This window comes from Carcharodon carcharias, chromosome 16 (assembly GCF_017639515.1).
Source record: "Carcharodon carcharias isolate sCarCar2 chromosome 16, sCarCar2.pri, whole genome shotgun sequence".
Taxonomy (NCBI): domain Eukaryota; kingdom Metazoa; phylum Chordata; class Chondrichthyes; order Lamniformes; family Lamnidae; genus Carcharodon; species Carcharodon carcharias.
This window is the reverse complement of record NC_054482.1, coordinates 86,981,092-87,125,270: the sequence shown is the minus strand read 5'-3', so window position 1 is coordinate 87,125,270 and position 144,179 is coordinate 86,981,092. Positions and strand designations below refer to the sequence as shown.

Genomic DNA, 144,179 nt, shown 5'->3' with positions numbered 1-144,179 from the left:
TCTTATTCTTGGCAGGAGTTCTCATGTGAACAGAACTGTTTGCATTTTATCTCCGCATTCTTTGGCTTCTTTAATGTCTGTGTGGCTATTTCTGCCAACTGTTCAGTGGTCTGTAGTACCCACAACATGGAGTGCCATATCTTCAGACCGTGCATAGGTTGAAAGAAGAAGAGTTTTGTAAGTACTTTTGATGCTTATTTTAGTCACTGAAGCCTACAGGGCTTTGAAACCTTATGCTGTGGTTTTCAGTGGTTGGAAATTGGATGTTCCACAGGTTCCTCCAAATGCTTAAACCTAAGCATGAGAATGATTTGAAATGCAAATAGTGTCGCTTTTACAGTGTATGTCAGGGAAAAAGGCTGACATATTATTCATGCTAATTTGATTACAGCTGAGCATGTATTTTAATGTCAACTTCTGTATGTGTAAAATGCATGTTGAGTTAAAGTTATCTATTTACTTGTATTTGACTTCTGACCATGAGCACTGCGCAAGAAAGAAATGTAAATGTATGCCCAACATAGCAGAGGAGGCAAATTTTGAGAACAGGATACACAGGCTAAGGAATTGATTTGTTTAATAGCTCAGCTCGATGGAACTGTGGTACAAATGTGGCACATCTCTCATATGATATGCATGTGAACATATGATTATTGAAAGTGTCAGCTTTTGTACTTTGTGTACAGTAATTTGAGGAGGTCTAAATATTAAATTACTACTGCATTGCAATAATGGTAGCATCAAGTAAATTAAATATAGGGGTGAAATCTTTCAAGGTCCCACATCACTGGCAGAACCTCGCATGCCAGCGAGAGACTTATTGGAATATTGTGGGCAGTGCAATTTTCCAGTAAGCCATTTGCAGTGTGTGAGATGCCATCAATGGCAGTGTATTGGAAAGTTTCACTCAAAATGTCTATTACAGGCAGTTTTTATCTTAGTAATTTTCTCTGCCAATCTTCCCTCCCCCTTCCCTGAAGATGTTAACTCCTTGCTCAAGTCCAATCCCCCTTGTTATGGTTAGCCCTTAGGAATGCCCAGGGAGTCATTATTTATGTTTGAGCCCTGACCATGTTAGTAGGCTTATCGACCATGGAGGTATCACAGCTGAGCTGGATCCTACCTCACACAATGTATGCACTTCACACAAAGATTTCTGAACAGTGTTCAGGAACAGGAACAGAAATGGCAACCCTAACTCAGGGATATGGAGTCCAGTTTAGCAGCACCCTTACTGTTGACTTGGATGATTTTGCTAAGTTCAGTATGAACCAGGAAAAATTCTGGGACTTGTGCATCTATATAGCCCAGTTTTTCACTGCATTCACTCACAAAGCAATCAAGGGATCGATTATAGCTGACACAGTTACTTGAAGCAAAGCACTTTTAACCCAATATATATATATATATATATAAAAATAGTAATATGGGAAGTGCAAGACTAATTTAAACAATTAATTCAACAGCTGGTGGAATCACCCCCATGTAGCATATCCCACACAGCACTTCCTCTCAGCTGCATGATAGCAGACACTCATGTGCACAATCAACAAGGGATAACCACATCAACAAAATGCCACAGAAGTTCTTTTCTGTCCGTCACACTGAATCCCAACAATCTAAACACTATTTTGCAATTTAAAAATTATTATAAAGGTGTACTTTAAAATAATATGCCTGGTCACTCATATATTCCCTGAACGTTAGTGGAGAAATATTCCTGTGCATAACTCATTTAAAAAAAATCAATACCTTAAGCATTATAGTGAGGCAGCTATTTTCCCAATTGGCTTTGTGGCTTTTCCACAATTGGGCATTCACATGCCAATAACGTGCCCAAAATGCTACTTCACATTGGGCACAGGACCTTCTTCTATCAGGCATATAGGTCTGAGGCCAATACCGCATCACATATATAGTACACATGCTGGTACAACTTGGAAACACATTAAGCGCATGGATGGTGTTTCTTCTACTTCCTCACAGTGTGCTTTGTGTGTGTAAGTGAGGCAGAAGGCTGCTGGATATCAATGTCTGCCTCTTGAGATGGAAGTACCCGACTACCTCCTTGCACTGGGTCAGTAGGTGGCCCAACAATTACAGTCACTACATAAATGAATGTGGTGGCTGCACAGATCTGAATAGTTAGGGACACATCAGTATTCACTTCAGTGGGTGGCAGGGATTCATCTAGATAAGCAAAACAATGGATCCTGCCATTGGGCTTTGGGTGGACATCTATCTAATCCCTACTCCACACCCATAATGCTCATAATCCTATCTTCATAAGGTGGTATTGTGGTATTTCCACTGGACTGGCATCGCAGAGAGCCTGGGTAATGCTCTGGGGACCCGGGTTTGAATCCCACCATGGGAACCCATCTGGTTCACTAATGGAAATCCGCTGCCCTTAGCTGGTCTGGACTCCAGACCCACAGCAATGTGATTGATTCTTAAATGCCCTCTGAACGAAAGGCAATTTAGGGATTGGCAATAAATGCTGGCCTAGCCAGCGAAGCACACATCCCCCCCTATCTGTTCTACAGTGCTGTCTTTTGTAATGTGCAGACTTTAGCCACAAAGAGAGAAGGAACATATGTTGGAAGGAGAAATCTGAGAGAAGATTTGTGTCACATGAGTGCCACGGTACAAAAAGAATTGAGTAGCCCTGTACTGGCATGGTATTTGGTGCTTATTATTTGTTAGGAGTTGTGGTCAGCATTTTGAATGATGCATTATACAGTACCATGTAAGAACGTGAGCATGCTTGTTCATTTAAAAAGATGCACAATTGGCAACTGCCCTGCATGCTTCATCTGTGACTGTCAGTGGGTTTACAATAAACAGCATTAAAAATGTTGTCACATTTGTCACAGTTACTTTAGCAATCCTGCATAGATCACCAAATTTATTCACCTACATTACTGGGTACAATAGCACTGTGGTTATGTTGCTGGGGATGAAAGGTTATAGGGGGTAGGTGGGAATTTGGAGTCGAGGTTACAATCAGATCAGCTATGATCTTATTAAATGGCAGAACAGACTCGAGGGGCCAAGTGGCCTACTCCTGCTCCTAATTTGTATGTTCGTATGTACTAGTGAAGGCCTCATCTGATCACATGAACACAAAACCCACCAAGACAACTGGGGAATTTAAATTCAGTTAATTAAGTAAAAATCAGGAGTAAAAAGCTGGTGAGTACTGGATTGTTATAAAAACCTCATGTAGTTCACTCATGTTCTTTAGGGAAGGCAATCTGCCATCCTTAGCCAGTTTGGCCTACATGTGGCTCCAGATCCATGGCAATGTGGCTGAACTGCACTCTGAATAATGGTTTAGCAAGGTACTCAGTTCTCTCAAACAGCTTTGGTAAACCATAATAAGAATAAAACAGGACAGAATGCTTGGCGTTGTTCTAGGCATTGGAGTCAGATGTGACAAAGGCTGAACCTTGAAAAGTCCTCCTAACATCTGGGAGCTTGTGCCAAAATTGGGAGAGCTGTCTCACAGACTAGTCAGGCAAGAGCATATTTACAGCACTGAAGCGTACCTTACAGCCATTGTCTCAGACTCCTCCATCACATGCCAAGACTTGTCCTGGCCCACCTGTGATAGAGGCACAGTGGTATACAGTTAGTTGCAAGGGACAGTCAACGTTACTTCTGGACCCCAGGATGTCTTGTGATCTCTGGTCAAACCTGGGCAAGAAAACCTCCTGCTGGCTACTGCCAACTGCCCTCCCTCAGCACTCAGTACTCCTCCATGCTGAACACAACTTTAAAGAAGCACTGAGTGTAACAAGAGCACAGAATGTACCCTGGGTGGGAAACTTTAATGTCCAGCACTAAAAGTGGCTCAGTAACACCACTACTGATCGAGCTGACTGGCTCCTGAAGGATATCTGCTAGACTGGGCCTGCAGCAGTTGATGAGGGAAACAACATGAGGGAAAAGCCTACTTGATCTCACCCTGACCAATCGACCTGCTGCAGATACAGTACTGGTAGGAATTTTATATCATTATAAGCCTTGCTCGCCAGAATCATCTCCCACACCAAATTTACCACCCATGCTAGTGGGAAAACATGTTGGTGCAGAACACATCTTGACAAGTGTGACTTGAGACCTACTGTCAGGGCCTTGCTCACATCATGGACATCTGAGGAGCAGAAGATGCTGGAACCCTACAACAACTGGATCCTGGAGGAACGAGCATCGCATGCTGGATGGATTCTGATGGACATGGTTCTGCCACAAAGCAGCTCCCCAAAGGTGGAAGGTCACCTTTGAGGGTCTGCTTCAGAACATCACAGTCTTGGCCATGGGCAGCAATGGGTGATTGTCAAGGGGGTGGAAAGAAGGTCCAGTTGTGAGTGGTAGAGGAAGATGTACCAGGGTGGTGGGAGAGGAAGGTTTAGGCTTGACTGTGAGAGGAAGGTGTACCATGGTAGGGGTGAGTGAGGTTGGGAGCAGGGAACGGAATACGAGAGATGGAGGATGTAATGGGGAGAAGGCAGCAACACTGGGGGGGGTGGGGGGAGTGTGATTGGTAGGTGTAAGGGGGGGAGAGAGGTTTAAGGGAAGGGGTTTGGAGGAGGAAAGGAGCTCGGAGGAGGGAAAGAATTTGGAATGAGTTCAGAAGGGGTTGGGATGAGTGAAGGCATTCGGAGGGGGGCAGGAGTTCAGGGGGAGGAAGGAGTCTAGGGAGAGGAAGGGGTTTGCAGGGGGGAAAAGGAGTCCGGGGGAGGAAGGAGTCTGCGGGGGAGGAAGGAGTTTGCAGGGGGAAAGGAGTCCAGGGGGAGGAAGGGGTAAAGAGGGGGAGGGGAGCTGTCCAGGTGAATGTGCAAGTGAGGGGTCTGTGGAGTCAATGACTGCCTCCTGGGAACGAAATGAAGTTGGGCATGGTAGGAGGGAATGGTGAATATGAAGGCAGCACAGTAAGCCGGAAGGGTGGGAGGGTGTGGGTGCAATGGTAGCGATAGAAGGGACAGTGAGGGTGGTTGGTGGGGACTTGGAGACGGACACAGACCCTGGGGGTAGGAAGGAAGAGGTCAGCGTGGTTAATGTGGATGGGGGTGGGGTTTTTGGGAGGGTAGGGAATGTGCACGTTCACCTGGACATACTGGAAAGAAAAGGGTTCTGGCTGGTATGTGATGGTGGGGAGTTGGAAGGTGATGCCAAGGGGGGTCAGCTGTGATGGTGTAATGGACATGGGTGACTGGGGGAGGGAAAAGGACAGGGGAGCAAAAGACATACTTCACCAGTACCATCTTGCAAAGTCAAAAGTGAAAGAAGCCTCTCGTTCGGTGGGAACAGGTGCTGTATGGGAGTGTGATCAGTGGGTGGGTGGAGATGCAGGTCAGTTCAGATGGACAACTGAAAGTGAACCCCAGCAAGCAGCACTGGAAATGCTCGGGACAGTGAGATGAGTGTGATGGAGGAAGGATCTGCGTCCGTGTGAGAGTGCTTGCAGAAGGCTCCGAAAGGCCCTATCACACACACTTCTTCCTCCCACGAGAATCACTCGTGGGCCGGCTGCGTGCAGCTGAACTACTAGTGGGGGGTGGGGCGATGCAGGGGGTGGACTCACGAAGCCTATAAGCGGAGCTGAAAAACACCATCGTACAGTATTCAGTGAAAGTGAATATATTTTCAGATTATAAAGAGACAAAGTATGTTCACCCGCGCAACCAGCTGTGATCAGAAATTCTTAACTCTGAATTGCTGAAAAAAGAGACATGTCTAAGCTTTACGTTTTGCCTCAATAGGACACTTCACAAGAATACTAATAGAAGGGGAAAACAACTATTTTTACTGTATGTGAAGAGAGTGCTGATTGGTCGACAAGTGGCATTGCCATGGAGAATGCACCAGCGATGGTGCCAAGCATTGGAGCATTCTCCATGCTAACACTACTTGCCTTTTGGTGATGTTGCCCTTCCTGCAGCCCAAGTAAGGCGTAGGACATCACACCAGGCCTCCATGGCATCCAGAAGGCCCATCCATCACTGAATTAGGGGGCTGCAGCCTTCTTGCTTTTTGAGGCCATGGCTTTTGTACAGCATTGGAGGCGGTTCAGAGGAAGTTTACGAGATTGATGCCTGGAATGAGCAGGGTGTCTTATGAGGAAAGATTAGACAAACAGGGCTTATTTCCACTGGAGTTTAGAAGAGTGAGGGGTGATTTGACTGAAATATATAAGATCCTGAACGGTGGACGTAGAAAGGATGTTTCCTCTTGTGGGTGAGTCCAGAACTAGGGGGCACTGTTTTAAAAATAGGGTTTGCCCTTTTAGGACAGAGATGAGGAGAATTTTTTTTCTCTCACAGGGTTGTGTGACTTTGGACCTCTCTGCCTCAGAGGGCGGTGGAGGCAGGGTCACTGAACATCTTTAAGGCGGAGGTAGATAGATTCTCGTTAGGCAAGGGAATCAAAGGTTATCGGGGTTAGATGGGAATGTGGAATTCAAAACACAAACAGATCAGCCATGATCTTATTGAATGGCAGAGCAGGCTCAAGGGGCCAAATGGCCTACTTCTGCTTCTATTTCGTATGGTCATATGTTCATATCTATGTTTGTATATTTGCATAATATTTCCTTCCTTTTTTACAAGTGATACTCCATATTCACATAGTATTAGCCTCAGTCGGAAACCTGGGTTATCTGAAATATGGAGTTAAGCCAACAGTTGTGCAAGTTAAAACTAATAACTGAGTCACATTTCAATTTGCCATTGAGTTGAAGGAGGAACTCTATTTTCTGTCATTTGGATTTGGCTGGGATGTTCACTGTTCTAATCTGGCTCACATTTGATCTTGAACTGGTCCTGATATTTTTCTGGTATTTTCCTCCTGTCCAAATTGAATTTGAGCAATATTGACCTTGCAATTTGAATTGGATTTGGTTGATGTCTCCAATAATGCTTATTAATTTAGAAATTCACCAGGTGCTGACACCGGTGTTTATGCTGGGATTGTCTTCATTAGCACCCTCCAACATTGACCTACACCAAAGTTATGAAGTTAGTGGCAGGGCACCTCATTTGCATGGGACTGGTGGTAAGAGTGCTTATATCAGCCAGGCACCAGGAAAATAGGGTGACTGCCCACCTGTGGGAGAGTTATCCAGGTTCCCATCTAACCTCAACCACCTCTCCTTTTGGCCAATAGTTGATGAAATAATCCAGGAAGCAACTGTCCTCTCCAAGGATCCAGGCGCCTTGCCCAGGCCTGGATTCAGCCAATGGGACACACACTGCAATTGTGAAAGTCATTACATCTCATCTCTTTCAGCGTATCAGCTGCCAGTAAAACACTGGTTCTTAACTAAGGCTCAGTAGTGGGAATTCCTGGCTTAGGAGATCCTGTCCTCATTAGTTTTGTAAGGAATGAACAGAAGATCAACAGTGGAAACTGACAGAAACAGTGGAGACCTGACATAACCAGGTCTCCCATGGGAGCTCCACAAGTCTCCAATTTGATGTTATGTTGGAAGACCAGTAGAATCCCTTCAGTGTAACTTCACAACCTAACGTGCTGGGGCAGGAGTGTCTGTAAAACTCTTGGAAGTGAATAATGGACTATAAGGAGTGTCAGCAAGTTCCTACCCTGGCCTTTGTTATCAATTTCATTATTCACTGAATTTATTTTATCAGTTGTCACTTTGATATGGCACGCTATGATAATTAAGTACTTTCTTTTAAGTACAAAACTGATAGCAACATTTGGCTATGTATATGACATTGAATAAATAAAGAATAGAATGAACTCAGTATTCATTCAGCACTCAGTAGGAGATTAATGCAAGTATGAAGCTTTGAGTGAATAACTTTCATAGTTTGTTTATTCAACATAGCAAGGGTTAAAGTCCTCATTGCAGCATTTGTGTAATCATATGGGACTTCTTGTTTACTTAGCAGGGCAAGGGTTAAAACACTAATCCCAGCATGTTACAGACTGGAGAGAGATAGACTGAAACCCCCAATTTCCTCTCCCTCCTGTTGGTAATCAGTGTAGTTTAATTTTGATAAGGCTGATGTGCATTCCTAAACCCCCTGTTTAAAAGTCACTAGCAACAGACTTTCATAGATTTAAACAAGGAGTATTATTTATTCATACACGCATCCTGCAAAGTCTATGCCACGCCAATCGCACAACACACCCCCAAGAAAGATACAATTAAAGACAGTAGTGCACTTCTACAAGTATTAAAACCAAGCAGAATGTAGCATAATGGATTAATAGTTATGGTAATGAGATAGTGATGCGTATCACGATGTAACAGTAACATCAGCAGTCATGTGCTAGAGACTCTGTTAGAAAGATGGAATAGTCTGCACACAAGACTTACTGTCATGACTACGGATCCTATCCCGGAATTACTTATGGACATGTTGAACTTTTAAGCAAGCAAAAAGCTGGCTGAGACTGTAAGGTAACCACTTGTTGGAAAATTCCTATATGGATTACTCGACCAACTCATTCAGAGAGAACGGAATGTCACACCTAAAAGGTGTGACATGGCTTACTTCAGACAGAGGCACTTCAAAGGAAAAGATACAATGCAAACTGAAATGTAATCTCCTGCGGTCGCGAAGATAAGAGAAAATTATCAGCCAAAACCACCTTCCTGTTGAGGTATATCCCAGACTATGAACATGAACTGAAAACAGGCCTGCGCAAAAGGCATATTTGTTTCTTCCCTTCCAGGAACACACACGGAAAGTGGTTTAAAAAAGCCAACTGCAACCCTAGTTCTGTGTGCTAGTCTGGTGTTCCATTCTTGTGTGTGTGCTGTGAAGGTCACAGCTGAAGAACACCAACTGGGCATCCCTGTTCTTCAAGGTAAAAAGGACTCTCTCTCTGATTGCTGGAAGCAAGTCACATGTCAGCAAAGCCACAGTCAAAAAGGAAACAGGACAACTCCTTTCAGCTAAACTGCTGAACCAAGAATCTCCAAAACCAACCGCTCAACTGCCTAGGTCAGCGCTACCGGAATCACCGCCAACTTAACGGCCACACCATCCACTCCTCACAGACAAGCCAAAGGATTAATTTGTATAACTTTTTTACTTTTATTTTTGGACTCAATTTTCTCATTTCTAATCTGTGTGTATGCGTGTTGCATTTTTATTACTTTTTCTCGTATTTAGTAACTAATAAATTCACTCTTTCTTTGACTCCAGACAGTCTGAATAAATTGGCTCCTTTTATAATATAAATACATTTGGACTGGGAAAACGTATCCATGAAGGAAGGGATTCTTTTTAAATTAACCTTCTTGCGACCAACTGAGGGGGTTGAATAAAGAAAGGGAGCCAGTTCATCCCTCCCCACCCGGGAGCATAACAATGCGGGGTACAGTTTGAAGGGGAGGTGATGGTGTAGTGGTTTTGTCACTGGACTGGTAATCCAGAGATCCAGGGTAATGCTCTGGGGACTGGGGTTTGAATCCTGCTAAGGCAGATGGTAGAATTTGAATTCAATAACAACCTGAAATTAAAAGTCCAATGAAGACCATGAAACCATTGTCAATTGTTGTAAAAACCCATCTGGTTCATGAATACCCCTTTGGGAAGGAAATTGGCCATCCTTACCTGGTCTGGCCTACATGTGACTCCAGACCCACAGCAATGTGATTGACTCTTAAATGCCTTCTGAAATGCCTAGCAAACCACTCAGCTGTATCAAACCACTACAAAGTGTTAAAAAAGGAATGAAACCATACGGGCCACGCGGCATCGACCTAGGCACCGGAAATGCCAACGGCAGGGTCAGCCCTGTCAACCCTGCAAAGTCCTCCTTACTAACATCTGGGGGCTAGTGTCAAAATTGGGAGAGCTGTCTCACAGTCTAGTCGAGCAACAGCTTGACATTGTCATCCTCATGGAGTCATATCTTACAGATAATGTCCCAGACACCACCATCACCAACCCTGAACAGACAGACTCAGCAGAGGTGGCCTCACAATCAGGAGGGAGTTGCCCTTGGAGCCCTGAACATCAACTCTGGATCCCATGAAGTCTCATGGCATCAGGTCAAATATGGGCAAGGAAACCTCCTGCTAATTACCATGTACCGCCTTCCCATAACTGATAAATCAATGCTCCTCCATGTTGAACACCACTTGGAGGAAGCACTGAGGGTGGGAAGACACAGAATGTACTCTGGGTGGGGGACTTCAATGTCCATCACCAAGAGTGGCTCGGTAACACCATTGCTGACCGAGCTGGCTGAGCCCTAAAAGGACATAGCTGATAGGCTGGGTCTACAGCAGGTGGCAAGGGAACCAACAAGATGGAAAAACATAACTTGACCTCATCCTCACCAACCTGCCTGCTGCAGATGCATCTGTTCATGACAGTATCAGTAGGAGTGACCACCGCACAGTCGCTGTGGAGATGAAGTACCATCTTCACATCGAGGATACTCTCTATCGTGTTGTGTGGCACTACCATCCTGTGCTGGGCTCCCCCATCACTGAGGATGGGGATATTTGTGACCTGATGCCATGGGGCTTCATGGGGTCTGGATTTGATGTTCAGTACTCCCAAGGCAATTCCCTCCCGACTGTGACACCACCTCTGCTGGGTTTGTCTGGGGTAGATTTTGAACAGATCTAGCAACTCAAGACTGGGCATCCATGAGGCACTGTGGACCATGAGCAGCAACAGAATTGGACTCGAACACAACCTGTAAACTCATGGCCTGGCATATCTATCATTACCATCAAGCCAGGGGATCAAACCTGGTTCAATGAAGAGTGCAGGAGGGCAGGCCAGGAGCAGCACCAGGCATACCTAAAAATGAGGTGTCAATCTGGTGAAGCTATAACACAGGACTACTTGAGTGCCAAACAGCATAAACAGTAAGTGATAGACAGATTTAAGTGATACCACAGCCAACGGATCAGATCTAAACTCTGCAGTCCTGCCACATCCAGTCGTGAATGATGGTGGACAATTAACCAACTCACTGGAGGAAGAGGCTCCACAAATATCCCCATCCTCAATGGTGGAGGAGCCCAGCATATCAGTGCAAAAGATAAGGCTGAAATATTTGCAACAATCTTCAGCCAGAAGTGCCAAGTGGATGATCCATCTTAGCCTCCTCCGGAGGTCCCCAGCATCACAGACGCCAGTCTTCAGCCAATTCAATTCACTCCGTGTGATATTAAGAAATGGCTGAAGACACTGGATACTGCAAAGGCTATGGGCCTTGACAATATTCCAGCAATAGTACTGAAGACTTGTGCTCCAGAACATGCCGTGACTCTAGCCAAGTTGTTCCAGTACAGCTACAACACTGACATCTATCCGGCTTTGTGGAAAATTGCCCAGGTATGTCCTGTACTCAAAAATCAGGACAAATCCAACCTGGCCAATTACCACCCCATCAGTCTACTCTCAATCATCAGTAAAGTAATGGAAGGAGTCAACAACAGTGCTATCAAGCGGCATTTGTTTAGCAATAACCTACTCACTGACACCCAGTTTGGGTTCTGCCAGGGCCACTCAGCTCCTGACCTCATTACAGCCTTGGTTCAAACATGGACAAAAGAGCTGAACTCCTGAGGTGAGGTGAGATTGACTGCCCTTGACATTGAGGCTGCATTTGACCGAGTGTGGCATCAAGGAGCCCTAGCAAAACTGGACTCAATGGGAATCAGGAGGAAAACTCGCCACTGGTTGGAGTCATACCTAGCACAAAGGAAGATGATTGTGGTTGTTGGAGGTCAGTCATCTCAGACATCACTGCAGGAGTTCCTCAGGGTGGTGTCCTCGGCCCAACCATCTTCAGCTACTTCATCAATGACCTTCCTTCCATCGTAGTGTCAGAAGTGGGGATGTTAGCTGATGATTGCACAATGTTCAGCACCATTCGCGACTCCTCAGATACTGAAGCAGTCTATGTCCAAATGCAGCAAGACCTGGACAATATCTTGGCTTGGGCTGACAAGTGGCAAGTAACATTTGCGCCACACAAATGCCAGGCAATGGCCATCTCCAACAAGAGAGAATCTAACCATCGCCTCTTGACATTCAATGGCATTATCATCACTGAATCCCTGACTAATAACATCCTGGGAGTTACTATTGACTAGAAACTGAACTGGACTAGCCATATAAATACTGTGCCTACAAGAGCAGGTCAGAGGGTAGGAATCCTGCGGTGAGTAATTCACCTCCTGACTCCCCAAAGCCTGTCCACTATCTACAATGCACAAGTCAGGAGTGTGATGGAATACTCCCCACTTGCCTGGATGAATGCAGCTCCCACAACACTGAAGAAGCTGGACACCATCCAGGACAAAGCAGCACGCTTGATTGGAACCACGTCCACAAACATTCACTCCCTCCACCACCAACACACAGTAGTAGATGTGTACCATCTACAAGATGCACTGCAAGACTTCACCAAAGCTACTTAGGCAGCACCTTCCAAACCCACGACCACTACCATCTAGAAGGACAAAGGCAGCTGATAGATGGGAATGCCATCACCTGGAAGTTCCCATCCAAGTCACTCACCATCCTGACTTGGAAATATATCACCGTTCCTTCATTGTCACAGGGTCAAAATCCTGGAACTCCCTTCCTAGCAACACTGTGGGTGTACTTACACCACATAGACTGCAGCGGTCCCAGGAAGCAGCTCACCGCTACCTTCTTAAGGGCAACTAGGGATGGGTTCTGAATGCTGGCCCAGCCAGCAAATCCCAAATTCCTTGAATGAATAAAAATAAACTTCATCAGGGATCATAACAAATTGGGGAAACCTCACTGGGGACCAGTCATAACATTACCTAGAAGCTTATCATGTATAAAGTGTATATAAAGTGGTTTTGAGGAAGCCTACCTGAGTCAGACCTAAGTCACTCAGGAGTAGAGAGAAGCCTTCCCAGTATAAATTAGGCCACAAAAAAAAGTAGTTTTCAGTTCACATGCCTTGGAGAGCCCAGTGAAGGAGGGAACTTTTCCTACTCTAGCATTGAAGTTCTGGTAATTTCAGATGGCTGGGGTCAAACACAGGTTAACTGCAGTGTTCCTTTTGAGTAAAGACTGTTCAGCAGGTCGTGTAGACAGGTCCTGATGGCTGTTGTAACCATAGGTCCAATTTCTTACAGGCAAGCCGGGAGCTGTTTGAAACAGGCTGGAGGAGGCTTTTAAAAGACTTTAAGCCTCATAGGTCTTTATAAGGCAGAATGACACAGCCTGTCCTTGCAGCTGAGACATTGTTGCTGGCATTCTGCAGACTACCTGGTCTCTCAGTTTTTGGATAAAAGGATTTCAAAATCAGAGAGCAGTTTCAATCTCGAGACGAATGGCCATTGATTCACGATGGAAGGCACAAATGAAAGTCTTTCATAGTGAAGGAGTTTCAGTCACATGGCCAAAAGCCATTAATAAACAATAAAAGTTGTCTTTAGCATTTCATTGTGGATATTGTACTCAGCCCTCTTTTATTACATGGCAGACTGGAGTCAGAGAGTCTGCAAGTTTATTGTCCCTGTGTTTTGGAGTCAGCCTTGACAACAGGTGTGAAATCCCACTGAGGAGTGTTGGTTAGGCATGTCCATTCAAGGGAGACCCTTGCCCATTCTAATCCAATTTGGAACTTTCCAGAAAGCTTGCTAGGCTGTCAAAATTGCAAAAGTCAAGTGACCCCTCAGCAGCCATCTTATGGTTCATCAAGGTACATTTAAAAAAGACAGTTTTTAAAAAAAATTGTAATAACTTCATGCATGTACTCGAATGATACAGCACATTATGCTCACTGTATGCAGTTGATGCTAATTTAGCAGGGGAGGGGTATCCTGTTGCAGCACTGGGAGTGTTAGCTCTGTGACATTCCTCATGTATGAATTAACTCAGCAGTCCTGGGTTTGAATTTGCAATTTTAACATAATTCTTCTTGAGGAGGTGCACTCAAAGATACATGTCACTTTTACTTGAGTCCAGAAACAAGTTGGAATGATTAAATTTAAAATTGCTGACTTTAAAGTTTTCAAGAGGTAGCTCTTCTCTCTTTTTAATTGTAACCTCTCATGGCCTAAAATGTTTTCCAACAACATCTGTTCTGAGGTTATTCAAGTTTTCACCTTAGAGGTCAATTTAGTGTGTGGTCAGTAAACTTGACCTCCACCTTTCTCCCTGTATTCCTGTCAATCGCAGAGTCATTGCTGAAGAGAAAATCTCAATATCAGAAACAAACTGCATCCCGACTGAAGGGGCAGAAATTTGCTTGAAAGCATTTTTGAGACAAAGCCCGACCACATGGAAGAAGTCGCAAAGTCATGTTGCCAACAACATTCAAGAAGCTCAACACCATACAGGACAAAGCAGCCCGCTTGATTGGCACCCTATCCACCACCTTCAACATTCACTCCCTCCACCATCGATGCACAGTGGCAGCAGTGTGTTCATCTACAAGATACGCTGCAGAAACTCACCAAGGCTCCTTCGACAGTGCCTTCCAAACTCGTGACCTCTACCATCTAGAAGGGCAAAGGCAGCAGATGCATGGGAACTGCACCACCTGCAAGTTCCCCATCAAGTCACACACCACCCTGACTTGGGATTATATTGTTGTTCCTTCACTGTCGCCGAGTCAAAATCCTGGAATCCCTTCCTAACAGCACTGTGGTACTCCTACACACATGGACTGCAGCAATTCAGGGTGGCAGCTCACCACCAACTTCTCAAGGGAAATTAGGGATGGGCAATAAATGCTGGTGCCTGCCAGTGCTACTTGTGCTGTTGATTGGCAGTTCACTTGATGGGGAGGGGCTTCAATCTTGCCTGCTCTTGACATGCTTTGAAGGCAGCTTACACCTTTTAAAGGGGAGGTGCACTTTGGCTGCAGACACTTATTACTGAGAATTGTGGAAAATGGCAGGTGCAGGAGAAGCTTCAAGAACAGCCCCATTATTGGCCACTGCTTCACAGAATTTGGTGGGAGAGGTTGATAAGATAAGACATATTTTGTCCACCCTGCAACGGGAAGATTTCCAAGCAGAATGGGCAGAGGTGGCAAAGTTTGCCAGTGTAAGGAATATCTCCCACAGAACAGTGAAGGACGATGTTCAATGGCTTCACCATCTTCCTCTTGGCGTGCACCCTACGTTATGATGCATGATAGGCTGCAACAGCTTTCAGAAGCCATCCTCTGTCTCTGCTTACTCTGCCACTCAATACTAACTCTTGTCCTTTTCTCACATTTCAGGCTAGCAGATTCACACAATCCTCAGAAGAATGGGGAGAAGAGGAAGAAGAAGAAGATGACAACACTGCAAAAAGTGAAGCATCATTCGACCCTGTATCTTACAAAAACCTAGAAGGCTATGCCTATGTAGCTTCACCCAGCACAAGCACAATTGGCACTCCATCCACCATCTTAATCATTCACTCCCTCCACCACTACATGTGGCAACATGGCATACCATCTTCAAGATGCAGCGCAGTAATTCACCAAGGCTTCTTTGACAGAAACTTCCAAACCCTGACCTCTACCACCTAGAAGGACAAAGGCAGCAGACACATGGGAACACCACCACCTGCAAGTTCCCCTCCAAGCCATACATCATCCTGATTTGGAAATACATCACCTTTCCTTCATTATCGCTGGGTCAAAATCCTGGAACTCCCTTCCTAACAGCATTGTAGATGTACGTACACAACATGGACTGCAGTAGTTCAAGAAGGCAGCTCACCACAATGTCTACAAGGGCAATTAAGGACACGCAATAAATGCTGGCCTAGCCAGCAACAGTCACATGCTATGAATGAATAAAAGATTAGTGGGATAGGATGGGTGCAGCAAGTAACTTTCTGGAGGGAGAGCTCACATTGTACTTCTGATGGAGACATTGAAGGCCCACCGTACATAATAAAACTGACGGCTATGGTGACGAGATGTCCCTGTTCTGACGGGACAATCCCAGCTTTTCATTAAATGTCTGTGGGTCCCGACGGTTTTCTCCAAATTGCTCAAATATCCAGGTTTTCACCTTTCTTGGTTTTGCACAGCATAAGCCATCAGCACCTCTCTACACTTGCTCTCCCAAGTCCCCTCCCCTTTACCCCGCCCCTCACAACCACATTCCATTTGCTGTTGCCAATAAAACCCTCTTGCACTGCACCTTGCCAATCAAATGGCACACACTCGCCAACTGTTAAGTGGCTGCACCGAGACGTTCCACATGTGCAGAAATCCCAGCAACCGGAGCCGTGAGGGAATCAGCTGGATGATGATAGTGTATTTTGTAACTGGGAGATACAGTGCTGATTTATCCTTTCATTGAAGAAGCTCTGACCCAACAACAAAGCCAGTTTGGAGCAACAAGATTCACAGGAGTCAGGCACAGAGAATTACAGTCACGGGTCAGGAGACAAAGTCAATCCAGTGGGACTTTCTAAGTGCACTCGGCTGCCAGCCAGCAAGCTTGTGCACAATATCAGAAAGATCCAGTTTCAAACTGTGTGCTGTCTTTATGCATGGCATCGAGATGATGCAGCCAAACATGGAGTGCTTAGTCAGTAGTGGGACCCAGGGCAATAGAGCCTCTGGTCACAGGTCTGACAGCTCTGACTGAAGCTGCCATTTTGGTTATGCCTGGCTTAAAAAGCCTGAACAAGAGTGTGAATAGAGGTTTTGAGAGCCTCCCAGCAGATCTGTACTCTTTCTCGTGCAGAACAGTGGGAGTGCTGAGGCTCAGCCCGCTGAAAGTGACAGTGATGTTCCCTCTCAAGATGACAGCATGCCTGCCTTTTATCCAGTGTCCAACAGCCAGCTGGTCAGTCTGTCCCAGCCAAAGATGAGCTCAAGGACTCTGTAGATGGGTCATCAATGGCCAGAGTCCCTTCTTGTCATCCACCAGGGCTATCATAAGTGTCTCCCATGGAAGTTCAGCAGCTATCCACCTCTCTAGAATCCCTGAAGAATCATCTTGTTGGACCATTAGAATAGATAAACAAGCACATACAGCAAGCATCATGGGTCTACACAAAGACAGCTTGTAGATGGGCATCAGTCATGTGAGATTTCAATGGAGCCAGTAGGAGCAGTGAAGTAAAAAGCATAGTTTTGGAATACCCATTGTCTTCATTATCCTATTGATCTAAGAGGAACCACAAAGGTTGTACAGTTTGGAGACATCAAAATGGTGGAGGTGTGAGAACAGGGTCAAATGGAGGAAGGGTCTATTGATGTTGAGGGTAATAGGGATTGATCAGGGGGTAAAGACTCAGAAATCTGCTTCCTGACCCAAACCGGCCTCCAACCCATCCATTTCCAGCTTCAGTGGATGTTAGGAAGGCAATAGACCCAATCCATGGCTGCTATAAGCCTCATTGCCATTCAGGTTTTCAACTTTAACTCTGGTCAGCTGGATTTACTGAGCATCAGGAAACACTGCAGCTTCAATTGAGGTGAGAGCTTGGTGAATTCAGGAGATAAGCACCTTCACACCCACCTCCTGCCAGGCTCTTTGTGAGTGCCCCTGCCACCACCAAAGCCTCCAATCCCACCATGAGGTCTCTCATCACCATCTCCTAGCAGGTCCAAAACCCCTCCCACAGTCATCAGGCCCTGAATCCCCAACCATCAGGCCCCAATCTCTCCACCACCACCAGGAACTAATTCCCTCACTACCACTAAGCTTCGATAAACCCATCCAAGGCCTCGGATCCCCCAAAGACCTCCAATCCTCCCTCCAATTACCTTTCTCCCCCCATCAGGGTCATGAATACCTCCTCCCATAAGATCAACAATGATCTTCCTTGTATCCCCATCTGATTTATCACCCCTCCTTAATCCCCCAATTAAGTACCTACTCCTCACCCTCTAACTGTTGGACCCCACCTTCAGTAGTAACCCTTAGGACTTAGCTGCTGCTGTGGTCTTCTTAAAACTTAATAGCATGTGAGGGAATCCCAAATGGTGGGTTCTCCTGATTTTCTGATACACTGGCTCCCTAGTTCAGGTCAGTAAAAATTATGCCCCATGTCTCCAGAATATTAATCCAGGCCTCTTGATTACTTTAGTCCAGTAACATAGCCACTCTGTTAATGTTCCCTATACTTCTGACTCAAAGTGAAGTGTTACCACGAAACCAAGCTGACACTGTATCCATAGCGAAGTAAATGTAGAGGAAAATCCAGGGAGGGGCGTTGGTGTTTGGGGGGGGTTGGGGGAGGGTGGGGGGAGGGTTTGGTGTGTATATCGATGGATTTAAGGGGAAACTAGAAAAGCATATGAGAGAGGACGGAATAGACGGTTACAATGATAGATTTAGATGAGAAAAGTTGGCAGTTGTTGCGAGTGGAGCACAAACACCAGCATGGATTGGTTGGGTTGAATGGCCTGATTCTGTGCTGTGTATCCTATGTAATCCTACATATAATAGGCAACAGATCCGATATGGCCCATTTTACAGCATTGTCAAAAATTAGAATAACGCCCAGTAGGTACAGCTTCACACAGAAGAAAACTTCAATGGTCTGAAATTTTCTCAAGAGTTGCTCTCACTCTACCATCATATCTTCACAGCAAATGCAGCAGAGACATCAGGCATTGACTCCAATTATGGATTCTCTGCTCACATTGAATTATGTATTAGAGATTTATGTTAGTACATGTAATGTTCTGTTCTAAAGCCTATGTTTACAGAGAAAGCAAATTGCATCTTTATCATTTTTAAACCAAGGGTGCAGGGAAATATCTTTTCTCATTGTGTTAAACTGTACATTGTTCATTCATATTTCCCAAGTAAACAAACAATTTACTGGAAATTCAAGGCCTGCATCAAACCTGGGCCAGGATTTTCTCAGAAGGGGTCAAGTCCTGACATCGGGATCATATGTGGGTTTTGAGTTCGCACGAGTGGGCAGTAGGACTGCAGCGGCAATCTTCCAGGAGTCTGGCCCACCGCCAGACCTACCATCTAATTAAGGATAACGGGTTGGCTCTCTACACTGCCGGTCCAATCAGGGCTAGCTGCACTGTAGTCTTGGCAATACCACCAAGAGAGATGACAACTGCTGAGGCTGCAAGGAGAATGGGGGGGGTGCCTCCATTTCAAGATGCCCTTGCAGGGGAGTCACAAATATTCTTTTTTCTGCCAGAGTCAGGCAGGCAGGTCCCCAGCGATCAGAGGGTCACCCCTCCAGTGGCAGCACTAAGGCCACACAGTGCCCTTTGCTGTTGGAGACCCCTCCTTGGGCCTTGGAGCCGCACACAGTGGGGAAGGGAGTGCTCCACCACCAACAAACTGGTGGGAAACTTCCTGTCAGCAGGACTGCTCCAGGGGCCTGTCCCAACCCACCTGCCCGGCATTTTGCCGGGCCCAAACCACCTCCCCTCCACCCCCATCCCCCAACCCACCTTCTAGTCTGTCACCTGGGGGCTGGTAAAATCTCACTGCTGGTGTCAATAATGAGGGGAGAGTTCATAACGTATCACGTGATGCATCCCAGTTGCCAGTATATGGGGTAAGAATTCCGTTATTACCCAGGGAGTGTGATGTCATTGTCTAAAGGAGTAACAGGTGATACTGAAATTGCTTAGAAACAGTGAAGGTATAAAAAAAATACAACCTAACTGCTGGCCATCCCTCCACCACCGGTGCACATTGGCAGCAGTGTGTTGAAGCTACAACTGACATCCGAAGCTAGTTGATAGCAGATGGCAATTTTATGTGGACATGGTCAGTAAAACATACTAGACTATGTGGAATTATAGGCTAGTATAACAATTTAACTCTGAATGCTCACAGAACCTTTTCAGCATCAGAATTCCCACTGCTTCTCCTGCTTAGGACAAACACACAAGGCTGATTTCCCTTAGGTTCTTAAAGATTAGTATAACAGTGTAGAAAACTAGTGGGTGGAGTCTTCCCAGATTTGCACTAAATGCGGTAGTGGGCGGGTAAAACGGCGTTTAGCTCATTGGCCGCGATGGTGGGTTTTCTCGCTGTATCATCCAAAACCTGCCTCATTTTTGATGCACTCCTGGGAAACAAGCTGTTTCCATGGTGGGCGGACTCTCATTCGCCTGCTGGCCATTACCCCGCCAACGCATCACGTCGGGCGCCATGTTTAAAGTCCAACCGCAAGAACAGCGCTCATTGCTTCCAGCTCACCACTGTTGCATGGAAGACATGGCCAGCAATGGAAAAACACTGCAGCCCCCCCCATCCCCCGCTTCAATGACAGGTCTGTCGAACGACTGCTGGATGCCATGGAGGTCCCCCAGGATGTCCTGTATGCCTGCTCTGGCCATAGTGCGGGCAGCAACATGACCAATCCAGCTTGGGAGGCAGTGGCAGCGGTCAGTGCCAATGCCCTTCAGAAGAGGAAAGGCATGCAGTGCCATAACAGGACGAATGATCTCTTCTGTTCTGCCAGGGTAAGTCACTCGTCTCATCACTCTCAACTCACACACTCACAAACCCATCACACATCCACAGGCCCCTCACTCACTGCCGGTTCAAGGGACATCACCATTCACTCTTTCACACACGCCTTCATTGTCCTCAACCCAACCATGGGACCACTCACCGCTCATACAGTCCAGGCATTCTTATCATCTGGCCCAGCAGGTGTCTTGCTTACTCTTTCTCCATCTCTATCCATGCAGCACAAGCTGGCACACAACAACAGGGAGAGGTCACAGACCGGTGGCTGAATGCCTGAAATCAAGGTCCTCACGGACTTTGAAAACAGAGCCATCCAGCTGCCCAGCCACAATCTGGACCAGTCCTATGCTGATGGTGAGCTTGGCACTGCTCTACCAAGTGAGGATCCAGCAGTGCAACATCCATCAGACAACCATGCTGTGAGTGATGTGCCCTCTTTCACAGGTCACTGCCATGCACTAATTATCTCCTCTTGCTTTCTCAGGAACATCTGCCAAACAGCTGACAGAGTCCATGACCCAGGGCCTCCAATCAAGCCCGAAGATACTTCTGGAGAGGAATCTGGAGCTACCCTCTCTGAAGTCTCGTCACAGTGCTCACCTACACCCTCCACCAATGCAGAGACACACACCTCAGTGGGACCTAGCTTTAGAGTAGCCCTGAGATCACAATCTGGTGAGCACATCGTACTGTCTGATCCACAGCAGGCAGCGGCTGGGGCTTCTCAGCTGTCCCAGAGGACTGCTGGGGGCCAGAACGTTGCTGAGTCCGAGTCAGATGAGGAGCCCCTGGACTCGGTCATGTCACAGTTGCTGGAGCTGCAAAGGCAAACTCAGGAACAACAGGGAAAGATGTCTGCTGCACTGCTCAGATTACAAGGCACGATGGAGGAATCCATCCATCTTCAGGCTGAGGTGATAGCGCTGGCATGCCAACACAGTGAGGTCAACACTGGTAGGATGGCGGCCGCCATGGAGACCTTGGTCCAGGACTTCGCTCCTGCACTGCTGCACGGACTGAACTCCGACGCTGATGCCCTACTTGGCCTCCAACAGTGTGTATGTGAGAGGGATGCCGGGCAGCTCGATCTGACTCCAGCTACCACTGCTCCTCAAGGGGTCAGCCTGGGGCCCTCGGGCACCCATAGGGAGGATCATCAGCTGGTGCACACTCTGGGCCCATCCATCCAGGCAACTCCGAGTGTGTCCAATTAATCCGACTCCCCTCTTCCTGTGACCTCAGCAGCTCAAGCTCCACAGGCCAAGGAGGGTGCCACTGCCACACAGCACGACCCCGAAAGCAGGCTAGAGCCCTCCCAAGTCTCAGCCCTCCAGAGGACACCCACCAAAGTCATTACAGACAGGATATTACAGTCAGCAGGCTGCCTCCACCTCCACTGTGGATGTCCAGGCAGCACCAAGAAATAGGGGCAGGGTTAGGACAGTTAAGGAGAATTAGTTGCACAGCCTGGGCACGGGTGTTAATCACTTATACATACTGTTCATTATTATCAATAAACTCTCAAACATGTCTCCCTGCCTATGGCTCCTTGTTCTGATGAGCAGTGTTCTTGTCACTCAGATGTGAAACCTTTCTGCACAAGATAAAGGCAGGTGTCTCAGTCCATGACCTCTTCCCAGGCTTATTGTTCTGTCGAAGGGTTATGAGGACTCGAAACATCAACTGTTTTCTTCTCCGCCGATGCTGCCAGACCTGCTGAGTTTTTCCAGGTAATTCTGTTTTTGTTTTGGATTTCCAGCATCCGCAGTTTTTTTGTTTTTACCTCTTCCCTGTGCTTTATACAGCCTTCAGACCACAGTGATGGTCCAGCCTCACACTCCCTGAAAACATTACTGATGCCTGCACCTCGTCAGTGCTTATCATTACTGCCAGAATGTAGTGGGCAGGCACCACAGGGTTCTTTTATTCTCTGTGTGCTTTCAGCACCTTTAAAGTGGGGCTGGCCCCCATCTTGTCAGCATCTGTGACCAGTGACGCTGTGCTCCTGAAGGGCTCAGTTGCTGCAGGCGGACAAAGCATCAGAACTTCTAAAGTTTCATGGCTGCGTCTCTATGATATGACCCTGATCACAGAGTGCAAGCGAGCCAGACAGGAATCAGACATTTTCAGAGGTTATGTGAAAATTTATGGAGGTCCCTCACTGCATGTTGTCATCATCCTCCTGTGATCGAGCGGCTATTAGGATCTCCACTGCATCTCCACGACAGGATCATTTTCATACAGGGTATTCACACTGCCATAAGCCAGACTGGAGTCAAATGTTCACGAATGTGATGTGAGGATCTATGGGGCACCTCACTGCATGTCATCATCATCCTCCACAAATCTAGCAGCTATGAGGGTCTCCCAAGTGTGCCTGCCTTGTCTAGCCAGCGCAAAGGCCTCATCCCCATAATCGTCACCTCTGAGGACCTCCTCAGCCTCATCCCTGTCCCGTCCTCCTCATTGGAGGAGATGTGCAGCTCCGCCATCTCCTCCTCAGCCAGCTCGTCTCCCCATTGCAGTGCCAGGTTGTAAAGGGTGCAGCAGAAGACGACTACAAGACACCCTCTGCGGACAGTATTGCAGGGCTCCACCAGACCAGTCCAGGCACCGGAACCGTGTATTCAGCATCCCGATGGTCTGCTCCACCAAATTGTGAGCTGCTGCATGAGCTTCATTATAGCGTCGCTGTGCTGCAGTCTGAGGCTGCTGCACGGGTGTCATCAGGCATGGCCTCTGTGGGTAGCCCTTGTCCCTGAGGAGCCATTCCTGCAGCTTCCGTGGACCCTGAAAGACTCCAGGGATCTGTGACCAACTGAGGATGTAGGTGTCGTGCACACTCCCTGGAAACTGCGCACACCTGCCGGATGTGTTTTTGGTGGTCACACACCAGCTGCACATTAAGTGAGTGGAAGCCCTTGCAGCTGATGTAGTCCCTCATGTGTAGTGATGGAGATTTGAGCGCCACATGGCTGCAATTACACCCTGCACCTATGGGAATCCCGAGATCTGGGAGAATCCAATGGCCCTTGCATCCTGGTTGTCCCGGTCCCAGGCGAAATGCTCAAAGTGGTGTGCCCTCGAGAAGATGGCATCCGTGACCTTAAGGATGCATATGAGGGTGGCGGATTGTGAAATCCCACAGAGGTCGCCTGTGGAGCCCTGAAAGGAGTCACTGGTATAGAAATTGAGCACTCCAGTCACTTTCACAGCCACTGGCAGTGGATGCCCTCCATGTTCCCTTGGCGCCAAGTCCTGCAGTAAGTGGCAGGTGTGAGCGACCAGGTCCCTAGACATGCGCGGTCATCGGTGACACTAGTTCTCGGTCATCTGCAGGAATGGCTGGCAGCGTCTATAGACCCTGGGTATCACTAGGCGCCAACCAGCCACGGCTCACTGTCGCTCCTGGGCAGTGTGTGCGGGGAGCACCAGCAGCCCCTTCTTCCTGAGGTTGCTGCTCCTGCCTTTGTGTTGCCTGCAGCCTCAGCCTTCTCCGCTGTCTGTAGGCGATCAGGCATACAGGAGCATCCATGCTCCTGGTGTTGTCCTCCTGTGGCATGAAAGAGAGAGACATGGTTAGCATGGGTGTGCTCAGCACCTCTCCTGGCCCTGTGTGACCGCCCCTTAACATTTCTTAGAGAGTGGTCACCCCTCAGATGGCCAGAGATGAGTGTGCTGCATGGCTGCCCTGTCAGCCTGCGACGTGGGGGAAGACTGCTCCTAACCGGAATGCTGAGATTGCAAGCGGCTGCGAGCACCTCCAGCACTGACTGCTACATGGCCAGTGTTGGTGAGGAGATTGTATAGCGTGTGCAGCCCAACTGCCCCGTGGTTCAGTGAAGTGGTCGCAGACACTCAGTCTGTGCCGGGGGAGAGGGAGGGAGACCCCAATCATATCACTGCGGTTGCGCCTGATCTGCCGCAGTTGCAGAGGAATGGTCAGTTTATACAGGCGTCCCTACTGTATGGCCACTCCCCTTGCCTACCCTCCTCCCAGCCTCGATTTCTTATGCGCGGGATCCAACGCCAAGACAGCAGTTGCCCCTCCCCCCCACCGAGGCTGGACAGCAGTTGCACCTGGACACAACCCACCCAACAACATTCGCCTCCGTAGCTGGGCAGCACCTAACCCCGACTCCCCTGTCACCCCTGAAGCCTGCAAAGCAACGGGCGACCCTGGCGATCTCTGCAGAACGATGCCGTTCACCCACCTCCAGTTCACCCAGAGTGAAGGCTGCCAAGTGCACGTCGCCTGTGCGCTGCTGTGAAACACGTCAGCGTGATTTCCCACCGACGTGGACGGTCAATCCAGCGGGGATCCAAGATGGCAGGATGGCCTTTCAACGATGTGATGCTTTACAATCAGCTCCCCGATGACCGCTGGCGGGAAACGCGGCCCACTGTCAGCGGGCTGAGCGATCGATCACGACCTGCCTTCCCGTCAACGTGACACCGATTGTGCCATATTATCCGCGCATGCCACCTATCACGCCCGCTGCTGTGTACGAAATGGCAGAATTTGTCTTACTGTTCACAAATTTGGAAACAAACTTGCCAGAGCGATTGCATTAGTTGTGATTTTCATTCTGATCAGAAGCCCTGCAGGAGTCCTTGAAAAAATGAGTCTGCTGCGTTGAAACCTCCTTCCATTACCATAGAATCAAAAGAAGCATAGAAATGATACAGAACAGAAGGAGGCCATTCAGCCTGTCACCTCTGTGCTGGCTCTTTGGGACAGCTGTCCAATTAATTGGTCAAAAATTATTTAAATAAACTCTATATTCATTGGAGTTTAGAAGAATGAGATGTGTTCATATTGAAACATATAAGATTGTGAGGGAGCTTAATTGATAGGGTAGAGGCGGAGAGGATGTTTCCCCTAGTGAGGGGGTCTAGAACTAGAGGGCAGAGTTTCAAAATAAGGTGTCTCCCATTTAAAATGGAGATGAGGGGGAATTTTTTGTTTCAGTCGTTAGTCTTTGAAATAGTCTTCCCAGCAAGCAGGCCGAGTCATTGGATATATTCAGACTGAGTTAAACAGATTTTCGATTGACAAGGGAGTCAAGGGTTATGCGGACAGACAGAAGAGTGGAGTTAAGGCCACAATCAGATCAGCCATGGTTTTTTTGAATGGTGGACCAGGCTCGAGGGGCTGAATACTCCTGCTTCTATTTCTTACATTCTAATTCTACTGTGCTGCTGTCTCCACAGTCCTGTAACTTTTTCCCTTGAAATATTTATCTAATTTCCTTATGAAAGTCACTATTGAATCTGCTTCCACCACCCTTTCAGTCAGTGTCTTCCAGATCACAACAGCTTGCAGCATAAAAAATAATCCTCATGTTGCATCCAGCTCTTTTGTCTATCATCTTAAATCCGTGTTCCCTTCTGCAACTGGAAACAGATTCTACTTATTTACCCAAACCGTGCATAATTTTGAGCACCTCTTTCACTGCTCTACTTAACTCTGCTGTAAGGAGTCTCTCCAGATAACTGAAGTTCCTCATTCCTGGTACCATTCTAGTAAATCTATTTTGAAATCTTTGTAAGGCCTTGATATTCTTCCTAAAGCATGGTGACGAGAATTGAATTGGGTGTAACCAGTGGTTTACAGCAATTACACATAACTTCCTAGCTCTTGTATTCTCATGATCATCATCATCCTGTGTGCTCTGCCCAGGCAGGTCCTTGACTCACAGTAGTTTTTCATAGTACTCTCTTTACCCTGTGCTATCTTTTCACTTCCTTCCTCCTTTCCTTGAAATCTTCCCTCCATAACATCTCTTCCAAATCCATTTCCTCTAAAGATGTGCCCTGTCCAGTCTCCCTGTCTGTTTCTAATTATGTTCAGCAAATTTCTTTGTTCGTTACTCCACGATGCTTCATCATTTGTTACTTTATCTGTCCAACTGATTCTTTCCATTCTCCATTTAGCAAGTTGGTCTCATCTAAGGTCCAAGTCTCACATCCATACAAAACAATACTCCAAATCAAGTTCTTTACTAGGTCGCTTCTTGAGTTATCTATTCAGCTTTCCAGTTAGCAGCTCTCTCTTCTTACCAAATACAGCTTTGTATTCTATGCATCTATTAATAGAGCCAAGGGTCCCATATGCCTTTTTAATGGCCTTCTCAATTTGCTCAGCCACCTTTAAAGGTTTGTGTACTTAAACCCATATACATCTTTGAGTTTTGTGCCATTTGCAACTTTGAAATGATGCCCTGCATATCCAAGATCAGATCATTAATATATATCAAAAAGAGCAGTGGTTCTAATATCAACTCCCAACGAACACCAGTATTTCCCTCCAGTCTGTAAAACAACCATTCACCTCTACTCTCTGCTTTCTGTTCCTTAGCCAATTTTGGATCCATGCTGCCACCAATCCTTTAATCCCACGGGCTCTAATTTCATTTTGTGTGGTACTTTGTCAAGTGCCTTTTGAAAGTCCATGTACCCATCTACCACACTATCCTCATCAGCCCTCTCCATTACTCCATCAAAGAATTCAATCAAGTTAGTCAAACATAATTTGCCTTTAAGAAATCTGTGCTGATTCTATTAGTCCATACATTTCCAAATGCAAATTAATTTTGTCCCACATTATTGTCTCTAAAAGTTATCTCCTCCCATCGTCAATAGGCTAACTGTGCCATGAAAAAACTTAAAAGAAAGAAAACAAGATTGCATTCTTAAAATGGGAAATCAATATTGTGTAAATAGACTCACAGAGTGGTAAAAAAAATCATGAAATCAGGGAAGAAAAGTTAGTTGAACAGAAGAAAGACATGTTGCACAGAAGTTTTCTTCTTGAGGAGGGCAGATCAAGACAAGGGAGAGGGGAGCAGCATAGTCTGAAATATGTCATGCAAGACTAAAGGCAGGCATAAATCAATGAAAAATCAATATGCTGCTCTGTATCTATTTACAGACGTGTTAGCCATTAGGTTTGCTGAGCCACTTTAAGTGAGATGGTTGAGGAATTGAGCTTTACAGCACACTGAACTATTAGAAGTAAAATATTTTGAAAGCTCAGTGTAAAGAAAAAATCTGAAGAAAAGGAAAATCCTTGTCTATATAGGCCATCAAAAGATAGACATTGTCTGTATAGTGCTGGCAATCTAGAGTTTAAATGACAGTTCTAGCCACCCACATTGGGTGGAGTCCCTCTTGCTGACTCATGAGCATTATCATCGATAAGAATTCCCCACACAGCAGGTGAAAGTTGCATAGCCTGCTGTACTTCACAGATCAGTAAACCGGTTCAAGAGCAAGGTGGGAGTTTGCAGACTCCGTTGTGATTCTGTCTCAGGGAAACTATTTATTGACAGCAATTAATTCTCCACTTCCACTATCCCACCCCCTTCCCTTCTCGTTCCTTATCCCCTGGCTAAGCTGCATCAGGGTGGAGTTCTGATTTTTTTTTAAAAAGCCATGAATGATCTGAGAAGGCTTATTATTTCTAGCCACTAACCATGTCCCTGCCCTAAAAGGGAGGAGGGAGGAGTTTCAGGGGCTGTCCTTTTTTAAAACAAAGTCATTTTTTTCTTCAGAAGAAAGTTGAATGCAGTTGACCACCAGATGGGATGTTGTAGCTATGAAGTAATGATGTCGAAATATGTTCCTGTTGAGCACGAGTCGTCTGGAGGGGAAGACAGGCTTGATTGTGAGTAACAATTCAAAACTCTTTTAAAGCCTTCCTGAATGTAAGCCCTTTATTTACTTTAACCTATCTCATTTTGAGACACGTATGCATAGTGCAGGATTACCGTGTCTATGAACAAATTAGCTCTGAGCAATGTTCATTTAAAAGCAGTCAGCTGCTGGTTATAATTTCTGCCTTGGACTCGGTTTAAAGGGGTGTGGGTTTCTGCACAAATAAAATTGCACTTGTTGCTAAATTTAGTTCGCAATAGTTCTTTATCCTGGCAAATCTTTTCATCAAAAGTTCTTTATCAGGCGTATTTATTATAATAAATAAGATTGAATGGTCCATTTTGGCATGTCAGTGAGAGGAATTCTGAAGGCAGCAGTTCACTTGAGCCAAAGGAGACGTGTACGTGGCCGATGGGATGGCATTCGTATATGTGAAGAAACTACCTTTGTCTTTTCAAACATGGCTGGAACGAGCAGCAGAGTTTATAGAAGGGAATTCTGTCTGAAAATATATCAGTCCACAACCAAGTTTTGCATTTTTATTATCTCTTTTTTTTTAACTCTTTCTACGGCTAGTCCTGGTTGCACAGATACTTATAGTGTTGAGTTCTCATGTTATCAATCTGTTCCCCGTGGTAGTTATCGCTAACTGCTGCTTTTGTCTATTGAAAAAAAATCAGTGTTTTGTTGAAAATTGTTATTCTTGTTCACTTAATTCATCGAATAAATGATTATATTTAAATTTTTTTAAAAGTTAAGAAATCAGACAGAAAGCAGAAATCCATAACCTGTAGAATATAATCCACTTAAACCTAAAATTTGCCAAGACTGTTTGGAATTGGACCGAATTCCTGTTAGAAGTCATTGTATAAACCAGATACTGGTCATTGCTGTTACGCCTGTTAAATGGAATAAAATTCATCCGTTGAGTTTAAATGTTCACAAATCATTTTTTCCCAAGTTTATTGACTCTGCTCAAATAAGATCTTCTGACTGCTCTGAAATTCTTTGAGATTTTGCCTAAGCATTTAAGGTGTAGAAGGAACATCAATCTTATTGTGCAACAATGATAAACGGATGGCCTCCTTGCTCCCGCCAATTTGGTTTTCCTGAAGAAAATTATCAATGTCTGACCTCTGCGTGCAATGAAACCAATTCTGCACATATGCTTTTATCAGCTTACTGATTGATTTCTGCAAATTTTGCTCTGCATTGGGTGATGATTTTTTCCTGCCTTTGTTGCAATTTATATCTTAATCCAATTATTATAAATTTACAATCTTTATGAAGGACAGTTAGTTCTGGAAGAAGGAACTGGACTGAGATTCCTCCCCTCTAAGTAATAATGGAGTTTCAGCAAGGACCATAGAAACAGGATGTTATAATGAGAGGTTTGTTGTAACCAGGTTCTCACTGTAATTTGATTACTTCTATTTTATTTGCACTTAACCTATGAAGAAAAAGAGAGGGAGCGAGAGAGACAGGAAGACAGATAGAATGAGAGAAGAAGTCAACGCATTATAAAGCACGAGAGAAAGAAAGGCAGGAATTCTGTCATTAAAAGCTATGAAGAAAAATTTGAGGAAAATAAGAAAAATTCTCCTAATTTACATATACTAAGAGCTAAATGTATTTTTTCCTTCAAAAAGCTTCCTGTTTACCAAATCCTACAGCCCACTTTCCAAAAATAGAACATTCTCAAGTTCAGTTGCATTATTGCATGGTCATTTTCCCGTGATTCATGCTCAGGATAGCAAAAGATTATGGATATAAAACCCATAGTTAACTATTACAAAATCTTCAGGTTTAACTTCAATATTTGTTGCTCCATAACACCCTGTAATTATTGATCCTCACTTCCAACCCTCTCTTCTCAACGCCACTGTTAAATACTAATAAAAGAGTACTTATATTAAAGCAGCCTTTTAGCCCTAAAATATGAGCTACTTTAAAATGAAAACTCAAAAAATAAGGATAGTAGTTGACTCGTTTTGAAGGTAGGTGCAAGTTTGAGACCTTTCCTTCAAGTATATTCAGTAAACTCAGATGGGCTTGGAGGGGAGGTACTCCACCCTAGGAAGAAATTGGTATTTGATATTTTTTTTAAAACATGCTTGTCATGAGTCTTCGCTTATTGCAGACTTGTATATGTGTGGACTGACAGGTTTATTTGAGAGAAGAGCTATACTCAATCAACTGACCCCCTGAAAAGTGCAGACCCAGATGTTAATTAAGCCATCTGCTCATTCTGCCATTGTATCAGTGAATTGGCACTTGTGCAGCATTCCACGTGTACAGAGTTAGCCATGAGCAAAGCTTACTGGCATCATTAGAGCGGAAGGAGCTAAGAGAGGGTCTATCTGAGTAGAAGCGTATTTTGAAAGTGCGATGTCTGTTTGGAGCAGTTACATTCACTTATGAGCTTTATACGTTTAAGAGATAAAGGGAGACACAGAGCAGAGTTTCTGAGGCTTTTCCTGTCCTGAAAAAATGCACGTAGAATTGTTCATTGTGACCACTACCAGATAAAAAAAGGGTAGCTATTAAATGGTGTATTTAGATTGTTGCCATTATGTTGACTTCATTGGGACCAGTGACCAATTTATGGGCTGCAATTTTTATTTTTTCTTCAGGAACTCATTATTAATGCAGATCACCGATTTGTCCAATCCCTTCCTGGTGCATATATATTTACTCTGTTTTGGTGTAACATTTTAATATCAGGGGTTTACTGGAGACCCATTGTGCCTTTTTTAAAAAAAAGGTGATATAGTTTTGTTTGTACACTCTGAAAATTCCAGTCTAGTCTTTTTTTTTTGGAGGAAACTGAATTTTCCGCTTCCAATTTTTGCTTAAAAAAATTCAAAAGGGTCACTAATATATGGGATTCTGAATCTGCTGACTCATCAAAAGAATTTCTCTTTTAAAAATGTCACGTTCATCCCAATAAATTTATTGCCCTTCCTAAATAAGCAAATTCAAATTAAGGCCCCAAGGAATGAGGGAGTGGCTCAATCTTTTAAAAATACATATAGAAGTCCAAAAACTATCTTAGTTTGCAGGTCTCTAAGACAGAATATCCTAAAGTAGATTAGGGAAATGTATAGAGCACTTCTTAGCTCATAATTTTCTGTATTATTGATTTCGGATTTTCTTTACCTTTGGTGAGGAAATGCTACTGCAGCACATGGCAATGTTAATCCCAAGAAAGGCCTTCATTTGTTGATTTGAAAATATTTTTCCGTTTCCTTCCTATGCCTGATCAGTACAAACACTGTGAGCTAGTGCTCCATCTTGTTTTAGTTATTTTTAACTGGATCCTTGCTGGGCCTTTGTTGGACTGTGTTGAAAATTAACCAGCGGTCTGGTGAAATGTGGCACTTGTGTGCTAGCTCACTGTGCCACGGAGTGGTAGAATCCTCTCCATAATCTCTGTATAGTAAATTTCAAATTCAGCATAGTCTGCATGAATTTAACAACTTCAAGTAGCTCCCGAAAGCTGTCCAACAGCACCATTTGCATCTCTAGAATGGGCTTGCCACCCCCTCAAACAGCAAAGGGTGTGTGACACGAATGGAAGGGTTGGTAGATAGAGGAATTCCTTTGAAAGATTAAACCTGCTGTGTATATGATGTGAATTTTCAACACTGTTAGTGTATCATACTTATTAACTAATCGTTAGGACCTTGTGTTAACCAAGTAACTGAAGGTATAGTTTGAATGAGCCTGTAGGGATCACTGGTTGGTGAATTCTGAATGTGTGTAATTAGCCTGAACTCAGTAAATAGATTATAACAAAAGGGAAACACAGCTGTAATCGTTCTAGTAAAGGAAGCAGACACCCATACCCCACGGGGCTGTAAAATGGCTCCTGCGGAGGAGGAATGGAGGAAGGCGGAATTTAGATAAACCGCTGTAGGACTATGACATTTTCAGTGACCAGCCTCCATCTGCAACAAGTTTATGCCATTTAAATTCCATTAAGTCAAAGCTTCTAAAGGCCACGCAATTATTAGGGAGATTGTAGCCACAATGATAACGATCCCTGGAACCATACATTTCATATGTTCAACTTTCAGTTTGTTGCAGAAACAAGATTGTTCCCAGAATGGTGATGGTGAAATTTTACTCTACGTCCATGCTGCCATGGCTTATTAACATTGAGCGCTTGCAAATCTGGGCTGAGAAATGCTTATCAAGTGCTTACTTGTTCCTAATTTGGTGGTGGTGTAGCCCTCCAGTTATACGTGCTTCTTTGCATTGCCTTACGTGTTGCTTATATAGTTCAAATCTAGCATTGGTTAAAATGTCAAGGTTAATGTAATGTCCTCTGGAAGTTGCATACTCTGGGATAATTCGTGCTCACTTTTCTTCACACCTGATCTCTACTTACTATTCAATACACATGATCTGTACTCAGCATTTTCTAAAGGTGATCTCTGCTCACAGTTCTGCACACATGGGGATAGATTTTGACTTTGTTGGATAGTGTAAGACAGATGATAACCAACTGGTAGCCCATTATACATCCCTCAATCTTTTTTCTATTCGAAACATTAAAAAATACTTGAGATCCGATCTATGTTAAGAAAAAGAAATACAGGTCGCAAAAATGCTAACAGCGTATTGTTAAGTGGATGAAAGGTTGGGGTACCTCCGTGGATTTATTAAGGGAACGGTAGTAGCGACTCCCTGGTTTCAAAATTGGAGCGGTGCAACAACTGACGTTAGTGTCACATTAACTATAAAGGCCAAGACTGTTCCTTATAGATCGGACATCAAAAAGAGAATACATTTCAACATTCCTTCCTACATCATCAATAAATATTTACACCATTACTGAAAAAGGATCAATGATCTCAAATTATCTGCACAATGAGGATATGCCTCCCAGTTTATATTTGCTGTACGGTTATGTGAAGAAAGATTTCTTTCATTTATGGTTCTATTCAGGATATATCTTTTGCTTATGTCATGATAAATCTGCAAATAAGTAAAATTTTATGACCTGCAACTTAAACTTTCCAATTTGGGAAGCTGATGGGCCAATTAAGTCATTGGGAATGAGAAGCAATCCCGTGGAGTTTGACCCAACGGATTTTTACTGCCGGACCTCAATAATGCTGGAATCAAAGACTTTTTACAGCACAGGAGACCATTCAGCCCATTGTGGCTGAGCCAGCTCTCTGCAAGAGCAACTCAGCTAGTCCCTGTAGCCCTGCAAATTTTTTCTTATCTCTTCAGATAATTATTCAATTGCCTTTGAAAACCATGACTTAATCTTCCTCCAGCACACACTCAGGCAGTGCATTCCATTTCCTAACCACTTGCTGTGTAAAAAAGTTTTTCCTCATGTTGTTTTTGATTCTTTTACCATTCACCTTAAATCAATGTCCACTGATTCTCAATCCTTCTGCAAACGGGAACAGTTTCTCCACGTCTACCATGTCCAGAGCCCTCATAACTTTGAATGAGATGCACTGCTTTCACCGGTTCAGTTGTTTGGCTGTTCCCTAACCAGAAACCCCGCACAGCAATGCTCTGGGTCCCGACTCTCTAAATTAAACCTGTAACACATACAAGTTATTACAATCTTTGATATTTAGGTGAGATTCAATTTCATCAGTATTTGCATGGTCAAGAAGAACAGCTAAATTTAGAAAATACAACTATTCTGATTCCTGAAACACTTGTGAAAAGTTCACAAGATATGTCAGTTGAAGAAGATCATTTCAGAAGATGATTATGGTTGTCAGATCAATCATATAAAGTAATATATGGAAACTGTAAGCACAATGAAAATATTACCACTTCTTTGAATGAGCAGCATGTGATTTAAGCCAAACTGCACAGAATCCTCTATAAAAATGTCAAATAATATTAATAGCAAGCTTTGAAATTAAAATTGCAGAAATGTATTTTGTTTACGAGTTTCAGTTGTCAGTACTTGGTGTCTCTGGCAGTTGTAAAACTTATTTTTGCACTTGAATTATAGCTTATGGTATTATGTTAACAAATGCCATGTTTTAACTTTGTGTGTTAATTTTGTCATAATGGACACAGGACTGAATTTGGTGCAATTTGCTAGAAACGGATCCTGCCCTCAAGCTTGTCATACAGTCTCCTTGATCTGGGTGTCACCATCCTTCAAAAAGCAATACTAACTCTTATTATAGAGGCTACATTTTCTTCAATGTACTATTTTGAATTAGAGATTTTGAAGTAACCAGTTGTGTCTTTGTGACTCTTTAAGATTGCAATTCTAGCAATTATCATTTTTGCAAGTTGTTTTCCTATTTTCCCAATCTTCTACCACAGTTACCAACTGAAAAAAAAGTTCTTAACCTGCCTCAGTAGCTCTTTCTATCAATCCTGCCATTTTCTCTTCATTTCCTATAAATATTCGGCGGGCCGGCCAAAAGTCCATTGACTTTTTGTGGGACCGGGCAATCCCAGTGGCGGGCGGGGCCGGAAAATCCCGCCCTTAGTGTCGGCTCTTGTCAATGTACGAAAGGGAGAAGTTTATTTCCAGATACTATACGGTTCTTTTATGTTTTGGTACCAGCTCCTGTATTATGCAAATAGTATATGAACGTTAAATGTGTGCAATATTAACTGCTATTCGAACAACGATTAGGAAATACTGCTGTTTAAAATACTTCACAGATATGGAGATGCTATGGGTGTGTTGCGTGGGAGCTTTCCCTGGCTTTAGATCAAAGCAGCTGTTCACAAGTAAATTGCTAAAATAATTGTTTTCTCGTTATTTTTTTGTGATTGACAAGCTTTCAAACTCGCTAAATTCGTAAAGTGCTAACTTGTCTGGCATGAACACAGGGAACATGTACATTTAAAAAATGATACAGTGAAACCAGGTGTTCCTTTCACAAGGTAAGGCGAAAGGACATTTTTTAATGTATTAACCACTCCAAGGTGCTATGTGAAAAATGCTGTGTGATTGTTTATATGAACATAGAAATTAAAAGCAGGAGTAGGCCATTCAGCCCCTCGAGCCTGTTCCATCATTCAATAGGATAATAAGATCATGGCTGATCTGACTGTGGCCACTATCCTACCTAGTTAAAAAGAAGCCACCTTGAAATTTAAAAATAAGTCAAAAAATGTATTCATGATAACCACATTTACAGAATATAGAAAAAACTGAAAACTCACTCCAGCCTGGAATGTCATAGCATTCTCTCCTAGATATATACTACATATATGGTATGAGGGAATCATTCACCCTTGATGCACTACCAAGCCTCCTTAGACAGCACCTTCCAAATCCATGACCACTACCATCTAGAAGGACAAGGGCAGCAGATGCACGGGAACACTGCCACCTGGAAATTCCCCTCCAAGCCACCAAATGGGAATATATCGCCATTTCTTCACTGTCAAAATCCTGGAACTCCCTCCCTAACAGCACTGTGAGAGTACCAATTCCACAAGGACTCCAGCGGTTCAAGAAGGTGGCTCACCACCATCTTCTCAAGGGCAATTAGGGATGGGCAATAAATGCCAACCTAGTCAGCGACGCCCACATCCCATGAATGATTTTTTATTTTATCTTTTTGTATGGTAGCAGTTGTGCAGGTTCTGAAGGAACTGGCATTCTATTCCACATAGGTGGGCTATCTGAGAGTGATATTTCAGCCGGGAGCACTGGATTGTACAATCACCCCTATTTGTTATCCATAAGAGGCACTGATTACATAAACATCAGACATAAGGTGTGAACAAAAGGACAAAAATGAATATCTGAGTAGACAGTTCAACAAAATGATGCTCAAGCATAAACTGCGCTAACTGCTGAGAGATAGCAAGAATGGGGCAAGTAAGAAATGGGTAGGGACATGCAGAATTAGGTGGGTTTCTGATTCTTCATTTTCATTTTTATGCCTGAATTCGGGTCACAAAATGTGGCAAAATCAACCACAAACAAATATTATTTGGGGCAGAAATAAAACAAAATGATCGTCATCAAAAAATATGTTTTAACCAGTAAAATAACAACAGCAAAACGTATTTTGGTAGAAACAAAAATCAAATGTCTAGAAGAAAGAGAACAGACTATTTCTCCTGAATACCCTCATGTATTTATTGGTGGCTTTCTTATATTTATGGCCCCTAGTTTTGGTCTCTCCACAAGTGGAAGCATCTGCTTTACATTGACTCTATCAAACCCCTTATCAGGTTTAACTCTAAAATCATAATTCTTAAGGAAAAACAAGTCGAAGATCACCAGGAACATATGTTTTTTGAGAGATGGCTTTAGTGGTTTCTTTAAGGACACTGGTTAGGCCACTCTACACCTCTGCCAATGGGCAGAGAATGTACGACATGTTGGTGATTGAAAATTATATGGAGAATATTGAAAAATTCTTATTGTATTGCATAGGACCTTAATTTGCTACATTAATAAGGGAGCTGCCTGAAACAGGCTGGTTCTTTGCCTGCTCATTTCCAGTCTGGTTTGAAATGGAGCTGGGTTGACTGAGAGTGTGAATGGGGTAGCAGATTAAATGTTGTGATTTTTGCAGTTCGACAGCTGCATTGCTCCCCGCAGAGGCAATAAAAATTAGCTCCCAGATTTCACCATTCTTTCATCATCTTCAAACCACAGACTCTATTCTCAGCAAAGTTACAGTCTGTAATCTAATGGTTTAAATATACAACAGAGGAAGAGCATTAGGAGCAATTGCAAGGCAATTATTTCATCAGTGGGCTTTGATGGTAGCTATCATGATTCGTAGCTTTCATCTGAACTCAGATAATGTTATTACCTTTGAAAATACATCCTGGTAATTGATATTATTTATCATATTTACTATTTGTACTTTTACATCTATTTTTGAACTGGGGAATTTTCTGCTTTTGTACTGGCAGTGACACATCTATGTGGGCACCTATGCACTCTCCCATGTTCCAGATGCACGACTGTGTTTAAATAAGGGGATTAATTATCATTATATGCTTTCTTTAAATTTAATGACAACAGTTAATTGCTGATATAGTCAGTCAATAAATATTGTGTATTTATTTATTAGTAGTTGTGTCCACAGATTAGCTACCTGTTTACATTCCTTCCCCTCCACTCCATTGCCCTTGGATTACCACACACTTTGGGAATTAAAAGAGGTAAATTTCAACTCTGGCTGGGGTATAAATCATGCAGAAGTGGATCAGCTGTCTGTTATGCACCCCACTTCACTTTCCTTGCATTGACTTCAACCAGGCAAGCGTGTGCGACTGGCTCCTGGCCCACCACCTGCCTGTTTTATGTCCCCACTGACAATGAATTTTGTCCCTAAAGTAGGCAGAGAAAAATGCTAATTTATTAGGTAAAAAGAGGCAGAAGCCAAGCTTCAAGAATTACTTTATGATGATGCACGTTAATAAATACCTTTGAATTAATAGAAAAGTATGCGCAAAATCTGTAGGATGACTAAAAGATAATTTTTTTAAAATTTCAAAAGAAATTTACATTTTAAAAAACTTCATTTTAATTTAAGTTATTGGATCTCAGGGTCAAAAATATGAGGAAGTTTAATATAAAATAATTCCATACGGCAGCAGTTTATTGTCCAAACTTAGGTATTTATGAATATTATTATATCAGCAGGTACACTAACCAGAATTAATTTGTTTTCAGAAAGGTGAAGTCTCAGATAGGTTGTAAATTTAATTGACCCTATATTATGGTACCCAATTTAAGGTATGAAATTCTAACACACTTGTCAGAAATTCCTTTTATCACTATTTTAGTGGACAAGTTAATTCAAATAAAATAAATGAGTTTTTGGGCTGGAATTTCACCCTGCGAGGCTGGTGGGTACGGATGTGGGTGTGGCGGTAATGTTACACTACCAGTTGGCATGCCATTAGATAGCCATTAAGGCCTATTACATGCCATTTCAAATTTTAAGGAAACAGGCAGGTCCCCCACTACGGCTGAAGCCCGGTAGATGGAAGGAGAAAGCTAGAGACAAGTCGGGGGAGCCTCTGATGCCTCCATTAATACCCCCATCCCAATTCCGCAGGTGCCAGAGGGCCATAGTGGTAATCCTGTGCCATCCTGTGGAGGGAATTATGGCTTGCAGGCAGCTATGGCCACATTTTATTTTTAAACTTTTTAAATTCTTCAGAGGGTGCCCCCATTTTGAGGCACCCTTGTGATCTCCCACTTACAGCAACAACACCCACCTGTCCTGGTGGGGCTGCCAACTGACCAGAGCCTCAGGCACTTCCACTGGCTCTCCCTGCCGCCCAGCCTGCCCACCATCCTTAATTGTATAGGGCTCCCAAAGGCGGCCTTTTAATTGACTGCCACCATGAAAATTTCCTCTAGGCTCTCACCACAGGTTCCTGATCCAAAATCCAGTATGATGTCGGGATTAGGACCCTGGAACTAAAATCCAGGCCAGAGTCTCTGTTAATATAATGGAAAGAGGAATTTCAGCCAAACACATTAAATATTCATTTGTTATGAACCCCACTGAGTACTTTTAGGATTCTTGGAGAGAGTTCAGTTGATATTTGATGAGCCTCCCTTTCTTTCCACCATTCTTGCTGATTTTTTTACTGCTACTGATGATTTATGTCATATCTTGCTCTTTGTTTCAATGTTTTTGATAGCAATTGTTATTTTTTTTCTTGAGTTTCATTGACTTCTGGCGAGTTGCTGCTTCACATTTGAGTCTTACTTTTAGTGAGTCAAAAGGCCCTGTACAAAGAAGTTTTGCATTAAATCTCCTTTAAGGAGGTAGCCATGTGATTAGGACTGCAGATAAAAATGTATGTCACCAGCAAGGTACCTTTGAAAGAAGATTCCTGATCATGGGACTCCTTCTTGTAAAAGAATTCCATTTTTTCCTAATTCTCTCTTTAAAAGGCTCCTTGATGCCAGAACTCTGTATTTAATATGCCCACTGAGAGATTTATAGACATTTGGCCAGAAACAACCCCCTATAAATACAGCTTCACAGCACATTAGTGATTGCACTTCCATAATAACAGCTCAAATGAAGAGGGCCCGAAAAGGGGCAAAATAGATTTAAAAAGAGCAGGATCTTTGTGGGAAAGCTGGGTTGTACTAATGTGAAAACTGTTTGATCGGAGTGTGCGATGGTTTTGAACACAACCTCTGTGTCTGCCCTATTGCTTTCAAACAGTGTGTTACTTTTACTCTTAGACTTTTGATGAGGAAAATTCAATCCTCTCGACTCATTCAGGCATATCACCCACCTCTCAATATACAGGAAAATCTAAGATTGCAGAAAACATTCAGAACAATACATTTAAAACATGTACATTTGTCTTTTCTGGTGCTGGACCCCTTCAATAATATATTATTTACTTTTGAAAGCATGCTTAAAGTTCCATTTACTTTTTGAGACCATGATTGTCTTGATTCCCTCATTTATTACACGTAGTATTACTGAGAACTTTTAGCACAGGAGAAAGCTCCAATCAGTCATTACTTGGGAGGCAGGGGTTAGACGGGTATATTCTCTCTCCTGTCCACAGTTTTGGACCCCTTGGACTTAGTCACAAGCTATCTTATTTTCAGACTTCTGTCAATGGTGCTCTTGCTTCATCTGTCCAAAGATGTCTGATGCTCTACACTTGATTTTGTTCTCAGTCTCAGACTATGGCTTGTGCTGGTAAAGCTGGCATTTATTGCCCACCCCAAGTTGCCTCTGTTTGAAACAACTGGCTTGGCCAGTTCGGAGTCCATCATGTTAGTATGGGACTGGAGTTATAAGTAGACCAGGCTGAGTAAAGATAGCAGAACTATTCCCCATAAAGATTTGGGGTTTTACAACAATCCTGAATTTTACCTTACTCTTTATTCTCAGATTTTTGAAACCTGAATTCAAGTTCTCAAAGTGCCATGCCAGGATTAGAATTCAGGGCCCAGATTTTCACCGTGACGTACAGGGTCTCCATCATGGCCAAAATCCTGGGAAAAGGGATGAAATTTCGAAGCCCTGCCCCAAACGTGGCTTTTCCCATCTTGGTGGGGGTGGGATTGGGGTCAGGCCAGGGTTTGTGATTTGCAGGAGCAGCTGGCCATTTAATCACCAGCTGCCTCCACTGAAGCGGCATTTTTGAACCCTAACTATGAGAATCCTAGAGTGCGCAGAGCAGACCAGATAAGAGGAGGTCTGAACTTGGTGGATTCTTTGGATAGCTAGGGTACCCCCTTTGGATAGCTAGGGTATCTCCTTTGGATAGCTAGGGTACCCCCTTTGGAGAGGATCCTGGGACACCTTTGGGATAGGTAATGCACCCTTTGGGATTGTTAGAATTAAACATGATTGTGCACTTTTTATGCACAAGCTCACTGGAACTGGAAAACTGTCCAGGAAGCAGCGAACAGTCCAGAGGCTGTCAAGCTATCCAGGAGCTATCAAGCTATCCAGAAAGTATCAAAACTGCCAAGGAAGTGTCAAAGGATACTCGGTGAGTTGACATGGAGGGAGTAAGGGCAAAGCATGATGGGTAGGAGGAATGGGTGGCATGACTTTGCACTACTTTGGCACAAGGGGTATGAAGGGCCATGGAAGGTCAGCTGAGAGGCATGGGTTGGCATAGGGGGTATGAGGGGCCATGAGGGGTAGGTGGGGTTATAGGTTGACAAAGGTTGGCATGGATGGGGCATAGAGTGTGTGTGTGGGGTGGGGTGGTGCGGGGTGAGAGCTGGGGGGATAATTTTTTATTTTACTACTATTTTAAAAATGTGAACAATGGTGCCGGAGCACAGAAGCAGGCCTTGTGCCCAGACCACCTTTGCATCTGGCAGCCTCTGCATTCATTCCAGGGTCAGCTGCTGCTCCCCCGGCCCCGACCACAACATTTCAGCCTGTCCCCACCCCCCCAACCGAAAATTTGACTGGCGGGCAGACGTTTTAAAAGGTTGGGTTTACCCAACTCTGCACACCCCACCCAGAGGAAGAAAATTTGGGCCCAGGTTCTACCACAGTGCCTTCCAAACTTTTTCTGGGTGTGACCCCGTTTTAATGCCTCAGACTTGGTGTTACCCTGGGGTGAAAATGTGGAATGTGAGTTGTCGAGTGGGAAAGGTGGGGGGTTGAATGTTGGGGGATGGGGGAGTTGAGTGTACCCCATCTCCCCCTCCTTCACTCCCATCTCCCCCTCCTTCACCTCCTCCAGTAGAATCTCCTGGGTCATTAATCCATGCTTCTGGATTACTATTCCAGAAACATTAATACTACATTGGTGTACCACAGTTATTTCCAGAGTGGGTTGCGTGTTTTACTGACAGGAAACACATTGGTCCCTATTTATACAATGTCAGTAACATCATTTTATTTTGACTCTGGTGGCAAAAACTGAACACACTGCTATTCAGCCTATTTACTCATAGCTGACATTTTGAGTTATCAGGGTCTTTGGAAGCTAGACTGGCTTTGGAATTTCCAAGAAATCCAGTGTATTCACCAAAGCAATAATAAATTACTGTCTCGACAAAGAATCTGACAGTTGGTACACAACCAGTTTCTGTGATTTGTCAACATTGTGTGAAAGCAAAAAATATTTTCCCTCAACAAAGCTTAACAATTAATTTATCAGGTTTCTAAGTTAAAAAAAAACAATAATTTCCCAAAACTTGTTGATTAGCTGAAAAATAATGGACACCAGAGCATTAAAAAGCAATATTCTCCTTAGGAATCCAGATAGAGTAGTTTATAGCAAGTACCTGAATCCTGAGATTGTTTTGTCATTTTATGATTTTTGAGTTTGGCCGACTGGTTTAGTTTCATTTTGGTTTGTCATTGATGGTTGCCATGGTTGATACTCCAATGGCCAAATTTCCTTGTTAAGTTGGCATGTGGTGGCATCCACACTGAAGGAGTGATGATTGGGACACAGTAACTACAAGTTCATCAATTGAGGATCTAATTGATTCCTGCAAATAACACAGTCAGCATATTGTAAAAGGAAAATACTGCAGATGTTGGAAAACTGAAGTAAAAACAGGAAATGCTGGAAGTACTCAGAAGGTCGAGCAGCAACTGTGAAGACAGAAACGGAGTTAACTTTTCAGGTTGATGACTTTTTAATCAGCACTGAAAGTTCATCAAACTGAATTGTTATAACTCTGTTTCACTCTCCATAGATACTGCCTGACCTGATGAGTATTTCCAGCACTTTTTATTTTCAGTCAGCACATTATATGGCTTATAAATAAGATCGTTCAAAAGTCCAAAATTAGTCAACATCAAATTTATGTACACAAGGCCGAATCTTCCTCTGGCCTTGGGAAAACCTGACTTATGCACTTGTTCAGCTAGTAAACTGCACACCTGACCCACATGTGACTTCACACACCATTTTCTGTAATTTCACACTGGGGTCAGATTCGCAGTGCGGTTTGCAAGCCACATGGAGTGTATCAGGAGTGGCTAGTTAGAAGGTCCACCTCGGTTCTCCAATACAGTATCCCAGCTCCCAACAGTGTTTAAAGGTCCCCTAAACCTCACCCCTCATCCCCACCCACCGCATGCCAGCCCATCCACTCAGTTTCCCTTGCCACCTCTATGCCCCCATGTATTCTCCATGCCCCCTCAGATCACCCATGCCACCTCTACATGCCATCAAATCACCCAAACTACCTCTATGACTCTCATGTATCCTCCATAGCTATTCACCCATTATGTCCTACATACAGTCCTCAGATTCCATGTAAAATCAATTAAAAATATTACAATCCTTGGGGGAAAAAATATACCATCACCACCTAATAAAAGCCTCCATATCACTAATATTGCAAGAAAGGAAATGCATTCTGTGATGTGAAAAAACTCTGCAATACTTGTAATCCTATTAGCTTGTGTCAATAAACTTGAAACCACACCAAAAGCACAATCTGTTATTACAACTTCTTGAAACTGTCATTCATTCGCAAATGAATGGAACACCTGCTGTGCCAAAACCCATTAGCACCTGAAACTCAATGAAGCATTGATAATGGACACAGCTGTCCTAACAATAGACTACTCTCTATAGAGGAAAGAGCAGGTGGTCATTTCAATTTCAAAGCAAAGTGCCTATCAATCAATGTAGAGAATCAGATGGTTAGTTTTTTTTAAGTGTACATTTTTTTCAAGTGTCAAAACCAGGTTTTCTTTAAATCAATCAGAATCATTTAAATCACAGTAGAAAAGATGACAGCACAGGCTGTCGGGACATTTTGTTATATCTTTCACTGCATTATTGTGCTTTTTCCATTGAACCCATAAACAAGGTTGGTCAATGTAAGGGCCAATGTACCTTTAAAGGACATATTCCTATGATGAATCGTTTCATTTAAACATATCTACATTACAATACAGCACCATTGCCATTTGAAGGACAATTTACATTTTCTTGTCAGAATGTTCCAGACTCACCAGCAGGTTTTCCATTTTCTTTGAGAACTCTCAATCATGGCATGGTTTTAATGGGCTTCCAAACTCCATATCACCAGGCGAAAATGATGTGTGGGAGAAAATCTGACTTTTTGTCTTTTGAGATGGGGAACACGACCTCAGCGTGGGTGGGTGTGCATTTTGCATGTGAGGCATTCCTGACCTGAAAAAAGGCCAGAGGAAAATGGCATGGCGTCAGGAATGCGGTGGAAAATCAGATTTCCTCCAAACTAAACTGACTGTGGTCATTCACGCACTGAAACGCTCCTCTTAATCCTGACTAAAAACGCGGCCCACAATCTCAGGTAAGGCGCTAACAAATGGAAAACGCTCCCTTGCACTTGAGGGATAAAGCAGCCCTTTACACACTAAGGACATTCCTGATGTAATCTCTAGCTATTCATTCCTGCTTCAAAAATCACCTGTAACTGATTGACAGCATTAGTGCCCACTTAGATGCTGAAAGTGAGCTGACAGCTTAGCACCATATGATTTTGCTTGGGTTGGTAAAAAAGGCTTTTAATTCATGATTCTGAAGGGGCTTGACAGGGTAGATGTTGAGAGGATGTTTCCCCTTGTGGGGGAATATGAAACACAGGGTGCAGAGTTTCAGGATAAGGGGCCTCCCATTTAAGATGGAGATGAGGAGGAATTTCTTCTCTCAGAAGGTCATGAATCTTCAGAATTCTTTATCCCAGAGAGTAGTGGAGGCTGAGTGATTGAACATATTCAAGGCTGAGATAGTGAGAATCTTGAAATATAGGGGAATCATTTGTTATGGAGAATCAGCAGGAAAGTGGGATTGAGACCAAGATCAGATCAACCATGATCTTATTGAATGATGAAGTTGGCTTGAGGGGCTGAATGGCCTACTCCTGCTCCTATTTCTTATGTTCTTATAGACAGCTAAAGGAATGCAAAGTTTTGTTTAAATAAACAGAATCTGAAAAAAGTGTTCAGTGCACTTGAGTTTCAATATAATTTTTTAATAAAATTCTTAAATATAATACCACAATTAGAAATAAATATCTTAAGGTAATATAAGGCCTAATGTATCCTATCCACCACCAAATTGCCTATTTCTACCACTGCTAAATTGGTCCCTCTTCACGACTTCATCCTCATTGCTGCTAAAACTGTCTTTCACACTTTTGTCATCTGCAGATTGAAAGCGTTTGAACACTTTCCTCACCAGTTTTCCAAGCCACACCCAACACAAATTTCAAATCATCCAATGTTTCATTGCTGCACTTTATCCAACACTAAAGTCTCCTATTACTGTTGATGCCATTGATCACCACACTAACAACACATCTCTTCAAATTCTTTAATATAATTTACAAATTCCACTGTGTGCCCCAGCCAACTTCTACAACTTCCGCTACACCATCAATCTAATGCATATTCTTCAATCTTCAACTGTGGACTACTATGATCCTCTCTCCCTCCACCTGATCCATCATTACTGGTAGAGCATTCAGCTATCATAAACCCATTCTGTAGAATTCTCCTCTGAAACTCCTTCACCTTGCTACACCTTTAAGAGGCTCCTAAATATCCACTTCTTTCACCAAATCTTGAATCACTTCACCTAACCTTTTTCCTAACTTCTTGAGTCCATTTCTCTCTGCTCTCGTTCAATGTTGTGGAAATTTTGTCACATTAAAGGCAACAGGAAAGTGAAAATTGTTGTTGTAAGTGGACACCAATAAATGAATATACTGAGTTGGCTCTGATCATAGTTTATACACTGAAGTTACTTGTATCAGAATGAGAATTATATTACCTTGTTAGTGAGTAATCTGAATCTTCTGTACATGGGTTCTACATTTTATCTCACATGCAGTAACCCTTATCCTGCTGAATAAATAAAACGGCAATGCATCTAGCACACGGCATGCTGACTGATGCTTTAATCCTGTCCCTGGTGAATAAACAGGGAGTCCAGTCAGTTATACAACAAACACTGTGAATATTGTATAAATCCTGACCTTACTGAATGAATAAGACCTGGAGTTAGTTAAGCCATAGATATCGTGGCTGGCCGTTTAATCCTTTTCTTGCTTAATAAGGAGGACATAGTTAGCAGAATAAATACAGTGACTCATGTTTTGACTTTTACCTTTCAAGATAAATGGGAACTTTATACAGTTAGTATAACTAATGCTGTAAATTGTGCTTTCATCCGTACCTAGCTGAGCAGGAAGTTCATATAATTTCACAATAAATTAAGTAAGACATGAATTGTCTTGAATCAAATTAAATCCAAAAACATCATAAATATGTTTGTTAAAGTAGCAGGAAACAGTTAAAAAGAGACAAAACTGCCATGAATGATAAATTGATCTTACTGTCAATTGGATTAGAAATAAGAGACACACGCACTTTGTGCTTGGAGGAAGAATGATAAAATTAGTTTTCAGTCGACACGTATTTCCATTTGGAATTTGTTCCAGGGAAAATCTAAACTTGAAAGGATGAGGTTTAAATGTTTCTATTTCATTCCTCTGGCTATTAATCAAAACAGAAAAGATTATGGCTGGAAAATGCAGTATGACATGAAGAGTATATGTGAGGACTGCCAATTATCAAGCCCAAATATTCATCTATCTTCCCCATTTTTCAGTATGAACTGGGCAACAGTAGATCAGAGTTTTAGAAAGAAACTTTGTAAAATCCTCACCTAAGGCCTGCCTGAAACGACTTTTGATCAGGCCTCAATTTCAATTGCCCTTCCTGAAACTGGTTGAAGCCTCATTAAAATATTTCCAAAATAGGGAAATAACAGTTAAATTCTATTTTTTCTCTAAAAAATAGCAAACTGTAGGTAGGAATTACACCCAAGTTAGGTCTTATGTTATGCTTTGATTTAAACAGTAGGTTCAGCTCTTATCTTAGAAATAAAGTCTAGAGTCAACTACAATCATTTATTACTACCTTGTGCTTCATGTACTTACTTTCTTCTGTGGAATCATTAGAAATATAGGTCTGGCATAGATACCTTTCCAGGTTCACTGGCTTCAGTCTCTCCCTATGAAGCAGCCTATATTTTTATACAGCTGAATCACACTGCCCTATATCTACTTGTAAAATATCTTAATGCAAGGATGCATCCCTTTGCAATCTGGACCAGGTGCTTATGTATTTTGAAGATGCCTTTCTTCAGTTTCACAGAAGGTGGGTTGTGTTTATTGAAGTGTTTTTGTTCATGAGATGTGGCCATTGCTGGAAAGATCAACAATTATTGTTCATCCCTAATTGTCCTCAATAAAGTATTAGTGAGCCACCTTTATGAACCACTGTACTCCATGTGGGGTAAGTACATGCCACAGTACAGTTAGGTTGGGAATTCCAGGATTTTAACCCAGCAACAATGAAGGAACAGCAATATATTTCCAAGTCAGGGTGGTATGTGACTTGGAGGGGAACTTGGCAGGTGGTGGTGTTCCCATGCACCTGCTGCTCTTTTCCTTCTCGCTGGTAGAGGTCACAGGTTTGGAAGGCACTGTTGAAGAAACCTTGAAGAGATGAAACTAGAAGAAGTGATGTTTGGTTTGAATCATTAAGCTGTTTACTTCCTCAGTAGGTGAGATGAATAGAGCAACAGGAATGAATAGGGTTGCTTAGCTCGACTTTATTGATACAAAATAGAAAATATTTCCCACATCAGTGGGTCTTGACTTAAACAGAACAATTCCTCCACGTTTTGTCCCACAGCCCAGGATTCTCCCTTGTTTTGTTTATCCTCTAGCAGTACTTTGCCGTCTGATTGTTTGTTTGTTAAGTGCCCTTTTTTCGGAAACCCAACTTCCTTGCATGCTATCCATGTTCTGTTCTAAAAGGTTTCTCACTCTGTGTTAGAAAGTCTGTCCTTTCCATGGACCAGCATGGTTAGGAATGTTTTCAAGCACTGTGATAAGAGATGCCTTCCTGAAAACCCAGACAATTTCAAGGGCTAATTTTAAAAACCACCTCTTTCATAAATAGTACAGTCAGGTGAAGTAAGATGGCAGGTTCTTACCACTAAAAAAGATGGTAGATATGTGAACCTGAAATTGCTTCTCTCAGGTATTAAACAACAAATAATTTGTTAAGTGCCGATTTCAATTTGGGGCACGAATAGGTCTTGCATGTTGAGAGCATGAAGCTTGGAAGATTTTGACTTCTGGGTCTCATGGCTTGTCTGCAGGAGTGTATAAAGCTGTTGCCTGGGGCCTACAAAATCAGCCTCTGGCAAAGTAAGTATGGATTGGGGGCCGTGGGAAGGGGTACGTGTACATGCTACCATGTTCAGCTGGCGGAGTACAGGCACAAGAAGGCTGCCCCAAGGGATGTGGATCTAATTTAACTGACTGTGTCGGCACATCAGATTGTGCGTGGCACTTTATCTACAGATCTGACTACAGTGAAAACCAGCTGGTAAAGATCGTGGCCTAGGTAAGTGTTTTTTTTTTACATTTTAAGCTTGTTATGGGGATTTGGAAGTTCTCTGTCCAGAACATTCCCCCTCTGCCAAACATCACGACTTGTCATACAAAACAACCCCTTCCCATGGCCCCCCAGTCCTTCCTTACTTTGCCAGGGACTGGTTTTGTGGGCCCCAGGCAGCAGCTTTATACCCTCCGCCTTTAATTAAGCCATGAGGCCCAGAAGTTAAAATCTTCCAAGCTTCATGCTTTCACCCTGCAAGAACTACTCGCGCCCTAAATTGAAATCGGCACTTAGCTAATGTTTAATGTCTGGGAGAAGCAACTTCAGATTCACATATTTATCAGCTTTAGTGTTGATTTTTTGAAAATAATGAGAGTTGCCTCTAAAAGGCTCAACATTAATAGTCATTTTTTTCCCTAACTTCTTTCTGTGGAAAAATAGTCACAAAAATCCAGAAATGTGATGGTCATATATATAGGGATTGCTATTCCTCTGTAACATGTAGTAACATAAAACCTAGTATCACTATGATTAGAGTTGCATGGTGCAGAAGTACTTCCATTGGTTTATAGAACATGCAATTCGTCATCTAATCATTATGATTTATAATACAGCCCTAAAACTTAATATGCTTCTGCCTTAAAGGGTTAGTTATCTGAACACAACTACAACTTGCTTTTATATAGTGCCTTTAACATAGTAAAATGGGATGTGGTGCTTCGTAGGAGTGTAGTTAGACAAAATTTCACACCAAACTGCATAAAGGGAATGTTAGGTAAGGATAATGTGAAAAGCATCTTAAAGAAGAGAGAGGTAGAGAGACGGAGAGGCATGGAGAGGGAATTCCAGAGTTTAGGGCCTAAACAGCTGATGGCCTGACCATCAATGAAGGTGCAAAGGAAATCTGTGCTGGGCAAGAAAGTGCAGAGCACACACCACCCAACCGCCAGAAGAACAAAGTCCTAAGTCTGCCATATCTCACATAACTGTAACAGTTAATGCCCAACCCTTATATGTGGTGGGCTAGTTAGATAAAATATCATTCCACAAGTAAACCAATATGTTCAGTTTTCTATAGCAATAATTAACAGGGGAAACTTTTGAACTGATGCAGACAGGCTGCATTTGTAGCAGCTTTGTTTTATTGCATTCCTTAACTTGCATCAAATCTCTTTGACTTCTAACTCTCCTTGTGTGGGTGAGGGGACATGATGACGCCAAGTCTTTTGATTGCAATTTTAATTAAATTCTCCTGACATGGGATGCTGAAGAGACAAGAATTAGAGGAGTGTAGATATCTCGTAGCGCTGTGTGGCTGGAGAAGATTATAGAGATAGGGACGGATGAGGCCATGAAGGGATTTGAAAATGAGGATGAGAATTTTAAAATTGAGGTGTTGCTTAACTTGGAGCCAGTGTGGGTCAGTGAGCACAGGAGTGATGTGGGAACAGGATTTGGTGCAAGTTTGGACACAGACTGCTGAGCTTTGGATAATCTCAAGCCAGGCGTGCATTAGAACAGTCAATTCTAGAGATAATAAAAGCATGGGTGAGTGCTTCAGCAGTAGAAGAGCTGAGGTCGGGGCAGAGACGGACGATGTTATGGCGGTGAAAATAGGCAGCCTTAGTAATGGTATAGATATGTGGCTGAAAACTTACCTCAGGATCAAAAATGACATTGAGGATAGATCCTTGTGGACAGCAGATGTAATTGTACAGGAATGGGAAGAGAAGCCACATATAGCAATACTAGCAGTAAAACTGGCGATAGCTCTCAATTTACTACCATTTGCTTTTGAAAGGCGATTTTATTTTTGTCACAAATCATTTTCAGTCCATTACCCTCAACATTGTTTCAACATGCTGGTATTAAGGTCAGTCCTTGTAGACAATGTCAGAAGGAGACGCTGATCCTCCCTGGGATATAGGTGTCATTGACTGCAGCCTGTATTGATGTTCATTCTCAGTTGTCAAAAATCCAAATTGTCTATAGCCACTACTTAATAATTATTCATGTGAATAATTAATGAGTTTCTGGAGAGTGCCTTTCATGCCTACAGGAATCACCAATTACCTATGTTTTCTAGAAAAAAAAAGACAAATTGAATGGTTGGGTTACCCTTGGGTTGTTCTCTCAAAGCATGACCCATGGCATTACTATAAAAACCTCCATGTTGCCCAATGAAAAACATACAACAGAAAGCATAAGAGAAACAAGAACATCATTGAGCAAACATTTGATACTCAAACAATGCTCGAGCTGTTTAGATCACTGTGGGAGTGTTCTACAATAGGCCCCTGAAAGAGTTGGCAGAATGCTGGTGGTATGCTACACACTGCACAATATAGCCATTAAAAAAGGCATATGAGTGTTTATTTCCTATGCCCAACGTCTTGCAATTCTGGCAAATGGTTACCAAAAGTGCAAACACATTCTTAACAGATTCTGTTTGATTTGCTGTTATTTCCAATATTTGCTGGTTATTATATGTTCATTCCTCAGTAGCACTGTTTATGTGTAAACCATTCATTTCAAAGCTAAACATTGACAGCGATGTGTTCTGAATTTATTGAAAATAATAGTGCAAGTATACTGTGTTAATGTGATGTGTCTCTGGGCCTGCACCTTGTGGAATGTGTGTGTATTGGTGCCTGCTCTAGTTCTACTTCATGATGCCCTAGCTACTGGGACATATAAAGGCTTCCTAAGAATTATGCTGCAAGTGGGCATGTAAATCAGCTCGTCATTTAGTTCAGTGTGCAGCAGACCGAGATGGTCCTGATTGTGTGTCAGAGGCAATCAGTCCTATTCTACCAGTGGGAGCCTGTGCTCATTCAGTGTTTTTTCCTGTTAGCTGTCTAGCACTGCAGGCAAGTAAATGACAGCGATTTGAGAGGCATCAGCCTGGTCCAGTATTTCTGGACATCAATCCTAAGGCCAGGAATGATTCTGTAGAGCCATTCCTCCAGTTCCTCACCACAGGGATTTTGCACCAAAAGTGACAGCATCCAAATTTAATGTTTTCAAAAGTGGGCAGTGTATCACATCACTTCTGCCAAAGAAATCCCCATTGTAAGAATGGCAGCATGTTACTTGGGTCCAGTTGGGGCGGGGGGGCGGGCGGAGGGGGTGGTGTATGGTGGGAGCTACAATTTAAAATTGAAAAGGCCCCCAACTGGAGCACAATTGACTATTCAATAATCAATTGCACTCTCACACACAATGAATTGTATAAAGGGTAGACAGTGTTTGACAGACCTGATTCATGGAGGGAGACCACTTGTAATATGCAAATTCAGACCCACTGACAAACATAGGACCCTAATTGCAAGTTTGAGGTGCATGTGGGTGGAAGCCCAAAAACAACCAAAGGAACATTTTTTTTTAATTGTAATTTTGTGGAGTAGGAGAGGCAGCAATGCTCCTTCAGGCCTCACAAAGTACTTTGACCCACTGACTCTTGCAAGACCCAACCAATTTGAATCTCTCTTGGATTGTAAGTGGCTCCATTTAGATGCTGGACACTTTCACCACCCTGCCCACATGCACCCCCCCCTCCCCCAAAAACAATAGGTGAGCTGCCTCAGGGCAATGGTTTATTAGTGCATGGAGCTTGCCAGCTGCATGCAAATGAGGCCTGGGCCTCAAAATGGCTTTAAATTGACTGAGTGAATTGTAATTCCCAGCTACACGTGTGAATCATTATAATCAGTCTTCAGTCATTCTCAACTGCAGCAGTCTAGGTTTTCTTTTTTTGATTCTGCTATCCTGGTTCTCAAGCATATTCATTACTTGTGTGCATTTGCAGTGATGCACTGGATTGGATCAATGTGTGTTAAGTAAACTAAGGTACTTATAAATTCACCTGACTTCCGTAATGTGGCATTAGTGGCCAACTATGTTTATGGCAATGCCCATATAGAACAGGGTACAGATTGCTAATTCTCAATATGAAGTATGAATAAATTGTGAACAGTTGGTGTGTACTTTGTGCTGCACCTAAGTGCAGACTCTGAGATGGCGCTCTGCTTGTGTGTAAAATCGAGTAGACAGCAGGAGGTCTCGGCTCTCCGCCTTTTGTCAGGTTCGATTTTACTGGAGATGGTGCCTCTGGCTCAAGCAGATGTCAGTTAAGTAACCTACTTATTAAAATTAGGTCCAAACTGAGTTTCACCATCTTGCATTCAACTCAGCACACAACACACACCCTGTCCAGATAAAATGGGCACCTTGCATAAGTGGGTTTCTTGTCTGAGTCAAAAGTAGTATCTGTTGTATTGGTTGTGCTTTACTCCATGAATCAGTCGATTTTGCTGGTTGGATTTGTCACGATGAAAGGAAATTAAGACTCAGTGAAATCTATCTATAACTTCACCAGCTAACCAAAAACATACTGCACTGTTTAAGGGGGTCCTTTTCTTTAAAAAAAATACAAGAAAAGACACTGACCAAATATGGCTACCACCAGTCACCTGATGCCCGGTAATGTAAATTGACCACTTTTCTGGGAAATTCCTATATGGATTGCACTGCAGACCTGCCTTGACATGTTGCATGGAATTTCACACTTGGCTCCTTGGCTGCCATCCCCCTTGCAAGATAAAATGTATTCTCTCTCACACATTCATTCATTCATTGTGCCAATAAAAAATGGTATGTTCAGATCCAGATGGATCAGGCATTCCCAATTTAGAAATGTTCTTGCTGGAGCCAAAAGAAATGTAAAGTGCCCACTTATCATCTATCTCTGATACCACAAACTTCTTCCTCATTTACTCTCCAGCGCAAAGACTGCCTTTGTCCAACTCGGTACCATCATCCACCTCCACTGCTAGTTTAGCTCATCTTCTGCTGAAGCCCTCACCCATGTCTCCTTCACATCCAGACTTGATTACTCCAATGCTCTCCTCACCGGCCTTCTAACTCCCACAGCTCATCTAAAACTTTGCTACAAGTCTTATGTCCCAAACCAAGTTCCACTCACTCAATCATATTCTTATTGACTTACATTGATGTATTGTAGAAATGCATCCAATGTTGAAATTCTTATCCCTGTGTTTAAATCCTGCCATAGCCTTGCTCCTCCCTGTCTCTGATTCTTCCTCCAGTACTACAGCCCCTTCCACCACTGAGCTCTCCATTCATCTGTATTTTTTTCCCCGTTTTACTGGTAACCAGGCCATCATCCCTCGAGGTCCCAGACTCTGGAAGTCTTTCTCTACTCTCTACAACTCTCCATTAGCCTCTTTAAAATCCTCCTGAAAATTTATGGCCAGAATTTTACAATCATCGGACGGGCTCAGCGGGAGCAGTCAGGGAGCTGACTGCTGTCCGTGCTTGGCTCTGCACCGTAATTTCACGCGGGTGGGCTGATTAAGGCCCACCCTGTGTGGATCGTGAGCAGTAGCACTGAGCGCTACCTGTGCAGGCGGGGGAAGGAGGGAGAGTCAGGTCCACGGAGCTGCCTCAGGAAGATTGAAGCGCTTTTTAAAAATCAATAAATAAAGACATTAAAAATTTAATGAAACATGTCCCCTCATACGACTGTGTCACATGAGATGGGCCATGTTTTTATTTTCAAAATAAAGGTTTTATTTCATTAGTATTAGCTTTAGGAAACCTCATCCTGCTCGTGGATGAGTTTTCCTAAAAAAAGGTAAAGGCCACTTGGCCTTTTTGCCTGCCCGCCAACCGTAAGGTTGGATGGGCAGCGTAAAATTCAACTTAAATTACCTTGTTAATGGCCTTAACAGGCCTTTCAATTATCGGTAGGCACGCAGCCAACTCTGGCATACGCCCGCCAAACAAAATATCGCACGAGTTCGCCCAACGTCATCACGCACCATTTTACATTCCAGCGTGTTGGGGGCACACGCGCTCGCCGAATGTAAAATTCTGGATATCTTTTTGATCAGAGTTTTGGTTGCCCAAACTAATATCTCGTTTGCCTTGGCACCCATTTTTATTTCCTATGAATCACCTTGTGACATTTTTCTATGTGAAAGGTGGTATAAAAATGTAAGTTGCTGTTACAAACTCTTGGCCTAGGACCCTGTGCTGGAATATGTTGAAAGGCCCGGGCAACATTGTTTTGCCCTTTTAATTACTGTTACTGCATCCCGAAGCAGAGACAAAAATACTCAATCCAGGTCACAAAGTCTTGCATAGCTGCACACAGGGAAACTGGGCACAAGCAATAACGATTTGCATTTTTATGGCACTCCTCACATAAAGAAATGTCGCAGAACACTTTACAAGGGACATCAAGCTAGAAAGGAGGAAGTTAAGCAGAGACAACTCCACATAGAGCATTTATTGTATTTCCTAAATCATCAGAGGGAAGGGAACTTTAAAAGATGCTATGTTTTGGTCTTAGTAAAGGAGAGATCCAAGAGGCAGAAAAACAAACTACATGTTTTATTTTTTTCAGTATTACTCATTGATAATTGATATATGGGGTAGTGTCTTTAGATAAAAATAGTGATTTTATGGGACTGAAGCTTCAACGTTTCTTAGGCTACATTGAGTTTCAAAAGCTGGTGATGGTATGAAGTGTCAACATCCTACCTAGAAGCTTTTAAATAGCATTGATTCCTACGTGTCTTGTAAAAGTATGCATACGTAATGTATTTAATTTGAAAATATATCTTAGGATAATTTACTTAATGTGAAAGATCTATAAAGTGTGCTAGCTAGTGATTGTTAAGAGGCAAAAAAGATGTGCATTGTCTGCACCAGGAGCTTTGTTAAAGTCAGTGCACTCGTAAATTATCAAGCAGCAGGAAATGCCTCCCTTTTTTTCTCGAGAACTTGAAACTTTTTCTCCCTTCCTGCACTTGTTTGCTAATGGCATGAATAAAACTTTTAATTAGTGAGGATCTATGAAAGGCTCGGCATCAATGACAAATGATTTAAAGGATCCCTTTATTCAACAGCTGACAGGGACTGGATTTAAAGGCAGCTTTATTATCAAAAAAGCTTGGGGCAACTTGAAGGTGAGAAAGCTAACCCTCCCTTGGGCAGAACAGCTACTCTCATTTGAAGAGGAGGGGAATGCAATTATCATTTGGCACTTGATGATTAAGTGGAAGAATGAACATATCGCTTATCATCAACAGAAGAGCTACCTTCTTTGAGACCAATAGTCACTGAAGCCTTATTGCTTCAGGCAAGCAATGAAGGATTAATACATATATGATTATACCACTAGACAGCAAAGGAGGGGGTGGGCATCTCTCTGGAAGGACATAACTCTGAGGGAATGAACTTTAAGTTGAGAAATGATTTAACCTACTCTTTGGCCTTAGTGAACTCCTACAATGGAAGCAGAAAGATCCTGCATAGAGGAGGACAGTATTCACTAAATGACAAAATTAATTAAGAACCTAAACAAAGAACCTGAAATAACACCATGGCATATCTAACTATTTATTTTGAATGATTTATCACCATCACTAAAATATTGCAGAGAGTTATTTAAGACAATTTGTTTAAGCATTCTTACATAAGTTCCCACAGTGTAATTTCAGAACCTAAATTAGTAGAGATAAGCAATGTCTGTCCAAATACAATTTTCCAGTATCGCAGCTAGTGCTTTCATTCCTCCTACAGGTCCTGTGTAGGATGCAACAGGTACAAAGTATAAGTGTTGTGTTGAATCATTCAACAGGCTTGACCCAAAGTAAGGACAGAACACTTGTTTTCTTTGGGTATTAATTTGCTTTGTAGCTTTGATTGTGAATAGAACGCACTTGACAAGAATGTGGAACAATCCTTGTTCTTTATTTATTCATGGGCTGACAAGGCCTGCATTTAACTGCCCATCCCAGATTACCCCAAGAAAATGGTGGTGAGATAACTTCTTTGAGTTGCTACATTCCACGTGGTGTAGGTACACTCACATTGCTGTTAGGGAGGGAGTTCCAGGATTTTGACCCAGTGACAATGAAGGAACGACAATATATTTCAAATCGAGTGCGGCTTGGAGAGGAAGTTGCAGGCGTTAGTATTGCCATGCCTTCTGTCCTTCTAGGTGGTAGAGGTTGTAGGTTTGGGAGTTGTCATTGTAGAAGCCGTGGCGAGTTGATACATTGCATGCAGGTTGTTGACACAGTGCGCCAAAGGTCGGGGGACTGAATGTTTAAAATGAGAGTGATAATCATTTCAAGAATCCGCTGGTGGAGAGAAGCAGATGAAGAAGGGTGAAGTGGGCCTAATCATCAATGAAAATTTTATTAGATGATTTGATCCAATAATTTAAAATGATAACATATGTACTTCTTTCAGTCTTTTAGGAACATAGGAACAAGAAAAGACCATTCAGTCCATCGAGCCTCCTCGTCCATTCAATACAATCATGGAACACTTCAATGCCTTTTACCCACACTATCCCCATAACCATTTTACATTATTGTTAATCAGAAATCTGTCAATCTCTACCTTAAATATACTCAATAACTGAGCTTCTACGGCCCTCTGGAGTAGAAAATTCCAAAGATTCACAATCCTCTAAAAAATCTCTCCTCGTTTCGGTCCTAAGTGGCTTCCCCCTTGTTTTGAAATTGTGTCCCATGATTCTAGACTCCCCAACTCCCCAATCTTACCTGCATCTACCCTGTCTATTCCTTTAAGTATTTTGTAGGTTTCGATGAGATCACCTCTCATTCTTTAAAACAGGCCCAGTTTCCCCAATCTCTCTTCACAAGACAGTCCTGCCATCCCCGGAACAAGTCTGGTGAACCTTCGTTGCACTCCCTCTATGGCAATAATATCCTTTCTGAGGCAAGGGGACCAAATCTGTACACAGTACTTCAGGTGTGGCCTAACAAGCTTCTATACAATTGAAGCAAGACTTCACTACTCCTGTTCTCAAATCCTCTTGCGATAAAGGCTAACATTCCATTAGCCTTCCTAATCGCATGCTGCACCTGCATGTTAGCTTTCAGTGATTTATGGACAAGGACACCCAGGTCACTTTGTACATCTACACTTTCTAAACTCTTACTATTTAGGAAATACTCTGCACATCTGTTCCTTCCACCTAAGTGGATAACCTCATATTTTTCCACATTATACTCCATCTGCCATGTTCTTGTCCACTCACTAAGTTTGTCCAAATCCTCCTGTAGCCGCTTTACATCTTCTTCACAACACACATTCCCGCCTAGATTTATATCATCCATGAACTTGGAAATATTACATTTGGTCCCTACATCCAAATCATTGATATATATTGTGAACAGCTGGGGCCCAAGTCCAGACCCTTGAGGTACCCCATTAGTCACAGCCTGCCAATGCAAGAATGACCCGTTTATTCCTACTCTGTTTTCTGCCTGTTAACCAATACTTAATCCATGCCAGTATATTGCCTCCTATCTCATGTGCTTTTATTTTGCTAATCAACCTCCTGTGGGAGACTTTATCAAAAGCCTTCTGAAAATCCAAGAATATTATGTCCATCAATTTTGTTAGTAACATCCTCAAAAAACTCTAACAAGTTCGTCAAACATGATTTCCCATTCACAAATCCATGCTGACTCTGCCCAATCAGATCATGATTATCCAAGTATCCAGTTATCACATCCTTTATAATAGATTCTAGCATTTTCCCTACTACTGATGATAGTTCCCTGTTTTCTCTCTCTCTCCCTTCTTAAATAGTGGGGTGACATTTACTACCTTCCAATCTTCAGGAACCATTCCAGAATCTATAGAATTTTGGAAAATGATCACCAATGCATCCACTATCTCATTCACAACCTCTTTCAACATTCTGGGATGCAGAATATCAGGTCCCTGGGACTTAGGAACTGTCAGTGCCATTAAATTTTCCAATACAACCTTCTTACTTACACTAATTTCCTTCAACTCCTCATTCTCCCTCATCCCTTGGATCTCTAAATCTGGGAGATTTCCTGCATCTTCCTCAGTGAAAGTAGACACAAGCAATCATTTAGCTTCTCTGCCATTTCTCTATTCCCCATTATGAATTCTCCTGGCTCTGCCTGTAATGGACCTATATTTGTCTTAGCCAAATGTTTCCTTTTACCATACCTATGGAAGCTTTTACACTTGTTTTTATGTTTTTTGCTAGATTGCATTCAATTCTATTCTCCCTTTCTTTACCAGTTACTTGGATTTCCTTTGCCGTATTCTAAAAACCTCCCAATCTTCAGGTTTACTGCTATTTCTGACAGCTCTATTAGCTTTTCTTTTAATCTTATACAATCCTCAACTCCTTTTGTCAGCCACAGTTGACTGACTTTTCTTGGGTTTTTGCACCTTGAAGGAATGTATAGGTGCTGTAAACTATGTAATAGTTCTTGTAAGACTATCCATTGCCTATGTACAGTCATACCTTTTAAAGTATTTTCCAAATCTACCTCAGCCAATTTGTCCCTCATGCCCTCATAATTTCCTTTATTCAACTTTAACACCTTTGCTTCAGAGTAAACTATCTCACTTTCAAACAAAATAAAATTCTGTCATATTGTGGTAACTTTTCAATGAATCATATGCAATTCTGGGTTAGATTGCAGAATTAGTGTTAATAATATTGTGTGTAACAGCAGTTTTATGTGTCCAGTGGGAACTGAGCTGAAACATTTCAAATTCACTGGATGTCAGATTCTAAAAGAGAACTCACTTTCTGCAGTTTCAATTTGAACTCTGGTTCTCAGGGTGAAAGAACAATGGTTCAATCCACTACCCAGCCCTATGAATATTTCAGAGTAATGGGCAGCGATATTCTTCAGTGATTACGTCATGACTGGGTGTAATAATTTGTGTCAGTTTGGAATAATTACAATAAATTTGCTTTTGGTTGGTAGGCCAGAAATAGCTCAGACTGTACCTCAGTCTCTGTGCCTTGGTCATAGCTTTTGTTAACAAGTCCATTGGCCACCATACAGATAGGTCAAAATTTTGATATTGAACCCTACACTCACCGCCAACCAATCACCTCTCATATACAAGGGACACAAGCTTGCGGTTCAGTATCATTGTTCTTCCCTGCAGTCTGCGTACAGTTAAACATAATTTATAATCAGTGATGACAGGTGTTTTCTTCAGATGGTCTTTCTAGCCACACCCACAGATCTTCAATCATCTATGGTGCAAATTGTAAATCCCTGGTACAATGGGTGAAAAAAGATGTCCTGACTATAGTACTGAGATCCAGCTTTGAAGCAACACAGCAGCACTCTAACTGACCTTTAATGTTGATAACATCTACATGGAATGTACCTTTAGGATGCTTTAGAAGTTGACAAATACACATAAGACTACACAAACAAAAATCTGTACAACTGCCTTTCTAAATACAGAATCTACAGAGTTCTCTAGTTCTTGTATCAAAGCAGCACCTTGAATCTGAAATAAGTCCGACTGACTTAGCGACTGGCTGACTGAGTGAATTAAAGCAAGCAGCATTTAATTATTACATAATACAGACCAACAAATGTTCTCCTAATCTGTAAAAAGGAAATGAAAAAGAATGATAATTTGGCCAGTCCTACATAATCAGGTTCTACATCCTAAATTAGTAATACATCCCTTCCAACTCTATAATACAGCACAACTTGAAAATTCAAGCTGTATCTTAAACCACTAGGGAACCCATCAGTAAGAATACTTTAAAACAAAGATTTACTATCTAAGCATATGTTGCAATTAATACCTAGTACCCCACTGGCAGAACAGTTTATCGGTAGGATCAGATGGCTAGTATAAATCATCAAGCTTTCCTGGGTGGGTTTGATGACACTTAAATTCTTCAACAGGATCAATATTTTATAAATTATTTATGTGCCCATTTTCCTCAGTTTAATACTTTGAATCAAGTAAGGACATTGCTGTTAATTTTGCAGCGAGCATTGTTTTTGTTGCACTTTATGTTATGTCATGGATCTAAGATGAGAAATGGCCATCCGGTCCAAATAGGCACTGACCACATATTTATCTGACACTTAATTCACACTTTGAAAATGTTTGGTGAAGCTGTCAGAAAAATGTCAATTGAGCTCATTGGTTGGAAGGGGTGATCCAATTAAAGAACATGTTACTTACAAGTCTTGCTCAGAGCTAGCATTAACAAAATGAATTAGAAAGCGTGCAGCAGCTTAGAAATATGTCCTAACATGATTGCCCTTCACCTTCCAGTTGGCCATTGGGATGAACAGAAGACCTGTCAAAATCTGATTGCCACCTACTTAAATTAGAAGAATTGTCCATGTTAATAAACCATACACCAGTCTGGCTGATCATTTTGCATCACTGGTAAGTGCCTCCTCTATGATCAAATTGAATTCAGTTTTATTAAAGCCGGGTGTCGGAAAATATTTTGAGTGTTCGAGTATGACTCTAATATTGGTGAATAACTCATCTCTGATTTGGACTTGAGGGCTCATTTCCTGTCGATTAACAGACAACGCCCAGATGGTGAACTTCTTTGAGGATGTTATAAGTAACATATTTGTTGAAATTACCTATGACATTGTTAATAGATGTGGGTTCAAACCCACTCTCAGTCATCCATAGGTAATTTAGGCTGACCCTTCAGCACAGCATGTAGGGACCACTAGACTGTTTGAAGATGTTTTTTTTCAGATGAGTTGCTCCAACTGTCTATGCATGTAGATGTGAAAGATTCCATACTATTCAGAGCATCAAGTTCCTGAGAGTACCTGGCCAATATTTTTCACTCAACCAACTGGTCATTCATTTCAGTTACTGTTAGTAGGACTTTGATGTGTGAACATTAGTTACTTTACTGGTCTGCAAAGCACTTTTAAAGAAATTAGTTGAGAGTAAAGCATTTTCATTGGCATGTCCTGAGGATGTGACGAGGCTGTATATGAATGCAAGTTCCTTTTTTTCCAGTTAGATTTTGATTACTTTGCAAATTAAAGACTTTGAATAAAATTAAAACCATGGGAATCCAAGCTAGGATAAAAATAGGGAACAGAAGCTGCTTTTATATTGCTGGCTGGATCTCAGAGGGACGACCTAAGTGCACTGCTCTCTCTCATTTGGATTTGAATAGTGCTGACAGTGTCCATATAAGTCATGGTGGAGAGCTGGATTCCAGCATGTAGTACATAGATAAACAGATTGACTGTGACTACTTGGCCAGTGCACATGCACAAAATACTGACATTATGGCTCCGGCATTTACAGGGAGGCAGGGAGGATGTGGCTGATCAGGCCAAATACAGATGAAGGGCCTGGAAAGACCCTGATTTTGAAGGCAGGAGCACATTAACACGTGGCTTCATCTCCTCCCAGCAGCTGGCCTAATTGACAGCCTGATATGGACGAGAGGGAATATCAGCTGCAGCTAGGGATTCCTGGGGACTGTCTCTGGCAAGTAGGAGGTTGGGGAGTTGGGGGGGGGGGGTGGGGGGGGGGATGCTGAAGGGAAATTGGGGCTGCAGAGAGCAAGGTCATCAGTTGGACCTGAGAGTCTCCAAGTGGGGTTGGAGTCAGAGATTGGCAATCGAGGCAGTGGGGGAAGGGGTGACTTGCAATCAGTGACAGGGGGAGGGAAGTCTACCATTGGTGGTGGGGGAATGGAGAGGCCTGCACTCGGTTTGGGAATGGAGGGGAGCATGTGAGGTCAGCAATTGCAGCTGGGGGGAGTCTCAAGAGGCCTGCATTCAGGAGTGGCAGAGGCCAGTGATTGGGTTGGTGGGGAAAAGGCCTGTGATCAAGAGGGCTGGAGGCATTTGGAGTTCGGCCTGGGGTGGGAGTGGGGAGAAGCTGCTCATTGGGATTCCTGCGGAGAGGTTGGTGACTGGGGCTGGAGGCAGGGAAGGCTGGAACTCAGGGTTGGGGGAGGCTGAATTCTTCTGTAAGGGGCCTGGGAAGAGTGCTTCTACTCCTCTTCATACACATGGAGTATGCCGAGTTTACCTGTCCCCTGAAACACCCACTCAGCAGAATTTGCATTGTGAGAACCCAGTTGTAATATGTTAATTAAGAGCCACATGAGCTCAAATACCCTGATATCCACCACTATAAAAACATGACAGGCACGTGTGCAGCAGCTGAGCTTATGATCTGCATGTTTCACTTTTTAAACCTTCCACCCACCAGCCTTCCCCGCAACCCTGACCTCCTCCTTCCCATCATGGAGAAATTAGTAGTGAGAGCTATAATACCAAATGGCTATAATGTGCTGACATCATTGTTTCCTCAAGGGCATTGCACTGCATTTCCTTGGGAGTTGTTCCCATTCCTCCAGGGTAAATTTTCCAGAGGTGCAGCGGATATCTGGTTTATGTGATGGGGTTTTCCACTATACTTCTGGCAAAGTTTTAGCAACTCCAAGCAAATTTCAGGCCTGTGTTTAAAACAGAACAGGACTGCCAGGTTGCAAGTTTTGAGAAATGAAATAATTGGGATTGCCACCAGCTCTATGAGAGCTACTTATCAGGAGCTGTTGGCAAGAAGGCTCCATCAAATCAATTAGAGAGGACTGCAACAACAATAATAAAGGCTTATATTTATATAGCACCTTTAACATAAAATATAAGAAGGTGCTTCAGAGGAGTATTATCAAACAAAATTTGACAGTGAACAAACATATGGAGTGATAAGGACAGCCAATCAAAAACTTTGAATGAGGGGAGAGAGGCAAAGAGGTGGAGAGGTTCAGAGAGGGAGAGATTCAGAGAGGGAAATCCAAAGCTTGCCAATAAAACAGTAATGCAAGACTGAAAGAGTTAGAGTCCAGTACCTCAAAGATCATTAGCTTTGACCACCAATGTTTCTTACATACAAAAACAACATGAACAAAAAAACCAATTGTAAGCTTACAAAATTTGCAAATGATATGCAAACTGGAAGGATTAAGAACGTGGTTGATAATTTGCAAAATTGTTCAGAATAGTTATGTAATTGGACAGACCAATGGCAAATGAAATTCAGTACTTCGAAATAAACATCTTTTTTCAATCAAGATGTAATGAGTGACATGGATATATAATGGAAAAGAGAGAATTAGCATAGGAACGTTTAAGAAACCTATTTGAACACGTTTTGTTTAATTGGCAATCAAGTCCCGGGGCAGAATTTCTCTCATGTTGAGCAGGCACGTGCCCGACCCGAATGAGTGTAAAATGACGCGCGATGATGTCAGGCAAGTGTCCCAACATCATCGCGCATTTGCGCGATATTTTGGTCAGCGGGTGGGCGTGGGAGCTGGCAGTGTGCCTACTTACATTTAAGTGGCCTATTAAAGCCTTTAATCAATTAATTGACTCGGGTTTTTCGCTGCCCGTCCAACCATTTGGTTGGTGGGCAGGCAAAAAGGCCATGCGGCCTTTGTATTTTTGGCGAAACCTCATCCACGGGCAGGATGAGGTTTCAATCAGTGATTTAAAAAAAATCCTTTTTAACACTCATATTTAACATGTCCTGCCACTGTGACAGAATCACATGAGGGGACATATTTTCATTATTTTTAAAATCTTCAACTCCCTGAGGCAGCTCTGTGTCTCAGGGAGTTTTAATTGCGTGCCTGCACGCATGCGTAAGCTTCAACGCTCGCGCTCCTCCAGCCCCCCCACCTGGCAGCGCAGAGCATTGCAGTGCACGATTCATACTGGCTGGCCGTCAATTGGCCAGCCAGCATGAAATCATGGTCGGCTTCCCAACCGCTCCTGGGCCCAACCGCCAACTGGAAAATCCTGGCCCTGGAGTGGGACTCAAACTCAGAGCTTCAGAGGCAGGTACACTCCCCATTGCACCGTAAGACATCCCTGTGTAATGCTGTTGGTCAATTACAAAAAAAAATAGAATACATAGCCAGGATGAATAGAATATATGTCTACAGAAAGAATACTGAGGCTTTATAATGCACTGGTGAGATTACACTTGGAGTACCGCGCACAGTTTAAGTCACTCTGCTTCGTTCACTGTGCTAGAATTCATGGAAAGGAGGAAATGAACACCAAGAATGATATGAACTGTAAAGGGAATAAGAAGTGGGAAAGATTATAGAAACTTAAACTCTGGAGGCTAGAGAGAAGATTAATGAAGAATCTAAATAAGGCATATAAAGAATTAATGAGATGGATAATCTAAATCCAGATATTACTTCAAAGTAAGTCATATATTTAAATGAATGAAAATGAAATGTAAGCCATATATTAGAAAAAAATGTTTACTCAAAAGTGGATAAATGTTTGGAATGATCAGCCAGGCAAAGTATTTGAGTCAAAGGTGTTCAGGGTGTACAAATGCAGCTGGGTTGTGGGTTGGCTGAGTTGAAATGCTAGAGGGATGAACTTCAGTGGACCTTGACTTTTTTGTGATCCAAAGTTGATAACTTCAATGTTAGTTTGCTGTAAATCTATATCTTAAAACCATAGAACAATATAGCACAGAAGGAGGCCATTGTGCCTGTGCTGGCTCTTTGATGAAGCTATTTAACTAGATCCACTTCCCTGCTCTTTTGCCATAGCCCTGCATTTATTTCCTTCATGTATTTATCCAATTCCCTTTTGAAAGTTACTACTGAGTCTGATTCCATCACCCTTTCTGGTAGTGTATTCCAGATCAAACAATACACTGCATTTAAAAAAATGTTTTCTCATGTCATCTCTGCTTTTGTCAATCACCTTAATCCTACATCCTGTAATAACCAACTGTTCTGCCATTGGAAACAGTTTCTTCTTAGTTACTCTATCAAAACTGCTCATGATTTTGAATACCTGTAAAAAAAAAAAATCTCCTCTTAACCTTCTAAGCTCTCAGGAGAACAACCCAGCTACCCCAGTTTCTCCACATAGCTAAAGTCGCTCATTCCTGGTAACATTCAAATTAATCTCTTCTGAACCCTCTCTAAGGCCTTGACATCCTACCTGAAATCTAATGCCTAGAGTTGAACACAATACTCCAGATGAGGGCCTAACCAGTGTATTATAAAAGTTTAGTATAAATTCCTTGTTTTTGTACGTCATGCAAGAATTTTTACAGACCTGACCCACAGGTCAGTCAGAAAGTTGCGGGGGATCCTACCATTTGGGATTCCCCCTCATGCTGTGAAGCTTTAACTCCATAGCATGTTTGTGATGTCAGTGATCAGTTACTTGCCTGCAGGATCAACCTAGTTGGCAATGGTGGGGTGGTGACCAGGGGAATCGGGGCCTGGTTGTGAGGAGGGGGAAGTTGCGTTGGGGTCAGAGGCCTTGAAGAGAAAGTCATGGGATGGGGTGGAAAATCCAGAAGGCCTCACAGGCAGGCAGCTGGATCCAGGGGCTAGGTTTGATTCCACATACCTCTTGGATCCACCAAGTCCTCATCTTGAGGGAGCTGCAAGGTTTTTTGTCTCTCAGAAAACCTGACCAATGGGAGTTAAAGTTGAAAAATAAAATGGCAATGAAGTTCACGGTCTCATTATCTATTTAAAGTTTAACCCTAACAGCATTGTGGGTGTACCTACATCGCATGGACTGCAGCAGCTCAAGAAGGCTGCTCACCACCACCTTCTCAAAGGCACTTAGGGATGGACAATAAATGCTGGCCCAGCCAGTGATGCCCACATCCCATGAACGATTTTTTAAAAACCCCGCCTACTTGGATCGGGTTGGTCACCTGCTCATCTTCTGGTCTTAGTCACAGTTGGAAATAGATGCATTAGAGTTGGGTCAGGAAGAAGATGCCTTATAATTTAACATCCGTCTCCCCCCACCCAACCAACCCTGACCCGACCCAAACCTGCTAATGTTTTAATGTTAAAATTCAGCCAATGTTCAATGTTAAAATAAAGCCAAGCATCCCACATGCTTTTTTAATGGCTGATTCACATTGTCCTACCACCTTCAAAGATTTGTGTACATACTCCACCAGTTCTCTCTATTCCTGCACTGCTTTAAAATTGTTTCATTTAACTTATTGTTCTCCTGGGCAAAACGGATCACTTCAAATTTCCTTCTGTTAAATTTCATCTGATCATCTGACAGCCTGCCCATCTTACCAATCTGTCTATGTCCTTCTAACACTGTTCCCATCTTCTTCATTGTTGCTTGAGTTTCATGTCATCTGCAAACTTTGAAACAATGGCCTGTCCATCCAATTCTAGGTCATTAATATAAATCAGAAAGCATAGTGGTCCCAATTCTGACCACTGGTAACACCATTTTTGTACGTCCATTCAGTTTGAAAAATCAGTCTTTGTTTTCTGTCCTCTAAATTTTGTGCCCAGGCTGCCATGATCCCTTTAATAACACAGGCTTCCATTTTGCTAATAAGTCATCCACTAAACATTGGAAACAATGGACAGCCTGAAAATGCGGAAATGAAACATCAATATTCCCTTATGCTTGCATATTCTTATTTGCTCATGGCAAATAGAACCGTTATAGACACAAAATAGTATCACCCAGTTAATCACTTCCAATGTGTCTTAACTCTAACCTCAAAGGTGCATTCCTTGAGGTGTTATATTTCCATTTCCCCATCATCCTTTTTAGTTACTCACTGAGAAAGATTACCAGTTTTGTACTGGTTTGTACCAAATTCAGATCACTTTTGCTGTCTCAGGCCCAATAGAAACTGCGTCAAGTTTGACTAAATTCATTTCAATCTGTAAGGACTCCACATCAAAAGAAGGGAGACTCACTTAATAGTACAGATTTTGAATATTGCTGAAATGATCACAATTCTACAACAGGAGAAAAGGGTGCTGATTGGTTGGAAAGTCATCGTTGATTGGTCGAAGCGTTGCCATGGAAAAAGAACAAAGAACTTCAGGCTCCCCAAGCTCCTGGGTAATTCAAAAAAGGTGCAAGGCTTGAACATATTCCTTTTATTTTTAGAGAACACATCCCTGCATATGAATGTATGTCACATCTAGCTAGTGTAAATAAAGCACATTACCAGCGCTACTGATTACCTTAAATTAGTTATTAGTATTAGTTATTAGCACTCAGGATTGCTAAGCAAATGCTGCCCAGTCATGGAATCACATCTAACAATGGACATTTAGTTTTGGATTTTGCAAGCGCAGACTGGTTACGTACAGTCTGTACTCTGCCTGTTATGAACAACCTAAGGAACATGCTGTTTAATTCGATCAGCTAATCACTGGGTCATACAGCCTAGGCACCTGACATCACACTGGCGCTGAAGTTTATACGTGACTTTGCTCAATTGCAAGGTAGGCAGAACATCTTTTTGGACTGATGGCAGCATCCTTTTAGTGGAAAATACCACTTGCATAGCCACAGCATAGTAGCAGCATGAAATGCCTACCTTATCCTGTTTTTCAAGTTTTTGAGACACTTTGCATTTCCAGGGTAGACTGAGCACTTTTCAGGTCCAAACATGGTGGCCTTTGGCCCATTTGGAAGTTTGCATGAAACACAGCAAACAATGATCTGATCAGGATATGCTGTAGGCAGTGGCTGTAATGTAAACCATAGAATAAATTGTTGTGATTGTTTAAAATTTCACATTCTTGCATTTGTCCTGATGAGTACAAAAGGAAAAGCTTCAGTAAAATGTCCCTCTTTTCAGCAATATAAAGGAGACTCTTCCCTTCATTGTGCACCGGATTCAAACCAGAAATGAACTTACAATGACTGTACATTGACTCATTGCACGACCAGTTTGCCATGTCAATCAATTTTCAAAATACCATTTAGATTTAAGCACAATTGCTCCTTGACTCTCACCATTTAAGCCAATTCACCTGGCTGTACTATAGAAGGTAATACAGTACTATATAAACAAATGCATATCACATGATTTTCTCTTTCACAGACGCTTTACTCTTCAAGGAAGGATTCAATCACAATGTGTCCTTACCATCTGAAAGCTAGACCTTCATTTTGATGTAACACAATTGGAACTCCTTTTGCAAAATGACAGACCCAGTAATACAGTGGTAAGTTTGTGTGTTATTTGACATTTCAGGGCAGATTTTCCTGACCATTCCTTGGACAGTTACCTGGCTGCACAAGTCATCAAAAAGAAAGAGAGTGACACTGTTGGACAAGTCTCTACTTTTGCCCTTGTATTTCTGGAGGGGCAGAGTTCAGTCTGCAGCTGCAGTAGGTGCAGGCCCATCAGTGACAGTTAAATGAAGCAGGAGGCGGAGTTGTTGCCATCACCCTGTCTCAATACTCTGGCTTTCAGCTCACCAAATGCCCCAGCATTGAGGTCCCCTACACACCTGGCATTGTGACCCGCCCCTGAAATCCCACTGACTGGGTGGCCCTGAGCAAGCTGAAAAATAAAAGGTGAGGTTTTTTAAAAAAAAAACAATAGCTATAAACTTCCCTATTAAGCAACAAAAGGTGTTTTGAACAACTTTTCAGAGTAGCCTTTCTTCTTAAATCCGTGTACCCACACCATTTTGTGGCAGTTGTGTTCTATTATCTGATTTAAACTTGCAGTGTTTCTGAACTATGCAAAGACAAAGGCAGAAGGACATCCTCTTCTACTTTCACATCTCAATTTAATTTCACTCAGACATGGAAATTAGACAAAGGCCAGGATTTTCCAGTCATCAGGCGGGCTCGGCAGGGGTGAGCGGGAGCCAATTAACAGCCAGCCAGCGTGAAATGTGCCCCGGGTGGGGGTGAGAGGAGCGTGAGCACAGAAGTTTGCGCAAGCGTGCGGGTGTGTGCAGTAAAAGCTCCGAGGTACAGAGCTGCCTCGGGGAGCTGAAGATTTTTTTAAATAAAAAATAACGAAATTAGGAATGTTAAAAACATGTCCCCTCATGAAGCAGGGACATGTTACAGAAGGAGTTTGAAAAGTTTCTAATTTTTTTTTAAAACACTAGTCGAAGCCTCATCCGGCTCGTGGATGAGGTATCGCCAAAAATGCAAAGTCCGCTTGGCCTTTTCACCCTAGCTGGACGGTTGGACGGGCAGTGAAAAATTTCAATCAGTTAGTTCATCAAGGGCCTTAATAGGCTGCTTAGTTGTTGGCGGGCCCACTTCCGACTCCCGTACGAAACATCGCCTGAGTGCGCAACGACGTCGGGATGCTCACCTGACATCATCGCGCGTCATTTTACGCTCATTCGGGTTGGGTGCACGCCCGCCCAGCGAGCGCAATATTCTGCCCAAAATATGGGGGTGGGGTGACGAGGCGGGGAACTGCTTGATTGACCATCCTGTTCCCCTTCTCTTTTTTGCCTTCATCCCATCCTCTGCATCAGACAATAGTATGGAAAAAAGTGGAGAGCTCTCCATGTGTGCCATTAATCTCAGTTTCAGATCCACTTAGCTTTATAAATAGAAGTTATAGCAAAAGTAGGGCCATCTTGGAAATACCTCATATTATCTTTGGATTCTCTTTAACATTAAACAAAAAGTCATCCAGGAAATCTACCTTCCAGGCTAAACACACACGGACAGAAGTCAAGCTAGCCAGTAATGCTGACTTCACTGCTGCTTCCAATTTCCTCTGGAAAATATTTGCATTGCTGCTGTGAGGTTTCGTTTTTTTTTAAAAAGAATCTTTACTGTTTCCAATTCTTCTTGGGAAGTACCTCTGGGAAGAAGCTCAGGTTTGGTGACACCTTGATCATCCCAAAAAATAAATGATTATGACTTGTTTAACTTTCAGTGAAAAATTGTGGTCTTTGCCAGGCATGGAATCTAGAACACTGGAGGCTCTTTATTACCAGGGAGTTGGGGAAAAACAAATTCCAAGGCTGGTACTTCTTTCAAGAGCTGATGAATTTACCTGATGCCACTTAACCCCTTCAACAGCCAAAACCTGACCCTATCTTTCCATAATACAGGAAATTGGTCACTTCAAATTTTGTGCTGTACTTGTCCAAGCTAACTTGTCCCCTAGCTACCTTCATGTGGATCATCAACAAGAGCTTCTTTAATAGCCCTTCCACTGATGATTTTAAACATAGGAATTGCCAAATAAAAAAAAGACCAAGGCCCTCCTAGGTCACCTTTTATCACCCTTGCAGTCAAGTGGTACATTGACAATGAAGTTGTTGACTAATTATAGCAATGTCTTACAAAGCTTGCATTGTAGCTTAAATTTCCCAAATCTGTATTGGCTAAAATTATCCTCACTCATTGTCGATGCCCATCAAAAAAACACATTGTCCAGGAATTTTCAATTGATATTCTGGATGTGAGTAAGGTATCTCACAGCTAGCAACTACCAGGAATGTTTGCTCCATAAATCAAGTTCACCATCTTTATTTTCCAGTAAAACACACTGACTAGAATCTTCTGTTCGGCGTGCAGGGGCTGGCCCTGCTCGCTGACACGTAAAATGATGAGCAGTGATGTTGGGCGTGCATCCCGACGTCACCACGCATCATTCAGATCTTGAGTTCAGTGGGCGTGCACTGGAGTTGGCTGTGCACCCACCGAGCTGTCAAAGGCCTATTAGGCTATATAAACAGCAATTAAAATAATTAACTGAGCTGCCCACCCAATCTGAAAGTTAGAGAGCAGGCAAAGAGCCCAGGTGGCCTTCGCATTTATCATGAAAGCTCATCCACAGGCCGGATGTGGTTTCATGAAGATTTTTAAACTTTGATTAAAAATTTCAATAAAATTCATAGACATGTCCCAGCTCATGTGACACTGTCACGTGAGGGGACAGCTTAAAATTTATTTTTCCATTATTAAAATTTTTCAGAATCAAAAGAGTGAAAGAGTGCAGGCCCCTACTTAGCCTACACCTCCCGCCCGCTCAAGGAGCGTTCAATGCTTCTGGGCGCGCGTCACACAGGGCAGGCCTTAAGTGGATGAAAGAGGTAGGCACCTGCCCTCAGGTCTTTGTTGCTGGGAATATAATTCTCCCCATGGAATTTTGTTGATTACTCATTGATTTAAAGATCAGTACTACAGGTGAAAGTGCTTCCCCTTTCTATTTGCTGAATGGCAGTCCTTTTGGAAAAATAGAAATCACTTCCTTTCACAATGGAAAAGTACAAGATTCCAACCTGCACACCCACCTCCATCACAAGTGAAGAGCTAATGGGTGGAATTTAATTCCCTACCCAAGCCTTGTGATGGAGGGGCATTTAATCATGTGGGAGGGTGTTGGGTGGGAATCCCACTGCCTTCCCTCCTCCGTCCCAATAAAATTCATGGGGGGGGAGAAGGCCCATGGATGGCCATCTCACCCCGCCACCAATTGAGGCCTTTAAGTGGGGTCTTGCAGGAGCCCCACGTTGCCTCTTTTAGGGAAGTCCCACCAAATGAGGTGCTCCTTAAACACTTGACAGGCCAGCGTCAGGCCTTCTTGGGATCAAAGACCCCAGGTGGGAAATTAATGCCCACTAAAGGGCTCCTTCCCACCACCACAACTGGTATTAACCCGTGTGGGAAGCACGGCAAGCAAACCCATGTAGGGTTGTTTGCATGATCCTGAGAAAAGGAGGGCATGGGTCCCACATTCAAAGGCACTCAATGCCTGACCAAGTGACCCGGCATCAGGAAGGGTGGGGCACTGAAAGCCACCTCCCTGCACTTGCTGCTGAACCCCCTCACCACCTTCCCCCACCCCAACCAATCCACGATACCCCTCCCGCCATTACTCACTTGTGGCCCGGGATTCCGCAATGACTCTAGGCCTTGGATGGTGTCATACTGGCAGCAGCCACTGCCTGCTCAGTAACACTGCCCTTCAGTAGACTGCCGCCTCTGACTGGCCAGCAGCTTTCAGCAGGTGGCATTTGTGCCCCTGGGGTCCTTGATCCTGAGAAGTCCTGATGCTGGCCTGTCAAGTGTTTGAGAAGCGCTTAATTCAGTGGGCCCACCCTAAAAGAGGCAACGTGGGGCTCCTGCGAGACCCCAACACCATTAAATCCAGCCTAATATATCAGATCAGATGGGCACCTTGGCTAATACTCTGCCAATGTTAATGATGCTCATTTTAATAATTACATCAATTAAAATGCAAAGAGTTGCCTCTTTTCTTCATCCTGAATTCACAGAATTGTTACAGCACAAAAAGAGGCCTTTCGGCCTGTTATGGCAGTGCTGGCTTTCGGAATGAGCAATGCTCCTAAGAATCTGTGTTATGCTAATAGTGAAGGCAGGAGTTTCAATTCTGAAGTATCTGGAGCATTCATCATCCAGGAAAATTTAGAAATTTACATGTTAAATTGGCAATCTGGTAAATTTCTCCATGCCATATGTTGATTGATTTTTTTGCTCTGTTGTACAATATTACACACAAGGCAGAGGTTTTCCACTACATTTACATCTAATTATCCCATTCATAAATCTTACCAAGATCCAGTTGAGATTTTGACCCAGATTTTAAAGTCAGTGCTCGCTGCTGACCTTGAGAAAACTTGTTCACAAATAGTTAGTCAAAGCCAATGTGATTTTGAATTTGACACCATCTGTGCAAAGTAGCAACAGTGCAAGCAGCAGGTAGGCTGATCAGCCAGAGTGGATAATTCTCACAGACAGCAAAACAAAAAGTTAACAGCATGGATTTTAATTTGCATTTTAACCATGTCACAGAAAGCAAAAAATAATGGGACATACAAATGAGATTAAGGAATTAAGATGGAAGATGAAATACATTTCTTTAAAAAAAATTTAAAATGCTATTTACCAAAAAATATGGAATTGTTTTACATTATTCCAAGGGAATGAGACTCCACACTTGTAAAATTAGCTTTCAAGGCTATAGAGGTTAGTCAGCAGTAATAATGACTTGACGTGTTGTTAAAACTCACTCCCCATTCAGCAAGGCTTACATTTTTCAGTGGATTTTACAATGTAAATAATACGTAAAAGGTTGAAGTTCATGTCAGTTCACTAGCTCTGTATTGATCACAGCTGCAACAGCACACCATATGGAGGAGCAGTCAGTTTTACTCAGTAATGATGGTGATACTGATAGTTCTGCCATCATCACAACTGCAAATTCTGGGCCATGATCTCAAACTTGATTTTGAGCAGGTGAATTGAATATCCTCTCTCTCTTTCCCTCGCTCCCTGCTGTGTCTCTGTTCCTTTTTGTCTTTGTTTCTGTTACTTTCTCTCCTGTCCCTCCAGGTTTCTGACTTTTCCTGGTGTTTTCTCTGCTACCTCGAGTGATCTCCCACCTGGATGCATTTCCTCCAGTAATCTTCAAATGCTTCCCTTTCCCAACTCTAAGCTTCCATCCCTTATAAGATGCTTCTTTCCCTCCACATCTCAGAACTCTGAACACACTCTACATTGTGTAAGTTGTCCTCCTGAAGCTCCTGATCGGTGTGGCATATAAGAAAGTCTTCCATTGCAGGAGCCCTGAACGGATGATCTGTATATTGTGCAAGTTGCTCTATTCTTGTAAGACCCTTGAATTTAGTTTTGTGTAATTAGTAACTTAGTAAGATTGAAATGGCAAAATCAAATTAGGAAAGGTTTGCATTGTTTGTTATTGGATTCTTCCTTGAATTGGGGGCCTTTGTGACAGCAGGACTCCCTGGTGTCAGGAGCCCATTTTGCCACTGATATACTTTTGTTTGTATCAATTTTTTCTGGATATCTCCAGTAAATGGGTGAACATGGATGACATAATCAGGACACCTTCCATGAATCATTAATAAACCCTAATGTCATGATGGTGCTGAGCTAACATTGAAAGGCAGATCATTAGGAGAAGCTGCTGTGGCTTTCATTGTGGGTTAGGTCTATTTTTTTTTTACTGTGTTTAACCTTGACTATACACGACTCTGGATGAACGAGGCAGGCACCTGCCCTCAGGCCCTCGTTACACTATGGGAATGGGGTGGGTGGAATGTGCTTCCTAATTTCATAGCCTTGCCACTGGGTTCTCTCAGTTCCCAGCGGAGTATTCTATCATCTGAGTTGGACAAAATGGGGTGCTGGGGGACAGACAGGGTATTTAGTGCCATGCACTCAGCATCAGGCCTGGCAAATCAACTCTTTAAAGAGCACTAGAGCAGCTGCACTTTCAAAATCTGATATCAGAGAAGCAGAAGGAGCAGCAGTGCTCGGAAAATGAGCTGACCCTTGGTTACTTGGATTTATATGTTGGGCCTACCAGGGAGTGAGTGGTAGTAACCCAGCAATGACTCTCACTCGCTTCAATTCTCCTCATTCTTTGTAAGGCAGTGCCTTCTTCAGACCTGCTGCTTTCCAGCAGCAATACAATTGAGACATATGAGAAACTGAGTTGAATGGGGCTTTGCATTGGTGTTGCCTTACAGCTGTGTTCCTGGGACTTTAGTTTCCACAATCAAGAAACCTGTACTTACTGGCACTAACAGCTTTAAAAGCTAAAAATAAACATTATTTAAAAATATTTTTTTTGAAAATTTTTGCATGGGCTGAAATGCATTCACAACTGTCGTGTATATTGAGTAATGACCATTTTTGGCTGTGTTGACCGAGACAGAGATTTTACATGCCAATTTTTCCTCAAAAGGATCGTTTCAAATCTATTCACTGCATGTCTGATAATATCGTGATACTTTATTTTTAACTGATGACATTACTGCTTCAGGAAACTCTCCCCTCATCACCCACCCATTACTAAAAAGTTCTGATTCTGTGGCCATTGAATCATGTTTCCTCTCTGATACAAATAGACGATAATGTCTGTCAAGCTCTTCCTGTCTAGCTTAAACAGTAACGTAATTGCTTTTTCTCTTCAGCTTATTACATCAGTCAGGGGCAATGTTCATAAAAGGCTGCATCCTGCTGAAATGACAGTTCTGTGACTTAATTCATCATTTTACTGCTTTTAGCCTTAGTCTAAACTTATTCTGTAAATCATAGCTCACAGCTGACAGCATTGGTAAAGATTGCAGTTGCATGATTTTATATTATATAGAAATGGGGTAGGAGGTTTACAGCCTTCATGTATTTATATCATTATGCAGCTTCCAGACAGCTACAACCTGTATTTATAGCAGTGCCTTTAATTGTCCCAATGGCCTTCACAGATGCATTAGCCAACAAAATTTGGCACACGGTCACATAAGGAGATATTGGGGCAGATGACCAAAAGCTTGGTCAAGGAGCTAGATGTTAAGAAGCATCCTAAAAGGAGGAAAGAGAGGTAGAGTGTCTTGAGGAAAGAATTCCAGTGCTTAGGACCTTGGCAACTGAAGGTACAACTGCCAAAGGCAGAGTGATTAAAATCAGGGATGTGCAAGAGGACAGAATTGAGGACTGTAGATATCTTGAAGGTTTGTGGGATTGGGGGAGATTACAGAGATAAGGAGGAGCAAGGCAATAAAGGTATTTGAAATTGTTAAATCAATGCATTGCTTAACTGGAAGCCAGTTTAGGTCAGTGAGCACAGGGGGTGATGCTTTGTCTGTCATCCATCAGCCATTTAACTTATTTGTTTTCTTTTGAAATACTGGCATATTTTTGTTTTTCTTCTCTGGCTATGTGTGTCTAACTAACTTTCATTCTTTTCTTCTTTCTCAAACTTGCTCCTTTGTTTGTCTTTCTTGCTTCCTCTTTGTTCCTGCTGTTCTCCATTTTTCGCTTTTCAGACTCACTGACTTGCAAAGCATTATCTATAATCTTGGACCAATTGCCTTATGACTATTGATAATCAAGCTGAAAATCATACAGGCACTGATTATTTCAGATGAAAGGTTAAACTGAGTCCCCATCTGCCTTCTCAGGTGGCACAAAAATCCAAAACTCTATTTCAAAGAAAAGCAGGAGAATTCTCCTGGCCAATATTTATCTCTCAACCAAAACCACTTAAAAAAAAGATAATCATTCAGTCATTATCTCATTTTGTAACTTTGCAGCCACGTTTTCTGTATTTCAACAGTGACTGCACTTCAAAGGTATATCACTGGCTGTAAAGATTTATACTTATGGCACTGAATTTTATTATGATCCAAGCTGAGGTTACCCCTGGACAAGCCTGATCCCAGGGTGGAACCCAACTTGATACATCCTAACTTCTGCTTTTTGTTTAGTTACAAGAGTGGCTACTGAACAGAGTCACCAGAGTCAGCTGATGAACTTTTAACAAAAGCATAAAACATTTATTAAACAAGTAAAGAGGAACTATATTACAATACTCCTTCACCCACAACTGTACCTTCACAGATATATACAGATTTGTAAGGATAACATAAGTTACAAAAGCTATCTTATACTATAATGTCCACAGTAAGTACAGTCCACATACCAATAGACGATCTATGGTAAGACACACTGCATTCTGAAACCAAGTGTCAGATGTCACCTCAGGCAGATGCTATGGATCTCTCCTCAACTCGCCCAGAAGCTTGTCACACCGTGAGCCAACTAGTCTGATTGAGCTCCGCCTTTCACATGAGGGTTTCCAAGCTCCACTTTCCAAGAACTCGCCTTGGAATCTTCTCCCAAACCAACGCTTTCTCTCAGGTCCCTTCCACAAGGGGTTCACTTCCAGGGTTTCGAACTTCTTCCAATGTTTCTCTCCCTTGGGTCACACATGCATTCAAGCTCTCTTCCATGCACTCTTTCTTTCACCAACTCAGCCTTCAACAGTATACCACTGCTTCACATGCCCATAGCAAAGATTTACAGCCCTTCAGCCATCTCTTTGGAACTTCTGACTTCTCGCTTTAAATCTGCTTCCTTTAAGCTGGAAGCCTTTCTTTCTGTTCCTTACTTTCGCTTCCACAGAACAGGACCTTTGCCCAGTTCCTGTCCTTCCTTTGACTAGAAGGTCTGCTTGGGACTTTCTCCTGTTCCATTCCCCTGGATTTTGGGGTCTTTTTGGCTTGGGACTGGCTATCTGTTCCCTTTTCTCCAGTCTCTCCTGATGGCTACTTTCAAAACCAACTGAACTCAACAGCTTCCATATCAAACTGCTGTTTCTAGTTTCTTGTGTGCGTGTCTGTGGGAGGCACCCACCTCTCTTGACCCTGTTGCTAGGCAACAGCTCAGTTTCTCTACTCATTTGTTTAACTTAGCTGCAACAGTCATAAAACTCTCATTAGAAATGCAGGTAGTTTTTAAAATGAAACTAAAATTCAACTTTGTCTCTTAATGCAGGTACAGAAATACAAATCAAACTTAAATATTAAAGCTAAAACTCATTCCTAAAACCCACAAATACAAATATAACTTAAACTATCTCTATTTCCTAACAATTTAGTCAGGGTGGTTGGAGATCCTGACCACAGTTTCTGCCCAGCCAGCAACTGATTAGTTGTCATCGGGACTCCGATTCCTTTAAGAGCTACCAGCCAATTGGAGAGCTGGCAGCTCTTCAGTCCAAACACCACCACAGGGAGCGGTGGCCACTGCTCAGACAATACAACTTCGTACAAAACCCTCCCAACTAAGTGAAGTGGGTCTGGGGTCGGCAGGGCCAGTTAGGCCCCAATTAGGGAGGGGTGTGGTTGCTGAGGTTAGTTGCCACAGGGGTGGCCACTGCCACCAATACAGAGTGCCCAATTTTAAGGGCACATGATCCACCCATCTTGAGCCCCCAGTGTTCAACAGGCAGCCTCCCCACAAGGTACAGGACCCACCTGCCACTGACAAAATGCCAGTGGTCTCTGGGTGAGAGAGCTATTCTCCATTTTCCCCACCTCTAATAAAATAGCATGGCGGCGGGAAGACATTAGGCACTCCAACCACCCCTCCTCACCCCACCACCCTAAAGGGCTGGTAAAATGCAGCCAAAAGAGACCCCTTCACAGTCTTAGGACTTTCCTAAATACTTTACAGCTAATGAAGCATTTTTAGAGGTTTGGAGTTCCCTTTATCTGCCCTGTGGCATTTTGCCTGTGCTCCAGGCAATATCCTGTCTCTTTCAGGCTCAATAATGGTAAACTTTGCTTCTATCTCCTCTCTGTCAGCTCTGATATTCAACTCAACATGTAAGAATGATGCAGGAAAAATTACCCTTAGATTTTGCTTGGCGACTAAGGTTTAGGTGGGTTTGTTAGTGAATCAACATGCTGTATCATGTGCAGATACCACTCTAGGTACACAATTATCCCCAGATAATTTACCCTCTCTGTAAACTTCAAGGTGTCAATAATTGTTGAAGAATAATAGAATGATGAGCATTAATATCTGCTAAGCACTGAAAACAGACTGACCAACACAGCACCCCCAGAGTTTGCAGACAGAGTCAATTTTCAGATCCTAAATCTAAATTAGATACCAACCCAAATCCCAATGATGAAAAGACAACAGGGTTTATTGAATGAGCTGTGCTCCCAGTGCTGAACCATGTTAGCCAGGAGTGTAGCTTAGAGAATAGAGCCTCTCTCCACTGAAAGTGCCAGAATTCAGAATAAACATGAGTGAAAACCTACTCAGGCTGATTGTCCATATTTGTCCTATCAATTCCTTATAATATTTTGAACATCGCAATCAGATCACACCTTAAATCCCTGTACTCAAAGGAATACAAACCTAGTTTAGGCAAGCTGTCCTTCATAATTTAGCCCTGTTTGCCTCTGATTCATTGGTGAATCTGCACTGTGCCTGCTCCAAGGACTGAATTTTCAGCTTGGGGGGGTGGGGGGCGCGATCGGCAGGCTGAGGAGTAGTTGGGAAACGGACTGCCAACGCTATCGGCCCCTGACCACGATCGCACACTGGCTGGCCAATTAACGGCCAGCCAGTGTGAAACACGCGCTGAGAAGCTCAGCACTGCTGGGATGGGGACGAGCACTTAGAGAAAGCTCCCTGAAGGCAGAGAGCTGCCTCGGGAAGATACAGACCCGAAAACCACAAAATAAAGTTTTGAAAATCAGGGGAAAGAATGTCCGAGCATCACAATAAGGCACCTGAACTTACAGATGAAAAAAAAATGCTATTCACAGATCTTTATTTTTATTTTATTTAATAACAGAAACCTCAACCTGCCCTTGGATGAGGTTTGATGAAAAATGCAAAGTCTGCCTGGCCGATTTGCCCACCCACCAACCGTAAGGTTGGGCGGGCCACAAGAAATCGGAGACAATTGCGCCGTTAATGGACTTCATTGCCCTCTTAATTGTCGGCGGGCACGCTTCCGACTTTTGTGCGCACCTGACAAACGAAATATCGCGTGAGTGTGGGATGATGCCAGGACGCTCGCCCGATGTCTTCTCGCGCAATTTTATGCCCAATCGGGTCAGGTGCGCGCAAGCCATGGGACGTAAAATTCTGCCCCAAAGCTTATGGCCACGAAATTGGGCTTCATGGCATCACTAGTGCCAAAGCCACAGAAATTCTGAAATGAAATAATGGCAGTCAGAATGCTTCTAGACACCTCTGCACAGCCCGCACACTGTGCTCTGCCTGGCTGGACACCAGCGGGGGTGGGGGAGTGGGGGTGTAGGGTTAGGGGCATTAGCATTATATAAAGGGCCATCCATCCAACTTCGAGTTGAGGTGTTTTTGACACATTTGGCTGGTGTAGTTAGTGGAAGTAATGGCCCAGATTTTCACTCTCGGGTCGGGTGCGCAGGGATGGGAGAATTCCTGGCTCTGGGAACCCAAACTTTAAAAATTGCCACCTGCAGGACAGCTTTTCTTTTTTTGAGGGGGTGACAGGCGGCCTAGATTGGAAGTCAGATCCATGGCCCCTCAGGCCTTCCATGCCTCCAATATCCCTATAGCCCTTTATAGCCCCTGTGCGAACTAGTGCCAAACTCTGCATCCCCCACACCTTTCCCTTACCATCTCCATGCCAACTGATCCAGTACCCTTTGACAGTTTTGTCACAGCTTTGACAATTCCTTGACAGCTGGACATTTCCAACGAGTTTATACACTTTTTACGCACAATTGTGTTTACTTTTAAGAATTGCAGGCGCTGCCTGACCTCTCTCAAAGGTGACTGGGACAAGATCTAAAGTGGTACCTTACTTCTCCAAAGGAGTACTTTGGCTATCCAAACGAATCCACCAAGTTCAGACCTGCTCTCACCAAGCCTAATCTGCACCCTCCGGGTTTCACACTTCTGTGGCTGAATTTTGTATGACGGGTGGGGGTGTTTCCCGGAAGTTGTTGGGGGGGGTGGGGAGGTGTGGGGGGAGTTGGAATGTAGAATAGGGTGGGTGACCAGTTCACGGCCTTTGCGCACCCATAAACTCATTCTCATAGTACACAGACGGGCACTGAAATCAGTGGTCTATCCGCCATATTTAAATAAATAATCAAGGGTCCATTAGGCTTGTTATCAATAGGCTTGATAATATGCTGGTCACGTCATAAAACGTTTTGCGTGGGCAGCTGGGTTGAAGCGGGAAGTCCGATTTTTTTTCACTTATGTGCTAAAAGGGCAGGAAAGAAGTGATGGGGGAGAGTCGCTCTTCAGGGGATGCCCTTTGACAGTCAAGGATGGCCCCACCCCCTCCCTTTAGGTTGAACCCTCCCCCCTTCCTTAGTGCCTGCTCCCTCTCTTAAGCCCACTCCCTCATATCACCCGCCTTTCTCCCTAACCTACCCAAACCCACGTGGTCCAAGAAGCTGGACTTATCTACTTCAGGGATCCATAGACCTTGGTCGTTGTCTTCTCCTGTAGTCCCAAGCAGTGGCCACTGATGCCTTCTTGGCATTGCTGGGACTGATGGAACTGCTGCCCAATCAGATTGGCCAACAACTTCAGAGGGCAGGATTTCCTCCAAAATGAGGGGTGCAAGTCCCACTCAGCCCCCATTAGCATGCCCTGCTGTTCTACATGGCTGCGGGGCAAATCTACACAGAGCATGTTGGCTCCATACCACATTGTTTCTGTTGGGGGTGGGGAAGGTAGGGGGTGTGTGCCTTTCATCACCCACCCCCTCCCCCCCACCACCACCGCTGCCCTGTCCCCCCACCATATTAATCAGCCCTTGGTCTACCAATTTCCTATTTCAGTGAAGCTGCCTCTGTAAACCGTGCATGTGTGAATCCCAGCCCAACTCCACACCTGCCCTGGTTAAAATAGGAAGTGCCATGTTCAGGGGCGGGACTTCGAATTTCCGACCATTTCCGGGATTTTCGCCACAACGAGAGGCTCTCTGACATGGTGAAAATCTGGGCTAGTGTGTTGATTGTTATTGAAGGAGTTTTGCAAACTTTTTGGATTTTTAAGGGAGCAGTGCTGGGTCTTGACACAGAGGTCAGAGGAGTTTGCTGGCCAGTCAGGAGAAAGTCTGCTTCAGTAATAGGGACTATGGTTGCAGGTTCTCTGAGCTGAAGCATGATTTTGAAATGGAGAACTGGCAGCAGGGAGGGGAAGTGGTGCTCAAATGGTGGAGGAGGAAGAGGAGGAGACACCTTCTATCGTTATGCTCTAGACAAGTTGTCTGTGAGTAGATACTTGGATTCCAGCTCTCCAACGAATTCATCCCAACATCATAGCTACTCCAAAATTCACCACCTTTTAATCTATCTACTACATAACATCACAACATCCTCTTGGCCAAAGCCTTAAAATAAAATCTACCAACAAATAACCATTCCATAATTACTCTGTCAAAAAAAAACTTCCAGTAATGAAGACTGAACAGTCCAAGTGCTCCTTGCTATGATAACCCAATTGTTGCAATATGGTTGGTGGAAGGCTCTTGACTTTCACTGGAGGAGACTGCAGATGGCCTTGCAGGATGACTTTGAATAGCTGTGGGCCTTGAGGGTCCGGCTTTGCACTGCACCAGGTGCAGCAATGGTCTGGCTGAGGTGCAACAGCACAAGCATGGGTGTGGAGTGCCAGTGGTGGAAGCAATGAGTCATCACAATAATGTCATCCTGAGTGAGGACAGCAGGTTCGTGCACCATGGAGCCACTACCACTTCCCCAGGTCGGCTCATCAGCAATCCCAGTAATCTGCTAGACTGCATATTGCTAGGCCATGGACATTGCTGGGCCCCTTTATCCAGCATGCAGTTGGAAGTCCAGGCCATGCTGGGCTTAATGCTGAAATCATATAGATGGGAAGGCAGCATAAAGGTTATGTGCTGCTTGCCTCAACTGAATTGAGTGCAGGGTGATCAGGCATCCATTTCTCTGCACCCGGGAATGGAACTGGATGAATTGTTCCTCCATATATCTTACCTGTGGTGTGGGGTAACTCACAAAACTGGGTGCAGTTCTCCAAACAGGGGTCTGACCAAAGCAATGGACGGTTTAGCCCAATAAGTCCAATCATAAGTGTTCTTTACATCTTTGGAGTGAAGAAAATGAGTTAAAGTTCCTTTCTGATGACACTTTGTTCAGATTTTTGACCAGTAAACTGTCATGTCGACTGTGAAATATTTTACACAACTCCACTGGCAAATTATCTGTCAAAGTCTCTGCCTGCCGCACAGCCAGCCATTGAGGGGGCCACAATTTTTTTGGCATGTGCCAATCTTCACCTTTACAAGCACAAGGGCAGAAAAGAAAAACTGGAGCGAAAGAGCGGAACATCGATGCCTGTCAAACTTGCACAGGCATCAAGAAGGATCCATTAATTAAGGTTCTCACAAATGTACCAGGTGGTTTCCATGTTACCTGATCTATCTACATTATTCATTCTTAAGCTATTTACTTCGAATACCACAAAATCATTGGTGCTGAGCTACAAAAGGGATAAGAAAGGAAGATGTATGACTCTTTTAATGTTTTCTACAAAATCTCAAAACACGGTCTGAGAAAAATCGAAAGTCAAATTGATTCTATTTAAATAAGTTCAATACAAATGTACTTTTTTACTTAAGTTGTTACATCCTATTCCTCATCTGTCTCATGCAACTAAAGGTAAACTGCTCTGTTTTCTTTCAAATTGTTGATTCTATTAAGATTTTAAAAGGGATGATGACAGTGGTGGTGGGAGGCCTTCCAGGGCAGCCAAGAGTAGCTCTGCTCTCAAATCACTGCCAAGTTGACTCCATCCCAGTCTCTTTTGTAGACCTTAAATAAAGTTTAGTGAAAGCCCTTCCGTAGAGACTCAAGTCCGAACAGAAGAAAAGCAGACAGACTCCACCTATTTCAAGTGTCAGTAGAGTTCTCACGCAGTACATCTACTAGATGCCACTGCCCTGAGAAATAAAGAATGAACAGAAGCCGCCATTGTCTACTTTGACAGAGTTCTCCCCTTTCCTTCCTATGCCCCTGTGGCTGTTATTTTTGTTTGACGTATATAGTTATTGCTGCGATTTGCTCAGCTGTGCACACACTGCAAATGGCAGTCTTTGCAATGGCAGCTGGGACCTTTTCTCTGTATTGAATCAATAGTTTAACAAAAGTATATTTGGCAGATTAAGTGATAGAATTTCAACATTAATGACTCTACTGTCAACAATACTGATTTAAAACAAACCCCATCCCTCCTCTGTGTACTTCAGAAGAAATTTACTGTGAGGCTTCCAGCAGAATGACAGGGGAACAAACCCATATGCTACCAAAAGTGCACTGCAACAAACCCTTCTTAATCCCCACATCCTTTACCCAAAAGCAATTGCAAATACAGTACTGAAGGTTCCAGCTGCTATGAAATAAATGAACATGAGAACAGGCAACTGACTCATCATTAAACATGGAAACAACTCATAACCAGGGTGTTGCCCATTTTAAGAAAAGGGAGTGTCCACCTAACAGGTGTGCTCTAATGAAGCTATAAATTAAATAGTGACAGCAACAATAATGGAGTGAGGTGAGTGGGGTGGAGACAGAGACAGGAAAGCGGAAAGTATTGAGTTTACTACAGATGAGCTGATTCCTGCCGGTGAAAGCAGGCCAGTTCTGTAGTTATAGTGAAGTAGAAACACTTTATCTTTTTACATTCACAAAGCCTTCCTTACCTGTTATGGTTGGCAGAAAGAACTGCAGTTATTATTTACAAAATGCATGTTATTTTCAGATCCTACATGATAAAAGGGAAAATATAAATTAGAAAAGAAGCATGGAGACTGAATTTCAACCCAACCAGCATCAGCAGCATCCCCAGATCAATAAAGTGAGTATTCCAGTTCTTTTACTATAATTTTTTCATCGACAACTCAGCAGAAGCAATATCTATATGAAACACGATTTTGGTGAGAAATAACATAATCTTAACACCTACAGACTCTCTTTAAATGTTATGTTGTTTTTGTCTAACAGATGAAGCTTCCACAGAATGTTATGGTAAACTTCTTAATCTTTTTTTCCGTCATAATAGTTGTAAGTGATTGAATGTTTCACACAAACCCTTCCCCAAGTGATTGTTTCTTGATAGTAGTTTACCTATTGGCAAAACTGTAAGTGCAAATTGCTCCAAATATTTGATCAGATGAGAGCTGGAAGGTCAATAAAGATAAGCATTTTACTTTCAAATTTCTGAAGTGGCTTGAAGTTGTTCCACCTTTCCTTTCTGAGGTCAGCAATCCCTCTTGGATACTATATTAACCCAGGGCCCAGTATTTTTTCCTCTAACTGTCAGGTAGGGTCCAGAGTATGGGAGAGGGAGGAACTCACAAAAAACTTGAGAGAAAAATGAGAAATAGGAAAAGAAAACAATATAATCAAATTTTCAAGTCCTGCTTATATACATTTTTTTTTGTTAATTCTGGTTGGTTTAACCTAAAGAAAATATAATTTACTGAATTGTCCTAGATGACCTAAAAACTGATTCCTGTACATTTACCCATATCAATCACTCTTTGTTGCCCTCTTTTAGAACCTGGAGCAGTCACTTTGGGGACAGTTTTAGCTTAATTTGCCAGGCAGGTTACAAGCATGATTGGAATAGCTCCCTGTTTCAATCCCTCCATTTCACAACCTCCCTGTTTCACAACCCCACTCCCCCTGCCCTCACAGCCGTTCCACACCTTCCAGTTCCAAACCTGCGACCCCTACCACCTAGAAGGACACGGGCGGCGGACGCATGGAAACAGCAGCACCTGCAAGTGCCCCTCCAAGTCACATAACACTCTGACTTGGAAATATAGTGCTGCTCCTTCACTGTCGCTGGGCCAAAACCCTGGAACTCCCTCTCTAACAGTACTATGCATGTACCTACACTGCGGTTCAAGAAGACAGCTCACCACTTTTGGTTACATCTCAGTAGGTTTGATGACGTCTTTAGCAGGTTAACTACTAGAACTATTTACAAATATGCAGTAAAGAGTACAACCCAGTTCTCTGCATGCAGCTCTATCCAACACCACACTGATTCTGGGTGCAGGTCATGTGCTGTCTTACATCACTGTATGGGCGGTACTGTACTCAGTCCCACCTTAACTCCATATGTGCCAGACCTTATACTACAACCTCCACCTTCCCAATAAGGAACAAATGCTGGCCTTGCCAGCAATGCTCACATCCCATGAAAAAAATATGGAAAAAAACCTTGTACTACTGTGCTCATTAGTGTGCACTTGATGAACTTAAATTGATTACATTTACCTGTAGCTGGAGGCTCTGCCTTGATTGATGGAATGAAAATCTCTTCTGTGTCTTCTAGCCCCAACCTTGTTTTAGTTAGTACAAAGTTTCCAACCAAAACAAATCCATAATCTGCTACTGAAATGACAGTTTTACCAAAGGAAAGCCCAAATATTGTCGGTTTAGGAGACAGAACAATAAGAAGTGCTCTTCTGATCAGAAATTCTGACCATTTTGGAGGGATGGGTCCTTAACAACTTACCTTTTTAAGTCTTGGGCCATTCTAAAGCTAGCAAAAATTCTGTTTGGTCTTTAAGTCTCCTGCTCTCTTAAGTGCTCCATCACCCCTTGAGCTCCTCCAACTTGCAGCAGCAGTGCTGCAATAGCACCACCTGAATTTTCCAGCCTTGCAGCAGCAGGCTCTCTTTCTCTGTAGCAGAGATCACACGGAGGTAGCGCACAGTGAACTTTGTCATGCTGTTAAATTTTGCTATACCTAACTTTGAGGTGTTTGGCTTTGACTGCAACCAGTGAATTCCACTCTTCTGCAATGTCATTTTGAGTACAAAACACAATAGCACTCCAACAAATAAGAAAATGTGTATTGCTGGCATAAAGGGACAAAGACAGCTAAAGGGGAAACCATCAAGGAAGACAAGCAGTGACGACAAACTGATGCGAACCAAAATGCATTGCCCCTGAAATAATACAACTGGTTAATAGTTTGGCTGAAACACTTCTCTCTGCTGTTTTAGTGGTAAATGGCAATCTATTTCAGGTAACAGAGAAAAGAACTTCAAGTGAATGTGGCCTAGGTATCCATGTGCTGCTACCTCATGGAGTATTTTCAAGGTCATTGCACTTAAGAAATGTAGCTAACACAGTGAAGATCACTGGTTGTGATCAATACTTTGCCAATGCTGTATTAGCCATGGCAAAAATTGAGGTTTCACGTTTTTGTTTTGTTTTATCCTTTGCTGAGTTACCATCAGGTTTGTTTCACTGCCTTGTGTGCTAATACGTTCTGCTACAGAAAGTAGTAGAGACTATTTGAGCATAAGGAGAGTGGATCTGACAACTATGTTACTAACAGTTTTGCCAAGAATAATCATGAGCCATTGGTGAAGTAGGAAGATGTCACTTTGTTGGATGACGGTCACATTACCTATTTCAGTGATAAAAACAAAAAACTGTGGATGCTGGAAATCCAAAACAAAAACAGAATTACCTGGAAAAACTCAGCAGGTCTGGCAGCATCGGCGGGTGTTGAAGGGTCATGAGGACTCGAAACGTCAACTCTTTTCTTCTCCGCCGATGCTGCCAAACCTGCTGAGTTTTTCCAGGTAATTCTGTTTTTGTTACCTAATACAGTATTACCTTACAGTATCACAGTCTGTCGATGTTCCTACCCTACAGCTCAAATGTAAAATATGAAGGGGTGTTATGCCTCTGTGACAAAGAATGAAATAAATTCCCCTTCCGTTGGCTGTGCTGCATCAGGTCAGAACTTTTTCCCACCATCCCAACCCTGCCACGACCCTGATCCATTTTTCTGGGGTGAGGGGTCATTAGTTATGCAGGGCTGGCTGCCAGCTTGATTTCTGCTTGAGAGAGAGAGCCTGGAAGACTGGAAAATTCAGGTGTTGCTACTGTAGCCCTGTTGGTGCAAGTGTTGGGGCAGTGGAAGGAGGGCGGGGGTGTCTTAGAAGGGCAGGAGACCCAAAGATCAAACAGGATTTTTGAGAGCTTTAGACTAGCCCAAGACTTAATAAGGTAAGTTGTTCAGCCTGCTCCAAAATGCTCAAACATTGGCCTTCTGCTGCTTCCCCCGAGGCTGCCACCAATCCTTTCCTGATAGACCCAGGGACTAACAGAGCAGCAATAAAAGATGGGGATGAATAGCAACATGCTAGGCCACATCATCCACTCACCAGCATTGATAAGCGGCATGCATGAAAGAAGCAGCTACTGATGTTCCTACTGGGAGAGGGGAAGTGTATTGTGGTTGTGGTAGTAATGGAACAGTAGGTGTAATTTTCTCGCATTGTCTGCCACAATAAGACCTGATTTTGGTTAGAATAGCAGACAAAAATTCAGGACAATCTGTCTGGTTGTTACACACTCTGAAACATGCAAATTGGGTGCTAATCAGTGATTGACAAGCTTGAGGATACTATCATGATAGTAATTGCAGAGAAAGATTTGCTCATTTTTCATATTTACCGTGATATCTCTGACAGTTCATAGTTCAATACAATGTTGTTCCATGCCAGCCACATGTTAGTGTTATTGGTCCACTTTTAGAGATGGTGAATTTCAGATAGGGTTGTCCCGATTATCCATTATAATATTGGTAGAAGAGCTGTGGAAACCCCAAAGAAAGGTATAACCTATGTTTATTCCATTTCTATGGTCTTTCACTGAAGCCACAATAGACAATTGGGAGAACCTTTGTGGATGTTAATTGTAATGCATCATAAGTGTGTATAACGTGTACTGTAAAATTTATGTCTTTGGTTTTACAATCTGATTAGTCACTGCAAGACCAGTCAGAATTCAAAAGAAATCCTACACCCATATAGATCTAAAACATGTTATTAGGTAGATACATATCTCAGCATTAGGATGTGATATTATATAAAGTACCCAGAAGGGTTATATCTCATTAACTGAAAGTGTGTTGTTGCAAGACATACAGCAGCATGTACATCTCTTCCTAATAGCCACCCATTTTATAAATTGTGATAATCCTGTCTGGTGGTTCAGAAATTTTCAATGGATAATTGCATCATTAATAGAAATCTGAAGCATAAAACCTAAATGCTGAAGCTCAAGGAAGAAAAACAATCATATCAACCTATGCATATTACGCTAGAAGCCTGTTGAGCCTACAACAAAGTTTAGATGACTGTGCAAACCATATGTTATTTTTCTGTTACACTGAACACTACAATCTGGTAACAGTAGAAGTGACCCTGAAGCCATTGAATTGTCACCAAAATTTAGCAAGTTCATTAATCTCCTTCAGAGAAGGAAACCTGCCAACATTACCAGGCCTGGCCTATGTTTGACTCCAGTCCCACACAAACATGGTTGACTCTGGACTGTCCTCTGAAGTGGTGAGTAAGATATAAAAAAAAATGGTCCAATACTACTGTCTCAAGGGAGCTAAGGATGGGCAATAAATGCTGGGGTGCAGCAACATAATCATCCGCAGAATGATTAATAAAAATAGAAGAAACACCAAGGGGCAGAATTTTGCCCTCGCTGGGCAAGTGCAGCAAGTGGGCCCGGGACTGGCCGTGAATCCGACCACCGCTCGTGATTGGGCCTTGACCGCGATTTCACACAATTAACAGCCAGCCAACATGAAAGACATGCTGCAGTGCTCAGCGCTGCAAGGGTAGGGGGGGGCTGGAGGAGTGCGAGCACTGAAGTTTGCGTATGCGTGTGGGTGCACGCAGGAGAAGCTCCCTGGGGCACAGAGCTGCCTCAGGAGCTGAAGATTTTTAACAATAAAAACTAAGCTATACAAAATAATGAAAACATCTGACTTTGTCACATGAGCAGGGACGTGTTAAATAGGAGTGTAAACAGTTTTGTTTTAAATCACTAGTCGAAACCTCATCCCGCTCGTGGATGAGGTTTTGGCAAAAATCCAAAGGCCGCCTGCCAACCGAATGGTTGGACTGGCAGCGAAAAATTCTTAATCAATTAATTGATTAAGGGCCTTAATAGGCCACTTAATTTTCGGCAGGTACGCTGACCGACTCCCACGTGCGCACGCTGACCGAAATATCGCGGGACATCATTTTACGTTTGTTTGGGTCGGGCATGTGCCCGCCCAACGAGAGAATTTCTGGCCCTAGTGTGACCCAAGTGATTTTTTATTTAATGCCTGGATCTGTCAATGTTGTTCTTGCTTTATATATACATATACACATATATATAATTACGGCCTTATTGTGGTCATTAAATGACATAAATGTAACACTACTATGTCTTCTGCTACATTTCAATCTTTTGCCATCCTTTAGGAAAAGTTAAGACTTTGAGAATGCAAAATCTCAGTGCAGCAGATAACAATATGTGTGGAGGACAGAGCTTTTCCAGCTGGCTAACTGACATATCAGTATAATAACAGAGGTTTAACAGCTGCCTCTTCTGGGAAGTGACCAGCCCTGAAAACTCCTCTGCACAAGTGTCTTATCAAAGAGTGATTCCGTTTCTTGAAAGGATATTTTTTAGTTACAAGAGAAAAGGTCTTTAAACTTCAATTCTCATGCACATGCATACATACACTCACTTCACTCATTATTCAGTCTGTGACCTTGTGAGATGATAATATCTCAGGAAAGACATGTCAGCAATTTGTGGCCGAGAGAGAGGAGTATAGGATAAACATGTAAGTCCAATGGCTCAGAGTAACACTGTGGAAATCGATAAACCCCATCATAGCCATGGTACAGGCTTCTGCCTGACAGAGAATTTGTTACCCCTGAAGCCCTAAGGCTCTGTGAGGAGCGTATGATTGAAAAGCTCATGTGCCTTTTTATGTAAAACTGTCTGAAGACCAACATGATTAAATCTGTCAAAATCCAAACTATTATGTTCCACTTTAACAACCTCAAAGGTTGAATGCGAGGAAGTATGAGGAGAAATGTGTAACAGTTTAGAATTATGTGCACGTACCAAGAGTGACAGTGGTGGACCCTTTTGACATTTTCACTTATACCTTTGAGGAATAGTAGTCTATTTAAAATGTCTTTTATCTAGAAATAAAAAAAACTGTCTTTGGTCTATTCCATCTTCCATATATTCTGTGTTATTCTCTATGTAATGATGTAATGATTGTTATTTTAAGTAACATATAATGACTTCTCCAGAAGGGCAGATTCAGCAGTCTGGCACTTACAACAGGGAGTGAAACAGGAAAGAAGTGCAGGTCAGATGTAGGACTACAACAATGTAGCGCCAATTCTCCAACTCATTCTCCCTTTCAATTGCAACTCCCCTCTGGGATGCTCGAAATCACAGGATTGACCTTACAGATTGTGTTAGTATCTATGGCAATGCTCAGTCTTTTACTTCTCAGTAAACAAATATAGTTCTTAAGAAGGTCCTTTGATGTGGACATTTCTTTCATAGAGCATTGCTAGTTTACGACATCCATCTTGACAGCTATCACAAGGGGACAAAAAGAATGAAATTGTTCACATATTATTAAATGAATAACAATTTTAAAGTTGTAATTTCATCTCAAAGTACAGAAAATAAACCATCCTTGCTTTGATAAAATGAATTATGGTATCATCTAAAGCTGCCAATTAGGTTGACACTTGCAATCATTCCCAGCTATCACTTATACTTAATGTAATAAAGTGTGGACAAATATTCCTTACTTAACTGACATGAGACAATACATTAATTTGGTTGTAACCATTCCTCCAGCCTCTGCATCTCGGAGCAAGCTAATCTTCTGCCCAAATGAATAATAACAATTGTAAGTATCAATAATAGCAGCATAATTCAGGCAGAGAGCTTGTACAAGTTTGTGCTTTTTGCTATGAAATGCTGCATGTGTAATATCTTTTGGACTACCAGGTTAAGCACAGCACAGGTTAAATATAGAATAAAGCTCCCTCCTCACTGTCCAAACCTCAATCTCTGTAGAGTACCTCCTACTCAAAAGAGTAGAAGAGACACCTGCTTGGACGTGCTGCATCCTAGGTTACTGAGGAAAGTAAAAAGAAAGATTTGCATTTCTGTAGTGTCTTTCACAACCATTGGACATCTCAAAGCATTTTCAAACCAATAACATACTTTTGAATTGTAGTTACTGTTATAATGTAGGAAACATCAGGGTGGAAAATGCATAGGTTCTGACCACTGTCTTCCACTTCCAATCCTCCTTGGATATGGGAGTAGTAATGGATGGCTGGAGGATTGCAAATGTCACACAATATTTTAAAAAGAGGTGAGGAATAAATCTGGCAACTCAGTCATTGTAATGCAGGCATTGGAAATCTTGGCGGAGTCAGGATCGTGGAGGTGGGATCCAGATCATGGAGAGCCTGATCACAGACAGAGAGGATCACAGTTTTGGGGGAGGGGCTGATGGTGGTAGAGGGCTAGCAGACAGATCACAGGGGAATGTTAAAATGGAGTCGTGCAACCTCATTATAATAACTGGTCAGTGGGTTGGTCACTGATCCCTCATCCTACCTCCGTTAAAACTGGGTGGTGGGTTTGTGGCGGACTCAGTTCCTGTTCCAGATTTTTTACATTATAACCTTTGACGCAGACCCCAACTTATCCATTTTTGGGAGTTAAGATTCAGCTCAATAAACTATGGGACAAAATGAATTAGCATTTGGAAACATATGGGCTAATAAATGAAAGTCACACATGATTTGCATTCAAATTTGTGTTGACTAACTTATTGAATTCTGAAATGAAGTAATGGGGAGGATTAATGGGGGTAATGCAGCTAATGTTGTGTATATGGACTTTCAAAAGGTTTTTGACAACCTACCACAAGATAGATTTGTTAGCAAAATTAAAGCCAATGGGATTAAAGAAGGGACAGTGACAGTGCGAATACAAATTGGCTAAGGGATAGAAAGCAGAGAATAGTGGTGGATAGTTGTTTTTCAGAGGGAAGTGAGTAGTGGTGTTCTTTAAAGGTGGGACTGGGGCCAGTGTTTTCTTTGATGCATATATTAACATTCTGGACTTGGTACACAGAGGATAATTTCAAAGCTTGCAGATGACATGAAACTCAGAAATGTAGCAACAGAGAGTTTACGAGGTCACAGACAGACTGATAAGATGGGCACACACATAGTGGATGAAGTTTAATGCTGAGAAGAATGAAGTGATAGAAAGAATGAACACTTTAGAAGGAGATGCGAGAATGGAGAGATCTGGGGGTGTATGTACCCAAACCTTTGAATGTGGCAAGACAATTTGAGGAGGCTGTTCACATCAACATATGGGATCCTTTGCTTTACTAATAGAATTGTGTACAAAAGTAAGGGAGCTATGCTAAACTATTTTTAAAAAGTAGTTGGAGTATTGCTTTCAATTCTAGCTGCCACACTTTAGGAAAGATATCAATGTCTTAGAGAGGGTGCAGATGAGATTTAATTGACTGGGGCTGAGGGATTTCAGTAATATGGAAAGACTGGAGAAGCTGTGGTTGCTTTCCTTGATGCAGGGAAGGTTAAGTGGAGATTTAATAGAAGTGTTGAAAATTATGAACAGCTTTGATGAAATAAATATGGACAAATTATTTCCCGTGGCAGAAAGATCAATAACCCAGGAGGAGACAGATTTAAGGTGGTTGGCAAAAGAAGAAAGTTGTTATAACACGGAACGCACTGCCTGAAAGGGGAAGCAGATTCAATAGTGACTTTCAAAAGAGATTTGCATAAGCACTTGAAGAGAAAAAATTTACAGGACTTGTTGGAAAGAACAGGAGAGTGGGACAACCAAAGAACCAACACGAAACGATGAGCCAAATGGCCTCCTTCTGTGCTGTATCAATCTTTGATTCCACTGCATCAGTGTGGCATTCCATCTTCCCACACTATCTTTGTGGTCTCTCTGAGTAAGATTGCCAATTTATTGCCTGATGATACTGAATTGCACAGTTCTTTGTTCTGGATTAATGCCCATTCAATTGAATTTGCCAAAATTCATTTCTCTAGTTAACTGAGAGAGAAATCTTTCACAGCATAACCGTGCTGGATTCACCAAGTCACAGATGTTGAACACAAATTTTCTTTAAAAAAAAAGACTTTATTTATATTGGGCTTTTCAGGACCCTAGGATGTCTCAAAACGCTTTACAGCCAGTGAAGTACTTTTTTTAAAAAAACACGTGATCACTATTATATTGTCGGGAATGTGACAGCCAATTTGCACACAACAAACTCCCACAAACAGCAATGTGATAATGACCAGATAATCTGTTTCTGTGTTGTTGATTGAGAGATAAATATTGACCAGGGTACCAGGAATACTCCCCGGCTCTTCTTCAAAATTGTGCCATGGGATCTTTTACATCCACCCAAGAAGGTGGATGGGGCCTTGGTTCAAATTGAAAGAAAAACACACAATGTAGTGGTAAACCAGAGGATTAAGAAAGTTTTAAAAACCAACAAAAGATGACCAAAAAAAAGGGAGAAAATAAACTTTGAGGGTAAACTAGCAAGTAATATAAAAACGGACAGTAAGAGCGTCTTTAAATATATAAAAAGGAAGAGAAAGGCCAAAGTGAACATAGGCCCCTTAGAGATTGAGGCCGGGGAAATAATAATGGGGAACCAGGAAATGGCAAAGGAGTTGAATAAAAACTTTGCTTCAGTCTTCACAGTAGAAGATACAAATAGCATACCAAAAATATTAAATAATCAAAGGGCAAAATTGGGGGAGGAAATAAATACAATAACTATCACTAGGGAAAAAGTACTAGGGAAATTGATGGGGCTAAAGGCTGATAGGTCCCTTGGACCTGATGGGTTGCATCCTAGGGTATTGAAGGCAGTAGCTATAGGGATAGTGGAGGCACTGGTAGTAACCTTTCAAGATTCCTTAGATTCTGGAAAAGTCCCAGAGGATTGGAGAATGACCAATGTAACATCCATATTCAAAAAGGAAGGGAGACAAAAAACAGCTAACTACAGGCCGTTCACTTAACATCTGTCATTGGGAAAATGTTGGAGCCTATGATAAAGGATGTAATACCAGAGCATCTAGAAATACGTAATCTAATCAAGCAGAGTCAGCATGGCTTCATGAAGTGAAATCATTCCGAACAAATTTATTAGAATTCTTTGAGGAGGTAACAAGCAGGATTGATAAAGGGGAACCAGTAGATGTAATTTGGGATTTCCAAAAGACATTCAATAAGGTACTGCACATAAGGCTACTTAATAAGATAAGAGCCCATGGTGTTGGGGGTAGTATATTAGCATGGATAGAGGATTTGCTAACTAATATAAAACAGAGAGTTGGAATAAGGGGGCCATTTTCGGGATGGCAACCTGTAACTAATGGAATGCCACAGGGATCAGTGGTGCCTCAATTATTTACAATATATATTAATGACTTAGATGAGGGAAATGAATGTACTATTGCCAAGTTTGCAGATGATACAAAAATAGGTGGGAAGGCAAGTGGCGAGGATGACACAAGGAGTTTACAGAGGGATATAGACAGGTTAAGTGAGTGAGCAAAAACTTGGCAGATGGAATATAGGGCAGAATATTCTGTTTGGCATGCGGCGGTGGGCCCCACACGCCGACGCGTAAAATAACACATGGTGACATCGGGCGTGCTCCCGACATCATCGCGCGTCATTCTGATCTTTAGTTCAGCAGGCGCGCACCGGAGTCAGCTGTGTGCCCGCCAAACTGTCAAAGGCATGTTAAGGCCATTAATAAACTAATTAAAGTGATTGTCAGATGGCCTTCGCATTTTTCATGAAATCTCATCCACTGGCGTGATAAGGTTTCATGAAGGATTTATTAACGAAATAAAATTTTTTATTAAAATTCATAAACATGTCCCAGCTCATGTGACAATGTCACATGAGGGGACATGTCTGAATAATTTTATTTTTTCTTTTTTCCTTTGTTTCGTTATGAAATTAATCTCCCTGAGACAGCTCCATGCCTCAGGGAGATTTCTGCGCTCTTTCGCATGCGTGCATGAAGGAGCGTAGGCCCTGACTGTCCCTCCTCCCCCTGCCTGCACAGGTAGTGCTGAGCGCTACTGGGCACATGCCACGCTGGGCGGGCCTTAATTGGCCCACCCATGTCAAATGGCGGCGCGCAGCCAATCGGGAGCGACGATTGGCTCAGTGCCCACTCCGACCCGCCCGCCCGATGGGGAGAAAATTATAATGAGGTTATGCACTTTGGCAGGAAGAAAAGAGGAACTGAATATTATTTAAATGGAGAAAGACTGCAGAAAGCTACAGCACAGGAATTCGGGAGTCTTTGTGCATAAATCCCAAAAAGCTTGCATACAAGTTCAATAGGTAATAGGGGAGGCAAATGGAATGTTGGTCTTTATTTCAAAGGGGAATGGAATATAAAAATCCAGTAGTCTTGCTAAAATTATACAAGGCATTAGTTAAACCACACCTAGAATACTGTGAACAGTTTTGGTCCCCTTAAGGTAAATTATACTGGCATTGGAGGCAGTCCAGAGAAGGGGTCACTAGGTTGATCCCACTTTGGAGAGATTTTCTTATGAGGAGTGGTTGAGTAGGTTGGACCTGTACTCATTGGAGTTTAGAAGGATGAGAGGCAACCTTATTGAAACATATAAGATTCTTAGGGGGCTTGACAGGGTAGATACCTTGTGAGAGAGTCAAAAACCAGAGGACATAATCTCAGAGTAAAGGGGGCTCCCATTTAAAACAGAGATGAGGAGGAATTTCTTCACTCAGATGGTGGTCAATCTGTAAAATTCTTTACCGCAGAGTGCTATAGAGGCTGGGTTGCTAAGTTTATTCAAGGCTGAGATAGACAGATTTTGAATCAGTAAGGGAATCAAGGGTGGAAAGACAGGAAAGTGGAGTTGAGGATTATCAGGTCAGCCATGATCTCATTGAATGGCAAACTTGATGGGCCAAATGGCCTACCTCTGCTCCTACGTCTTATGGCCTTACAGCTTAACATCTCATCAAAAAGGTAACACCTCTTCCAGTGCCATATTATCTCAGGACCGAACTGGAGTGTCAGCCTTGATTTTTGTGCTCAAGCCCTGGGGACTTCAACCTAAAACCTTGTGACTCAGGGGCAAGAGCACAACCAACTGAGCCACAGACATAAATTCTATTCATACTCCATTATGAATTAAAACAATATTCTTTTATTCATTATGTTTTACAGATAGACTTCCACTCCATGAGAGGACTGGGATTTGGAGATCAACCTTATCCATTTCACTGCTATGGTAACTGAAGTTATGTCCAGTACTGAGACAGTCATATTTTGAAGAATTGTTGTGCATTAACCTCTTTGTGCCCCTGAAATGCAAATGTTTCTTTTATCACTCCGAAAGCTCCATCTTTTACTTCAATAACCAATAGATTTATTCCTTCATTATTTTGCTGAGGAGTCTGGTATTATTGCTATTGAAGCTTTCAACCATGTTCAATTTCTAGGGCCACAACAGGTTTGTAGTGGAGTGGCAGATGACTTAGTCAACAGCAGCCCAATTGCTTTCAATATTTTTGCCTTACTTTAGATTGAAAAATGTTGATTGTTTTACAAGGGGTTGAGCCTCACAATATCACCATGAATGACTAATAGTAGCTTACCTGAATTAGCAGCTTTTTCCAAAGAAAAATTATTGCTGGGCCTCAGCTCAGCTGTAGGTGCAAACTCGGCGATTCCCGAGGACCGCAAGATATTGCCTGCTGTGGCTGGCTGGGTTCCTGGCAGAGTGATTTGATTTAATAATGTAAAATCACATTGCCAGGGATTACCAACCTGTCACCAGCTATTACCGACCGTTCCTAGAAGAAAATTTGCCATTGGGAACAAGTGAGAATGATGAACCCCATCCACCTCATAGTAAACACAGGGACTGCTAGAGGAGAAAAGATCAGGATCCGTCTAGTTTATCATCTTCCACTCTGATGGTAGCGTGATATAACATAGCAGCTCCTGTTTGTCACACATTAAGAGTTTCTTTGACCTGTATGACATCTTTCGGAAGGATGGGAGCTGGCAAGGGGAATCATTTTGACTTTAGGTATTAGTGTAGAGCATATGATATCAGTTTGACCACTCAGTAAACATCTATTGGAGTCAATGGAACTGAAAATCTGGAGAGGTGCTTTAACAAGTGCCCAATATTGCTCATTTTACATTATCGCTACACCAGTGTCACAAAGAGTTTTGTTGAGAAAGCTTTTATTCTTAAGTTCATCTTTTAACAAAATTAATTTTTAGGGAGAATAATATGTTGATGTTAAAGGGCTATTTGCAGAGCCAATTGTTCCTCAGTTGTCCTAGGGTCTGGCTGTCTGAAAACTCGTCAGCACAATAATATCACTCAACTTGAAAAAACTATTAACACACTGGGAGAACATTATGAGGGTAATTCTACCAATCCATTTTGAGGGTCAGGAGTCTCACCCATTGTCAATACAACTTGGATGTGCATTGCTCATAATTTTCCAATCAGTAAAATTATCCCCTGTAAATCATTGCAAAATAAAATGCTCAAAAATGTTCAGTTGCTCTTCCTTCCTCTCCAAGAAAATTTACAGAGAACGTGTTTGGTCCCATTATTAGGTGTTAGATTTCATTGAAAACAATGAAAGTTCTGTCTCAGGTATTGATATGAGGAGTTAATTCATGCCTGCCTCCTTAGCGTGCAAGGGTTTCTTGCTGCTCAGCATCAGCTGTTTCAGATTATGAAGTGCATGGCTACATGGAGACAATAAGGGAGCCTGGAGGAGGGATTTTGTCTCTGAGCCCTGTGCGGTGAAGGACTTAGCTAACTCTGTGAACAGATCTTTGAATGCCTTCATGTTCACAGTGGCTAAGTTCCGCACCTCAGGGGGTCAAACTCGAGAGATTTCCAGACGACGATTTGCGGTTCAGATGTCAGTGCAGGTTTATGTCAGTCGGTTCACAGGTCTTGCTAGTGCTAATTAACTTTCTTGTGTTGTGTGATCCAGTGCAATGTTTCCAGAAGACTTGAGTTCCATAAGATGATTAAAACCGCATGCTAGATCAAGGGAGACATAAGTGAGGATCTTGGGTCAATATCCAAATATCCAATAATTTTTATTTTCTCAGATACCACCTCTCCAAAGATGTCAACAGCGTTTGATCAGATTAATGTCACCCATTTACTCATGTGTTTTCTTGATATCATACTGTCCTAATGTGAATTGTTCCTCAACATTTATTTCCCACGTTGTGGAGTATTGCAAGTTGTGACTATTCCAAATTTTGGAAATCTTATGAGCAACAGCAGGAGAAGAATCAGTTTGCCTGGATTCAAACTCAGGTCATGGAGACAGTCCTATGTTCCTGTGCAAGGGAAATATAGAAACATCAATGCCACACCTCCCTCTGCTCCCACCACTGTATTCATTTCCTTCCTTATGTGTGGTAAGTCAATAAGTAGAATCATTTAATTGTCAATCTTTTATTTATATCAGCAGTCAATAACTGAAATAATTTCAGCAGAATAAAAAGATAATGCCACTTGAAAATTCAGTTATGTGGCTGGGATGTGAATTAAATTGTATGTGGAGGTGACAGATTACTGAGGTAATTATAATATTTTGTATAAGACTGAGAAATAAATGCATGTCATTATTTAACTGAGAATCCTAAGTGAAGGGCCAAGACTCAGGGGGTCGGATTTTCTTAGTTGGATGGTAGGGGGCTTGGAGGTGGGGGTGCAGGCCAGGAAAATGGGGGGAACTGCTTTGGGACAGCTCCCTGATCTATTTGTGCCGCTGGGATCTTTCTTGGAGCAGACTGGTATTAGGTACAGTGACAGCTAATTAACATCATTAAAGCCCCAATTAGGAGCGATTATGTGGCCAAGCCGGCCTTTTGCCAGCACCGGAGCGGCACCCCTGCCATATGTGGAAGCCACAATGAAGCCGGTATTCATGCAGCAGGCTGGGGGGCCATCGGAGCTGAAGGCTCCATACCCCAGCGATGAGGCTGCGGCCCAAGCAATTCATCTGGAGAGGGGTTCCCCTCCACTCTGAAGGGCCTAACAGCTTCAGCCCTCATATTTTATTTGCATACAGGCCTCCTACAATTCCCGATCTGCCTCACCTGGTAGAACTGCCAGCCCTCTGATTGGGCCTGCAGCATCAAGGGCCTGACTAGGACAGTGAACACAGAGGTAGCCAATTAGATGTCCTCCTCTGGGAATATTGCTCCATTGAGGGAGATGCCAGCAAGTGGGCTTAGGACACCCTTCCAACTTCAGGATCCCAAAGCCCACAGAAAAATCTGGCCCATTGTGTAAAATATCATCAAATAAAAGAGCATAAATCAGCAAGTGACGAAAGAGAGGAGCCAAACTTGTATCTTGAATGCTCAGTTTTACAAAAGGAAGGATAGTAAGATTCAATGAATTTCAACATAGTCAGCGTACTAAGTGTTGGGAGGACATGCTAAATTTGGAGCCAATGAGTAACGAGGGAAGAAAGTTTGGAGCATCACTGACAAAGAAGTAACAATGAGGTGGAGGGGATTTGTAATGAGGAGTGAGTTTGCAGGATAGAGGTGAATGAGGGATCAGTTGTCAGATCATCAACTTTTTTTGTATCTGACCCAGGACTGTACAAGAGGTGTTAGAAGAACCTCCCAGCATATGGGAACAGTGTTGAGTGGACGTGGGTTTTATAAAGCATTAAGAAGCGTGGTGGGGAAAATAAGTATTTGGGTTGAAAGGAGGAACCAAGTACCTGGAAGGCAGCTTTTGCAACAGAGAAGTGTAGAAGTTCCACTTGGCATCAAAAGAGAATAACAAAATACCAAAAAATAGTGGAATCATCAAATTTAAGAGAAGATAACTGTTTCTTATGATTACTGAAGGCATGCGATCAGAAGAATGTTGCAGGGGGTCATCAGCAAATGAGTGGTCGAGGTTTTAGAATCAGCAGAAATAGTCATTGATATGAAATTGGAGTACAACTGATGGGAGAACAATCAACTACAGCACAGGTGGAATGACAAGGCAAAATGAGAGCACGACCTAGTCTTATAAAGTCCAGACACCTTTAAATTGTGTTTCATTTTTATTCCTGGGTAACATTGTAAAATATCTCTTAAAAAACATTCACATTCCATTGGATCTGGTTCCAAAGGGTCTGGAAAATTTCTCCTCAACTATTTACACAGGTATCAAGTAGAGCAGAGATGGGCTAAATGTATGGAAAAAATGTAAGTGAAGAGAGAATGAACCATGCTCACACACCATTTGGTGCCATAAAACATTTTAAAAGCTTGTACTGTTCTAAAAATAGGACCTACCTGAAACAGCTTTTCACTCACAGAAAACTGTTACCCGAATGTGCATCACCATGTAAACAGTAGATTGCATTATATTGTATTATAAATATACTTTACAACTCTTTCAATACTGAGATCCCTCAGGATAACAATGTTTGGTATTAAAGGAATGTTCCATTTCTGGCTCTGCTAAAAATAAACCTTCAATCGGTGAATCCAGGCAAAGGAGAGAGTTGGGTTTCAACTCACAACTGTATTTTTTTTTGTTTGAAAAGTTTAATTATCCTCATATTTAAGTTTTACAATTACTAGGTATTTACAGCACAAACAGGGCACTCCACCCAACAGACCCCCACTGGTGTTCTTGCTCCATGCAAGCCTGTCAGTACACTACTCTTTCATATCTGGGACCAAGTTTGAACTGAGCCCTAACCAACACAAGCTCCTCTCTTTGACAGCACAATGGAACCTAATTGAAACATGTTTGAGCTGATCCAAACTAACTTCCTAGTAATATCACCACCTTCAACACCTCTTTGTTCTTTTGTCTGTGACATCTTTTGATTATCTGCTCCTATCACTGCTTGCTTGTCCCTACAACCACAACACCCCCCACTACTTCTCTCCCCCACCCCTCCCCCCCCAAACCTTAAACCAGCTTATATTTCTCACCCCTCTCCTAATATTCACTCAGTTCTGTTGAAGGGTCATGAGGACTCGAAATGTCAACCCTTTTCTTCTCCGCCGATGCTGCCAGACCTGCTGAGTTTTTCCAGGTAATTCTGTTTTTGTTTTGGATTTCCAGCATCCACAGTTTTTTGTTTTTATCTCCTAGTAATCTTGTATCCATAGCTCATAACTATCCATACTTTGGGAAGCCTTAATTGCTCAGAAATATCATCCCCATCTGATTTTTTTTTTTAAAGCTTGAATTCTTCCTCGTAAGGACAATGTTTTCTTGGAGCTATTTGCTTATGTTTGAAAAAGTGAAAGAGGCAAACAAAATGTCATGTTCATGGCTAATAGTTCTGAGCTTCCTAGTAAATGGAGTTCACTTGAATTGCACTTGGGTATGGCTTGTTTTCTTTGGGTACAACAGCCTTTTGTCACCAGTAGAGTTGTTGTGCTGCTTGCTTCTGCTGTTTCAGAAAAGATTGGAGTTTCTTCTTAGACCTTTTTTTTGCCAGTAATTTAAATGCAAAACAAATTAAATTCTCTGGGATCCCAATTGAAAGTGAGAAAGGGGCCCTTTTCTCAGAGTTTACATCCCCACTTTGATGAACACAAAAATGTCCCCACATGATCTAAATTATTTATGAAGGTGAAGTAATATCTTCCTTTGTTCTTTCTAGGTTTGTGTTTTCAAAATGTTGTTTAGAGACAAAGGGTGGCCATTTTATGTTCATGGATAGTTTTCAAGCATGGTAGCAGTGGAATGGAACTTGTTAATGTAATTGGAGACAGGCTGTATCTGCCCATGTCCTGCTGGCCACGCCAACCAAAGAGTATAGAGCATATTTCACCTGAGTTTCACCCAAAGGAAGAATCATTCAGAAGCACTGGAGCCTCCTTTGATTTGCATTTAGCACAGCACATTATCCCTGGGGTCCTATAAGTGTCCTTTGATAGATAGGATGGCAGGCATTGTGTAGACTCACACTGGGCCCTTAGAGGTTGCACGAGCTGTAATTTATTTATAACTGTAATAAGAGATTTTTTGATTGCATAATGGACAGCATACCTCTGAAAAATACTTTAAGGCAGCTTCTGTAATTTGTTTTTATCTCTGTGTGTGCTGTGTTGTGTTTGGATTGTATGAATATTAAATATAATAAATTTCTAAGTACTGAAAACACAGACCCCAGCAAATATGCAGATTTAATAGTTATAGCACTTAATAACATTTAGTGCTACGTGGCAATTCAACTGAATATTGTCCCTCCGTAAACTGTAAGCTACAAACCTCTTATATCTAGTTCCCTACACGAATCCATTTTTCTCAATTCATAGTCAGAGGAATCAGACTTTTCAAGAGGGAATTGTAGCCACTGAGAACAGTTATTAATGTGAACTGTTCATAGCAGTCTCTCATCACAGGGAGATTATGTCACAGTTCTTGTTAACATAGGAGATTTGTTCTTAAACTAAAATAATTTTTGTCAGTAAATGAAAAACATCTTCATCCCTAACAAAAGCGAGAAAGAGTCCATTCCTCACAGTTCATGTTGTGTTGATAAACACAAGAATTTTCCTAAGAAATAAATAAGCAAATGGGACTTTGCCAAATGAAATCTAGTACACCCCTGTTGGTAAGATTGCTGATAGGTGCGTTATGCTCAATTGTACTACAAAAAAATCTGTCAGTTAAATTCTAGTATATCTGAAACTTAATCCATTTCACTGTCACCGGGTCAAAATCCTGGAGCTCCCTCCCACGGGGTATTGTGGGTGCGCTTACACCACATGGACTGCAACGGTTCAAGAAGGCAGCTCAGCACCATTTTCTCAAGGGCAATTAAGGATGGGCAATAAATGCTGGCATTTTGTCCCATGAACAAACAATAAAAAAGACAGCCACTGTGAGATAAATAGCCCCAAAATTAGCTTGTGCAAAATTATTATGTTAAACGGGTTAACTTCTCTGTTTAAATAGCAGACTTGGAAATTAGATATAAATGTAAAATATTATAGCATTGTGTCAATTTTAGGCTGATGTGTTATTTAGGTTGGTGTAGAGGTGGACAGAATTAGCTAGATAACAGAAACTGTTTAAGGTTTTTTAAAAAAAAACATAATTATTTAAAAAATGGTCCTCTCAGTAGCAGCATAAAGTGTGTTCTATCTTTTATTAAAATGCTATATATTGGATTGTATAAAAATTACAAATATTACAACTCAGCATCACTATATTTATATATTAATCCAATGTGTGAAATAGCATTAAATGTTACAAAGGAACGTATACATTTATTGTTTATTCATTGGTTTTTATTAGTCTTTCATACAATTGTCCACCGCAGCAAAAATGCTTTCAGCTGTAACTTCTCCACTTTCTATTCATTTTGAAATAACCTATCCCTTAACCTTGCACTTATTTCAAAACACTTCTAGGTTAAAAATAAGGACTAGGTATTCTTTAATGAAGGGAAGGGAACACGGACAAGTAATGACTTAGTACTGAATGTGAACGGCATTAGACCATTCTTAAATATGGTTGCCAAACCTATTGCATGACAGATTGAAGTAATAAGTTTAAGTATATTTAATGTTGAGTTCCATGAAAGATGATTTCCATTAAGGAGGACTAGTTAAACTGGCTTTACATTGGTATTCTTTCTTGGATGTGTCCCCAGTGCCTCCTGCCTGACCCATCCCAAAACCAGTATCACAGGAAATGTTTTCTCCATGCACTAGGTGCTCTGCTGTATACAGCTAACAGTAAATTGCTTATATTCTGTGTTCCAATTAGCATAATTAGATAATTACTCTCCAAATTAATTTCTTATTAGTGCATACACAGGCACAGAAACAGCATAAGTGGTAGATGAAGAGAAGATCCATGCGGATGTTGCATGATGCACTCCAGAAACTGGACCACAATTTAGTCTTAAACAGCCAACACAGAATAGTGCAGCACTATTATAACACACGCAATAAACGTAAAGCACCTAATGATCTGAACAATGTTACTGTAGAGCCCTGGCCCACCCCTGTATCCACAAAATATATTTTTCTAATCCAAGTTATTCCACCCCACTAAGCCCACCAGCTGTCAACAGAGATGTTGTTTTGGTGTTGGCCATAAAGAAGGACCTAGCAACTCTGGTTGCAGTGCTACAGAGAAGTTTGTTTTATTTGTTCATTGCATGTGTGCATTGCTGGCAAGGCCAGCATTTATTGCCCATTCCTAAATGCCCTTCAGAAAGTAGTAGTGAGCCACCTTTTTGAACCATTGCAGTACATGTGGTGTAGGTTCACCCACGATGCTGGTATCGTGGGATTTCCATGACTTTCACCCAGTGACGAAGAAGGAAAGGTGATATACACTACGCTGATTTGGAAATATGACTCGATGGAGAACTTGGAGGTGGTGGTGTTCCCTTGCGCCTGCTGCCCTTGTGCTTCCAGGCAGTAGAGGTAGTGGGTTAGGAAAACGCTGTCGAACTTTCTTTGTAAGTGTTGCTTGAATTATCCAGGTTACTGACTGAAACACTATCAACAACTGGAAGAATCGGGCTCAACCTTCTGTGCCTACTGAGCTGATAACAGTTGATATAGACTGCACTGGCTCAGTTCAGCAGGAACAGGAGTTGTTCCTCTTTGACTACCTGAAATTCAAGCACGGCTCGATCTCCCTTCTTGGAAAAATAACTGAAGGAAGAATAACACAGACTCAAATTAATGGAGGAAGCATTTGGTCTTTGATCTTTTAGTAAACCATTCTTTGTGATTTGTAAGTATGGAAATACTTCTACCAGCTACAACAATATCTCAAAATACTCATTGAATCCTGTAACTGAATTGCTCTCCAAAAAGACTCAGTAGATATTGCATGCAATTTACATTTAAAATCTTTGATTTATATTTATTGATTGGATGTGGGCATTGCTGGCTAGACCAGCATTTATTGCCCTTTTTTCAGAGGCTCATTGTGAGTGCAGAGTCATATGGAGGCCACACTAGGTAAGGACATCAGATTTCCTTCCCTAAAGGACATCAGTGAACCAGATGGGTTTCTTCAATAGTTTCATGGTCATCATGAGACTTTTAATTCCATATATTTATTGGATTCAAATTTTGCTATCTGCTATGGTGGGATTTGAACCCAGGTCCTCAGAGTGTTACCCAGGGTCCCTAGAATACCAGTCCAGTGAAAATACCACTATGCCACAGTTTCCTCCCCAAATCAAGCCTGTAGTTTTCCCATATAGAATTACATCTTAATTGTACTTTCTTTCAAAGATACCCATGATAATAACATGAGACGTGGTTTTAAAATTTACTTAATACCGGAACAACAGTGTACACTAGGGATCTGAATTTGTTCACAGTAAAGCAGAGAGATGTAGATTAGCACATGTAATTCCTCATATGGTAAGGAAAGTATTGGAAGATGAACATGCCCCACACAGGGTGGGAGAGCTACCCCTATAGCAAACCTTGCATAGTGAGCACCTGCCCAGCATCTCACTTGAATGTGATGAGAAAACCATGATAAAAAGACTTCCATTTATACATAGTACCTTATCATATCCTCAGGAGGTTCCAAAGTGTCAATGAATTACATTGAAAGATTAATTAGTGTTCTTTTAAATAGGCAAACATTGATGAGGAGAAAGGGATATCATTTAAAAAGAATCTCGTTCTTTAATTAACAGTTTGCTCATTTAGGATCTGGAATGTTCATTAAATGTGATATTGGCATAATTTTAAGGTCAATTTCAAATCTAAGGTAGTAACGACAAAAGTCAGACTTTTGAAACTTCTAAGAGCCAGTGAGTTACCTAATGAGCCAGTGTTCAAATGGACAAAATTCTACATCTTCACCTTATATTTCATTGGTAAAAATTATTTTGCTGTCTTATTTTACTCATATTAATGGTTCTTCTGAGGATATTATTGGATAATGTGAGGAGCTTAGTTATAGAATTATAGAAAATCACAGCAGGGAAGGAGGCCAATCAGCTCATCATATCTCTGCTGGTTGGAAAAAATCCTATTAAGCTTCGTAGGTAATGGTACTTCTAATGCATATCCATGCATAACACATTTTATAATGAGATAAGGCTTTCTGCCTCTTCCACCCTTTCAGGCAGTGAGTTCCAGAGCCCCTCTACTCTCTAGTTAAAACCATTTCTCCTCAACTCCCTTTAATCCTTCTGCAAATTACTTTAAATCTATGCCCCCTGGTGACCTCTCTGCTAATGGAAATAGGTCCTTCCATATCCACTCTGTCAAGGTCCCTCATTTTGCATACTTCTTTTCAATCTCGCCTCAGCCTCCTCTATTTCAAAGAAAACAACCCCAGCCTATCCAATTTTTCCTCATAGCTAATTTTTTTGACCCCTGGCAACATCCTCCTAAATCTTCTCTGTACCCTCTCTAAAGCAATCACACCCTGTAATGTGACCAGAATTGTACACAGTACCTTTGCTTACTAGGGTTTTATAAATTTCTAGCATTACCTCGATGCACTCATGTTCTATGCCTCGGTCAATAAAGCAAAGTAACTTTCTTAACCACCGCACCTACTTGTCATGTTATATGGATTAGTGAGCACCCATTCCAAGATCCTTCTGCTCCTCTACCCTTCTCAATGTCCTACCATTTATTGTGTATTCAATTTCCTTGTTTGCTCTCCCCAAGTGCATTAATTTATACCTCTCTGGATTGAATTCCATTGCTACTTTTTTTGCCTACCTGGTTAATCCATTGATATCTTCCTTAATTATACAGCTTTCTTCCCCACCATCAACCATACAGCCAATTTTTGTATCAACTGCTAACTTTTTAATCATGTCCCTTATACTTAATGCTAAATCATTTCTGTATACCACAAAAGACAAGGGATTCAGCACTGAGCCCTTTGGAACCCGACTGCAAACAACCTTCCAGTCACAAAACACCTGTCGACCTGAAGCTTAGCTCATGATATCATTAGTGAAACAATCACTAAGAGGAAGAAGCATATATGTAAATAAGATTGAAGATATATATTGAGGATTTTAAACATTATAAAATGAATGCAGGGCAGATCATTTTCCAAAATCAGACTCCTTGTGAGGAACTCGGCTTATCAGCAGCACATGCTGGATATAGGTTCATACTTCGGAGGATTTTCATATAACTGAAAATTAAGGTCAACAGTCAAGGCTTCCACCAAGAGTGCCATGAAATTATACCTCAGATTGATTTAACATTTAATGTACTCCAAAGTGCTGAAGGTTTAAAGTTGGCAATATAGGTCAAGGATTAGCTTTAAGAGTTCTTAAGTCAACAGAATCCAGGAGTTGTCTGTCACTGGCTTCATTAAGAATCCATTTTTCTGGATATTTGGAGGAGCACTGTCTCTGTCCCTTGTGATATCTGACAATTTACTACACAATGGCAGCAGTGTTTTTCCAATATGTTTTCTACAAGGAGAATAATTATGTTAATGGTGACTCTTGAATAAGTGCTTTCTGAAGAAGAGATACTGCTGGATAATTTTCTGACTTCGTTATTGCCTGTTATATAACTGGTGATTTGATCTGGGAGTTGCTGAGTGTGCAGAAAGACCTGGAACATCTATGCTGAGGTAATCAGGGGTCAAGGCCAGAGCTGTCCCATGACCTTCTGCATGCACCAATAAATTTGGTTCATTTAAGCGATTGTTAACTTGTGTCTGAGACAAATGAGAACATATGATGGCACACTCCTCAAAGTGAGTCAGGGGCCTAATGTGAGCCACTTCACCCCTGGTCTGGCACCTCTCCCTGCTCATGTGAGTCAGTTTCTCCTGCATGAAAATAGATGGTGAGAGTTTGAGCAGGATGTATGGCACTGCGTGGAATGTTTGTGTGCTTAGCGGAACCATGGACAGGAGGAGGGCACGAGCACTAGAGGATATGAGCCAGCTAGAGATGTGAGGATGTGTGTGAGAGTTAGTGGTGTTGCCCCTTGAGGTGTGAGATCCCTGTGATGTGTGATGTGCTTGTGAGTGTGTGAGTTGAGAGTGATGAGAAGAGTGATTTACCTTGGAGGAATGGATAAGACTATTCATCCTCTCCCTGCTGTTCTCTTTTGCAGGGCATTGGTGCTGATCACCGCTGTCACCGCCTTCCATGCTGGATTGGTGACCTTGCTTGTTGGCCTTCTCCCAGAGCGGGGATAGAGGATATCGTTGCAGGTTTCCATTGCATCCAGCTGGCACTCGAGGGAGGTGTCGCTAAGTCTAGGGGAAGCAATTTTTCTCTCTTTAGCAGCCATCAGTTCCTGGCAGCTTCCTATCCTTTGAAGAGTGCTAGCTCTGTGCAGACGTGGCCTTTAAATATGGTGCCCAGTTTACTGAAGGCCTGAGGTGACGGCGGGGTTAGGGTTAATCAGAGGCTGCCCTACCAGCTACCCAGTGTGTTTTCTGTGAACATAATTATTGAGGTGGGAATGGGATGATAATAGCATGAAAAGCCGCCATTGCGGCTGGCAGGTAAAACATCCTTTTTCCTGCCTGCTACTGCACTTAGTGCAAATCTGGGGTGATTCCACCCAAAGCAACCCACTTGATTGACACTTCATCCATCACCTTAAACAGTCACTCCCTCCATCACCAACACACCATGGCAGCTTTCGTATCTACAAGATACCAAGCAACTCACCAGGGCTCATTCGACAGCACCTTCTAAACCCACAGCCTAGAAGGACAAGGGCAGCAGATGCTTGAGACCTAGAAGGACAAGGGCAGCAGATGCTTGAGAACATCACCATCTGCAAGTTCCCCTTCAAGCCACGCACCATTGTGACTTGGAAACATTTCGCCATTCCTTCACTGTCGCTGGGTCAAAATCATGGAGCTCCATCTCTAAGAGTACTGTGGGTGTACCTACACCAGATGGACTGCAGCGGTCCAAAAAGGCTCTGTACCACCTTTTGAATGAACAATTAGGAATGGCCAGTGACACTCACATTCCTAGAATGTGGGCATCATCTGGTCCACAGCAGAAAGCCTTTCCATTTGGGGATTATTCATTATTATTTCACATAGATATTCCAGCACTTTGCCCAAATCATTTGGTACCTGTTCCGTCAATGACAAAAACATTTCATTTAAAACAAATCTGAACAATGGTCACAGTGTTTAAGTCCTCCATACCTTTCTTGCAGCCCAGCTTCAGATGCCTTTCAATCTTAGCTTCCACTTCTCTTAAAATGGTAGGATGTTCTAAAGTGGCCGGCTGATAATTTGCAGCAGAAATTAGGAGGATAGATTTGTTTGGATGTAGGCCATTTCCCCTTTAAAAAAATGTAGGAAAAAATTAAGGCTCACTGCATAGATTCACGTGGAATGCATTTCATTTCCTGGGTGTAATGATACTAAGATACTGTTATGACCACATAAGGGAGGGGTAAAAATTGACTTCCCTAATTTACCACTCCAGGTCTGGCTGTAATTGGGTTTAGTTGTGAGATTAGGGAGGATGTGCTTTGCCAATACTGCAGGAGTTCCACTATATACGCTTTCAGATTATAAAGAATTAGTCAGACAGGTTTCCTGAGTTTAAATCAGAGAACAAGGTAAGTTTATTGACCCTACTTCCTAAATTTAAAAAAAATTAAGTAAATCGTAACCCTCATTCGTGCATCACACCCATTCCTTGGGCCCACCTATACACACTAGTACAAGTGATAGAATACGTGAATAGACTGAAAGATTTTTTTTTTTCAGTTTATGAAGAAGACAAACAATCAAAGAAATATACAGTTAACTTCCCTTTGGCTGCTTTTGATGCAGTGATTCCACATTGTGGCCATTTTGTACATTTGTCTTCCTAGGTGTAGCTGTACAGAACAGATTTTCATGATTTATCCTCAAAAGATTTTCATTTGCAATGGATTTTCTCTTCTCTGGATGGTTACTCTGCAATCTGTGCACAATATTTACGAGAGAGAGACATGGCTGCATTTCAGTGTATTCTTCCAATCTCTGCTCTCTGCCTCGGTAAACAGTTCTTAAAAAACCTTGCTGGCTGTATATTCCAGAGGAATTTGATTACCATGTCTGCTATAGTTATTGTGTAATAGAATAGGTAATTTTTGATGTCTCATCTTAGAAACTTTTGACGAGTTTCAAGGTAGTGTGAAAGCCGACGGAACTTGGGGTCTTTCACACTCCTATGGTGGGGTGGGGGGGAGTGCAGGTGGGTTTTGAGTGCCTGTTCCCTTTACATCCCATTTGGTGAAATACAAGTTGTGTATTATGGATAGCTAGTAGTCCCCTGTTGTCTTATTAAGATTACAGTTTATTGGGGTTTTTTTAAAAAAAATCCAGCCAGAAAAGAAAAATTAAAAATGGTTACCTTTTTGTTTCTGTTTTTTGTTTAAAATAAACACATCCTTTTAACAATACTGACTAGCTAGAATTTAATGTGGGCAAAGCCCCTAGTTGCTTTTCTTCAGGAGACTCAATGCTATTTCATTCCAATCAGGCACTTACCTGGGCAATGTCAGGCTTCCAGTTCAATTAAGCACCCAATAGGGCAGAAGTCCCACCCCCAGGAGCTGCCAGCCAATCAAAGGCTGGCAACTCTTCAATACCTCTGGTGCCACAGCCACTGCCAGTACTACAGTGGGGTCTACCATGATCGAGGTGAGTGTTGTAAGGATGGAGGTCGCGGGGTGGGGGACACTGGTGAGGCAGGTAGATAAGTGAGTCAGATGCAAGGGAAGCAGTGTTGGCTTTCTGGGGTGGTGGGGGGCGTGCTCCCCTTCCTGCTGCCAAGTCCCACAATTGGGTACAGTGTGCCCATGAGTGTGGGAACCCTAGTAATCCACTGAAAAATCCAACAAGCAGTCTCCTGGGATAACAAATTCTTCACCCACCAAGGCCCTAAGTAGCCACTTAAAGGCCTCAATTGGCCTTTGGGTGACAAGGCTGCCCACAAGCCATCTTGCCCTGGACTTGATCAGAGAGAGGCGGAAGGGTGCCAGGATCTCCACCTTGCATTGCCCTGCCTGGTCACATAACCCTTCCCACCTCTGAGCTTGCCCGTGGGGGCATTAAATTTTGCCTACTGTGTGAGTTAAACTGCTTCCTTCCACATTTGCTTGTGAGTAAAGGCACACTTCCAGGTGAAGGAAGAAGATGTGGAGCCGTTATTGCACCTCCTGCATGTCGGTGATGAGTTCCTGCATTTTATGCAACAAGGGCTAGAAGTGGAGTGGTAATAACCTTCTTCCAAAGCGGAGTGGCTGTGCAAGAATTACTCGCTGCCACAGCCACCAATTTTATGGTACTGAGTCATGCTGTACCCTTTGCTTTCATTTCTTCCCCCTCTGCCAAAAAAGCTGACTCCTCCTTTACCAATTTGCAGGCAGTTACTGCACAAGAGGAGTTGTCAAATGCTTGGGCTTGCTGCCCTGAAGAAACATCAGCCATAGAGATTATGTAACATTCCAGCATAATATGGTTACAGACACAGAACTACAGCAGTGCAGAGCCTTCCTCCCTTCTCGAGGCAGACTGCCTTTAGAGGGTGCTGATAGCACTAGCAATCTTCCATGAAAGCAAGAGGGGTCAATGATGAAAATTCGGCTGGTTCACAGCAGACTTCAGCTGATTGGCTGAAGTGCAATTTTAAGTACTATTTGGGTAAATCCATTACTAAGGAACAATATAGCCTTTGGTCTATACATTCACTTCAAATCTGATGATAGATTTGCCTGAGGGCCACACAAATGTTTTCACCAGGGAGCCTGGTTGTATAATGTTAAATAATTCCTTGACAAGTTGAAATGAATGTCAAATTATAGATTCAGTAAAGTTTTTCTTCACATAGAATCCAAATTGTTGCTTCTTTTAAATTTTAATAAATGCTATATCCCTTTCTTTCTATGTGCTCTGCAGTGATGCCTTATTTTAATTTTATTTGAGGCGAAGGGTCCTCAGTTGGAGAAAGGAACATTTTACAATTTATTCCTAGTATCACCATCAAGCATACCTAGTGTGGGTTCAGCACAGAGTAAAGATCCCACACACAAGTTAGATGCAGAGTATGCTCAATCCATTTTCTTAATCTTAATCTCAGAGAAGATTTTATTCCACTTCCCAGTGGCCACCCTTGTTTTTACTCCTGGGTTGAATCTGTTTGATGACAACCATTAAATCTACCCTCCAACTGATCTGGTTGGCTACCACAACGTCAACCCTCAAACCAATCTAATTGGTTGACAATCACTAATCCTGCCCTCCAACTGGTTTGATTGATTGACTACTTCTAATTCAAGTGAAAAGAGCAGATTTCTCTCATGAAACACTGCTATCTAAAAAAGATCCTAGATTTAGTATTATTAAGACAAATTAGTTTAAGAACTACAGCAGGATTAAATACCCTCCCCTGAAATGTGTTTGGGGTTGGGGAATCATTTAGTGGGTGCCACATGGACAGTCTTCACGCCCTGAGGCTAACTGGGGCCCTTAAGTGGGCAATTGATGCCAATTTGAGGGTCTCATGCCACCTCCACTAGCATTCAACCAGCTGCAGGCAGAACAGTTGCCACACGGAAAGCCTGAAGAGTAAACCCTGTTGCGTTTACTTGCAGGCTCTGGGTGAGGGGAGTGGAGTTGGGGTGGGGTGGCGGAGGAGAGGGGGGCGGTGGTGGTTCAAGGCACTCAGTAACTGATCAAGGGATCCAGCATCAGGATGGGGTGGGGAGGGGTGGGGGAAGCTTGCTGAGAGCCATGCCCCCCATAACCCCCATCAGTGACCTTATCCCCATGACCCCCATCCTGCCCTCATTCACCCGTAGCCAGGATCCTTCACTGATCCTAGACCTGTGTTGGGTGCACTGCCAGCAGCTACCACTGCCCCCTCAGTGGCGCAGATGGCAATGAGCAGCTGCCAGTCTCTGATTGGCTGGCAGCTCTGGAAGGGCTGCCACTGGCCACTTCAATCCCTAACTGGCACTTAATATGGCCCGCCTTCCGCAGAAGAAGCAATGTGGGGCTCCTGCCAGCTCTCCAGCCAGTGGGTGAGACCCCTGTTGGCTGGATTAAATTCTGCCCTTCAGCATTGGATTACAATTCTGCAATATTGCATTTCTAACACCAGTAGCCTGGGAATTAAGTATGTTTTCATGCTTACACAAGTAAGGATTACCTTTATACCAGTGAGTTTTGATGGAATATAAGAGAGTGACAGTAGAAGCTAGGAAAGATATCTACAAATATAGGAATTAGGAATTTTCACCAAAACCACACAGTGGCACCAATAGTAGAAATCTGTTCCCCAACAGGGAATCCACACCCTGGCACCCACTGAAGAAGCATCATAATCAACTCAAACATTAACTCTGTTTCTCCCTCCACAGATGTTGCCAGACCTGCTGAGTACTTCCAGCATTTTCTGTTTTTAATTCAGATTTCCAGCAGCCGCTGTATTTTGCTTTTATTATATTCAATGTACTTTGTTGTCTGGCTTCTCCTTTCGGAGACTGTCATAACAACTCTCACAAGGTTTAAAAACAAGGCTTAATAAAAAAGGTCAGTACTTACTTCTCATTTTACTTTAATTGTTAAAATAATAATGCAGCACTAGATGACATGCTCGATGCTCACTTGTAGCTTTGCTGTAAATAACAATTGCGTGAAAATAAAACAGCTTTTTTTTACTTTTTTCCAAGCAGTGGGGAATTTTGTGTAATAAAATCATTACGCTGTTCTTTATAAGCAGCTGATAATTTTGTTATATGCTGTACATAATGGAGGTTCAATCCCCCGCTTGTTCACTCGAACTGCACCACTATCCCTCTCTCTCACTCCCACATATGTAATGGTTTCGGATATGAATAGAGCCCCTAGCTCTTCATACTGTTCTATCTTTGAAAATTATTTTCACTCTTTAATAATCAGCTTAGTGCAACAGCTGACCTCACCACCCTTCAACTCAGCTGGAGTGGCAGCAGCAACAGTGGGTGCTGCCGAGGGAATTAAATCAAGCTGGAAGTGGTTAGGAACATGCAGCTGCAGTCTGCTTAATACAGCCAACACTGAAACTACTGGCCCTGATAAAACAGGAGCTTGAAATTATTATCTTCTTGTTATGTATTGGCAGGTTGCTGATGGGAGAAGCTGTTCCATACATATGCTCCACACTTCCTTCCAAGGATCTTTTGGTATTTTTACAGATATTATATAAGTCCTGTTTACCACTTAGCAATTGGAGACACATCTTTCCTTATAAACATGAGGATGAGGGTGGAGAAAACATCTGAGTTCCTTTATCTTTCAGGTTAATCATGAATCTGCTGCTATCACAAGTTAACTGTGGATTTATCTAAATTACCTGTTTGTAAAGGAAACCTATTTTTATCATACCCCTCAGTTTCACCATAGTGAATTGTGTTTGTTTTGTGAGCTGCAACTTGTACTATTGCCTCACACCCTAGTAAACCCCTAAAGTCAATGCAAGTGTTCTTGTAATTTACAGCCTGTTTCTTGGCATGACAATATTCACTGTTTGATGCCTAAAGCTTCTGTTCTACTCACCAGGCCATTGTGGTTGAAGCTCTCACCAGTCACTTCACCGCACCCCCCCCACCACCCCGCCCCCCCCAACGCTTGAGTAGTCATAGGCAGATACATATCTATATATATGTGTTGATATATAATATATATATTTCTATACATACACAGAAACATACACATAGATAAGAAGGAACTTGTATTGTCCAGATGCCTTGCTTGTGTGAAAGAACTCCAAGTATTTGGAGTTGTTAGATGTAAGAAATGATAATATTATTTGAACCAAAACTTGGGCTTGAAACTGGCTATGCTTTCCAACCCCAGAACATTGATAATTTAAATCAAATACAGGATGCTGTTTATTATATGCCTTTATACAGATATTGACCAAATCCACTAACATGCATCGCAAAGGCCAAAAGGCTTTTTGAACTAAAGTGGCCTACTAAAAGCTGCACGATGTTTTTCTTTACAGATAAACAAAGTCACTGGACTGTGATGAAGAATAACAATTTCAGGCTGTGGTGTATCTGACCGGTAGGCCCAAGGATCATAAAATCAGCCTGAAACCAACAGTCATGCTTAAAAGCTATGGCCTGAATTTTACACTTTGAGGGCATAAAATAGCATGAAAAGATGTCGAGCGAGTGTCCCACCTTCATCCCGCGCACACGCAATTTTCAGGTTGGCGGGCATGCATGTGAGTCAGAGCCGCACCCGCCATTAATTAAGAGGCCCTTTAAGCCCATTGAAAACCCAACTGAAACCAATTTTATGTTGCCTCTGCCATTTTGCGCTCATCGCACAAGCAAAACAGGCAGGCGGACAGCCCACATTTTGCAAAATCTCATCCAAAGGCGGGATAAAACGGTTCAGCAGCATTGTCATTGTGAGTAGTGAAGAGTTTAGGAGATAGTTTGCTGCTGGTTGCTTATTTGAACTTGACAGCTTCATCCCAGTTCTGAGCTTCATTCTTAGCATTTCTAGGCTTCATTTCAGGAATCATTGGCGGTTCTAAGGCCCCTGGAGGATTTTGACCATGTGGACCCATCTAGGTATCAGCCTTCTGTGACCGTGGTAATGGGGTTTGTGCTCTCCGCTGGAGACATCTCCTCTGAGGAGGAAGAGAGGGGCAGAAGGGAGAGGAGGCGAGGTGTCCCAGTGCAGCTTTCAGGGTAGCGACCTGTGGGAGGAGAGGCGCAGGCACAAGGGGTGCAGGGCCAGCAGGTAGTCCAGGTGGAAAAGGTCGCAGAAGATGCCACTATCCTGCTGCCAGGGTTTACAGGCAGCGATGCAGCTACCTCAATATGTCTGAGGTGCAATGCCAAAGGAGGCTCCACTTCTCCAGGGAGACCGTGACCTCCGTTTGTCAAATGATTGGGCCTGAGGTCACCTCCAACTGTGTGAGTGGAAACCCCATGTCAGTGGCTCTGAAGTTCAAAGTGGCCCTCAATACTGATCCTTTTCTACCTCTCCTTGTTGTTGTACTTTTCTTTATCAATAGTTTCCCTTCCATGGTTGGATACCATGGATTTTCTTTACATTGACTATTCCCCTATCCTTTATCATTGAATTGACACTAGTTCTTTTTAATGATTTCATCCACCATGCTCTGCCTTTATAGCGATGACTCTGTGTAGCCCCTAGTTCCTGAAGCATTGGGGAATCCTGGATTGTGGCCTTCTGAGGTGTGGAAGGTATTTGATTAACATCTTGCTGTCTCTCCAATTCCAGTAACCCTGATGTGGTAGGAAGGCCAGTATCCCCTAATGTAGATCTGATTCGGATTTGTTTCTAGTTCTGAAAACATTTGGTTATTTGCACTGTGGGCCACCAGTTCTGGTGGATGGTTTGGTGTGGATACACTTGCATATTGTGGATCAATATTGACAGATGAATGCAGGATTGTACCAGCATCTCCTATCACCTGGATTTCGACTTTAATCCTCCCTGAAGATTCGCCAAGTGATGAAGAGTAATGGTCGCACTCCAGCTGGCCAATTTACTCTTCAGGCTGAAGAATATTATCTTCATCTCTTTGGAAAAAAATTTGGATTATTTGCCTCAGCAAAGAGTGTCGAAAATTTCTGTTTGAAGTCCCAGTCGAGGTCATCAATGCTGTTGGATTGTTTGAGGGTCTCCAATTTGGTATATTCAATGACTGTCTGTTCCTTAATGTCTTCTGCTGTTTTGATGAGATTGAGAGCAACACAGGCATCTTAGCTCAGGAGGTAAAATTCCTGACTGCGAATCACATATAGTGTCTCCAGTATCTGCTTATTCCCATATTGGAGTAGTTCTAGAAGTATATCCATGACTAGTAGTCTGATCCCTCCTGGGCAATATAATGGTGTGTCTGTTTTCTACTGCCAGAGGCTGGTCAGGCACAGTTCTCTATTTAAGGACTGTGTCTAATTCAAAATTGGGAACTTCTTCAGGGTCATACGGACTCAAAATGTTAACTCTGTTCCTCTCGCCACAGATGCTGTCTGTGTTTTTCAAGCATTTTCTGTTTTTATTTCAGATTTCCAGCATCCGCAGTATTTTGCTAGTAACTTAGGTGAGTTGCTCTAAAGTTAAAGTAAGAACGAACGTCAAGTGAGTTCTGGATCCCAATGGAGGCACCAAGTTGTCAGCGGTCTACTGAGAGAAGGAACTGCAGGGAACAGGTCCTAAAGGAAAAAGAGAAAGGCCCAAGATGTCCTTTATATTAAGCCAAAGGACAAGGAATCTGGAAAAGGTCCTGTTAAGTGAAGTCAAGAGTGAGAAGCAGAGAAAAGCTCCAAGCTTAAAGTGAGAAAGCTGCAGGACACAGACTTGAAGCAAAATAGGCTTGCGAGAAGCCAGAAAATCCAAGGAGGCAGCCGAAGGTCTATAACTCTTTACTATTGGCATGTGAAACAGTGATATTATGTTGGCATGGCTGAGTATTTAAGAGAGAGTGCATGGAAGGCAAAGCTTAAATACACATGGCGATCCAGGGAGAGGAACATCAGAAAGAGAATTCGAAACCCGAGAGGTGAAGCCTTGTAGAAGGCATCTGAGAGAAAGCATAGCTTGGGAGAAGATTCCAAAGCAAGTTCTTCGAAAGTGGAGATTGGAAACCCTCGTGTGAAAGATGGAGTTCAGTGAGACTGGTTGGCTCACAGTGTGACAAGCGTCTGGGGGGAGTTGTTGAGAGGTCCATAGCATCTGTTTGGAGTGGCATCTGTCACTTGGTTTCAGAGTGTGGTGTTCCTGACCTCAGGTCACCTATCTGTTTACATGGACTTTCTGCTTACTGTGAACATTAGAGTATAAAATAGCTTTTTTAACCTGTGCTTTCCTTACAAATCTGAATATGTCTGTAAAGGTATAGGTTAAAAGTTCTGCCAAAGGATTGTATGACCTCATCATATTTGTCAGATGATTCACTAATGCCTTGTCTGGCTATCACATTGCTGGCAATTACACCAATTGAATACAATAATTTATTAACTTGCTCAGCCTCAAATTTATTATTTAATCCTGATGCAGTTCTCTATCGTAAAATCTCCTCCTCCATAATGCCTAATTCTGTGTCTGGTCTGGCCCTTCCATCTGTCCAAATTGGTCTGGCAAAATAAATCTTGAATCCTTCGCTGTTTTCAGCTCAGGAGAGGCTTGCTTTAAATTTTACAATGGTGCTGCAGTAATCAAGTTTTCCCGCACTGATGGGGTTTTGCAGATACCACCGGGGTTATTGAACTGTTTCAAACCTTCTCCGGATTCTCAGGAAAAATCACTGGCCAGAATTTTCGGTGTAAAGTGACGAGGGGTGACGTCAGGCAGGCGTCCCAACATCACCGCGCTTCATTTAGATTTTCAGTTGCACACCTGCCAAACTGTCAAAGGCCTGTTAAGGACATTTAAATATCAATTAAAGCAATAAACTGAGCTGCCCATCCAACCTTAAGGTTGGCAGCAGGCAAAGAACCCAGGCAACCTTCGCATTTTTCATGGAACCTCATCCACGGGCGGGATGAGGTTTCATGAAGGGTTTATTAAATTAAATAAATTTTTTCATCGATGTTCCTTGACATGTCCCAGTTCGTGTGACACTGTTACATGAGAGGACATGTCTTAAAATACTTTCTTTTCTTTATTTAAATTTTTAAATCTTAAACTAATCTCCCTGAGGCACAGGGGTGCCTCAGGGAGATTTCTGCGCTCTTTCGCACCCTCTAATTGGCCCGCCCACAGAAAATGGCGGCGCAGACCCGATCGGGTTCGCACCCATTCCCGCCCGCCCCTGCCGGCCCCTGCACAACCCCCCTGCCAGGGGGAAAATTCTCCCCATTAAAATGATTATTAACGTCTGTTAGTTACTTTGCTGTCACTGGAGGATCAAATCTAGTAGCCAATTTTGTTTTTATCATGCGATCGCTTTGTGTTATGGTGCCGACTCTGGACCCTGGCTATGGCGTGTTTCAAGCTGCGCACTTACAAATAAATTGTATCTCAGTGATTCCTGGTAACAATGCCTTGTTTAGAAGCTTTTCAAAACCTTTTAAAATGTTTTATCACCCTTCCTTGATCATTGCTAGGTTCTTTGACTCTGCTTTTTGATCAGGTTTTTCAACAGTCCTTCGTGTGCTATGGTGGAGTACTTCTTGAGCTGCACAGTTGATTTCATCTCTGCCTCTCAGCCTCTATATATGTTATGGAGCTTTTCTGGCAATTTCCAACTATTTCTTCAAAGTCTTCTGTTTTAACCCATTTGTTTCAGGTCAGAATGCAGATTTTTCAGTTTTTTATTTTTGGAGAGTTCTGGCTCCTTCACCATGTTGTATGTTGCTGTGGTTGTCTAAGGAAGAGGTTCAGAGGCATAGAGTCTGAACAGTAACTATTTATTGTAGGCCATAACCATGTACAGATATACAAGACAGTATGCTTCTTCAGTTCAAGCCATGAGCTTTCTCCATTCAAACTACTCCCAGATTACTACTAGTAATGTGACTCCCTTTACATCGCTATGTGGGTGTTACTGTTTCCCTAGTCCCACATTAACTTTTTCAGTCCTGAACACACTAATACTACAGATACAAAGAACATGGATCACAATGTCTGTTCCAGCAGGATTATAAAACCCAACCACAGAAATTTAGCTCATTTAACTTTACTTGGAATCTGCATGAAACTGAACTTAATGGATGCTGTCAGAGTTTGTCTTCCTTTGAAATGCAGAGAAATTGACTCCGCACAAAGCTTTTATTTTAATGCTTAATCAGAAATATCCTGTCTTTAATTTGCTGAGCAATAACTTGGAATTAGACAGTAATTTTAGGCGCTCCAATCTTGGTGGCCCAGGAAAATGTGATCAGGTAAAGAAGTTTAAGAAAGGGACACAAATAACGTAGCGATGGGCTCTAACATTGTGGTTTGAACAAAGAATTAGACACTCCATTGGACAACTGTCAAGCTTAAGGTGGATTTTGATAGCATATTACAGCCCTGTTAATGAAACATCCATGCCCACCTTCAAGAAAAAGGTAATTGTAAAGAGTGGTTTGGTGCCGGAGCAGAGCAATTTGATCAGTTATTGAAGAATACGATCAACCAGAGGTGACCACTCACTGGGATGATTGCATGTATCACTTCAGAAAATGTATTTGTTATTAACTGGTGTATTATATTGCCAACTGATATTCATACTAAACCTTGTGAAGACCTTGGTGTTTAATTTGAGCTCTGAGTGTTGTCTCCTTATTTCTCTAAATTTTCATGTTTGAACTGTTGGGTAATCTGTCATGGGTGGAAGGTTACAACTTACACTAGAACACCAAGTGTGCGTATGTCAGTGATGATTCAACTCCATGTAAGTTAGATTTATCTATCAGACAGAAACATGTCAGTCCAAATAGCAGAGTTCACTGGGGTAGTTTCAACTCTGAAATTATAACATGTATTGGATTCGCATGATCAGATCTGCTGTAACTATTATAAGGGTGCTAACTCTTCGCTACTTTCCATCAAGCCATCTGCAGCGGGGTTGTGGGGTGGTGGTTCCGGTGGAATTACGTGAGCAAAACCCAGAAGTCCACTGACTAACCTAGACTCTGGGATCTCAACTCACTTGAATCAATTCATTTTGACTTCTGGGTTTTGTGTTTCCAAGCCGCACAGCACGTGTGATGCGCATCTACATGACATGAATGTGACACTGCTACCACAGGGAGTAGTTGAAGTGAATCGTATAGATGCATTTAATAGGAAGCTAGACAAGCTTTTTGGGAGTCTGAAATAAATGGTTACAATAAATGAGAAAAGATGGGAGGAGCCTCGAGTGGAGCATAAACACCAGCACTGACCGGTTGGGCTGAATGGCCTGTTTCAGTGCTGTATATCCAATGTAATACTATGTAATTCTATGTGACCCGTGTTGTTTTTAAAGGAGGAGCCCACAAGTGTATATTGAGATGTTCGGTATGAATGGTGGAACAAGGGCAGCATCCAGATTTAATCTTGCCTCACTGGAATTACTGCGGGGCGCAGTCAGGCAGAGGAGAGCCATAATTTCCCAGCAATAGGAGGAATAAACCTATGGCCCTTACCAAAAAGGTGTGTTTGGAGGTAGCAGATGCAGGAGAGTTATTCCCAGGTCATGGATACAATGTTAAGAGCAGATTAATGATCTAACAATGTCAGGAAAAGTGAGTACATTGGCTGAATCAACAATATCCAGTTCTTTAAACCTCACACCCCACCCTCCTTCTGTCTTGCTAATTGCTCTGGATCACGTCATTCCTCACACCCACTCAATTTTCAGCACTATTTAGCCTTTATTCCGCACGCACTTCAGGTCTCCCTGTTTATCTATTTTGTTGCCATTTCACATGCCATGTGATGCATATGTCTGATAGCCACCTTCATCAAGTGCACCACATTCATCAGGTAAGACCTAACCTTCACTCACAGATTCACTCTCACAGCCCTGATTTGCCACTCCTTGTAAGAGAGTGTAAATGTAAGGGAGAGGAACAGGACTGGAGGTGGCCACCACAATAGTACAGTTCACAGAGGAAGAGATTAGTGGCCCTGTGACCCTTTCAGTCAGAAATGGAGAAATGGAAAGACAGGAAGCTCGTAGATAGCTGGTGACAGAATTACAAATATTCTTGACACAAGTGTGCTGACTTTATTTCATCAATGACTGAATAATGAGAAGACAAAATATGGTGATTGCCTAGATTGTGACTTTGTCACAACTAAAACATATTCCTTTGTTTAGTCTTCCAGGACCTTCACAAATTCAGCAAGTGTCGCAGGACGTCCCAAAGGAGGATTCCTCGGTGGACCTCATTTCTTCTGAGGATGCACCATCACAGGACATACAGCCACCAGCCCTGATGCTCGCATGTTAGACAGTTAGTTGGATTTTTGTGCAGTGATTTACAATACACAAGCAAGCAGGATGCTGATGGCTGGGACAGCTGTGGAATGTCCACATCAGGGGAGCCTCTGCAAGCTCTGCTAAGCTGAACATAAATGCTGAACCCAAGAGGATATCATTGAGAAGGGGGAACGTTAAAGGTGCATCAGCAACTTACTTAGGTACTGTTAACATGGCACACACAGTCTCCACAATAGCAGAGAGAATGGAGGAGTCCAAGTCGATCACAAGTGGATTGATAGTTCAGGAAATTGCAAGAGTGCCTGCCATAGAGAGAATGACTGCCTTCATGGAACTTCAAACAAGGTTTTCAAATGAGTGCATGCAAATCATGACCATGGCTGTGCCGATTTTGGATGCCAATTTGTCTGCTGCCTCAAACGGGATGAGAGATATCTTATCCTTGGCCTTTGAACTCACTTGTCTTCACCAAGTTGGCCTGCGGCAGAGTGGCCAGGAGTGATGTGGCAGAGGCGCAGGGTAGAAATGATGGTGGAAAGGGACATGAAAGGAGGAACTTGATTCAAAGCACCCCAACTTCTTACCTGTTGTCTCCCTCTTAGTCAACACGTGACATGTTGTCTCGTCTCCTGATGGCCGAGTCTGCTCCTTCAATCTTTGGCTGGACCATCAGGGGCTCCAAACCCAGAGGGTGCAGACCAAAAGTATCTCAGCAGTCAGGGCAGGCATCTAAGCAACTTGTCTTCTACTTCTGCTGAGGCCACACAAGATGCAGTATATAGAAGCAGTAAGAAGTGTAGGTAGGTTGAAGAAACTCTAATTCACCAAAATATTGGGCAGAATATTAAGCTCGGTGAGCCGGGCATGCCTGACTTGGCCAAGCGTAAAATAATGCGCGATGACATCGGGAGAGCGCCTCGACGTCATTCCATGGTCCCACGATATTTCGTTCGGTGGGCACGCGCTGGAGTTGGCAGCGCGCCTGCAGACAATTAAAACGCCTATTAAGGCTATTAAAAAGGTAATTAATTTCAAACCTACGCTGCCCGTCCAACTTAACGGTTGACGGGCAGACAAAAACGCCAAGCGACCTTTGAACTTTTTAAGAAATCTCATCCATGGGCAGGATGAGATTTCCAAAAGCAAATAAAAACAAAATAAGAATTTCATACTTGAATTAAAAACATGTCACATGAGGGGACATGTTTTATGGCATTTTTATTCTCTTCATTTATTTTTTAAACAGCGCTTCATCTCCCTGAGGCAGCTCTGTGCCTCAAGGAGATTGAAGTGCTCTTTCATGCACATGCACGAAGCTTGCGCTAGACCCGCTCTCCCTCCTCCCACCGCCCACACAGACAGCGCTCAGCACTGCTACTCACATTCACTTTGGGCGGGCCATAATTGGCCCCCCGCATAAAATCATGGCACAGTGCGGGCGGCAGTTGGCTTCCCAATTGACTCAGTCCACCCCCGCCGAGCACCCTCGCCAAGGGCAAAATTCTGCCTATGATTTTTTTTCTATAGTGCCACTTATAATTTACTCATTAGCACCACTGGCACCACTTGCTCAATATTACATCCTGGGGGGCATGCTCGAACTCATTGGGTGGATGAGTGTGGATGGATGAGTGGTTGAAGAACTGTTTAGTGCCAAAGTAATATTGGTGCTAGTGGTGGAAATGGACACAGCATTTCATTTGTTGTGTTTCACACTAGGTGAACGTTTGTGATGCTATGCCACACTGGCCAACAATGCAAAAGACTGATTTGGCAATGGGACCCCCTTCATTCTTGTTCTTCAATGTTCTTCTCATCTGAAGATGAATGGTGAGCCCTTTTGTCCATCTCCATCTGCAAACCTCCCTCCTGTGTACATGCTGATCCCACTTCATCCCGTCATCGTGGCCGTAGAGGATGATGCTCTTCCTTTACAGATGTATTGTCAAACTCATCCAAGGTGATTCCCATTCTGATCTTGTCAACGTGAAATCCTCCAATGTTGAAAAATATTGTATCCGCACAAGGACTCTTCCAAGATATTTGCCGGAGGGAACTGAAACAGCACAGAAATAAGTGAGGTTTTATTCAGATGGGACCATGACATATTTAAATAACAACCCAAAGTGCTGCTCAAGCTCACTTTGTTTTCCTTTTTCAGTGGCCTCATGAGCCCCAGTAAACCCATCCTGCTGGAGCAAAGTTAAAAATAATTGAAGAATGCCTCATGAACATTGTCTAAGGATGTTAATCGCATCAATATGTACTTGATTACATCCAATTAAGAAATCCTGACTTTGGAGAACAGGTTTCTCACTGGCATCTAAATGAATCTCCAGAAGTGGGCATGTCGGAGCCAGGTTACCTCCCACTCTCAAAAGATCAATAAATTTTACCCTGCACCAACCCACCCATTTTGGAGGGGGTTAAAATTCCCCCCATTGGTTCTGCTTGAGATTCTCCACACTCATAATACCCATTCTTAGCAGAACTTTAGAAAGGATCTTAAACAGAGCTTAGGGAATTCCTTAGTGGGCGAGAGAGGGAAGGTGATAAACAGACCAATAATCAAAGATCCACTAACTTCTCTGTAGCCTTGTCATGCATTCTATATGCAAGGATCACAGGTCATCTTATTAATATGAATGCTGTGCAATACAGGGAACCAAATGAGAGTGGGTGAGGGGGAAACAGAATGAGATTTTTATTTCCTGAGCCTTATCTTTGCAGGACAATATTAAATTACTCGCTAAAATTTCAAGGCAGGATTCTATTCCTGAAGTTTTATTGGAAAAAACCTAACTGCTTCATCCATATGCTAAGGTCCTAACTAGAACACCGAAAAAAAACCTTGAGACCAGATACACTGACATCAGACTGTATCACCATTTTTGAAAGCTATTATTCTACCTTCCTAGTCTGTTCAATACATGCAATACATATTCTGATGAAAACTCATTGACCTGAAATGTTAACACTTTTTCCTTAGATGCTGACAAACCTCCTGGGTATTACCAACATTATCCATTTTTATTTTGAATTTCCAGCATCTGCAGTATTTTGCTTTTATAACTCATTTCCTTGATATTTTTGTGTCCACTAAACACTCATAACAGAGTGGGAATTCAACAAATAAAAACACAAATAACACATGCAGCAGAAAACACCTGATAGACTTACAACTGAGACTAAATATTATTAATTGATTATTGATTAAGTATTGATGGCAATAACTGTATTGTTGCTCCATTTTCCATGACAAATGCTGCTCAGGGCCCCCCTGTTGATGTGAATGAATTCAGTTAGCTGCACCTTGTCGTAGGTATGGCTTGCCTTGTATCTCAGATACAGTGTTTAGACAATAACCATCCAGTTGTGGCTGAACTGGAAACACTAAATGCTTCAAATCATCCAGATGCTCTGCATTGTAGTTACCATAAATACACATTTATAAAAGATCATAGGATCATTTTTCTTCCTTTGTTTGAAGTTAGAGAGTAACATGCAGGCCTGTGTACTATATTGGGCAACTGAGGCGTGGCCTGTCAATACTGTCAGACTGTTCTCCGTTTGCAATACAATCTATATGAATTTACGTATGGGTCATTATTGATAGATGTCTTATGAGGGACATGGTGTGTCAGTACTGTGGTACAGTTAGGGTTTTCCCCCTGTTCCAAACAGCAAATTATTGATATCAGTCAGACTGTTAATAGAACTAAAGCCTTAGAGCTTTATATATGGACAGAGGGGAACTGAAGGAAGTATCACCTCCGGCTTATATGCTTTCTATCAGTCACTCACCTGGATGAGCGCAGTCTCAACAACATCCAAGAAGCTCAACACCATCCAGGACAAAGCAGTTGACTTGATAAATGCCTTGCAAATCCACCCCCTTCTACCACTGACGCATTATGGTTGCAGGATCTACAATCTGCAGGTTTCACTGCATCAACTCACCATAAGTATTTCAACATCACTTCCCTCCCCGGGACCTATACAAGTAGAAGGACAAGAGCAGCAATATTCTGGGAATGTCTATGCTTCTTTGCAAGTCACATAGCACTTCATTGCTGGGTTAATGTTATGCAATTCCCTACCTAACACCATAGTGAGAAAACATTGCTCCAAAGACTAGCTGCACAGCATTTCCAGTAGTATTCCAGTTTGCTGCAACCCTCTACCTCTTTTAAGCTGCCACAAAGGAATCAATTGGTAGCATCAGTCAATCTGCAATCCAAGCTTGCATTAATCGAGTGACTGATGCCAGGCTTGCAAGACCAAACGCTTTCATCATTTTCCCCAGAGACAACTGGAAGCAGGAGAGTGCTCTTCGATTCGTGTTGATTTCAGGTTCCCCCACCACCCCAGGTTCAGCGCATATTTGACTGCATGGCATTAGCTGCAGGCTCCTTTGCAAAACTCACTGTATTCGGAAGGGCTTCCATTCTAGTTGTGTGTGACTGGTGTGTGATCAGCAGCAGCAAATCATGCAGGTGCTATGCTGCTTTTATGTTGTGGCAATCTTCCGTTTGTTTTATTTAATCATTCCAGGATGTGCCAGCAGCAGTCAATGCTGGCATTTATTGTCAATCATTAACTGTCATAAGAATGCCTTTCTTGAAGTGCTAGTAACAGTTTTGATACAATCGAGTAGTTTGTTAGACCACATCAAATGCCAATTAAAAAGTAAGCTACATATTGGTGTGGGACTGAAATTATATAAGCCATATTGGGTAAGGATTGCACATTTCCTTTCTTAAAAGACAGCAATGAATCATTTTGATTTTTACTGAGTAACTCTTGATGGTTCCAGTTTATTCAAAACTCTATTTAAATCCTCAAGCTGCCATGGTTGGATTTGAACTAGTTCTCTGGTTATTAGTTCAAGCCTCTGAAGTACCAGTCAAGTGTCACAATGTCTACTTTACCATATCCATATCTGACTGCTGTGAGGTCTTGGTTCCTGCCTTATATACACTTATATCTACTCTAGTGCTTTTACAAAGTGCACCCATTCTCTGTGCCACGTTGAAAGTTTTGAAAAGGTCTGAGGTAACTTTGCAAGATACATGTGCGAAGAGGAAGGAACAGTAAGAAGGGGGAATAGTTGTGAGTGTAATGCAGATGTTGAGTACGAGAATGCAGGCCGAAGGAGGGACAGTGAAGTATCCATTTACATTTGGAGGAGAGGCATGGGAAGTGGAAGGTGGAAGGATTGTCAGTGCTGAGGCTAAAACACGGTGGTACAGGAAAAGACAGAAAATAGGAGACTTCTGGGGCTGAATTTTCCCTCTGTGAGCAGGAAACAGGAGGACTTTTTCTGGGTCCTGAACATGTCCCTGTTGGCAAGCAATCACTCTTTCACATTTTCAGAGAGGCACCCCCTTACTTAGCATCAAGACAGTTTTGCTGTTCTGTTAAGAGCAGCAGGTTCTCGAAACCGGAGGGCCAATCAGAGGCGTTCCAGATTGAGAGGATCAGCTGGCTGAAGTTGAGGCTAAGTAACTGAGTGGGCACTTCAACATAGTCGTACCCTCTCGCCAAACTTTTTTAAAACTTTAAACAAAATACAGATTCAGCAGCCACGCCCACTGTGTGTGTGCATGCATGCGTTTGTGCGTGTATATGTGTGCGCGTGTTTGTGCATGCATGTGTGCATTTGTGCATGTGTGTGTGCATTTGTGCATGTGCATGTGTGTGTGCGCACGTTTGTGCGTGTGCATGTGTGTGTGCGTTTGTGGGTGTATGTGTGTGTGTCTGCGTTTTTGTGTGTGTGTGTGGGGTGGTGGAGGGAATCCCCACGCCACAATAATCACAGAGTGGCTTTTTGTTGCACCCACGTGCAGGTAGGCAGTGAAAGCCTCTAGGCATGCCAGGAGCACTGGCAAACCAGCCTACCACTATGCCTGCCTCCAGGCAGCTAGACTGCCCCCTCTCCCCACCCTCATCTCCATCCTCGACACGTTGGTAAACTGTAGGCTGACTGGAAAATCCCAGTTAGATTCCTTTCATTATGGTTAATATGACTCTTAATGAGTCTAATTGGCTGCCTGCCTCATGGGGACGGGTAGTCCTACCAGCCCGGAACCTGCCTTGGTCAAATGGCCAGTGCTGGAATAGGGTCAGGAAACAGGCATTAGATAATCATCTAATGCCCTCTTGAATGCCTCAATTGAACCTACCTCCACCACACTTTCAGGCAATTCATTCCAAACCCTAACTACTCGTTGTGTTAAAATGTTTTTTCTCACCTCACATCTGCCTCTTTTGCAAAACACTTTAAAACTGTGCCCTCTGGTTCTTGATCTGTTCACAAGCAGGAATAGTTTCTCCCTATCAACTCTGTCCAGACCCTTCATTATTTTGAAAACTTCTATGAAGTCTCTTCTCAGACTTCTCCTCTTCAAGGAAAACAGTCCCAACTTCTCCAATCTTTCCTCATAGCTGAAGTGTCTCATCCCTGGAACCGTTCTTGTAAACCTCTTCACTCTCCCCAATACGTTCACATCTTTCCTATGCTGTGGCACCCAGAACAGTACACTGTACGCAATACCCCAGCTGAGGTCTAACCAGTGTCTTATATAAGTTCATCATAACCTCCCTGCTCTTATACTCTATGCCCTATTAATGAAGCCTAGAACTGTATGCTTTAGAAACAGTTCTCTCTACCTGTCCTGCCACCTTTAATGACTTATATACATTTATACCCAGGTCTCTCCGCTCCTGCACGCTCTTTAAAATAGTATCCTTTATATTATACTGTCTCTCCATTTCTTTGTACCAAAATGCATCACCTCACAGTGCTCCGCATTGAACTTCATCTGCCACCTATCTGCCCACTCCACCAATGTGCCAATGTCCTTTTGAAATTTTGCATTGTCCTCCTCACAGTTTACAATTCTCCCAAGATTTGTGTCATCCGCAAACTTTGAAATTGTCCCCTGCACATCAAGATCTAGATCATTTATATATTTCAGGAAGAGCAAGGGACCAATGCCAACATCTGGGAACTCCACTACAAACCTTCTTCCAGCCTGAAAAATACCCATTAACCATTACTGTCTGTTTCTTATCCTTCAGCCAATTTTGTATCCAGGTTGCTCCTGTCCCTTTTATTCCATGACCTATAACTTTCCTCACAAGTCTGTTGTGTGGCACTGTATCAAACGCCTTTTAGAAGTCTATATACACCACATCAATGGCCCTGCCCTCATAAACCATCTCTGTTGCCTCTTCAAAAAACTCCAGCAAATTAGGCACAATTTTCTTTTAACAAATCCATGCTGACTCTTCCGAATCAATCCAAATTTTTCCATGTGACTATTAATTCTATCCCGAATAATTGTTCCTAGAAGTTTCCCCACCACCGAAGTTAAACTGACTGGTCTGTAATTGAAGGGCAGATCTTGCACCTTTCTTGAACAAGGGCATAATGTTTGCAATTCTTCAGTCCTTCGGCACCTCCCCCAAATCCAGGGAACATTGAAAGATTGCCGGTGCCTCTGCAATTTCCGCTCTGATTTCCTTCAATATTCTTGGATGCATCTCATCCAGTCCCTTAACAACTTTAAGTATGGACAGCTTATCCAATATCCTCTCCTTATCAATTTTAAACTCTCCAAGCGACTGAGTTTCCTCCTCTGCCAACATGGCCTGGTAGTATCTACCTCGTAGATAAAGACAGATAAATACTGGATTAAACAAAATTCATATTAAAGTGCCAACTTTCTGAAGGTGCAGGATCGGCAAGGTGTATCACCCACCATCCAATCATAGGGATAACAGACGTTGGCCATGATTTTCTGCCATTTAAATGCCCATAAAATAATGGGCAGCATGCCCACAATCTCTCAGCCGACACCCAAATCTCCCCAAGTAGTAGCGCTCATTTGGATAATTGGGTCTGTAATTTGGTTACAGTGTTTTCTGTCAACAAAAGGAATTTTAGACCTTTCTGAAATGTGGAGAGAAACACTGTCATCAAGTTCATGGATTTACTTGTGACACTGTGAATAAAGCACCCTTTTTATTTCTAGTTTCCTAATAAATTATGGAATGACTCACAGGACTGGCAGAATACTTGAATATCTTAGAAGCAACACAGATGGTCATTCTAAGCAGCTGCATTACTTTTAAAATGTATTGGGTTCTCCTAAAATTATCCTTCCAAATTCATTCCCTCTCCCCCTGTTTGCTAAGTCAATGGGGTTTACTTGGGCTAAATGTGATAGTATAAAGTGGGTGACAGTGAATTGGCAGTTTGCTTTCCCATCTCTCCCAACTCTTAATTCCAAATCAAGGGAAAAGCAGGAGCAATGTCGAACAGGCAATAAATTTTATCCCTGCTGCAGCATAGTTCTACAGGTGCCAATAACCATCCTGTACTCTGCTCAAGTAGCCATTTGTGAAATGTCAGTATGAAATTCAGCTGTGGAAGACCAGTATAGCTGAGCAAACTCAACAGCCTCTAATGATAGGAATCAGAAGCAGGAATCCCGGCTGGATTTTCTGCTTTTTAGCTTGTGGGCTCAGGTCAACTCTAGTTTCCCTTATTTTTCCAGCTGAAGTCAATTAATTTAACAGTGATGAAGGCAGGGCATCTATCTACTGGGCTATCAAAGGAGCCGCTTTGCGTATTTAAAAAAAATGTTCTTCCCTTGTCTATAATGTACCCTAGTGCAGCTTTCTCCAACTGAGAGGATGGACAGGTAACCATTTGTCAAAGATTGATCTGGACCTTCAAGGAAGTGCAGAAAGGCAGCTTTGGAGCAGAGAACAATTTTTGGTCCTAGACGCAATGCTACAATACAGTGCACATCCAAACCAAAGGGCCAAGGGATTGATGGAAATCAGGCCTCAAGCCTCATTAGCATTTTTAGTCTGTCAGTGCAGTGGAAAGACCAATATTAGGCACATGTGCCTCAGTAATCTGCTACTCCTCCTGGCTCTGAAGAAAAATCTTAAAAAAAAATCATACTTCCACTGAAGGATTGTGAACGGATCTGCCCCCATGTTGCTAATTCCAACAAGGGGCCTTTCAACATATTTACACATTTAAGGGTCCAATGCCTATTTTAGGTGTCTGCCAGCGATGGCTAAAAAAAGGACCCTACAATTTGAGAAATGTGACGATGCCTCTACAGATTGGGTACTAGCAACCCCACTGTCATGTTCTTATGCCTTATGTCAGTTTTATAAAACAGGCCCAACATGCACATACCAATGGGTATCTCAAAGACTGCCACAAAGGTTTTCCCATGTCTTTGTAGAGAAGCATATATCTGCAATTAATAATTCAACAGCCATAAACAGGACACTTAGCATTAATAACTATTAATGCTATTAGTAAGAATATTGTTCAGTTCCGTGGCACATCATGTTGGGATACTGCTACAGTTCAAACACTATGCTTTTACATTCATTACAGAATGGGAAAGATGATTTTATTTCATTATGCTGTAAATTAAAAACATCTCCTAGAATGTTCAGCTGATGTACCAAAATAATAAAATGCTGTGGGAAGAAGATTAAAAATGAAAAATGCAAAACTAATACAACATGTCGACAGCTATGCCAAAGAGTAAGCTGTACAGATGGCTTCAAATATGTTTATTTGCCAGCAGTAACATTCCTTGGCTCAAACACTGCATGAAAACAAATGCTTCTCATTTCACCACACCGTCCCTTGTTCACGACACTGTTGTGCTAGACTTTCCACCCATTGACTATAAATGGCTGAAAATTTGGTTTGCCATGCCAAGAAAAGGTCCAAAATTTTTATTCATTTGACTGTAAAGGATGAATTTTGTGTAAGGAATGTCAATGTGAGGAAATAAAATGTTCTCCAACTGAACACTCCCAGATACAGAATATGTTAGATGAACAATATTATGTCTGAAGTTAGAGGGTATTTTCCTTCTCCAGTGCATATTTGTGATGTCAGTCAGTCATGATCTCACTGAATGGTGGAACAAGCTTGATAATGGCCTATTCCTGTTCCAATCTTCTTTTCCTCACAGCTTCTCTGAATTTGGGCAGTCTTAAGTTTTTGATAATAATTCAATACTGCTTTAACCTTATTTAATTTCAGGCTTATTTCAGATCTACAGGTGAAAAGACACTAGCACGTACTGATGATGATCAATATGTGGTGAGAAGCAGGTAGTGTGAGTGATTGAAGACTATAAAATTGAATGTAGATCCATATCCATATGCTGCATCTTCCAGCCAACTTTTTAGGATGGCCTAAAGTACCCTCAACCAAAACTGGTGGGAGATCGATTTCAATGTTAGAAGAGATTAAATATAGTATGGTTTTCATTCTCCCTCAGACAGGATTGTACTCCATGTGTTCATTTGGACTAGGCTTACAATGACAGAAAAGGCATCAAAATCCTGGGGTTACCATTGACCAGAAACTGAACTGGATGAGCAATATAAATACTGTGGCTCCAAGTCAGAATCTGGGAATTCTCCAGTGAGTAACTCACCCTCTCACTCCCTAAAGCCTGTCCACCATTTACAAGGCACAAGTCAGGAGTATGATGGAATACTCCCCATTTGCATGGATGAGTGCAGCTCCCACAACACTCAAGAAGCTTGACAACATCCAGACCAAGTGGCCCGTTTAATTCACACCCGATCCACAAATTCCAACATTCACTCCCTTCACCTCCAGTGCACTATGGCAACAGTTATGTACCATCTACAAGTTGCACTGGAGCAACTCATCAAGGATCCTCCAACAGCAACTCCCAAACCCATAACCTAGAAGGCCAAGGTAGCTGACTCATAGGAACATCATCACCTAGGAACTCCTACTCCAAGACACACACCATCCTGACTTGGATCTCTATTGCCGTTCCTCCACTGTTGCTGGGTCAAAATGCTGGAACTCCCTCTCTAACATCACCGTGGGAGGACATACACCACATGGACTACAGTAGTTCAAGAAGGCATCTCACCATCACTTTCTCATGTGTAATTACGGATGAACATTAAATGCTGGCTTGACCAGAGACGTTCATATTCCAAGAACGAGTCTCTTTAAAAAGGTATAAATTCTAGAATGATGGCTAGGTGACTAGGTGATAAATAGACAAGTGTAGATTTCAGAGCAGACTGCACATACATGAAACTAGCTGATGGAGCAATAATGGTTATTTAAACAGGGAAATAAATGTCCTGTGCATGATTGCCAATACTTTACTCATCTGAAAAACACCCACCCTAAATTATCAAACACATAAGGCAGAATTCCCGTATGCCCCCCTCGGCGGGGTCAATGGCAGGCGGGACAGAAGAATTCGGCAGGAGGTCCAAAAATCCATTTCAGGCCGGCGTGGAATTATGGCAGGGTCTTCAGATACTGCCCGCCCCATGGCAGATTGCAATTCCTACCAGAGGCTGGCGTGAAAACGATCTACACCCTCTAATGGGATGCAAATGAAAGCCCACCTGGAATCATCCCCCCATGTCTGATATTTTTGATGCCAGCAGGAAAACATATTGGTCTGGGCCAACATGCCGTGCAAAAGTCGGGACTTACCTTAAGGGCCTTGTTCAGCTTGCAGACATCCAACAAGAAGATGGAGGCTTCCAGCTTCCAGATCCTGGTGCACCACGTGCAGCACAGGGTGCATGGAGCTTCATCCACACATGTTCTCCACAAAGCAGCTTCCAGAAGGTGGGAATTCTTTGCACAGCAACATTGATCCTTCAGACCTCCTTCCAGGGACATCGCCATGAGATTGGACTTTCTTCTAGGGACATCTCGAGGTGCAGATGGAAGGCAGCAGGATGTACTGTCAGGTGGCGAGGGTCTGTTTTGGGGGAGTTAAAGAAGGTTAGGAGAGGCTTAGAGGGGGGCATTGGCAGTTGGGGAGGCAGGAAAGGGTTTTACAGGGGTATAGCAAGGTGGCAGAGGGAACGGATGGGAAATTAATAAGGGCCTTGTTGGCTGCCAGGTGAGATGGGAGTGGTTATGTCCAGGTGTGAAGGGGTGGGGGGAGGTTATGTCCACGTGTGAAGCGGGGTGTTATGTCCAGGTATGAGGGGGTGGGAGGGTTCTGACCAGGTGTGAAGAAGCTCACAGTGAAGGGTCGGTGGGGGAGTGAACTCGGGGTAGTCGTGGTATGAGGGAATAGTCAGGGTTACGTGGCAGAGGGAGCTGAGAGGGGAGGGTCCGATGGTGTCGCGTGAAGAGGCAGCGAGGGTCATTCGTGGGGATGTGTAGAAACATACAGACTCGGGGGGGGGGGTGGGCAGGAGGAGGGCGGGCGGGTCAATGTCTACAGGGATAGGATTCTCTGGGAGGAAGGGAACGTGTATGTTTACCTGGACACTATCAAAGGAAAAGGGTTTAGGTCGGAGGGTAACAGTGGGAAGGTCAAAGATGATGCTGGGTCAATTGGAGAAAGGGTGTGGGTGATTAGGGGAGGGGAAACGGTGCCAGAGCGTAGAAAGAATGCCACAACCACCATGCTGGTCTGGTCGAAACTAAGCAGAGCCTCGTTCATGTCCCGAGGTGCTGCATGGGAGTTGGGTCAGTGGGTGGGCAGAGATGCAGGTCATCTCAGCTGGACAACTGAAAGGAGACCCCAGCAGGCAGTATTGACAATGCTGGGGCCTTGGGATATGAGACTTTGATGGGTAATGGTTCATTGTGCACAGGAGAGTACTTGTACATGGCTCACAAAGGCCCTGCCACGTACCCTTCTCCCTGCAGATTCACTTGGTGGGTCGAAAGTCCTATAGGAAAGGTGGGGCTGGGAGCGGCATTTGCTAAACCTTAAGAACCATGTTGAAACAAGACAGTAACTTTATTGAAGTGAAAGTGATTATAGTTACATAATTTATAATTGTGAAAATCGTTTGTTCACCCGCGCAACTAGTTATGATCAAAATTTCTTTATTTTCCTGAATCTATTACTTCTTTTAGGTGCTCCCACAACATCCAAGCAGGGGTGGAGACAGCCTGCTGACTAGTTGGCTCTGTTGCCTTGGATGACTTTAACTGCTGAGGAGTCGAAGTCTGGAGGGCTCCAGCTTCCTTTGGCTGTCCTCCTTTGGGCCAATGACATGAGATGAGGTTGAAGGGGTCAGAGGCAGAGGGGATTCAGAAGTGCCAGAAAACCTCTGAAATTCCTGAGTGGTTGTCCCAGGGGAGTCCAGCTGCCTCTCCTCCTCCCTTTGGGAGCCTGAAGGCCTTGGCCTGATCCCTTGAGGGGAGGAGGTACCTGCAAGGAGGTAGGTGCCCCATCCCCTTCTCCTGTGCCAATTGGCTACCTCGGTGGAGTGCAGGTCTGCGTGCATCTCTGGCAGGGTCTGCTGGACTAAGATTTCCATGGAGTCTGTCAACCTGCCCATGGAGACATCAATGCATGCACAGGTCAGCACTACTTCATCAGCCAGCAGGTGGACGGACTCCTCCAACTCACATGCCACTCTGTTGAGAGCTTTCAACATCTCTACCTGATGTTCCCCCACCTCTTGCTGACTATCCGCCATCAGCTGGCTTGGACCTCACAGATATCTCTTCTCCAGCAGTGCTCCGAGTGCTGGTGAGCTGGGCTGACCCTGCCTCCTCCTGCTGTGGACATGTGTCCCATGTCGTCACCACTAGAATGTGAGATCTTTCCCTAGCTAGAACTGATACCCATGAAGGTGTGTGTATCTGGGATGGTGGGGGGTGTGCAAGTGTCTGCTGGTAAACCTTTTTCAGGTGCACATCTCTCCTATTGTCCTCTCTCCTGGCTCATCTCTGGGCTAGTGCTTCTCCTGAGGCCTGAAGGCAGTCCTCAACCTCGGGCCTTGGCCTCTTCCTGCTGGCATCCATAAGTGAGTGAGGAGGGTGACAGTATGAACTGCCTCCAACATGGAGGCACACGGCCCTCATGGATGGATCCTTACAGGGTGGAAATCCAAGTCCAAGCTCCCCATTGCCAATTGCCCGGTCCTGCTCCAGGCCTGCCAACTGGCCTGCCCTCTCTTTGAACTCCGTGAGATCCCACAGATGTGGGCGTCCCCCTCCCATCTTCCCCGTTCTCACTGGTTGTGCCTCAACTTCTCCTGCTCAAAGACAACAGAAATTATGTTTAAGAGGAATCGTATGTTGGATCCATTTGCACATTGCAATTTCATGTTCATTTCTCATATTTCCCCCCCACCCTACACAGGCAGCACTGAACGCTGAAACCCACTGGGCACCCCTTAATTGGCCCGCCAGCGTGAAATTGCCTCCTGGCCCCGATCGCGGACGTCTTCCCGACTGCTCCCACTCAGCCCCGCCAAGCCCACCCGACACGGGTGAAATTCTGCCCATAAGATCCTGAAGGATACCCGGAGGATGTTTCCCTCTTGTGGGGGAGATTAAGACTAGGGGACACAGTTTAAAAATAAAAGGTCTCCCTTTTAAGACGGGGATGGGGAGAAACATTTTCTCCCAAGGGGTTGCTGGTATGTGGAATTCTCTTCCCCAAAAAATAATGGAGGCTGGGCTTTTGAATTTATTCAAGGCTGAGTTGCTTTGTTAAGCAAGGGAGTCAAGGGTTATGGGGGGCAGGCAGGAAAGTGGAGCTGAGACTACAACCAGATCAGTCATGATTTTATTGAATGGTGGAGCAGGTTCGAAGGCTCAAATTGCCTACTCTTTCTCCTATGTTCCTAAGCTCTGTTATGTCAGAGAGGAACAAGGAATGCAATATCTCTTTGGAAAAAAATAACACAAATGACATGTGAAGACAGTCAAGAATCCAGTTACTAATACTTGGCCAGAGCCAAGGAAGGTTAGAATTTGGGGTTGACTCTGTTTCAGGCTGAAAATAGAGGGAAGGAAGTCCCTTCAGAAATATGAAGTCTAGAGCCTGTTATTAATTATAAAATATCAAAAAGATAGAATCTAATATGACAGAGAAGTAAAGCATAATGTGTGCAGCAGTACTTTCGTGGTTAAGTCAAGACTCCAGTATGTTAGTTGCTGCAAAGCTTGGCTAGACTGTTGAAAATAAAACCTGTTCGGGTTGTGGTGCATCTTTGTAGTAAACATCGTTATATTATTGTAGTAAATATAATTTATATTAAACGCGCAAGGGATGACTGACTCATCCTTCTGCCATCCAGACCAGAGATCATAGTCCAACTATAATTGAAGCTGTACAGAAGCCTGAATATGTCACTTTTAATTTTATGAGCCTCCTTTGCTTTCTCCGCTGTGACTTGCCGCCTTCTGAGATACACCATTTTCCTTTGCTTCGACTCTAACAACAAGAGAGATCCTGGGAGTTCCTCTGTGAAGCTGAATTGTCTTGATCTCCCAGCAGAGAAAACCAATAGAACTTGGAAATGACTGGTACTGGTGTGAACTGGTGTTCCATGTTAAGGTATAGAACAACAATTCCAGTGAATGTCTCATTTTTTAATATGGAAGTAATCAGGAAGAAAGGGGGACATTGAAATGTACAGGATGTAAGAGACATATGGAAGAACGGAAGAGCTGAAGGTTATCAAGAAAGAATGGCCAGATGATACTTTGGGAAGGCTGACCATGGGGGGAATAGATAGATGGAGGAGGGAAGGTCTGCAGGACATAGGGACATAAGAGAGACAACAACAGGTGTGTGTTCCATGGAGCCAATGCTATACCCCTGCTACAGTACTTCAGCAATCTTTGTAATCTATTGGAGGAAAGATTGTTAGACTGCCATGACACCCTGCAAGTTCCTTTGCACATTGTAATCTATAGTCATGGTGGTAGTAATCTAAACTTACATGGCAGCAAGCTGCCCTGGCATGTTAGAAGTCTGATCTTCCACCAAAGCACCCAGACATAGAGTAGCTTCTGCTTGTGGTGCAGCAGAAGCTGACACATTGGTCATCACACACAGCATCAAGCTGGATCCATAAGTGTGCTAATGGAATTGGCCAACACTTCGATGTTTGAAAAGATAGGCTTCAAGCTCAACAACAACAACTTGTATTTATATAGTATTTTTAATATAATAAAACATCCAAAGGCACTTCACAAGAGCATTATGTTACGGACAGTAGAGAGACCGACAAACTATACCTCTCTCCTCTCATGAGCTGTCCGTAAGCAGGAGGTGTTTTGAACTATTTTTAAAGTATGCTGTGTTTTTAGCTTATGTGACCCAATTTACTAATAACTCACAGCAAACTCAGGTTATGATTAACTCAGAAGATTAGTTTATTTCACATTCCCAGGGGAGGAATGGTCGGAACTTCCCACTCCACTACACACACATATACAGTAAGGGGACAAATAGAAAAAAATAATTTTACAGTTGTGCATAGTAACAGTACAAGAACCACAGAAATGAAAATTAGTTTGCGTGATTTGCAGAGTCCAATGAGGAGTTGTTTCACATAGGAGCTTGTGTTCAGCTAGTTGAAAACCAGTTTGTAGAGTTTGCTTTACAGCTGGTGTTGATACCACAGGATGAAGTTGGTGCACAGAGACGGAATCAGTTCTGCAGGCAATGGTAGGAAATGGGATGAGTTTTCCAAAAGCAAGTAAAAATAAAATAAAAGCTTTAATTTTTCATTAATAGTATGTCCCTGCTCATGTGACAGATGTGGGTCATTCAGCCGCTCAACCTCTGCCTTAAAATATTCAAAAACCCTGCCTCCACTGCTCTCTGGTGAAGAGAGGCTCAAAGACTCACAACCCTCTGAAAGAGAAAATTCTCTTCATCTCAGTCTTAAATGGGAGACCCCTCATTTTTAAACTGTGTCCCCTAGTTCTTGTCTCTCCCACAAGGGGAAACGTGCTTTCAGCATTCACCCTGTCAAGTCCAATCAGGATCTTATACATTTCAATAAGGTCACTTCTCATTCTTCTAAGCTCCAAGGAGTACAGGCCCAATCTGTTCAACCTTTCCTCATAAGAAGCCACCACCACCACCACCACCACCACCCACCAACCCCTCCACCCCCCCACCCCCGCCACACCCCCCCACCACCACCACCACCACCCCCCACCCCCCCACCCCCGCCACACCCCCCCAACACCACCACCACCACCACCCCCCACCCCCCCACCCCCCCCAACCACCACCACCACCACCACCCCCCACCCCCCCACCCTCCCCCCCACCACCACCACCACCACCACCCCCCACACCCCCACCCTCCCCCCCCACCACCACCACCACCACCACCACCACCACCACCACCCCCCACCTCCCCACCCCCCCCAACCCCCACCCCCCCCCAACCCCCCCCCCTACCACCACCACCACCACCACCACCACCACCCCCCCACCCCCCCACCACCCCCACCCCACCACCACCACCACCACCACCACCCCCCACCCCCCCCCACCCCCCCACCCCCGCCACACCCCCCCAACACCACCACCACCACCACCCCCCACCCCCCCACCCCCCCCAACCACCACCACCACCACCACCCCCCACCCCCCCACCCTCCCCCCCACCACCACCACCACCACCACCCCCCACACCCCCACCCTCCCCCCCCACCACCACCACCACCACCACCACCACCACCACCACCACCACCACCCCCCCCCACCTCCCCACCCCCCCCAACCCCCCCTACCACCACCACCACCACCACCACCACCACCACCACCCCCCCACCACCCCCACCCCACCACCACCACCACCACCACCACCACCACCAACACCACCACCCCATCCCAGTTATCAGTCGAATGAACCTTCTCTGAACTGCTTCTAAGGCAGTTATTTAAGAATATCCTTTCTAAAATAAGGAGAACTGTACCCAGTGCTCCAGATGTATTCTCACCAACGCCCCATACAACTGTAGCAAAACATTCTTATTTTTATATTCCATTTCGCTTGCAATAAGTGACAATAGTCCATTCTCGTTCTCGCATGCGCCTTGAAATATCACGAGTGTGCGATGACGTTGGGATGCTCGCCCAATGTCATCACGTGCTATTTTACACCTGACTGGGTCAGGCGCACGCCCGCCCGCAGGACTTAAAATTCTGCCCCTTATGTCCTCTTCACAACTTACTTTCCTGCCTATCTTTGTATCATCAGCAAAATTAGCAATTATACATTCGGTCCCTTCATCCAAGTTATTGATATAAATTGTAAATAGTTGAGGCCCCAAAATTGATCCCTCTGGCATGCCACTCATCGCATCCTGCCAACCAGAAAATGATCCATTTATTCCTACTGTTTTTGGAGTGGGAAAGGATATGGGCAGCAGAGTTTTGGATGACCTCAGGTTTAGCGTGGGTAAAATGTGAGAGGCAGACCAGGTGTGTAATGGAATAGTCAAATCTGGAAGAAACAAAGGCATGAACGAAGGTTTCAGCAGCATATGAGCTGAAGCCAGGACAGAGTCTAATGATGATACTGATGTGGAAATAGATGGTCTTGTTGATGGTGCAGGGATGTGACTGGGATCTTATCTTGGGGTCAAACATGACAATGAGGTTGTGAACAATCTGGTTCAGCCTCAGACAGTTGTCAGGTGGAGGGATAGGATCAGTAGCTAGGCAACAGAGTTTGGAGCAGGGACCGAGGACAATGGTTTTGGTCTTTCCAATATTTAATTGGAGGAAATTTCTGCTCATCTAGAATGAAATGTCAAATAGACAGCCTGATAATTTAGTAACAGTGGAGGAGTTGAGAGAAGTCATGGTGAGTTAGAGCTGGGTGTCGTCAATGTACTTGTGAAAAATGATGCTGTGTTTTCAGATAATGTTGCTGAGGTGCCATGTGTAGATGTGGATGGGGGTCAAGGATAACTGCTTGGGGGATACCATAAACAAAGGTGTGGCAATTGGAAGAGAAGCCATTGCAGGTTGTTATAACTTGTTATATTATCTATAAAGAGCTAAGAACTAATTCGCTAGGAACTAATTGTTATGTGTATGTGTTCCAAGGGGCCATGTTTCACAACTGCACTAGAGACTGATGTTATGTGTAACTGAACCAGTTTAAACCAGCCCTTAAGGCAGCATGATAAGTTAAAGGTAGAGAGTTCTGATCTTTCCAAGCTTAAAGTATGATTATTACCAACACCTGAGAACCAAATGACAATAAGAACGCATAGCACATGTGACACTCTAACTGTGGTTAGATAGAAAAGAATGGAACCATGAAAAGTGCAGTTCACTGCAGCTGGATGAGAGAGGGGAGGTGTTGGAGGAGGATGGTGTGGTCAACCATGTCAAAGGCTGCAGACAAAGTGAGAAAGATAAGGTGGGATATTTTATCTATGTCACTGTCTCATAGGATATGATTTGTGACTTTGCCACAGTACCAAACGTCTTATCAATGATGGAAACCTGACTGGAGGGATTCAAAACGTGAAGTTCTGGGAAAGATGGGAATGGATTTGAGAGGTGACAAAGCATTCAAGGACTTTGTTGAGGATAGGGAACTTGAAGCGAAGCACTGTAAAAAGCCTTGTGCCAATTTGGTGCCCGACTCCTCTATGCTCCTTGACACTGACCACAAGCTTTCTGGCAGGTCTGGTAATGGACCAAGCATTTTGTTGTGTATACCCATCAGCCTTCTTCTGCACACTGTTTTATTGAACTGGTTCATCTGAGTCCTCTGCAGTGGAACCCTCAGGTGAATGAGCAACTGTACTATTCTTGTCCTTTCCCTGGCTGCAGGACATTCATGCAGGTGGCTCTTCACATGCAGACCATGCTTTTATGCTATACCTCTAAGTTAAGCGCAGTTAATATCTGAACTGGTGGCTCCAAGATTGAAATCAAATAATGTACTGTGTCTTCATCGTCACTGTGTCCTTGATGCTCTTGCACAATATAGATAGGTTGCACTTCTTGGATATGTGAAAGGAGAAAGGCACAAGGATAAAGTTGTGATGTGAAAGGACGATGGGTATGAGGATACCATCATCTTCAATGCTTTCAGCCAAAGCACTGGCCAAAGCCTCAGGAATGGATATCCCAATAATGGGCAGCACCATCTCCTCCATAGGGATTAGGACGTGCAGACATGCCTGCACCCCAACCCCCACCCTCCAATTAGCTCCTGCTGCATCCACTTGTGCATCACCTTCTCCTGCTAGACAGAGGAAAGTGAGTCAATTAGTGTGGTGCATTCTGTTTGGCTGATGTGGCTGTCATGATTAAATAGTGTGTACAAACTGTGAGATGTGGGTTTGAAGCTTGCAGAAGTACAAAGTGTGTGATGCAGCAAGTGAATGTCAGGTATGAATCCTGATCGATTGGGATTGTTGGTAGGCGAGTGATGGGGCTATGGTGAAATGAGCAGTGTGTGGTGTAGTTGATAGGATATGGCATTGGAAGATGCTTTCATTGATCTTGGCAACTTGTGTGAGCTCATTGAACTTCTTGCAGCACTGCACCCGGTCCTCAGTGCTTGATCTCAGGCATTAACCTATATGGCTATCTGCTCCAAATACTTTTAGAGCATGTGACTGGAGAGCTTCCTGGCTCCTTGCAGGTGAAGGACATTTCTCCACCATTGCATTTTCTCCACCAAGGTCTCCAGTATAACCTTGAAAAACCTTGGAGCCCACTCTCTCCCATGGCATCCCTTTCTGTCTTTCAATTCTGTCTATCAATTTTAGCCTTGCTAGTGTTAACTAGTCAGGAATCAAACTTCAGCCATTTAGAATAAATTAATATTGTTGTGGCAAGACTTTATAATGAAGGGTAGGTGCACAATCTGTGTTATCATTATTACATTATCCTTAGTATGGAACCTATCAGGGTTTATTTATTTACCCCATTGATAGATCAGGTTCTGATGGATTCTCTGGAGTTCAGGAAAGTTCTGCTTGCACAAAAATCATGGGCAGGATTTTCCCCTCAATGGGTGGGTGTGGCAGATGAGCCCGGGAACGGCTGCGAGACCGACAGCTGCCGCGATCGGGATCCGACTGCAATCTCCCATTCGCTGACCAATTACCGGCTATGAGCCTCAGTGCTGCCGGAATGGGAACAGAAGGAGTGCGAGTGCTGAAGTGTGTGCATGTGCAGGGGACCGTGCACTGAAAGCTCCCTGAAAACACAAAGCTGCCTCAGGGAGCTGAAGAATTTTAAATACAATAATAAACTTTTTACAAATGATATAAACATCCCCAGATGTGATTCAGTCACACGAACAGGGACATGTAAAAAAGGATGTTAAAAAATGTTTTTATTCATTCATGGGATGTGAGCTTCACTGGCTGGGCCAACATTTATTGCCCATCCCTAACTGCCCTTGAGAAAGTGGTGGTGGGCTGCCTTCTTTAACCACTGCAGTCCACAGTGCTGTTAGGGAGGGAGGTCCAGGATTTTGACCCAGCGACAGGGAAGGAACAGCAAAATATTTCAAAGTCAGGATGGTGTGTGGCTTGGGGGGAACTTCCAGGTGGTAGTGTTCCCATCTATCTGCTGACCTTGTCCTTCTAGATGGTAGTAAGTTGTTGATTTGGAAGGTGCTGTCGAAGGAGCCTTGGTGAACTCCTGCAGTGCATCTTGTAGATGGTACACACTGCAGCTACTGTGCGTTGGTGGTGGAGGGAGTGAATGTTTGTGGATGTGGTACCAATCAAGCGGGTTGTCCTGGGCAGTATCAAGCTTCTTGAGTGTTGTGGGAGCTGCACTTATCCAGGCAAGTGGGAAGTATTCCATCATGCTCCTGACTTGTGCATTGTAGATGGTGGACAGGCTTTGGGGAGTCAGGAGGTGAGTTACACGTCACATGATTCCTAGCCTCTGACATGCTCTTGTAGCCACAGTATTTATATGGCTTTTCCAGTTCAGTTTCTGGTCGATGGTAACACCCAGGATACTGATAGTGGGGGTTCAATGATGGTAATGCCAGTGAACATCAGGAGCGATGGTTGGATTCTCTCTTGTTGGATGGAGATTGCCTGACACTTGTGTGGCACGAATGTTACTTGCCACTTGTCAGCCCAAGCCTGGATATTGTCCAGGTTTTGCTGCAATTGGGCATGGACTGCTTCAGTATCTGAGGAGTCACAAATGGTGCTGAACATTGTGCAATCATCAGCGAACATCCCCACTTCTGACCTTATGATGGAAGGAGGGTCACTGATGAAGCAGCTGAAGATGGTTGGGCCAAGGACACTACCCAGAGGAACTCCTGCAGTGATGTCCTAGACCTGAGATGACTGACCTCCAATAACCACAACCATCTTCCTTTGTGCTAGGTATGACTCCAACCAGCAGAGAGCTTTCCACCCAATTCCCATTGACTAGAGTTTTGCTAGCACTCCTTGATGCCACACTCTGTCAAATGCTGCCTTGATGTCAAGGGCAGTCACTCTCATCTCATCTCAGGAGTTCAGCTCTCTTGTCCATGTTTGAACCAAGGCTATAATGAGGTCGGCAGT

The 144,179-nt window shown here is 43.0% G+C and overlaps 1 long non-coding RNA gene across 3 annotated transcripts; it reads left to right on the top strand.

Moving 5' to 3' along the window:
• Window positions 1–27,972: 27,972 nt before the first annotated feature.
• Window positions 27,973–117,573, top strand: LOC121288799. Of its 3 annotated transcripts, none has more exons than XR_005945456.1 (7): window positions 27,973–28,085; window positions 60,103–60,219; window positions 66,620–66,716; window positions 67,711–67,834; window positions 83,703–83,798; window positions 96,114–96,177; window positions 116,963–117,573. It is a non-coding gene; the product is annotated as an uncharacterized LOC121288799 (long non-coding RNA). The 3 variants fall into 3 exon arrangements; XR_005945455.1 differs by having other exon boundaries at window positions 66,620–66,730; XR_005945457.1 differs by lacking the exon at window positions 116,963–117,573 and adding an exon at window positions 108,012–108,626 and having other exon boundaries at window positions 66,620–66,730.
• The last annotated feature ends 26,606 nt before the right edge of the window (window positions 117,574–144,179 follow it).